This window comes from Pyrgilauda ruficollis, unplaced genomic scaffold, assembly GCF_017590135.1.
Source record: "Pyrgilauda ruficollis isolate IOZ18807 unplaced genomic scaffold, ASM1759013v1 scaffold346, whole genome shotgun sequence".
In the NCBI taxonomy this organism is placed as follows: Eukaryota; Metazoa; Chordata; class Aves; order Passeriformes; family Passeridae; genus Pyrgilauda; species Pyrgilauda ruficollis.
The window spans coordinates 1-102,106 of NW_024524890.1; the positions used below are offsets into that span (position 1 = coordinate 1).

The 102,106-nt window shown below is 37.4% G+C and overlaps 1 protein-coding gene and 1 long non-coding RNA gene across 6 annotated transcripts; one reads left to right on the forward strand and one right to left on the reverse strand.

Moving 5' to 3' along the window:
- Positions 1–1,687: 1,687 nt before the first annotated feature.
- On the reverse strand, positions 1,688–42,657 carry LOC121357721. Of its 4 annotated transcripts, XR_005955762.1 has the most exons (6): positions 42,539–42,655; positions 41,866–41,963; positions 18,380–18,458; positions 14,543–14,645; positions 6,543–6,599; positions 1,688–2,972 (listed from the first exon to the last, which is right to left on the reverse strand). It is a non-coding gene; the product is annotated as an uncharacterized LOC121357721 (long non-coding RNA). The 4 variants fall into 4 exon arrangements; XR_005955760.1 differs by lacking the exon at positions 1,688–2,972 and having other exon boundaries at positions 4,562–6,599; positions 41,887–41,963; XR_005955759.1 differs by lacking the exon at positions 1,688–2,972 and having other exon boundaries at positions 4,562–6,599.
- FBXL17 (F-box and leucine rich repeat protein 17) lies at positions 42,152–74,847 on the forward strand. Of its 2 annotated transcripts, XM_041475263.1 has the most exons (6): positions 42,152–43,066; positions 57,679–57,801; positions 61,041–61,298; positions 62,017–62,148; positions 74,281–74,351; positions 74,710–74,847. In XM_041475263.1, the coding sequence occupies exons 1-5, from the start codon at positions 42,332–42,334 to the stop codon at positions 74,332–74,334; spliced, it is 1,302 nt and encodes a 433-aa protein (XP_041331197.1). In that variant the 5' UTR covers positions 42,152–42,331; the 3' UTR covers positions 74,335–74,351; positions 74,710–74,847. The 2 variants fall into 2 exon arrangements, with proteins under 2 accessions (XP_041331197.1, XP_041331196.1); XM_041475262.1 differs by lacking the exons at positions 74,281–74,351; positions 74,710–74,847 and adding an exon at positions 67,666–67,767.
- Positions 74,848–102,106: the final 27,259 nt, after the last annotated feature.

Below are 102,106 nucleotides of genomic sequence, written 5' to 3' on the forward strand. Positions count from 1 at the left end.
TATAAAAGCACACTGCAACACTCCCCATTTATCACAGTTCTTATTAGCTTAGTTTGCTGACCTCTGGAGCTCCTAACCAAGCCTCAGGCTCCACAGACAGGCCTCAGAAAAAATGGCTTTTAAATTACCCATTGGTGCAGATTTGTCATAGTACTGTGCCTTAAGTGATACCTGTGTGCTCACAAATCTATTTTTTATACTTCTGTTTAACACATTGCAATTCAAAATACTATTGTTTCTATGCTGTTTCAGCTTAAACCTTATTCCCCCTATATAAGGAGGGAATTTATATATATATATATATATAAATATTTATATATTTATATATAAATAAAGATCCATAAGATTATTTACTGAAAAAATAGTATCTGTCTGTGTCATGAATTCCTTGTGTGTCCTGGATAAATCATGAAAATTTACGGCCACTTTCTACCCCACAGATAAAACAGGGGCAGCAGTATTTTCTTTCTTTAATCCACATATTTCCTTGTCCATCTCTAGCCTGGACATGCTTAAGATTATTACTGAGTTTAATTCCACTCTTTTCATAGGGTCAGAAGGTGAAGTGCTTTGACCCTGTGGCAGTGCTATTGTAATAGGATCCTGATCTCAGTTAGGGCCTTTGAACTCTATTACAGTTCCAGCAAATAACAGCAAAGTTACAGGACTTATTACATAACACACAAAACATACATGGCACTGTGTGAAAGATTAGTTATAAGAAAATTGCCTTTCTACCCTGTGCAGGAAAATACGAAATTATTCATCTCAAAGCCTGTTTGATAAGACAGTCATTATATAAGTGGATTTTAAGAATTTATAGCATTTATTCCAGAAGGAGAATATTGTCTTTATTTGAGAAGGAGTACCTATCTGACATTGCCTCTGACTATGTCATGGTGCTATCTACAGCAGCAGACATATGAAAAAATAGGACTGCTGAAGAACACAAAAATTAAAAGCTTGTTCAAAGAAGGCAAATTGCTTAGGGGATAAAAGAAAAGAGAAGAAGGTACAGAGGAAATATTAGTCTCTTGGAATAATGTATATAAAACTTAGGGATAAAAGAAGGACATAATAATTAATACAAGTCTGTGCATATATACATATGTATTCTGCCACGGTGTCTTGCAGACATTCATTACTGATAGATATTATTACTGAGTTCTTAAATAAAATTCACTGAGAAATCCCACAGCCACCACTATAGTACCAATTCATTATGGTTTCAAAATGTGAACGATTTTGTGTGGCAATGGGGGACATAATCACTGCAGCACAAAGGTAAAATACTGTAAATCATTTGGAAGAGGAGAGGACAGGAAGACATGTCAGAGAATTAGTGCATATAGTTAAAAGAGGCACCCAGGAATGTTTCATTTTCACTACGTTTTCAGTGACGTTTTTGATTTTATTTTGCTGGAGGGTGGGGAGATGATTGCACAAACCCACACACAGTAAGAATCAATCTACGGAAGATGCTTCTTACTAACCCCCCCTGGCTGCAGCAATTCTATCTTATCATCCTTGGTTGTGTGGAGGTATTTTATTTTCCAATGTAAGCAGTTAAATTCAATAATCCTATTACTGTAACAAAGTGGGATGCAAGAATCCTCTAAAGAAGAAAGAAGACAAAATTAAATTAAATACATTTTGAGACATTAAAACTGCCTTTTAAAATCTGCTTTATTTGATGCTTGGATTTGTGCATTGATTTTTGTTATTAAATAAGGAAGTGAATAATCATTAAATGAGTTGTAGTTGTTCTAGCATGAAGGACACTTGAGGAGATCTTGTCATGGTTCTGCTCAATAGAAGGTTCAGGCAATTGCAATTAGGGGAGTCTGTGAGGGAATTTTATATCTGCAGCATCTGCACAGAGAGTGTGATCAAGCATCTAATTAAAAGCTTGGTAGAGACTGTGGTGTGGCTGAGAGCAAATTGACTTAAGTTCAGTCTGGATAGTAATACTAAGATGACAGCAGGGAAAGCAACCAGAGGATATGGAAAAGATGTGAGCCATTTTCCTGAGCATGTGCATCCTTCAGCTGCCACTTCATCTGACTTCTGAGTTAGAGGGAACCTTACCAGATTTCCTACAGCATTTGCATCATTGTGTAACCACATGGATCTGGGTGGCAATTTTTTTATTGTTATCTCTAGATCAGGGCACAATATTACAATGAATTCTTGAGTTTTGAAGCTGATGAAGAACTAAACAGCTTATTTCTAGAGCACAGCATCATACTATGAACACTTTCTGCAAGGTTTGTGTGCTCAGCCACTGCTGGTTCCAGTTAGAGCAGGAGTGCTGATTTAAGCTGGTAATACAGAGCACAGAAGCTTTGGTAGAACAGGGTCTGACATTTATAAAACAAGAAGTAGGGAGATTGGAAGGCACTCTTGCCATACAACCTTTGGACCATTCAGCTATAAAATGCTATTCATTGTGGCACTTCTCATACTAAGTGAAAGGCTCTATGCATTTTCTGGGTTGGATTTTCTTTATAAACACAGGGCTGATCATAGCAATTTTTTCTGTGGAGCCACTTGATTATATCATTCAGTGACCTCTCCTGTATCACCTACACCTGAACAAGATCTGGTCTGATGGAGCATTTAACAGAATTCCATGGTCAGACATTATGGCACTCTACCACATATTGATAAAATGTCAGACTGTGTTCCCACTCAGTGATGATAAGAATAAGATAGGGGAAACAATGTGCATATATCCTGAAATATGGTTTTTAAAAGCTGGTGCATTTGATGGTGCATTTAATAACCAGTGCTTTAATTCTGAAGCTAATATATTCAAACCCTTCCTTATCCAAATACTAGTAAACTAGAAATCAAAAATAACAACATTAAGGAATAAATCGGCCTGGAAATGTGTCCTTTTTTCTTTGTGAGTTCCCACTGAAATCAGTTCCTTATTAAGCCTCCCTGCTCAGCTTCAGGAATGCCAGAACCTGTATGAAAAATAGTTTGAAAACAAATGTAAGTCTAACGGAACTGCAGAGATGCTTTCTTAGCAACATTCATTAATAATTTGTTCTTTTCCACATTCCAGTATTTGGAAGAAGCCAGAAGAAAAATCTCTGTTTTGTTAGATTTTTTTAAAACATACCTGATTTCTAAATGCTAACAACAACTTTTTAAATTGTCATTAAAAATACAGATTTAAAATGACCATCAAAATATGAGAAACAATAGAATTACCATGAAAAAAACCTATACAGTTTCATTTCAAACTAAGAGGAAAGAAGGAAATTTCACTGCACCAGTAAAGTAGAAAGAGCTGACTGCTGAGTTTGTGTCTTTTCCCTCCAATATGGAAGCAGGTACCTCAATCTTTATTTGACTTTCCTGAAAGCACAGCAAAAAGGGGCATTAGTATTCCGCTTTGGAAGCTTCTGAACTGCAGGGATGGGGTCCAAATCACTGCAGAAAACCCACACATCTCTGAGAAACCTGATGGTTCCTGCTGCCGCTGGGTGGGGATGAGGGCTGGGAGTTCATGATCCTGACTTCAGCAGGAAGGCTCCTACCCTACCTTAGGGCTTAGAGCCACAGCACAGGCTCCACCCTGAAAGTGGAAGAAGAACCAAAAGGAGCCAGATATGCCTTTAAGTGAAGCGTTTGGGCCACCTGGCCCCAGACTGTGCAGGATGACCAGGAAGAAGTGATTGTAATGGGCAGCTCTGTTGTAAGGACTGAGATACTGAATGCCTTTCTTGTCTAGCAAGGTCAGTCAGAAAGGAAAAAGCAAATAAAATAAAGGAGATCCTCTTCCTTAGATTTGGGCAGTGAATACTTAGAGAAAAATGGACCTCCATCAGTCCATGGGCCGTGGTGGGATGGACCCATGAGTGCCGAGGGCACTGATGTCACTGCAAGGCCACTCTCAGTGATCTTTGGTTGATCATGCTGAGCGGGAGAAGAGGACCTGTGGATCCCGGTGAGCGCCAAGTGTTGAATATGGACCAGCAATGTGCCCTTGCAGCAAAGAACTCCAATGGTATCCTGCATTACGGACACCTTAGGAGAATTGCCAGCAGGCTGTGGGAGATGATTCTCTCTATTCAGCACTGGGGAAGCCACACCTGGAATGATGTGTCCAGTGCTGGTTCCCCAGTACAAGACAGACACGAACATACTGGGACAGTCCCGTGAAGGGTCACTAATATGTTGGACTGGAGCATCTCTTCTAGGAGGAAAGGCTGAGAAAGCTGGGACTATTCATGGTGGGCAAGAGAAGGTCTAAGGGAATCTCATCTGCAGGGAGGGAGTAAAGAGAACAGAGCCACGTTCTTTCCAGTAATGCTTAATGACAGGAGAAGAGGCAGAGGGCTCAGACTCTGAGGATGACCGAGCACTGGCACAGGTTGCTGATGAATGTGGTGGAATCTCCCTCCTTGGAGGTATACAAAATCCATCTGGATATGGTCCTGGATAATCAGCTCTAGGTGGCCCTGCTTGAGCAGAGGGAGTTGGATCACATGACCTCCAAAGGTCCCTCCCAAACTCAGCGATGGTATGGTATGATGAGGAATAAATGACATTGTACTTTCTGTTTATTTTTTATAACTTGTAATTATTTTATAATCCATTGAGGTACAAAATATATGTATAATACTGTTGTAGTTTTTCCTTATGTGGACAAGACACATTTTTCTTGTCTGTTTCTTGGAGCAGAGACTAGTGCATGGTATTGGGTACTACAAAATAGTGTCTGACATAGAATGCTTTTCCCTCATCTTGGATAAAGTTCAAGACTTTGTACTTTAGAAAACTTTTTCAGTTCTACATGTGAACATTACAAGCAGGTAATTTAGGGGTAAAAAAAAAAAGTTAAGCCAGCAGTCACATCTTATGCTAGGTGGATGGGACTGGTTAAACTGGACAATATGAAATGATTCAGCTTGATGTGAGGGGAAATTGCTGTGATGTGGCTATGAAGCTCTGAAAAGGAGCACTTTTGTAGGAATTCACAGAGGGAATGCTAGGACAATTCAGTACAGGAGAAAAAGGTTTGCAGATTGATGTACGTCTCTTTGAGTTCACAGAGGATGAGTTTGGAGTGACTGATGGGCTAATCTTGACTATTGAAACTGCCTACATTTCACATTTACTGCAAACAGCGACACTTCTAATGCAATATGGTCAGTCTGGCAGTTATCCACCCTTCAGAAAAAAAAAAAACCCAAACCTGAATGAAGAAGGAATACTTTGTTCTATTATATAATGTTCTCACACTGATTTCTTTTCCCTTTAAGATGCTGTGTTCTGGCCATTTGGCTGCCTTGCACTTCCTTTGGATCTGTTATTGAATCAAACAAGGTAGACTGTTTAAAAGACTAATACTATTTAGTGTATTTATTGAATCTCAAAGACATTCATACTCAAGTTTTTCACTCTTCTGATAAACTTTGTTGAAAAGAAAAACAGGATGGAAGTTGTTGCAAGTGAATTTATCAATGTTTGTTTACTGTGAGCAGAACTTGCAAAATTTCACAGATGAGAACCTGAGTCTCTGAGACTCTTTTAAAAAAATTATCTCACATTAAAACCAGATTGCCAAAACTATGCTAAAGAATTTTTAAACACCTTTTCTGTTTTTTATATGACTAGTTATCTAAAGATAGAAATATGCACTAGCTCCTACTTTTAGAAGGATCTATGTATGGTATGTTCCTAAATCTATAATCACATATCTGTTAATGAAACATGTTGGAATGATTAATGTACAAGATGAAAAGTTGTTGTCATAATCTACTCAGAAAATGCTGATTGTACAGAAAGAAATAGGATGTGGTCTAAGTGTCACATATGCTTCAAATTATTTATAATCTGGAGGCAAAGTTATCTTGAATGCATATGGATAATTTTCTAACAGGTAAAGCACAAAGCAGCATCTTTTATATATCATATAAGTACCATATATCACTAAATGTCACTGAAGTGCTGGGTAAGCAGCTCACGGCAAACAGTATATAACATGCAGGGTAGAAGAAACACATGAATTACCATTCATTTCTGAATGACATGAAATTCATGGAGCTTTTCTACCAGTACTCCAACATCTTTTAAAACTTTGAAAATCCTAAAGAATAAAATCTTGAACAAGATTCAAGATGAGGCGAGAGCATTCTGTATCATTCATTCATTATTTTGTAATGTGACAAGTGTATTTGTGATGAAGTATGAGTTTTGAACCGGATGATTGCTTATTATATCTGATTACCTGTGTGTGAAAACAGAACTCAGCCTTGCAAGATACATGTAAGACTTCACCAATGCATTTTTATATCTTAGTAGTTGTCATACCTAGCCACTCAAGCCCAAAACTGTAACCTTCCAAATGGCAGGTAACCTGCAGCCTAAGAGAAATATAAGGTTTATAATGGTATAAGTTGCTGACACCAGCATGCACTGGGTGCCTAACATTGATTTCTTCACATTCTCCTCATAAAGCTCAGCTTTTCCAGTGCTGACAAGTTCACTGCCACCACAGCTTTCTCTGGATCCACGTCACAAACCTTGCAGGGTTGGTGGGTGCTTGATCCAGCTATTTGCACACCAAACATAGTCACAACCTAAAAAGAGATGCAAACTTTAAGCACAGCAAAAAAAAAGAACAGTAAAAACAGCTGAAATTGCCTATACATTAAGTTTGTGGTAGAGTTTGATGGTGAAATATATTATATCTGCTTGACATGTAGATGCATACCTGGCTCTCCCTCAGAAAGAAGGATGCTGTCAAAGACCAGGGAATTTCCAGGAGGCTTTCAGAGAGAATGCTCCTAATGACAGGAAAGTAGGATATATATCTCCAGGTTTTATGTCCAATTCTCATTCATTTATATCCACGATAATAGGTTTATGATAGTAATTAATTATAAGCATATTAGTGAATTGCAATTACAATAATTGTATTGCAATTTAACTTTAGGAGTAACTTGAATTAGTCTTTCTTATAGGGCTGCTAACTTGCAAGTTAGTAAAGCTTAGAATCCCTATCCAGTGGGAAGAGCCTAACGTGTCTTTAAATAGAGAAAATCTCTTACATAAATGGCACTTAGACTCCATAGTTTATGCTGTTCATCTTTCTAAAAAGCTACCCACACAGGCATCTTGCCCACCCAGCAAAGCCTGTGAATTATTCTCCAAGATGCTTTTAGACTAGTTTAACATTTAATAGAAGCTGTGATGCTTGAACATTTAAAGCATCTTCTTGTTCAATCACATTCAAATGACCAAACCTTTCCTTTTAATTCTTATTGCAGTATGAAAGAAGGCTGGAGACACTGGGATTTCAATCTGGTTTAGTCAAAGAGATAGAATTGGGAGAATAAATTCTGAATGTACTTTAAAGAAAAGTAAAATTTCTTCCATTTAAGCAATTAAGTAACCTCTTGGTCAAGATTTGACATTCATTAAGCAGTAGAAATTGCTAAGTTTGTCTTAGATCTGCCATCCAATATTAGCTTCTACTAAATACTTCACTTTTTAGTTATTATAGTCTGTAATCAACATGTAGCAATTGCAATAAAAAATGGTTGGGCTTTAGAAAGCCATTTCAAATAGGCATCCTTTGCACACAGGTATTTTTTTCACATCTGTTAAATTACTCAGATGGATCCCCTTTCACCAAGTTTGGCTTAGTGAAAGGAGCTGGCTACAAAAGCATTGCTCTGTCCTTTGTACCTGCTTGGAAGACTATGTCATCATTACCCTTACCCCCACGTATCAGTTAATAAAAACAAAGAATGGCTTAATTTCAGGCCAATTAGCATACTGTATTCAAAGGAAGGAATGTGGAAGCTACCTGCAGGTTTAAGGACAGAACAGTCAGCCAGTCTGTTCACAATCATACATCTTTACAAAATTGTAGAGTTTGCAAGCAGTTGCATGTTCCTTCTATTTCTAAAAACATCTGAATCAAGGTGTATCTGTATTTCTGCTCATAAACAGCAAAAATAGACAGGAGCAATTTTCATTTAAGTATTGTCAAGATCTAAATATAAGTTTTCGTTCAACAGTATTAAGAACAGCTGAGATATGAAACTGGTTATAACCAGCTGGGAAACACTCTTTCTAATTCCATGAAAATTTCCATGGATTACTCTAAAGAGATCCAAAAGCAAATTTCCACTGGCCTAGGAATCTTGAAGTCTCTAGTTTCTTCAAGGCTTGCTATAGCATAGGCCTATGGAGAGGAAACCTTCCCTAAAATGCTGATTTATTAACTTTTATAAATCATTTTGCCTAGATGTTCTACTTTCCTCAAGATCTTTGACAGATGAACTCTGGCAAACCCTTATGAAGTGCTTCAAAACATTCTTTTCCCAGCTGTCCAACTGATCTTGTTCTGAAGATTATCCCCAATAGCTGAGATGGAAAACAGAAGCAAGTTTTTGAGCTTCAGTTGCTCTGTAAGCCAATCCTTAATGTAAAATGTGGCTGACAAAGGTGAGCTGTATTATAGTCCTGATCTGTGTACAGCTGACTGTGAAGTATGTTGACTTTGCCATATCTAAGTGACTTCTACCAGAATTTTGGTGAGAAATAGCTGCAAGTTGGTAGAATCATAGATGGCCACAGCTGTTTGATCATGTGTTTCAGAGTTCCTGGTCTGTTTTCTGTCTCAGGGATACTCAGCTTATTACACATGAGAGAAACATCTTTGTAGTGCATTTCCCACTACCAACACATCTCCTTAATATTGAAATTAAAGACAACTGATACATTTGTTAATAATTTTGACTGAGGGATCAATCATTTTAGTGACTGAGCTGCTCTTTCGCCTCAAGTAGAGATGAAATACAGCATAGATATAACAAGAAGAATTAGTTTTCAGTAATTTTTTATTCTAGGAAAATATGTTTACCTGAAAAATATAAATTTTCTACTTTTTGACATATACTCCAAGTTATATGAAGAGTCTTTAATTGCCTGTTCTAATCCAAAGATTCAATCACTTAAACTAATTAAAGAAATGTCAGAGCAGGGACAGAGAACACTACATATAGAGACTCCTTTTGGACTGATGAAGAGCAAATGAAGATGCTGAGCTGTTTTCACAAGAGATTTATGAATAGAACTTCTCTAATACCAAGCCACAAAACTGAGAACACAGGCGTAACAAGCAGCATGGATTTGCCTCTTTACACTAAATTTATTCATTTCTTTGAGCTAGACAGAGGAAACAGACTGAGAAAAGTTAGCTGGAAGGGATTAAGTGATATTTTCTGGCTGCCTCTTCATTTTGTCTCAGAGAGAGCTAAAGACAAAGGATGGTGGCTACCTGAAATTGTTTAAATTTGCTGTGCAATTTTTATTTGAATAATGAAATGGAGGGAAGGGCCTGGATACATTTTGGGCCTTCAATTAATTCATTTTGGAATCATATACATAGAAATTTAAAGACTTCTCAGAGAACATGTTCTTCTGTCAAATTAGGTGTTGAGCATGTCATGGGTAACATGGTCCTCCTATGCATCATGTATCCCCAGAAAGGTTACACTGGCAAACACTAGGACTTCAAGAAAAAAATTGAGAATCCACCATACCACAGAATTTTGTTCAATATCTATCACTTCCTGTGGCTATTGAGTCCTTGCAGACCATGGAAACTCTAAAAAGGAGATCATTTGAGAATGGAATGGTCCTTGAATTCATCACTTTCCTCAGAGTGATGAATTCAAGGAAAATTCAAAAGCAGAGGGGCTTTTGCTTCTAGTCAATCCTTACAATCTGCTCACTAATCTGATCCTTTGTAAATTTGCCTGGGAGATATGCATCATTCATAAATATATTGCTAGTTTGGAATGTGTTAATTTCAAAATGTGGTTATTCTACCTGTGAAATGATCTTGTTGCCTCCAGTACTTTTTGATCAAATTATCAACCACACTCTCTTGTCTTTGACCTTTGACAAGTCCAGCTGCTCAGTCTCAATCAGCACAGGCAAACAAGTTTCTTTCCAAGTCATGCAAAGCTTCTGCCATGTACCAATTTACTCCTCCTGCTTCTTTTTTTTTTTTTTTTTATCCCAGTCACAGCTCAGTCAGCCTGAAGTTGGAAGGAAAGTTCTTACTACTCACCTGGAGAAAAGTGTTACAGTATAGGTCTAGGACAATTGGTCTCTTGGTAAATAACTTTATTTTTTCTCTCTGATAAAACAGAGGAAACAAGCACAGTTTAATGAGTTTGGCAAAATAAAGCCAGTACTGCCCTTCAGCAAGAGTTCACTTTCAAAAAATGTTACTATATGTTTATACTTTCCACTGTCTGTCTGCTACCATTTTAGATGAGATCCTGAGCTAGTGGACCTTCAGTCTGACTGAGCAGACCTCTGGTGTGACTTTTATATCTACACAGAAAATTACAACATTGATTAATCAGGAAACACAAAAAAAAAAAAAAAAAAGAGAGAAGGACTCCATAAAAATTACTTAAGTCTTCCATATATTACAGCCTCTTTGAAAATTTGTTGCACAAGAAGCTGACACAAGAACAAATTCATGCGCAAATGAACTGAGGGCAATTTTTTTCCCCTTCAAAGATATTCTAGGAATTAATCAGCACTACAGAAAACTAAGTGCAAGTTTAAATCCTGGTTTATTACTCAGTGGCAGATTAAAAATGTGTGTTTTACTATAAGCTGTTTGTTTTCATGTTGCTCCTTCCTTTGTCTCCCTGTGGTGTAAAGCCATCTGTTGTCTTAACAGAACTACCTGGGAAAGGAGAACAGCATGTACAGACACTAATCTGAATACTGAAACTTCTATTTTGCCACGGTTTTTTTTTTTGTCAGATTAGTTCCTAGATTTAATCCACAGGATGTCCATCCAAGCAGTTGTGCTGGCCATAGCAAGGACAGGATTTTATCATGCAGGGGCAGGGCTGAGTCAGTGTGCTGGCTCTGGCTGGGGTAGAGTTATGAAATGAGCAACAGCTGAGGCAAAAGTAGAATCATACCAGTGCTGAGTGCAGACCTTTATTTTCAGGAAGAAGGCATTTCAGCAAAATATGTGCAGCCTATGGAATTTCAAGCATACCTCAGACTCTGATGGTGAAATTGAGTTTATAGAATCTACTGGCTTTTTTTTCTTTCCTCATCTCAGACATCATTCAGGATAATAAAATGATTAATTTTTCAAAACACCAGCAGTCTTCTCTCACAATGCCTTCAATTTAAAAGCTTTACTCATAGATCTGCTGTGGTATGATACATCAGTGCTGCCAAAAGTATAAAAATGATGTCATCTGTTGTTGGATTAGATACAAACATAAATTTCTTCAACTGGGCAACCAAACTAAATTGTTCACAGCAGAAGCAAGCAGGGCATCCTGAATATCCACAGCCTGGATTGTGTGTGAACAATCGTTGTGATCCAATAGGTACTCAAGTACTATCCAGTATCTTAGAAGATCTCATAAACATAAGTTAGACAAATAACTTTCAACTTTTAAAAAATTCTAATAGGAAAATTATTAATGTGAATAATTAAACGTGAGTTTGCATCTGGCAGCTGAAAATCAGCCTGAAGGTTTTATGATCAGTGAGAATAATACATGGCAATAATACATGTGAACAAACTAGTTCACAATATTCTATTCCTGCATGTCAAGTTATAATTTAGTTTTCCATCACTCCTTCCTGAAGATTCTTTAAAGAAGCCAGTTCCTGTAGCAATCAAGGTGAAAGCACAAATACCATAATATAAGATCAATTTTTAAAGAATTAATGAAAAATCTGTGAGCCCAAAGACCATCTTTAAACTCAATGTCAACACCCTGTGTCTTTTGTACCATGCCAGTTCAAAAATATTGTGAGATAATATTGCATTACATGTAAATATACTATGATAATAATCATTGTGATATTGACTGTGATGTCTATTTTGCATTACATTCAAATAATTTCTACTCTTTTGACCCAAGAAACTAGACAACAGCCTGGAGTATTGCCAGTTCTTCTAATCAGGACAGAGAGTGGTGATGTCCTTTCTGCACCTCCATTTATTTTATTCAAAAGTAGCCTGGCATTTTTTCTTTCCTGTATTAACTTCTGGTTTCCTGAACACTGGCACACCGAATAAGAATTTTTATTCCATGTTCGCTATCTCATGTTATGTCAGCTGCACCTATGTACAGTCTTATTCTCTTAACCATTTTTTTAGGGTTACATTTTGGCGTTCATATAAGACTTCAGCTTTACCTGAGGCTGTCAAGTTTCACACATTTTAAATGCATTTGACTTCTTCTTCCCAGTCTTAACAGCACTGGCATCTCTCCCCTCACCTGGGCAATGCAACCCCAAAACTGAAAAACCTGTGACACTGGTGCTGCAGCCAGTGATGAGAATCCCAGTGCAGCACAGGCTCAGCTTGTCCCCAAAGGCAGATTCTCACTTTTACTGGTTTAGCCATTGGAAAGTAGGTTACAGAGCACTGCTCACTAGGTAGAGAAGAACAGTGTACTTCATACAGAGGCTGCTGAACTGTGAATTATGTGAGACCCTTGATTAGTGTAAGGAATAACTGGATTTTTTGTTCAGAGCCGGTGGTGCGATCACTGCACCTTGAGAATCATTCTTGATTGATTTTTTCACTTTTAGTAGCAGTGAGAAAATTACTGAAAGAGGTATAATAGGGGGATAGAGAAAATATGCTACAAAAAAACCCCTTTAAATTAACCTATGCAAATAACTTTGAGCTGACTCTTGGATGCTTTTGCTTCCATTTGTCTCTCACTTAAATGAGATTGAGTATAAGCAGCTGTTTCATACAATGGAAATAACTTGTATCAGTTACTGGAAAATTTGGGGAAAACATTTCTAAATTAGCATTTGCATTTAAAAATTTTAAAGGAGAAACAAATGCTTGTCTGTTAGGTGTGATGTCTTGCAAAGAGGAAGACATAATTCAAGTGCCTGTCAGAATCAGGTAATTGGTGTTTGATCTCTTTGTAGCCTTCAGACAGGATTAGAATCTTCCAGTTCTGTGGAATATGCTGGGATGTGCTTCCCACTGCTGAAGCTTTCCAGCTATACATGAAACTTCTTCACTTGAGAGCTCTTACTACCTGAAAACTTCTATTTCAGGTAGGATTTTATTTTTATATATATATATATTTTTTAAAGATGTTAATCAGCTTTAGCAGAAAAGGCTGTAAAATGGTTAATCACAACAGAGTAGCTAATTGACTGTCAAGCTTGTGATTGGTGAACCACATCTGGCCCACAGGTTGCTTATATCCTGCCTCACATCAAAGGCACCTAAGTGCCTCAGAAACTTGAAAAAATGCTGCAGCTGGGGCTGCTATAACAGAGGTGATGCTGCTCAGGTGTCCTTGTATCCTTCAGGATAACAGCAGGAAAAACAGCAGCTGCACAACAAAAATGATCAGGGCTCCAGCCTTCAAGCGCATCCCCCAGAGGATTGCATTCAGGGTGAATACTCATAGTGGCTGCATCTATTAGTAATTTTCCCTAATAATTTGGTTTTAACTACATTCAGGCATCCCTGAAAACCCTAACCTTAAATTTTTATTTATATTCTTAAGATAAATAATTTATTCAGTGTCTGTCATTTGCTTTTAAATTCCGTCTGATGCATTTTTTAAATTTAGGTACAGAAAAAGAAGGACTGCCTCTATAGCTGGAGCTGAAAAGCCAGTCTTGCCTGTTAAAGGATGTAATGCCGAAATACAAGGAGAATGGTCTGATTTCAATCAAATGACATTTTAATTATGTAGTCTGTTTAATCTATTATTGAAAAATGCTCATAATGCTGCTCTAGAAAAGCTTCCTATACGGAACTGATTTTTTTTCTGGCATTCTGCCATTCTGGTTTCCAATATTCTTAATTAATCATGGCTAGATTATCTCACTATAATATTAACAATATATGAAGCTTCAATATTTAATTTCATCTTAGTAAAAATGGCCTACTTGAGCCAGTGAGTCATTCAAAATGGATTAAGGTACAAAACCCAAATAATTAAACACTGATTTATTTTTAAAAGCAGATGAACATTCTCAGATTACTTCAGCACCTTCTACAATTAGAATATGAGTAGGCAAAACCTAATTTAAAGCTTGATTCTCCCAAACACACTTCCAGCGAAAAAAAAAGCAGTAGTTACTGATTGTGATTACTTAAATTCTTTGAGGCTTTGGAGGTCTGTAACTCTGACAAGGTTATTCAAAAGGAAGGTGATTGTTTAAATTCCAGCAAGCACATATTCTCATTCAGCCAAGGTCACTTATTAATCAAATTAATGTCATTTCATAAACACCCCTGAACAACTGTGTTCTATTATCCAAATGGGAAGGAGAGGTATTAATGGGTGTCTAAGGGATGAAGTCAATTTAGCTTGGAGGCACTCAGCTGTTAGAACAGTTGTTAACATGTCTGGCTGCTAATATATGCTGATTAGTATTAATATCACACGATGACTGAAATGCGACTGGCATGACATTTCTAAACCAATGAATGGTGATTACAACTCTCTTTTCTTTATCCTCTTACTTGAGTAATCGCTTCTGGCTATGTGGACTATCACATCTGTGCAACAGGCACAGCATAGAGTTTGAAGATTTGTACCCACAGGCACCATCTCATCACAGTGATCCTGTTAAAGAGAAAATAAAGAGCATTTGACCTGTTATTTATTGGCAGCAGAGGATCCTGCATGGCTCACTGAGAAAGTAAGAAGGACCTGCACTAAGGAATTGGAAATACAGGTTTCTCATAGATACTCGTGCTCACAACATATCCTTAATGTGTGGATGCTAACAAGTGAAAGTAGAGTTTTCAAGTGCTGAATAACAGAATATACTAAATGAATTTTTTTTCTCTTTGTGGGCTTTCTTCCCCCTAATATGATATCAATACTATAGAAATGTTTCATGCCAGAAGGGAGACAACACTGATTAAAGTTACCAAAAGCCCACAATAAAACAAAAGTTTTGTTGTCTTTGTAAATGAGTAACTTGTTTACTAAGCTATCTGAGTTTGCAGAGTTGAGCTATTGAGAATGCAGAGGGATCAGGAAAAATCAGGAATGTCCAGACTCTTTGCACCACCCTTGTATAACATAAATACTCCAGTGAAGGCCGCTTTGCAATTAGGGCTGCCTGTCTTAGAAAAAGAATCTCTTCCATAAAACCTATTCAGAAGAAGAGATGATTAAACCCCTCACTAGAAAACTCCGCACATTGATTTAAGGATACTCAGTAATTTCTGAAGGAGTAGGCAACAAAAAAAATCAGAACTTGGGGGGAAGAGGAGAAGGAAAGAAAATATAGAAAAGTTATCAACATTGGCAAAGCTCATTATTATTAAAAAAAACAAAAAGGTACAGGCAAAATTGGAAGCAGAAGACAGAATTTCAAAACCCTACAAAGAAAATAAGATCCTTATAGAAGATAGGTTTTCAGATGTCTTTATCTCAGCCTGATAATGCAAGTGTTTTAAATCTGGGTCATAGAGTAACAAATTATTGAGGAACTTTACAAATAATTCCATTTTTATACATATATTCCTTATATGTGAAAATAACAATGTATACCTAATTTGTGTGCAAGAAGAAACAACTTCCAAAATCCAAATCTTTATAAAATTTGTTTAAGATTTGTATTAAATAAACTGTGTCATATAGCTTAATTTAAAATGGACTAATTATTAATATTAGACTTAATTAAAAAAAAAAAAGGACAAATTGAAACAATTCAAATTTGTGGTATCTGTTATACTGTCTTGAATATTGTGTCAGCCAAGGTCAAGCTGGAAAACAGCTGTGATGCCTCAAAAATCTAATTGTTAAGCATCAGTTCCAACCTTGTTCCCCCCATCATAGAGGGCTGAGAGAAAGTAATATTTCTGTGATGCTGGAATGTCACCAGGGAACATTTAGGACAATACAATCCATCACATCACCTTGCATGAAATACACCTTTTCTCTGGTCTACTTGTCATACCAGGAAGAATAGGCAATTTGGAGAGAAAAAACTACATGGGACATAAACAAACAAACAAAAAAAAAAAAAACAAAACAAACAAAAAAAAAACCAAAACAAAACAAAAAAAAAAAACCATCAGCTCTTCATTTGTGTAAGAAAACAAGATCTCTGTTAATTGCTAGGAATCAGTCCTTAAACTGTATAGAACACAGAAATAATTGCAGTTGTGTTTTCATGGGAAACTCTTCCCTTCTATATTTTTAACTTTTTTTTTTCTCAGATTAAGGTACTACTGAAAGTATTCTGAATACTGAAAGTATTCTGAAATAGTTTTTCAGTAGAAATAGCAAAGTTTTGTGCTTATTTACAAAAGTGATGTCTAAAATAGTTGAGGATTGGATATGATTAAATTATCTGAACAATGAATGTCTAAAGCCCAAACCCAAAACAACAGCTGATAAAGAGACTACTGAAAGACCTATCCAGATTTGCTAGATTTTTGAAACAATTTTCTCTCTTTCTGACTGAAAGTTGTCGCGGCGGGCATTGTTCAGAGTCCTGTGACATTCCTGAAGAAGCGTCTTGAAAAAGACACCTTGGGGACACAGGCACGTCTGTGCTCACACCAAGTGATTTCAGCTCTTCTGTGATCTAGGCAACACAGGAGAGACAGGGTCTGCATGTGGGGTTCCAAGGAGAGCTTTTATTGAGCTTCTTCCTCAAAAGAGTCTAGGGATGAAGAGCCGCTCAGGCAGGAAAACCAGGGGTTTATATAGGGATCTTGAGGGGCAGGACAGAACACTAGGGCTAATGGGGTAGAAGAAATCAACATACAGTCGCTCTGTATGGGCTCTGGGGGCAATTTTCTTGCTCTCTCTAACCAAAAGGGTTGTAGCTCAGGGGTTGGCCCTCCAGAGGAGTGAAACAGGCTTTCCCTTTGCTGCTTCTCCAGCCCCCACAGAAAGTATCCAAGAAAAAAAGCTAGCAGACATTTGTCAAGCAGAGAACACCAAACTAAGTTTGTATGTCATGCAGAAAGAAAAGTCTATCTGAACAAAACTCATTTAACTATGCAGTATAGGGAATTTATGGAAACAGAAAGAAAATACAGCCTCATTAGCAGTATAGAAAAATAGCGAATACATTTTTTTCATGTTAGGCAAATGCATAGAAATTAATATACTGATACAAGGACAGGATATACAAAAGCAAGGGTAATTAATGTATTTAATAATGATTTGGAGGATGATGTTAATTGAACAATAATTAACTTTGCCAATGAGAAAAATACAGCAACAAATACAAAATGTTCGATGTACACATAGTCTTACTTTTCTCATCTTGTTCTGATGTATGTGCTAGATAAAGGTTAAATACTAGTCACCTTGTTATGATTATTATTTATACCTGTACTCTATTTTTTTTCTCTACAGAAAAATCAATATAAACTATGCCAGAGAAAAGGCTGTATAGGACAAATTTCAGGAGTGTAATTTTTGATTCAATACTCTGCAATTAAAATATTTTAAAGTTATTTTCTACATTTATTACTTCATATAATTTAAATAACTCAAATCCTAGTACATTCCACTACCTCAAACCCATTATACTTCTCTACTTCTCTTTTTATCCTATTTAAGTTTTATCTGGAAAAAAAATAAAAAGAAAAGGTATGAACCCATATCAAAGCAGCTCTAGACAAAAACTAGGGTCTAAACAAAGACTAAAGTAGAGAATGGGAACTTGTTTTTGCTTCGGTGTTATTACTGAATAATTTTTCATTTGCAGTGTAAAAATGAGTAAGATAAGCTAGTTTCATTCCTTTGTCCTTGGGACAGTTGCATGCAGGAATAACTTAAAAAAAAACACTTGGAAGAGATTTAATTGAAAATCAAAGCAAAGCACAGTGAAAGAAAATATTGGTTTAGCTATATAAAAAATATGTATTTGACAGGGCTTTCTGCCCTGCTGCTTTAAAGTTTAGCTTTAAAAAGGAAACTGATCTAACAAATGTATTTGAACAATGTTTCTTAAATCTATGTGGACAATCTCCCTGTGAGTTTACATTTGGAAGAAGAATGAAAATAAGTTCTGTGAAAATAATTGTGTCAATTCTGAAATTGATTGAAAATCAAATGCACTGAAATTATTTCACACTACTGAAGTGGAGGCTAGAGCCTCCTTCTTTCATGAAGAATCAACTTGTCTTGTCATGTCTAAGAGCAGAAAAGGGTCCCTGCTCAGAATGCACCTGTTTTTCCCCTCTGTATAACTCTACATACATAGCCTAACTCAACCCAGCTTTGTAAAATAATTCTGATATTTAAAAACTAGTGTATTCAAGGTAATTCTTACTACAGCTCATCACAGCTTTAATGAGAAATTCCGGGCCTTCCTCACTTACCTGAGCTCAAATAAGTTTCCCAAATGGTCCTTCGATTGAATTTGTACTGTCTTGCTTTAAGACCAATTGCTCAAATATGCTGTGGAAACAAAATCAAAACACTATCAGGAAAAGCAAAAGCTCTTTCACTTTCAATGATTCTTGTTTCAATGGAAACTTTGGTACAGAATAGTACTAAAGCAACCCAAGTATAAGATGAAAACTGCTGGACAGAGAAAAATTGATTCTTTCATCTCTTCAAGGCAACACCCCTTAGGGAATAGGATGAGAGCAGAATGTAAACAGTTTATTACTTGATACTTCAGTCTAATGCAAAGGAGCACTGATGCTGACAAGTCAGCATGCAGCAAACAGTGTCAAACAGCTTACAGTAGCGCAGCAGTCCCTCCACTTGAAGCCATTAACCAATAGAATTATAGATGTGGAGAAACAGAGGTCAATATATAACCTGCTGTTTAATAATGCAGGGTAGAGTGAATAGAACAAGACAGGATTTTTCATTTCTGGAAAAGAATCAAAACAGTGTTAAGTATGGAATTTGAAGTAAATGAAGAAAAACTATTAGTATCTACTGTCAACTGAAAGGAGAGAGGGACCCCTTAACAAAGGAAGCAAACTTGTGTAATGTATTTGGATTTTAATTTGTGACATAACATGGATATTTTAGAAATATTTCTTAAAGTACTAACTTTACTAATAACTGCTAAGGCAGAGGGAATGCTCATAGCAGCTACTATGTCAATTGCTTTGCTCAAGTCGGTAAAGGCAGCTGGAGAAAAGCCTTTCTGTTCTCCATGTTAACGGTACAACACTTTGGCGTTCAGTGAGAATTTATTAACACTTTGCAATCTTTTTAAAATGCACATACTACCCTCACACACAATGCCTGTAGAGGGTATCATGATTCCTTCATTGTTGTGCATTTTAGAGCAGGATTTTACTGTGGTGTAGCAGCAGCACCTATTGCTGCTGGCAGCTCTTGCTGAGCTCCACTGCCTTCCGCTGTTGTGGAACTGCACTTCCACTTCAGGACATCAGCATGCTGGTGACCTCTGAGAGAAATGATATGGCACATATTTAGGTTATATCTTCCATGTTTAATCTTAGTAAGTCACTCTTGCATTGCATCAGCCATTTGATACCCATGGAGTTCTGCCCACTTGGGGGACAAGTATTTTGAAACTGTGTTATGCTGGTTATGCAGCAGTACTTTCTGCACCTTTTCCTATAAAAATCTTCCATATTAAGTGAAGTGGGAAATGGCGTTACAGTTGCTTAAATACAAGTATTGGGCTGGTGTTCTTTAAGAAAGGTAATGGCTGTGTGAACAGCAGAAGTTGTATTCATATGAAATGATATGCTTCCCTTTCTGGAAGGAGGAAAAAGGGGAAAATTCTTTGTCCCCATAGATTAATGGTTGCATGGCTTTCTTTTTGAAAACTTGAGGTTGCTGGGTTACATAATGCTATAGGATGTATGCCTCTAAGGCAAAAGCTATTAAAATAAATTTCCATACAAGAAATTTACTCAGATAAGAAATGTATCTTGATCCTGCAATTCAAATTGCCTAAACTCTTCCACTGATATCTCTTTTTTGCCCATACTCACTTAAAAGTAGTCTTACTCAATATGCAAACTCACTCAGATTTGTATTATAATCTCCAGTATGGTTATCACCAGGGAGTAAAGCTCAATATTATTATAACCTGGAACTTGTACTTTATATGTTCTCTCACATTTTTCCAACAGCAAATGGAGCAAATGGTTCATCCAAATGCTTCAGACAATGCAATATGGCTTTAACCTTGAGCTCACCATATCTGAAGCCGTTGCTCTAATTGAATTTTAAGTATAGAATCTGTATTTATGTGTAAGTTTACAAGTGCAAATTGTTTTCCTCTAAAATGATAAGCAGCATTTGTTCGAGATGAATCTGTTAGATTTCAGGCAACAAACTCCCAGAAAAGAAATAAATTTTTAAATTAATTACTAACAATTTTTTTATTCAATTCATCAAAGTTGAGTTTCAATCCCAGACACACATACATGATTTTTCTCATAGTTCAAAGCTGACTATTTAAACTTCTGGTTCTTCTCAAGTATTCTTATGCAGACATTAACAAAGGCGTCTGAGAGTTTCAAATTATATAAAGGCTTTTTCCTTTTAAACATCAAAGTCTCTTGTTTTACATGTGGTAACACCTGTCAGATATATGCGGAAATGAAGAGCTGAAGCTAAAAATTAGTGGTTGCCTGTAGGGGGAATGATCATAATTTAATTTTATATATTCCTTATATAAAAAATGCAGTGCCAGCATGCAAACCCCAAGTTTGAATCTTCTAAAAAGACAACTAAGCTTAAAGCAACTATTATTCTAATGTTTTGAAACACTTGTAATCTAAAAAAGTGAAAGACAAAATTAAAAGTACTGTGCTAGTTTAGGATGGCATAGAGTTAATTTTCCTCACAGTAGTTAGTGTGGGCCTGTGTTTTGGATTTGTGCTGGAAAGTGTTGATAACACAGGGATGTTTTTGTTATTGCTGGGCAGGCTTGCACTGCACCAAGCCCTTTTCTGCTTCTCACCCTCCCTGCAAGCAGGAGGGGGGTGCACAAGGAGTTGGGAGGGGACACAGCCAGGACAGCTGATCCCAACTGACCAGAGGGATATTCCAGACCACATAACTTCATGCTCTGCATGTAAAGCTGGGGGAGAGGAAAGAAGGTGAGAATGATCAGAATGATGGTGTTTGTTTTCTCAAGCCACTGCTGTGATGCAGCCCTGCTCTCTTGGGCATGGCTGAACACCTGTCCAGCCATGAGAAGGGGTGAATGAATTCCTTGTTTTGCTCTGCTTGTGTGTAATGCTTTTTCTTTCCCTATTAGACTGTCTGTATCTCAACCCATGTCTTGTCTCACTTTTCCAATTGTCTCTTCCCATCCCACTTCATTGTTGGCTGGGGTTAAACTACAACAGTCTAGAAATTCTCTTGGAAGATACTTTACTCAATATCAAAACCCACTATTCTTCAAAGAGAAGTTAACACTCATTTAAGGCAGACATAGTGAAAAAGCATTTTCATTCAGGTGATTATGCTTTTAAATAAAGTATGGAAACAAAATGTCAGTAAATATACACTTAATATGCAAGCACCTGTTACATGTGGAAAATTACATGCAAATCAATGGCCACTGCAAATACGGAAAAAAATATAGGTCTCCTTAAATTATATTTTTAAAAAATAACAGAAATCCTTGTCATTTAATTGTGTGAATATTTGACTTTCATAGCTTAACTGGAGGAAATATCAGTGTAACTTGCTGGACACTGTCTGCCAAAAGTAGAAAATACATTTTTATCCAGTACCTAGCCCCTCTGACGCTACGGGGCACAAATGTGCCCTTGATCTTAAGCACTGGCTGTAAAGGGTACACTATCCCCTGCAGGTGTTGTGGGATATTACACCAACAATTTTCAGAGGGAATATCAAAGAGCTGAAGATTTTCCAGTAATCTTGTAACATTTTGATGACGTATCTCTGAATTTCTCAGCACAATGGACAGACCCCACAAAATAAAACTGTTGGGTCATCTATTGTACTATACATGTATCATATGCCTGCAGCAGCATGACTATGTCAATGATGATATTTCTTTGATAACAGATATTTGAAACACAGACAGAGAAACTGCAAATGGCAGTGTAGAAAATGTATGAATTTCTGCTTTGTATTTGAAACACTTTTGGAGAATATAGCTGTAAAGAAAGGATGGCTGTGAAGAATGGTATTGTGGCCAGATGGATCCATCCAATATCCTTTTTTATAAAAAAAAAAAAGCTGTTTTAATTTGAGTTAATCACAATAGTACTATTCCTTAAAAATATAAAAGGCAATTAAATATAGAATTGCTCCTAGTCCCAAGACTGGTAGCCTTGAGAGGTAGGACAGTATGACAGAAGAATGCAAAAGAAGAGGTCAAGAAGCAAACAAATATGTTCAAAATAATTTCATTGTAAGAAAAGCCCTGTGCTTTGGACAAACAAAAAAAAAGTTTGGACAAAAGGTTGACAATGTATTGATGATTGTAGACCCAGATTTTTGCAGACACTTTATATAGTATCTTCTTTATCTTCAGTTGCTTAGCACAACATTACATTTGTCCATGATACTTTATAATTCCTGTATGAACTGCTAATAGTGCAAGAAGTACTCAGCTGGATTAAAAATTCTCTCTGGCAGACTTTAAAATGGTGTCAGAGGTGCAAGGACACTAAATAGGCCACAGAGATTTCTCTGAAAAAAAACTTTGGTCCAGGATTTTGATATTTTTCTTAATAACTCAGTGGAAGCCAAATCTCTATAAAGCTCTGATCAGAGCTAGCGAATCAACTATATCAAGTTGTTCAGCTGAAATCACTTCCCTGACTAAATGTTTGCATGTCATGTGACATACTCATACTTCTGGTGGTTGTATCAAACTTAAGTATGGAGAGCAAACGAAGTCCCAGATTGTGTTTTAGATTTAGTAATATTTCCAAACTGATAAGGGAAAATAAAAAAGCAGTATTTTGGACCTTCCTTTCCAGGAGGAGGTAGACCTTGCTGGGTAGGCCCATGCAAGCACATTTGGCCTAGAAGCCCTCTGCAATTGCAAAGTTTGGATTTCATTTAGCGATCCTTTTTGGTCCTTCAGTGTCCTTTGTGATGTCTTCTTGGAGTCACTGAGGCCTCATCAGCAAAAAATAAGAGGAAAAGAGGGCAGCAGACGCAAGCAGCACAGATAGTTCACATCAGCAAGGAAGAAAGCACTGTAAACAATACAGTAATGACATCTGAGAAGAGGGGGAAAAAAACCCAAAAAAACCTGCTGTGCTGTATGCACTGCAATAGACCTACCAAGCATCTATGGAAAATGGGATCTGGAGTGGGATTCAGCTTTTGGGTTCTTGCTCTCTTTCTACCTCTTATTTGTTTTCTAGAGAAAGATTAAGCTTTTTAAAAGCTGTAATACAAGGAGACAGTTTGATGTGGTAGAAGGATAGTGGGTTGGGTTTTTTCCTCTTGTATAGATCCCCACTTTAATTCTCTTTGAGTTACTGAATGTAGCAGAAAATAATTTGGTGTTAACCCCTGGCCTATGGTGTTAATTTCTATCATCTGTGAAGATATAAATAAAATGAGATCATCCTAATCAGTTATGTTCAGCTGGTATGTTCACTAATGATATCTCTATCCCAGTCATTACTGAAAGTCCCTTCAAAATGTTTTACAAAATCCTCAGGAAACAGACTACAAATAATAAATACATGTTATGCAAAGAACATGATTGCCTTTTTTGAAAGCACTGTGACATCAGAAAGATGACAGAAGTAGCTAATATATAACCTATACAAGTACACTGAAAATGGTTCGATGAGAATTTTGGAGTGGTTCCACCGGTACAACAAAATGGTTTTGAACATTTAAGGTTGTCTTTCATTTAAGCACAAACTAGGACAGGGCAAAGTTTTTAGAAAACACAGGAGAAATGCAGACAGACTTTAGCTAAAGGTTTCATACAAGAATACCTCCTTGCCTTGTTCACTACCCTGGCAAGGCATTAATCTCATTTAGGCTCATATTGAGATCAAAAGCTTTTACTGGACTCCTGACTTGCCATGGACTTTCAGGACTCTCCAAATCTGTATGAAAAGTCAGAGTTTCTGCCATCTGTCACCTCTCTTTAGCTGGCCTTACCCTGTAGCCTGTCATCTTCTGATGTAGCATCATCTTCTGTGCCAGCTGATGTGGCAGAGACCCACAGGGAGAGTATGATCTTTTCCCCTTAGAGAAAAAGCCACCTCAGGCAGAGCAAAGACGTGCCTTCTCCTTTGTGGCTGAGCCACCCCACTGAACATGCCCATCTGTCAAGATACAGCAGACTCTGAATGAATCAGCAGCTGCACAAATGGCTTAAAAAGAAAAGCTTGCCACCAGAGCAAGAAGCTGTGAGGACTGCAAAACAGTAAGGTGCTCAGGTGTAACTTTCTTGATATGCAAATTGTCTGTCTGTCTTGAAGGATATGAGTACTAAAGACACTGAAGAAATATTTATTAAAGGGTGCACACAATCATATGATACCTTTTGCTGTGTAAAGACTTTTGCTTTTGCTGTTTAAAGACTTTTGTTGCATCACCCACAGCATCCTTCTGTAGAAGTGATCTAACTGTGAGATAAGCTGGTATGTGGTGAGCTGGGTGAAGAAGTGGCTGAAAGGCAGGACTCAAGTGTCACAGCAAATGAGGCAACATCTGGCTGAAGACCTATCACCAGCTGTGCTCCTTAGGGCTCAGTACTAGAGACAGTACTATTCCATACATTTATCAATCATCTGAATGCAGAGGCTGGATGCATCACAAGCAGATTTGCTGGAAAATGCTATTGACTCTCTTGAGGGACAAAAGGCTTTGTAGAAGTACCTAAATAGATTAAACATTGGCTAATCATCACCAGTGTGCAATTTAACAAGTGTCAGATTCTGCATCTGGGAAAGAGTAGCACCAGGCACAAGCCTGAATTGGGAGAGGATTGACAGCAGCTCTGCAGAAAGGGGTCTGAGGGTGCTGGTGGACAGCAAGCTCCACCTCAGTCAGTAGGAGAGCAAACCCCATCCTCGGATGCGTCAGACACAGCACAGCCCAACAGCTGTCAGAGGGGATTGCACAGTGTGTAGTTCTGGCCCCAAAATTTAGGAAGGATGTGAAGGCACTGGGGTGCACCCAGAGGAGAGCAGTGGAACTGGTGGAAGGGCTGGAAGGGCTGTTCAGTGAGAAGCAGCTGAGGAGACTGGGTTTTTCCAGTTTGGAGCAAAGGAGACTGATGGGTGACCTCACTGCTCTCTGCAGCTTCTTAAGGTGGGGAAGTGAAGAGGGAGGTGCTGATGTCTTCTCCCTAGGATCCAGTGACAGGATGCCTGGAAATGGCTCAAAGCTGCACTAGGAAAGGTTCAGACTTGACATTAGGATGCAATTCTTTACTGACAGAATGGTCAGACCCTGCAACAGCCTTTTTAAGGAAGTGGTCAATGCCCCAAGTCTGCCAGTGCTGAACAGGTATTTGCACAATGCCCTTCATAATGCATCTTAAGTTCTGGTGAGCCCTGAGGTGGTCAGAAAATTGGATTGGATGTACATGTTTTCCAACCAAAATACACTCTTCTATTTTGTTCTGTTCCATTCTGTTCTATTCTACTGTATTCTAAATGGGCATTTATGGCAGTTTCATGCATTATTTCCACAAACTGCATAAAGCAGCCTCTAACTTCCCACAGAGAAACAAAAGTTCTCCACCAAGCAACCCATTATTGCACTGGATGTTCACACCCAGGCACTGGTGCCATCAGTTTTGCCCATGATGGTGAATGGTAAATAATATCCTTGTCTTTAATCTTATCTCTTGAGCTTTAACATCTTATTTTCTCTCCTGTTGTGTTGAGGAGGGAAGTGAGAGAGCAGCTGGGTGATCATCTGGCAGCCAGCCAAAGTCAAACCCCACAATTACTGTCTCCAAGTTCCAGACTAAAAATAATTCTTCAAACAGTTTTACTGTTATCAATAAGTTGCCTTCAGCTTTTGCCTGATCCTTGGCAAACTGTGGAGAAAGTAACATTATAATGGCAACACACTAATTGCCGTTCCAGTCAGTGTGAGCTGCAAGGACAGATGATATGTTTGTTCACAAAGGTTATTTTCAGAGCTTGTGAGTAATACATTGCTTGTGAATCAAAAGCTGGGAAATAGTGATAAAACACTGTAAAAGGAAAAAAAAAATTAAAAATCCAGCAATGACTTTAAAATGCTGTCAAATCAAATACAGTGCAGATGAGGAGGGAGAATGGGTTTATAATTTGCTATCTACATACTAATTAAGGCTTGATGTTTTTATAGTCTGAAGCCTTTCATGCTGATAGATCACAAGTTGTGTGTCAAAAAGTAATATAAAATTGTCTGAAGTCTCAAAATAAATCTCTTCAAACTGGAAGCTGTTCTCTTTTCATCTCCACATTATTTCACACACATTGCATCATGAAGTCTTCAGAACATTTAATCCTAATGAAGTTGAATAATCTCAGACATTTTAAGACACTCCAGCATTTTAGGATTTGTCTCAGAGACTGTGTTATTCAGGGAAGCAAGACAGTCCTGAACACTTTACCTCTCTTCCCCCACATGAAGTTCTATGAGTATTAAGATGTGGAACTAAATTAATTCCCAGCCCCCATTATGAGGGCAATGAAGTAAGTAAGTAGATCATGGGAAATGACTGATAAATTTTGTATCCTATTTCTTATTCTGCCACAGATTTCCTATGTGACTATAGACTGCCTTATCCTGTCTGTGCCTCATATTCACCTTCTGTGCCTGTAGATAACAGGTTTTTTCTCTCTTCATGGTAACGTGAATCTGAGTTCATTAATCTTTAGAAGTCACCTTGTCCTGCAAGAGTCACACTTGCTATGCATAGCTCACTCAGTAAACTCAGGAAGGGCTCACATGATTCTTTTTTCTTCTTCCCTGCACTTTTGAAGCCATTGATATTTCAGTGTTGGCTAAGATTTCCAAATGGCCAGGACAGCAGAAAAGCCCTCTCTCCTTCTCTTACTTGTGGCTGTGAGTGCCAGTGCCAACATTAAACCTTTTCCTTAAGCAAAGCTGTTTGAGAACTATGGACACAAAGAAGAGAAGGGGAGGCTTACCTTTTCAATTAACTCCCATAAATAAATACTAGATAACCACTACTGAGGAATACCTTTTCCAATTCATCTATTTGTTACAAAAAGTGCTCTACTGATGTGTATGAAAATTCTTTACACTAAATAGGAAAAGTGGTTTATGTCATGAACAAGGCAAGTCAAATGATGAGCGTACCACATATTGGAATGTCTGATTTGTGAAGAAAAATTGAAATACTTCCATTGACAAAAAATCCAAGTTTCATGGCTTACTGTGTTCCTGTGGTGGTATACCTGTAAGTGGTGCACCAGCTCAAATGAGAAAAAGCAAAGTGAAATTATGCTATTTCACTGTTCTCTTGCATTCAGATCAAAGCTTTAATATGCAGCCTCTGATTTGAATTATATTTTAAAAACTTTAAAGAAAAAGGCTTTTTCCCCTTAACTAGAAATGCTATTCTTCTTAGAAAAAAAGTGCTTTGAATGTGAAATGCACATGCCTTAAGGAAGAAACACAGGATTACTTTGTGCATGACCTATTACTACACCTGAGGACTTGAAGACTTGCAGGTAGGACTAATTGACTAATTGACCAGTAGAGGTTCCCACGGGAGCAGAACTTCCCTAATAATCACGCTTCAACTTGTACTGCAGTATGCACCTCACCTTAGTACTGACAATCCTAAATCTAAACACACAGAAGGCAATGCAGAAAAACAGTAAAGTGACACAGGCCAAGTGCACCTCTATTTTGATCTTTAATCTAGGTTATGGTCCTCTTCTTTTTGAAACCAGAGCTTCATGCAGCTGTTCTTACCAGTCCCTCCATCATTTGTACCTCATTCAACATAACTACACTTCATCCAACTGATACAACTTGATTTCATAATTTCAGTTCTGATAATTTCCAACATCTACTGATAGAGCCTGCACAGAAATTGTCATGATACATCTAAGGCACCTTAGATGTTAAAATAATGTTTTCTTTTCAAAGACTTGTCAGTGCACAATATCTTCTGGAAGATCATAAGGCACTACAGGGCCATTTAAATTATATATTAATTATACTCAAAGTGACTTAGCTCATTTTAAATACATATATAATGACGAAAGCATTTACATGAGTAAAGAACTTCAGTATGAAGATTTACCAGGAAACATAATCGTAACCAACGCAAATTTACATTGAGGTACAAAGTGGAAAATAAGACACAGGAAAAATCAACAGGGAATACAGATTTTTAACAAAAAAATTAACACATATTAGGTACTACTGTCCAAATTAACTGCAGCTGAGAGAGTGCTTCCCAAGCAGTAAAAGAATATTGTATGTGACAAGCAATTTGTGCAATTACTTCTAAATAATCCCACTTTGCAACAAGGCAGTGTGCATGTTTCTGAGAAGAAGATGAATAAAGGCTAAATTTCAGAAGTCATGTCATTCTGAAAAATTAGGTAGCATATGCCCTAGTTCTTGCAAAAAGTGACATGAAGTTATTTTGCTACTGATTTCCTATAACAGCATGACACTTCCTGCAACCACCACAGCCATGCCACACTGATTTTCCCTTGTATTGCAAAATGGAACCATATCTCTCTGAATCCTCTGAATGATATTTGCCTGCAGAGTGGACAGTTTCCTGCAACACATACTGGTAGAAGAGGAATATACTCTATGGATTGCAACAAGAGTATTAAATGTACATTTAGAAGAAAACAGACATTGCCTAGCAGGGTTCAGTTGGGCAAAAGAGTACCTTTTAATTCATATGGAAAGTGAAAGAACAGATTTACTTATTTTCTTAGGTACTTTGATGGTCTGGGTTTGTATGCCCAAGACACACATTCAAAATCTGAGTTAGAGTCAAGGCTAAATGTTTTTCTCAAGTGATCAAGATCTACAATGGACACCAGTTTTCAAGAATCCTCGGAAGCACCTAAAGAACTTTTCAAGGTGTCTGCAACAACCTGAGCAGTTAAAGCAAGAATCACATTTTCTATATAACATTTCAGACAGTTGCTTTGTGGTTTGTTTTATTTTTTTCTTATGAAGAAATCTATATCAACAAGCTAAACTTTTCCTGTTTTAATACTTGGAGAAAAGTTTTTCAGTCATTATTTCTATCACTTACTTCTATCTCACTATTCCTTTAGTCTATATGAAGCCTCACAATCTTTTTTTTTTTTCCTCCACAGATTCTCTCTTGTGTATTTAAATTGGACAAACTGCACAGTACATCTCTGACAGAGAAGTTGAACCTAAGCAGAAAAAGATCAAATCTTTTACAGTGTATTGATGCACAGGCAGGAGAGAGGGCTGTGGCCGTGTTCAATTCCTTGAAAGCATCATTATAGGCTTTCTCCTAGCCTGGGATCCCATTTACCAGGTACATACAGCCAACAGTTAATGCCAGCCAGCTGCATCACAGGCTCTTTTCACTCCATGACCACATGCCAGATATTGTTAGACAAATGCATCCAGAAAGCGAATCAGCAGCCAATTCTGCCAGTCCCACGCGCAGCACAGGAGGTAGCAGCTGTCCACAGCTGTCTCTGTTGGTCCCTACACACTTGAGGCAGTTTTGTGGCAAGGTCTCTCATTTAAACTTCTAGTCCAGGAGTATTGTTGCAGTACATAATTCAGGACTTGACCTTACAACCCAAAGTCCCACAGAGCTATGCTGGACCTTGTACATGCATAAAACCTGATGAGTTGGGAACATCTATCCAACACTCAACAGAGTGCAGTATGGCAACAACTGGAACAGTTCTGTGCTAAGGCAGAGCCTTGATGTCTTCAAACAATCTCTACAGAAACACACTGGTAGGAAAGGTTAAAAGGTGCACATGATATATACAAAGCTTGCTTTGTGCACTTTTTAATTCAACAAGTTTTGTTCTCTATCATCCCTCAACCACGGGACACCATGGAATCCAAAGAGAAATGCATTCTTTTTTTCTAGTTAAGCTAGCTGATGTCATAATACATATCATATGCATTTCCCTGGCATACTGATGGGAAAGATTGTGCATTTCATTCAGTATAGGTCAACTATTTAGCATTATGCAGAAACTGTCCTAACAATAGCATTAATATAATCTGCCAAGGCGCCTCTCATCTTCCCCAGCTTTTTATATTTGCCTGTTAGATATTTCTTTAATTTTAGGGATATGCATTTTGCAGGAGTACTAACATTTAACAGAATTCTTCTTATGGGAGCAAGGTGATGAAACCTTGAGAGGTTACTGAGGGATATGGTTCCTCTGAAATGTTGGTGCTGCAGCTGCTACTTCCAGATAAAGGGCAAGTTTGCCTGTAGGTTTCTGCCAGCAGTAGTTAACACAAATTCTGGCAAAGGCCCCAGTTTCTCTTCAAAGAAAAAGACAGAAGGGAGTTGGCACTGCTCAAAAAATGCTGCTACAAAGAGTACCTTTTCAAAAATATTTCATCAAATTTTGATTATATTTAATATATATACATACATCTGCCAAGGTTTTAAGTTTACACCATCAGCCTAATAGACAGACTCTAACTATGCAGAATAATATGGCAGAATAATATGGTGTGAGTCATCTATTTTCAGCCATTCTATTGTTTGGCTGCTTGAAACAAATATTTATGGGAAGGACAGAGAAGAATAGTCCAGATATGAAAAGAAGATATCATTACCTGAATGATGTTATTAATTTATAAATTTATCATAAAGATTTCTTACAAATTTTCTCTGTAAGTGATTATTCAAGCATCCATTTTAATGGAAAGGTAGCATGGACTATTTACTTCCTATCTTAGAGGCTATCAAGACAGAATCCTCTAATTTTTCCCACCTTTTTTTTTTTTTTAAACCCCAGAGAATGTTACATTGGAAGGTGTTGTTCTCAGAGTTTTATCATCTACTTCTATATTTAAACATCCTATACCTAGAGAGATTGTATTCTCTGTCTGTGCCTGCCTGCAATCTAATTTTCCTACAATGTAATTTTCCTGCTCCTCTTCCTTAGAAGTATATGGCAGAAACAGCAATGGCATGGGTGTGATGTGGTTGATTTGTTTGTTTGCTTGTTCTTAAAAGTACGTGTATGAATCCTGCTTGGTAGCCATCCCCTGAAAAACTTCACAGTTTTTAAAAATTCGTCCCATCTTTTCTAGTGCTTTTAGATTACTTCAATAACATCTAAATTACTGTTCCAGTGCCCAAACACCCTCTGGGTGAAAAAACCTTTTTCTTGTGTCTATTGTAAATTTCCCCTGGTACAACTTCAGGCCATTCTCTTGGGTGCTGTCACTGGGCACCTGAGAGGAGAGATCAGTGTCTGCCCCTTCTCTACCCCTTTGTGAGCATGTTGAAGGCCCCAGTGAGGTCTCCTCGCAGTCTCCTCCAGGATGAACAGAGCAAGTGACCTCAGCTTCTCCTCCTATGCCTTCCCCTCTAGACCACTATCTTCATGACTCCTCTTTGGACACTCTTTAATAGCTTTATAACCTTTGCACATCAATACACCCAAAACTGCCCTCAGGACTCGAGGGGAGGCCACCCCATCCCAGAGCAGAGCAGGACAATCCCCTCCCTTTCCCATCTGGTGATGTGGTGCCTGATGCCCCTAGGACACACTTGGCCCTCCTGGTTGCCAGGGCACTGCTGGCTCACATCCAGTTTGCCATTGACCAGGACACCCAAGTCCCTCTCCTCAGTGCTGCTCTCCAGCCTCTCATTCTTCAGTCTGTCTGTACAGCCAGGGTTGCCCCATCCCAGGTCTAGAACCCAGTACTTGTCGTTGTTAAATTTCACCAAATTGGTGATTGTCCATCTCTCCAATTTGTTGAGGTCTATCCGCAGGGCCTCACCACCTCTGAGGGAGTCAGAAGCTCCTCCCTATTTTGTATCATCTGCAAACTTAGTGTACCTTCAAATCCTTTGTCCAAGTTATTTATGAAGATGTTGAAGAACACAGAACTTAAGATGGAGCCCTGTGGACCCTCACTAGTTACCATTCTTCTGATCTTGCAAGACTCAAACTCCAGCTTGACAATCACAATTTCTACTTTGGAAGCAACTATCATAAATAGTACCAGGTTATCATATTACCAGAAACTAATTTCTCAAGTATGTTAGCAGCCAGGAGCATTGTAGCTATTATGTCCACTTACAAGTTGTACTGACCTTGTACTGACCTTTAATCAAAGCAACAAAAAATAGGTTCTTACACTCATGTGACCCTTTTAAATTAATTATTTGGAATGGTGAAAAAAGCATACATGCATAATAAAGACAGGATTTCCATAAATATATTGAAAATAAGACTAGCCCAAGATTTCTGTTTAAGATAACTTCTATTTTGATTTGTGCTGGTTTATTTACATATGATTTTTCACATAATGCTCCTGTAAAGAAATTTTCTACAAGACAACTGTAATTATTCTGTGAATTAATGAAAGAAATCTAGAGAGAATAATAAGTAAGTTATGTCCTTTTTTTTCTCCTAAGATTGCAGTCCTTTTGTAGCTGCATAAAATTTTAACTTAAATGTGGTGGTTCATAGCTAACCTTGAAATACCTGGATACAAAATGTTTTTAAGTACTGTAAATTCAATGTATGCTCAAAAAGAAAAACTGTGAAATGTAAACATTATAGTGCTGATATTTTTATCTTCATCAATTCATGGAAGGGCAAATCTTAATTGGCAATTTATTAAAAAGAAAAAAAAAAAAAGAAATTAGGAATTTCCTATGTAAGGATTTCTGGAGGCTTGAATGCAAGTGTTGCAATGCCTGAAAATAGATTATTACTACACACTTACTAGAGAATCTTCATGCTGAGAGAGAAGGAAAAATTATGGCAGGTCAGAAGACTGTGAAACGTGTCCTCTCTTCTCCTACCCTCCCTTTAATTATTGTTAGCCTGTCACTTAGGTGCCATGGTATGATGAATAATAAAACAGGATCCAAGCTGCATTTCTCTCCAGGATTTATTCTTCCAAACCAAATACTGCCATCTTCAGGCAGACCATACTTCATGTTTACAAGTCCGAGGGTTTATTCGCTACTGAGGGGGTCATCACCTCAAACAAACAAAAAACTGGTTATTTTGAAGATCTTTCAGATTGATACCTTATAGGAAATAGGGAAGGGAATCTCCAAATTTTGCCTTCTACCTTTGGTTACCACTACTTAAACACAGCTAGATGTTATTTTGGGCAAAACATGAATGAAAATATTCAATTATTTCCCTTGTTGTAATGAGAGATAGACAGTTAAGATTATAGCCATACAAAGACCCTGACTGCTAAAAACTTCCAAGTATACATACTGTGCATTGTCAATACACAGGCAGGTCATTGTGGAAGAAGAATCTAAACTGTTGCAATTCAATGGATTGAAATTATGTGTCATATTTATACTTTTTTCCTTCCTGCAAAGTAGAACTTTAAGGTGACATTTGAGCATCAGATGATTATATCTGCAGAACAAATAAGAAAAGGCAAACTACCCCTGCAAACAGATAATTCAGAGTATATACTACCCAAATATTGATCAGAGTAGTGACATTAATCTTCCTTTTCCTCTTGATGTGCCCTGAAATTGAGATTTAGTCATGAGAATCACAGCTTCCATTCAACCATGAGAATCACATGAAGAATTAAATAATACAGTGGTTGCAATGAGGTCTATGACTTGCAAGATATCAATAAATAAGTAATAAGTTAAGTTGCATTTAAACACTGCTGATTTTGGCCAAGATAGAGTAAATTTTCTTCACAGTGGCCGGTATGGGACTGTTTTTGGGATTTGTGCTCAATACAGAGTTGATATTACAAAGATGTTTTAGTTATTGCTGAGCAGGGATTGCACAGTCAGGGCCCTTTCTGCTTTTCACACTGCCATGCTGGCAAAGTGCCTGGGGGTGTGAGGGTGGCTGGGAGGGAACATAGCCAGGACAGGTGACCCCAGACCGACCAAAGGAATATTCCAGACCATGTGACATCAGGCTCGGTGTATAAAGTGGGGAAAGGAGGGGATGTTTGGACTGATGATGTTTGTCTCCCAAGTCACCATTAGTGTGATGGGTTGTGCTCTGCTGGAAATGGCTGCACACCTGCTCAACAACTGGAAGCAGGAAATTCATTCCTTGGTTTGCTTCGCTTGGGTGCGTGGCTTTTGCTTTCCCTATTAAACTGTCTGCATCTCAATCCATGAGCTTTGTAGCTCTGATCCTTTTCAATTCTCTCCCTGATCCTGTTGGTGGGGCAGTTAGGAACTGTGTCCATGGGGCTGGGTTGCTGGTGGGGTTAAACCATGACAAACACCGAAACATATTTTTTGAAATTTCTTATTAGAGTACAAAATCAGGTACTTCTATTAATTTTTTTTTTTTTTTTCATAATGGGAACTGCTGTTGCTATCTTACTGTACTGGCAGGATACGGTGTTTGATAATACATAAATACTGTACTTAGTGCAAACACAATAGAACACCAGCCAAAAAAAAAATATCAAGAACAGCCAGCTCCTGACTGCCATTTTCAAATAAATATGCAAGTGAGTTAAAATTAGATAACTTTTTATATTCCTTACTATCCTATAAAGGAAAAGGATACTAAATCAGAATTTGACTAGACTCAAATTCTAGATTATATCCTTACGGATTCCATGATGTTTCACTTTTTGCTTGTGCTGTGTCTAAAATTGTAATCTGTGACTAGGTTTGAGCTCTGATTTCAGAGAACTCCTTACCTCATCTCTATGCTGGATATTTCTTCTTTCTTTTCATATGCAGCCTTAGTATTGAGAGAACTTATCCTTTAAAGTATTCCTCAAGTCCTCCAAAGAATCATTTTTTTCCAGAACAGTATCTTTAGCTTTATTATGTAATTCATCAAATATATAATGACTTCAGAAATCTTGCCAACTTTCCCACCAAATCCTCAAAAATACAAACCTCCAATACTGCACAGACTAAGAGCCTCTATTATGTTTTCCCAATAATGGCCATAAGGCATCAGTCCCCTTAAACTGTTTTATTTCTGGGCTTACTGCAAGAGGTAGCCTGTCTTACTGTTTTTCAAATGCATATTTAAAGCAGAGGCTGAAGGAAGTTAACTGCTCTCTCCTTTTTTATCTTTCCTCCCTTCCCCTTTTCCTTACTCTTATGCCTGAAGTTCCTTATCACTGCTCATCCAGTGCAGCACGGTGGACACTCTCTCTCTCTTTATCGTTGTGAGCAACCACATATTCTTCTCTGTGCCAAATTCAGCCAGGAGGAAGGCTATCTTCTCCATCTCCAATACTCCACCTGTGCAGAAGTGAGAATAATCCAGGGACTGGGTTAACCTAATCCAGTATTTTAGCTGACAAGATCTACTCTACACTAACAATACCTTACTGTTCCATATTGGTGCCACTTTTGAGCTTGCTAAAAATTGTAGGTCTTCAGGAATGAAGAACTGAGGAACCTCCATTCATACCCACATAGACCAAGGGCACTATCCAGGTGCCACCCCAGCCAGCAGCTGAACCCCACACAGCCCCTCACTCACTGCTCCCTGTGGGATGGGGGAGAGAATCAGATGGGTAATGCTGAGAAAACTCTTGAGTACAGATAAAAACAGTTTAATAGGTAAATGTACAAGCAAAGCAAAACAAGGAATTTATTCCCTTCCCATGGGCAAGCCATTCCCAGGAAAGCAAGGCTCCATCACATAATGGTGACTTGGGAGGAAAATGCCACCCCTCTGAATGTTCCTCTTGTCTCCCTTCATCTTTCCCCCACTTCACTGCTGAATGTGATGTCATCTGGTCTGGAGTATCCTGCCCCTGCTGAGTCCCATCCCAATTCCTTCCTTGTTCACTGGTAGGATGGAGAGAGAAGCAGAAAAAGCCTTTGGATCTCTGCAAGCCTTTCTCAGCAAAAACCAAAATATCCATGTACTGTTTCAGTCACCAATCAAAACACAGCCCCTTACAAACTACTGTGAAGAAATTTAAGTATATTTCAGCTAAAACAAGCACAAATCGTGAAACAACTAGGATTTTACAAAAGAACTTGAAATCTGTTTCTATACTCAACATGGAAACTCTTATTTCCTTCCATCTATTTCATAATGACATTCCTAACACACCACTTCAAAGCTACTGATGCTAAGCAAGCAAAGCTATGCAAAGGGAATAAACTAAACCACATAGCGTTATAACTTTATAACTCAATGAAACTAATTCTATGTTAAACTTACTTTTTAAGTTAACTAACTACTATCTCTCAACATTGGCAATATGGCCAAAGATTACAGACTCAGTTTTCTAAAGGTCAGTCCTGAAATACAGATGAACTTGCACTTAAAGGGGTATCAGGACTAGATACAACACGGTAACTTAAAAATTTCTTGTGGCCCCTTGCAGCTCAAACTTAAATATCATACCTACCTTGGCTCACCAGTCTTTGTGGCCTATTTAAATATGCACAGAGATAACAATGAAAAGTGTCATAATGTACTGCTATGTGTGTAATAAACCCTTACTATCATAAATGGAGGGGATTTTACTGGTTAATTCCAAGACTACATTGTAGTAGCTTTCAGGCATCTCAGATTACTGGTTTTTTGACTTCTAATTTCATGAAATATAAGTAGTGCTAATGAAGAAATGAACTGTTAGTTACATCTGTCTTCTGACATTATGTAGTGAAGATTTCACAGCTGATATTTGGTCATGTAATATTTCATTCTGCTTTTACTCTACAATAGGTGGTTACTATGCTTGCCTTTCATGAAGCAACAGTGACGCTCAGTGTTAAAACGCTTGCATAGACCGGAAGCACCCTCTGCTTCTCTGTATTTCTCATCATTCATTTAAATCTCATTTAAATTACCATAGTAATTTAAAATTTGTTTAGCTCTTGCAGGTTGTTAGAAAAAAAAAAAAACAGTGTACCATCTTGAAAAATAAGCTAAACTCTCCCTCTATGTTTGTATCTAAAAAGTTATGCCTAGATTATAAAAAAAAAAACCAAAAAACAACAAAACAAAACCCAAAGCTTTGTTATGGTACTTACAAAATTCTGTTTTTGAATGAGATCTTGATTAGACTGGATTGCAAGGTTCAGAAATTGAAGCAGGTGGTGTTTTGGGAGAAGTATGTTTCGACTTCAGATGGAAGGCTGAAAACAATAGAAATAATTTCTCCTTTTGCCTACAGATATTGCAAATCTTGGGGGAACTTTGAAGATCTAGTTGAAGCAGCTAGACATAAATGTGTAGGTTTAGGTAATAAAGACATTTGTGAACAACTGGGATGTGGTAAAGTTTTGCCTCTGGTCACAGCTGGTGAAGCCCTGTCCTGCCCTGCCTGCTGCCCTGACCCCCATGGCACTCTGACAGCATAATTGCCTTGGAACTTGTCTACTACAATGATAAAAATTTTATACATGCAGCAACTTCAGAAATTCTGTAACTTCTGATACACATTATGTCTGCTATTGATGACCCAGTTGTACAAAGCAATTCTTAAGATACCAGCGGCGTAAAAATCTCTTGTTATAACCAGGTGACCACCAGGGGGCGGAGAGAAAGGTTGTGGTCTGCCTGGACTTCAGCAAAGCCTTTGATCTCCCCAGAAAAGCTGCAGCCCAGGGCTTGGACAGGAGCACTCTTTGCTGGGTTAAAAACTGTTTGGATGGCCAGGCCCAGAAAATGGTGGTGAATGGTGCTGGATCTGGCTGGCCTCTTGTCACTGGTGCTATTCCCCAGGATCAGTGCTTGGCCCAGTTCTGTTTAGTATCTTCACTGATGATCTGGATGAGGGGATTGAATCTACCATTAGCAAATTCTTGGACAACACAAATTTGGGCGGGTGTGTTGGTCTGCTACAAGGCAGGAAGTCTCTGCAGAGGGATCTGAAAAGCTGGATTGATGGGTTGAGGCCAGTGGTCTGAGGTTCAACAAGACCACAAAAACCCCTGCATTGCTGCAGGCTGGGTCAGAGCTGCCTGTTTGTAAAGCGTCTGGGGGTGATCGTTGACAGCAGCTGGACATGACCCAGCTGTGCCCATGTGGCCAAGAAGGCCCAAGGACATCTTGGCCTGTGTCAGCAACAATCCCCTCCCAGCAGAACAGGGCAGTGACCATCCTCTTGTGCTGGGCACTGGTGAGACCACACCTCGAGCATTGTGTCCAGCTCTGGGTTCCTCCATTCAAGGAAGGACATTGAGGGGCTGGAGCATGTCCAGACAAGGGAAAAAAGCTGGCAAAGGGTCTTGAGCACAAGTCTGATTACAAGCAGGTGAAGAATATAGGTGCATTTAGCCTGGAAAAAAGGAGGCCTGGGGGGGTACCTCATCTGTCCCTGCAATTCCCTGACCCGAGGCTGTAGCAGGAGGAATCTCTTTTCCAAAGGAACCAGTTACAGGACAAGAGGACATAGTCTTAAGCTGCTTCAGGGGAGATTTAGACTGGACACTAGGAAGAATTTCTTCACAGAAAGGGTGATTAGACCTTGGAATGAGCTGTCCAGACAGGTGGTGGAGTCACTATTCCTGGAGGTTTTTAAGGGAAAGCTGGATGTGACACTTAGTGCCATGGTCTAGTTGATATAGTGGCGTTTGGTAAAAAGTTGGATTTGATGATTTCACAGGTCTTTTCCAAACTAATGGATTCTGTGATTGTGTAATCTACTTGAAGGGAAAATTCTATAATCATACCAAATATACTTAAAACAAACACACTTGTTGTGGTTTAACCTTAGCTGGCAACTAAGAAATACACAGCTGCTTAGTTCCTCTCACTCCCCCATCCTAGTGGGTAGGGAAAGAAATGGAAGTGTAAAACTGAGAAACAAACTCAGCCCTCATGGGCTGAGGTAACTAACAGCAGTTTAATAAGTTATAGTAGTAGCAATAATGAATTGCAAGGAAAACACAAAAATGAAGACAAAACAAGGAAATAAGAAATAAAACTCAAGAAAAGCAAGTGATTAAAATGAAAAAAAGAACAGCTGCAGTTATACCACGTCAGTTGTTTTGGCACCCAGTGTACTGCATGAAGGGTTGAAATAATGGCAGATTTGACTGAATGTGCTGCAACGAATTTGTAGCTGTTACTGCTATTTAGCTATTAATTGGCAGGCTACTGTGCTTGCCATGGGGCTTGTTTTCCTGTCTGTCTGTTGGAACCCAGCGCTTGTTAGTGGCTGTTCTGACTTTGCTGCTGGCTGCTCTGCTGGTCACCTCAGCATGTTGTACCTGGAACATTTTGGTGACAGCCATGGCAAAGTGCCTGGGCTGGAGGGTGCCCAGGGCAATCAGTGCTCCTGTGCTGCCATACTGGGCAGGCTGGAACTCCAATGTGAACTTGAGTGTAAGAGACTGTGATCTGTGGAGGAGTCCGCTGTAGAGCACAGAACCACTGACAGCCCATGGAGGATCCCATGCCGGGGCAGGTGGATGTCCAAAGGCACAGGTGATCCCATCAGAATTCTGTTATGGAGCAGGCTCCTAGCATGAACTCTGGACTCATGGAAGGGCTCCACTCTGGAGGGGTTCTTGAAGTACTGCAGACTGTGTGGGAAGGAAACACATTGGAGAAGTTGAAGGCAGCCAGCATTTATTCTGAGTTCAGATTGGTTTGAAGATTTGACTTGGATTTTCATCTTCTTTTAATGTTGTTTTTGTTTTTCCTTACTGAAATAAAATTTTGAGTCAGTGGGAGGAGGGAGTGCGTGAGCCACCATTGGCAGGCAGCTGGGACAGGCACAAACCAATGGCTAAGGCACAAAGAGTGAATTTATGTCCATTATGCTAACTGGAGGAGTTCTGAAGCAACACTTGGGCTACACAAGTGCAGAGAAGGCACTGTTAAACTCAGTCCATATACGAGGATGACTAGTCTGCTGTTCACACAGTCTTACCAAGACTTACTCCCAGCTGTCTTCTGCTTTTCAACCCATTCTCCCAAAAGAGCAGAAAAGGCCTTGCCAATTTTTTTGCTAAGATTTGCTGTGGTTTATATTGATTAAGCTCATTGAAGTATAAATCCAAACACAGTATTCTATTGCTCTGCTTTTATCCAAAGGCATATTTAGTACTTTTCTCATAGGAAACATTTTTACAGAGCTGCTGAAGACTAATAATAGAGGTAGCAAACAAAAATAATAGCAGCATGGGTATTTTAATCCTAACACAACTCGTCCCTGGGCAAAAGGCCAAAACACGTGCTACACAATATAAAATACTGTGCATTTCTTTTCCTGCCCTTTGTTGTTTAATATTAGTACTGAGTCATATATACTCTAGCTATAACTTGCCTTCTCCTTCCCCAGACACCTTTTACTAAGGACAAAATTGCACATATATTTAAACTACATATCTAAGACTATATAGCTACATCAACTGTTTAGAACTGAATGTTGAAACAAATTGCTTTTGCTAGGCACTAAGCAGAGTCTTAATTAAAGCAGTGCAGCCTCCAGCAAGTATTTACAAACCAGGGCACCTCTACTGAGGTTCAACACTCTGCAGTTAGAGATGAGTGTCTGCAGGAGGGCATAGGGGGTCAGAGGTCCCATATGAGCCCTGTTTTGAGAGGTACAATGAATTAAAACAGCATAAAACAAGTATTTTCTGGAAAGTGCTGGTGGAAAGATGATGTTGACAGAAGAGACTTGGAAGACTGCTCTTGGTGGTCTCTAAGCTTGTGTTGCTTTGCCGCTGCAAAACCTCAGCCACTGTCCTACATATAATCTGAGACCAATAGGAAAGGGTCTTCTCACATTTGCCTACAAAGTGTGTTGGTTACTCTGGGTCTGGATTGAAAGTACTTGAGACAGTAGTTCATGTTTGGACAAAGGTGTTTATTATTTCTTACCAGTAAAACACTCACTACTGTGAGTTCAGCAGCTTTTCATTACAAGGCACAAGATGGCTAACAATCTCTTGTTACATAAGGTCTTTTAAGACTAAACTATCCAATTAAAAACAGACACCTAGATGATTTTCCCTTTTAACCCAGTAACTGATCCCAAAGAGCCTGCAATGCGGACTTTTCTGCCCAATTACAAAATGCCACCCAAACCCATAAAGAGGAAGGAAGAAGCATGAAGAAGAAACCCAGGATGACACCCTGTACCCTTCATCTTGCTTCCATCCACAACATACTAAAAATCCCAAAACCTAAATTTCTCACCAAGTGATACACCTACACTGCTCTCTATAATCTATGTCACACTTTTGTGGATTCTAGTCTGTCTTGAACTCTAGGAATCTTTCTCCATGAATGAAGGTCAAAGTCAGTGCTCCCCTGGGGGTCAGGGCACCCCACAGCAGAGAGAGAAATATTCTTGGTGCTCTGGGTTTCCACAAAAGTGTAGCACAAAAAAATTGTTTATCAGTTCCTAAAAAATATGCACATATTTTATATGTCTTATGTGTATATATATGTAAGGCAATGACCTAAGGGTCCAGCAGATGCCAAAAAGATGATGGTGGGTCTGGAGCATCTCTCTTGTAAGGAGAGACTGCAGGAGCTGGGCCCGTTTAGTTCGGAGAAAAGTGAAAGGACTCTCAGCAACGTGTATAAATATTTTCAAGGCTGGTGCCAACAGGATGGTCCAGACTCTTTTCAGCGCTGCCCAATGACATGACAAGGGGTAGTATAACTAAACTAAACTATAACTAGTATAAATAAAACACAGTAAGTTCCACCTCAAAAAGAACGCCACGTTGAGCGTGGCAGAGCACTAGAACAGGTGAGCCGTGGCGTCTCCCTTTCTGAGGACATTCCAAACCCACCTGGACGCCTTCCTGTGTTACCTGATCCAGGTGACCCTGTCTTGGCAGGAGGGTAGGTCGAGATGATCTCCAGAGGTGCCTTCCAACCCCTAACGATTCTGTGGTAATGCATACACGCACATATTACAGGCGTATGTGCCGTAGGCGGTCTGTAGAGCCGCGTTCACACAGTGAGCGCACCGATGTGACACAGGGCGGGCACACGGCAGGCACACACCCGCACGACCCTCCCCGGGCCCAGCAGGGCCGCTGGCGGCAGCAGCGCCGGCCCACGGAGCGCCGCCCCTGCTCCCCGGGGGAGGTCAGGCCGGCGGTAGCGGAAGCTTCTCCCTCCCTCCCGGCGTCCCGGAACAAGCCCCGCCGTCGCCACCGCCTCCTGCCCCGGCCCGCCGGCAGCATGTCAGCTCCCGGCGCCGCCTCCCGCAGGTGACACCCGCCCTTCCGCTGCCGCTGCTTCCCCTCCTATATGGGCCACCTGCTCTCAAAGGAGGCAAGGAGCCTAAGCCGGGATCGCCGCCGCCCACGGGGGAAAGCGCCTCCGCCGCGCAGCAGGAGCTGCTTACTGCGCGGGCCCTGCATGCTCTGCTTCATCGTGCACGGCGCCAGCCCGCCCGCCCCGGAGCAGCCGCTGCCCGCCGGGGACCCGCTGCTTCCGCCGCCGCCGCCGCCTTACGTGTCGCTGACCGCCGCGGAGCAGCGCGTCGCCCGCCGCCTCCTGCGCCTGGCGCCCGCCGCCTGGGAACCTCCGGGCCACTGCCAGCGCCTCTTCGTCTCCGGCCTGCTGCCCTCGCCGGTGCTGGGCCTCCTGGGGCCGCCCGGCGAGGTCTCCTCCGAGATGGTGTGCAAGCGCAAGGGGGCCGGGCTGCCCGCCTGCCCGCCCTGCAAGCAGCCGCGCTGCGCCGCCGCTGAGCCCGAGCCCGGCGCCTGCCAGTGCCCGGCGGAGCCGCAGCTGCTCGCCCTGCCCGGCGTCGCGGGGGAGAGCGGCGGGGGCACCGCCGGGCTGAGTGGCGGGGGACAGCCCGCCTCGCCACCGCCTCCCGCGGCTCAGGACGAGAAGGAGCAGGGCCGGGAGGAGGAGAAGGAGCGAGGCGGCGAGGCGGGCTGCGAGGAGCCGCTGGAGTACCCCGGCGACAGCTGCCGGGAGTTGCAGCCGCCACCCACCCCGGATATAAACCAGCTGCCGCCTTCCATCCTCCTCAAGGTGGGTCGGGATGGGGGATTGGACGGGCCAGCCCTCTCCTTGAGGATCTGGGAAGGGGCTGTGCCAGCACCCGAGGTGCCGGTGTCGCCGAGCGGACTCAGTGCAGGGGGAAGCCGGAGGAGGCCGGGCCAGCTCAGAGCTGGCTTAGGGCCTGGCTTTTGGAGACGGATAGGGTTCTGGGATGTTGTTTGTGTCCCGTTCCACGACTTCCTTTGTTTGGCGTTGGAAACGACGTTGTGAGGCATTACCTGGAGATGCAGACACACAGCTCCAGAAGCTGTCTCATAAATGTTTTGACTGTACCCGTTAACTTCGTAAGGTGGCCTTTTTTACAAGTCGACTTTTACTTGCATCACTGGTGTAGTACTGGACAAGGGGGCATGTCACTGTATTTGGTGCTTCCCTGGGTGTTGGAGCTACATAGACAAGTTTTCAGTGTTGATTATTAAACAGTTTGTATTGATGTGTATTGTGGATCAATTTTGGCCTTAGTAGTTCCACAGTGTTTGCAGCCTTCTTGAATTACATGCTTTCATAACCTCTTACGCTGTATACCCAAGGAACAGTCTCACTTCTGTCCCTTTTGCTCTCTTTCTGTTCCTTTAATACTGTTCTCCTTTGGAACCACTTTCCATTTTTAAGCTACTCTTTTGACCCCTGTATGACTTTCTTCAACTAAACATCAGCTAAAAAGAGGAGTCTAGGTGGAACTGAGCCAGTGATGTTTTCCATAGTCTGATGTGAGTGTGCCTTTAAATTTTGGGAATAAGTTTTCAGGATTGCAGGAGTTTCTCAGAGGTCAGATGGCTGAACTTAAAGCATGATATAGTAATGGAGGAGTGAGAGGCATTACTCTTGCTGTTCATATTTTGCTAGTTGTACATCCAGTGTAGAATGTACTTCCTTTACTCTTTTGTTGTCAAACAGTAATAACCTACTTACCTGTCTGTCTTGCATTTAACACTAGTTCTGTGGGGGGTTTAGTTGGTTTGAGGGTTTTTTGTTGTTGTTGTTTGTTTTGTCTGGTTTTTTTTAATACTCATAAGTGTGTTAGCAATGATAAGCATGTTTTATAGTTGTGCAATGCAAATTAATTCTAGGCAAATAAAAATTCATGAGCTATCATCTGAATTAGTTTCATATGTGATTACAAAATTGAAACTTTGTCTTGTAGTTCTTCTAGAAGGGAATCCATTTGTTTGCCACTGTTTTTGGAAGATAACTCTTTTCTTTGATATTTGGTTTTAGGATTTGAAACTGGACTCATCTGATTGGTGTAGCTGAAGTACTTTTTGATCAATGGCATGAATACTTTTCTGTTGTTACTTTTAGTACTCAGTTTCACTTTTTTTATATCTATCTATAACTGTGCCATAACTTTAATAGTGAAAGATGTTATGTCCATCTTACCTGTGGACTAGTTTAAATGTTGTTTAATGTTTATTTCATTCTTACCCTTGTGGGGGTTTTGTGTTTGGTTGCTTTTTTTTTTTACAAACAAGGGATTTTGTTTTAACCCCAGGCAGCCACTCACACACTACATCCACAGACTGGCTGAGTGGAGAATTCAGGGGAAAAAAATGTACTTTGTGAGTTGTGATAGGAGCAGTTTAATAACTGATGAAAAATAAATTATGCTACTAACAATGTTTGTATAAAAAGGAGAGCAAGAAAGAGAGATCCAGGTGATGCACAAAACATTTGTTTTGTACCAGCTACAAAGCACTGTTACCAGCAGCTGGGAAGAATTTTATCCTAGCTGAAATCAGGGCAGGCATCTACCTTCCTCAGTGATTTTGTCTCTACAGTTGTCCTGTAGTCAGTTCCTTCTGCAGTGTCTGAAAAAATAGGCCATTGTTTACAGCATTGTGGTAGGAGCCAACCTACTCACCCCCAAATTTGCCCTTCAGTCCATAGCTGTAATAATGAGTTGGGTTTGTGGTTTTGGGTTTTTTGAGATTATATATATATATGTACACAAGATATGTGTATCTTTATCTATATATCTGTCTCTTAACTATTCCATTGTTTTGGGTTTTTTGGTTGCTTCGAAAATATACTACTCTGTTATGGTACTTTTAACTTCACATGTCCAACCAGGTGTCCTGTCAACTGGATTTACATTTGCCTTCTTATGATGGATTTTGATACAGATAGAATATCCTAAATATAATCCTTTTTCCAAAGGTGTCATTTATTATGAGAAGGTGGAAGACAAATATACCCAAAATCTTTACTGAGCTTTTTACAGTAGGTGTAGGACACACAAACCTTAATACAAAGACAAGAGATTTCATCCTGGGAAACATCAGGAGACAGATCCTGATGGGTTTTTTTCTTGATTTCCATGTCTGTGACTTTCTGATACAGTGGTGCTGGTGCAGGAATGGCTGTCACCAGTGTCTGTAGGTGGCCTCAAGACAAGCCCAAAGAAATATGTCAGAAACTCTTTTATGAGGAGCTTGCCACTTTGTCTGCTCAGGTGCTGTTTAGCTGTTACAGTGATTCAGTCTCCTCTAAGCCAAGGGTTTGGGATGGGTGGAAGGATTTGTCAGACTGAAGCTGGCCAGCAGATCATTTGATAGGCCCTGCTGGATTGGGAGGTTCATGGTGCAGTGTGCCAGTTGATCCTGTTTCCCTGGCTGGTGAAGAGGTATTCTGGTCAATATGAAGTGATGAAAGAATGGTGCTTCCACAGTCAGGGTTTTGTGTTTTGCTTTTCATTTTGCTGCTGAAACATGTATGAGAAAGGAATGTAATACAGTGGGAAAAATGTCATCTTTAGTCTTGGTAGGGTGATTATCTTTGACTAGAGGATAATTTAAAGCCATTCTCTTTAAAACTCGAGGAGAATTAAGGAATCAGTCAGCTATAGATAGCTTGACTGTGTCCTAGATATGTGTGAATGAAAAAAAAAAAAAAAAGCTGTTTCTAAGCACTTCAGAAAATTACAAAATCTGCTGCATACTAAGTTCTGAAAACTTTGAGCTGTATGTCACAAATTTGTGCCTATTGAAGAGTCACTGCTGCTTATTCCTGGAAAATAAAAGAGAAAAATAAATCTTCCTGTTGTGTCTAACCTCTTTGCAGTGCTGCTGTTTAATCAAAAAAGGTGTAAAATGGTCTGCAGGCTGAGCCATGAACTTACGAGAGAATGCCAGTTCAAACACTTCAGATTTCCTTTTGAGGTATATTAACAGGAGTTCTGCATGTAAAACACAGAAAGGAAATTCTCTCCTGTGCTTGGTGCTTTTAAAGCCTCTGTTAGAGTACTGCAGTAGGTTGTGGGCACTGGGATCTCTTTGGGGAATACACACACAAGTGTGAGAGGCATCAGAGATGAGCTAGAAGTCATGAAAAATATGGCCTATTGCAGTTGTTGGAAGATTCTGGACAAACTGAATGACAGTTGTTCAGAAAGAAGACTGAGATGCAATCTTTAGTTAAGAGAAAATTGAGAGAAAGTTCAACTGTGTTCCTGTCCCTTGTTGAATAGAAGGAAATAATAAGCTTAATTTGGGTGAGATACTTTAATGTTCTTTCACTGTGTCATTTTGCAGGCCTTGGCAACAGTGGTTTCCTGTCTATGGTTATGTGACTGATGCCTAGAAAGGCTGATCAGGAACAGAGACTAAACAGAGCTAAATGGACAAAATAGGTATTTATTGAAAGGCCTTAAAAGAGTACACCTTGGGCAGCACAAGAGGCTGGTGAGGACTATACCCAAGTTGAATCCAAGATGGATGCCGGTCACAAGTTTTTACACTTTTATAAGTTTGGATTCATTACATACTGGGTTCAGTTGTCCAGTTACAGCTCCAGGTCATGAAGTCTCAACCCCCTGTCTTGCCCCCTTCTCTCCACTGTTGTTTATGCTTTTTGGGTAATGGTTGTCCTTGATTCTGTAGCTGGGAAGGGATTGTTTTGGCTGACTACCCTGTGAAGAGAACTTACTAACACCTAATAGGAAGTTTCAGAGTTACATACCAGGCAGCAGAGAATCTGAAAAATATAAAAGCTAAAACCCAAGGTATCATGACAAATTAGGATTTCTATTTATTGATTCTTTTTTTTAACATCAAGGGGAATGCCCTTATCAGGAATGTTTGGGGTATGCTTGAAATTGCTTCAAAACAAGAGGGTCTAGAATAGATGATGTATTCTTTTTGAAGTCCTCTTTCTCAGCTTGCTGATCTTATTTTTATAAAGCATGAACATGTGCTTATACCACTGACCCTGCCAGTTTTGGCTTAGAGCTAGTGCACTATAAAGGGAAGATAAGTGTGTGTGTGAGCATATATGTGGGTATGTATTTAATGTAGGGTTTTCATAAGTGTATTGTTACTGTTATTTGAAGCACTATTGACTCCTTTTCTCTTTCCTCAATGCTTTTTACTTATTTTTCTCATTCTTCCCTTGTTGAAATAAGTTACAGGTTTTATTTTGTTGCAATGATAACATGTTTTTTATAATAATGTTGATTGAAACAAAATGCATTGCTGCTGTCATTAAACTGCTAGCACTGAATTTAAAATAATCTGAGTGATGTGAAGTGGGTTTGATAGACTAGAGATAGACCTTTAATTTTGTCTTCTGATTTTATGAATTTATACCTGAAAAGACTGCATGTGCATTTTATAGTTGCACTGTGATTTTCTTTTTTTAATTTTTTTTTTTTAATTCCTTTTGGCTAGTCAGGAGGAAGAGGCGTCAAAATACATCATTTGTATTGGACTTTATCTGCGAGGTCATTGAGTCACTTTTGTAATACTAGCTTTCTTTCCTATTTATGCTGGTGTTCCAGCATATTATCCTGTCTAAAGTTCATGCTGAATCTTACTTTTAAGTGTAGCACTAAGAGACATGGAATGGGCTTTAAGCCTTTGTACTGATGCTGGGAGGTAAAATGTCCATTAATTTCCCTATTAATTTGCCTGAACTCATTTTTCTTCAGCAGTGCTCAGCACAGCCATGTGGTTTGTTATGGATTTGTTTTGGTTTTTTGGCTTCTTGACTGTTTTTTGTTTTTCCCATGAAGCTTACTGTTACCCTGTGATTCCAGTGGGGAAATGAACTTGTCTGAGGTTCACTGTGGTATTACTGAGCTTCTGGAATGCAGTTGAGGGGAGCAATTGTGAAGGGAAGGGTGCCAGTAGACTAGTAACTAAATGCTCATTATCTCAATGATAAATTTCTGAAAGATGTTGTGAATTTTATAATTCATTGCAGAATTACAAAAACAGTTGTTTTCCTTTGCAGAGGTGTGTTTGAAAAGGTGTTTTTTGTTCAAGCATGTAGGTTTTAACATCACAGAATGAGCTATGCGATGAAGGAGAAATGCTGTGGAATGAAATTTCTGGTGTCTTTGACAGGGATAGGTGCCTTAACACTCATGGTCAGTAAAAGTTTCCCTGATGTTGTTTAGGTGTTGTTTTGGCTTGTTCAGCATCTCCAAACCAACATATTATTGCATGGAGAAAATGAAGAGATTACAAATTGTGCAGTGTTGGAATGTAAAGTAAATTAAATGTAACATGTGCTTTCATTTCCAAATAATTTATTTGTTTATTTTGTTTAGTTTACCTAACCCATGTTTGATCTTTCACAGATTTTGCTTTGTTTTAATGTCTTTGTTTTTAAACTGACATGGTCATTCAGAAGTACTACCTGGTGTCTTTTAGCGAGGACAGTTTGGTTTCTGAGAGTAAAAACATGGTGAGCTTCTGCAAGTAAAGCTACTCTGTGTGTTGGTCAGGACTCTTCCTTTCCATTAGGAGGACAGGCATTTCTTACAGACAGAAGCTAATATTGTGGTTTACCTTGAAGCTAAGGCAGTCTGTGAGTAAGTGGCTGGTAAGGTCAGTGTCTGTCTCCTTTTGTAACTTCTGGCTGTGTGTTCCTGCCACTGGCTTTGTGCTCTGTAGAGTGATTGTGCAATTGCTGGGGGAGTAAATTCATCTGGCTAATCTGACACCAATCTAATATTGCAAAACTTTTCCTTAGAATCAGCTGCCTGAAAGGACTTTCTCTAAGCACAGTCACTAAATTCAGTGCTAAAATTCAAATGACTTGAAGTAGGGGACTGGTAAACGGTTGCTATGAATAGCAACTTGCCAAGAGAATCCTGGCTGTGATGTGAACTCACATCATCACTTTCCCTGGCTGGCACATTTTTCTTAATCACAAGGACGGTTTGAACTTGATTTCCTTCATGGGTGTACTGAGGCTCCTTTCAGATGTGTGTGAGTTCAATGCTCACATCTCTTTCATAAACTCAGAATTATTTGTATTTGCCTTGTTCTTTTCAAGTTATGCGTGAGCAAAGTGAAGAAATATCTTGAAAACAAAGGACATACTTGTTCTTCCTTCCTATTCTCTTACGTATGATTCTTGAGTTTTCTGAAACAGAATGAAGCAGCCTTTAATAAACATAAATCTTAATCCGGTAGTTTAACTGCTCTATGCCTGCAATTAGCAAATATTGTGTTTTACTGTTCATAGTAAAATGTCATGTGTTAAGCTTGTTTTTTTGTCAAATGGTACTTGAGAAATATTTTTGTTAAAGAAGTTGTAGTTAGTTGCTGAAAAAATTGATGAAACAAATGAGCTGTTTTCCAAGAATGAGTGTTTCAAGTTACTTAGGCACCATGAAATGTTTGAGTGTACATTTTATTGTTCCTTTGTTGTTAATTTCTTAAGATTTTTGGTCTCAAACAAATCTACCTGATGCAGTGTAATGAAAACAATTTTATAGGTACCTGTTCTTGAATACAAAGGTTTCTTATTGATAGAGGAGAGCTTCATTCAGAGAAATGAAATTATTTCTTTCATATGAAAATGCTGGACAGAAATAGGGGGTGTAGATTGACCTTCTACAGTCCCTTCTGCTGTGGGGCCTGTATTTTGTTCATGTCCATAGAAGTATACCTGTTTTTTAACATTAGCAGTATCTTTTAAAGAATGGTATTAGCAATCAGCTGAATTCTCTTGCATCTTTTCCTGTGGCAAAAGTTTCTTTAGAATATGCAATCAATAATTCTAACTCCTTGATTATGTTTTTTAATTTTTTTTAGATTGAGATTGTCTTTTGATAAGTTAAAATTATTTCTTGAATTATGGTCATGTTTATATTTGATCTTGGTGATGTGAATTACTTCTTAGAAAACTTCATGCTGAGGATATTGTGTTAGCAACCACATAAACAATTTTCTACTACCAAACTTCCATTCATAGTAACTTTAATGGATATGGTTGACTTTTCATGATATCCTTTGATTAAAAGTGTAAGTTTTTTTCTTCACTTCATTCACTTTGTGGAACTTTATTTAAGGCCAAAACTACCAAATATTTAAAGACACACTAAATAAATTTAGTACATGGATTCCTGACTTTTTAAAACTGATCTTTATTATATTTTAAAAATATATTTATAGGATGCTTGTGGTGTTTTTTGTTTTCCTGTTTTGTTTTTTTTTTTTTCTCCTCTGTTTCTGCTGAAATACTTTTAACATTTCACACAAGTGTTCAAAATAGTCTTTTTTGAATGTACAGGCTGAACTCTCTAGCATACATTTAATATAGAAACAGTGGGGAACTGTTGAGGGTGTAGTGTCTGAGGTCCATTATGTAAGGACTTAGTGGTAATTAGAAAATGACCCACAATAACTTTATTCTAGTTTTTCTGGTTGGACCCTTCACTAATATTAATCAGCATTTGCTTTCTCCCTTTCTCATCCATTGTCTTGCAAAATATTCTAAAAAGTTGAAGAAAACGCGAAAACTTCATCAGGCACTTTTTTGGTGGTCTGAATTGTGCTGTGCAAGGACTTGGTTTAGCTGATTTAAAATCAATTGGACATCACCTGATTCAGAATGGTGGATTGATTCAAGTGGGGTATGGTGGAATTAGCTGTGTTTTGTTGTTTAAAGGTAAAACAGTGTGGCTTTTCTCTTGTAAAGGATTTATGTGGGTGTATCTATCAATATAAAATTAGACTGTTTGAATTGAGTGAAGCAGATTGAATGTGATTTGGCTGAAAACTTCCTGTATCTGTTAGTTGATTTTTGCTGTCATAGGCATTGCATTTTTGTATTTTCTTTTGACGTAGGATCACTTAGGTTGGAAAACATCTCTAAGATCATTAAATCCAACCATTAACCTGGTACTGTCAAGTCCACCAATAACCCATGCCCCCAAGTGCCACATCTACATGTCTTTTAAATACCTTCAGGGATGGTGCCTCCACCACTGCCTTGGGCAGCCTGTTCCAGTGCTGGATAATCCTTTCAGTGAATAAATTTTTCCATTATTCAGTGAATAAATTTTTTTTAGTTTCTAAACTAAACCTCCCCTGCCTCAGCTTGTGGCCATTTCTTGTTGTCCTGTCAGTTTTTGCCTGGGAGAAGACCCTGAATCCCCTGCAACACCCTCCTTAGAGGCAGTTGTAGAGAGCAATAAGGTTCCAGCTGAGCCTTCTGTTCTCATGGTTGAAAACTCTCAGCTGCTCCGCATCTGACTTGTGCTCCAGACCCTTCACCAGCTCCAGTCTGAAATACTTTTAACATTTCACACAAGTGTTCAAAATAGTCTTTTTTGAATGTACAGGCTGAACTCTCTAGCATACATTTAATATAGAAACAGTGGGGAACTGTTGAGGGTGTAGTGTCTGAGGTCCATTATGTAAGGACTTAGTGGTAATTAGAAAATGACCCACAATAACTTTATTCTAGTTTTTCTGGTTGGACCCTTCACTAATATTAATCAGCATTTGCTTTCTCCCTTTCTCATCCATTGTCTTGCAAAATATTCTAAAAAGTTGAAGAAAACGCGAAAACTTCATCAGGCACTTTTTTGGTGGTCTGAATTGTGCTGTGCAAGGACTTGGTTTAGCTGATTTAAAATCAATTGGACATCACCTGATTCAGAATGGTGGATTGATTCAAGTGGGGTATGGTGGAATTAGCTGTGTTTTGTTGTTTAAAGGTAAAACAGTGTGGCTTTTCTCTTGTAAAGGATTTATGTGGGTGTATCTATCAATATAAAATTAGACTGTTTGAATTGAGTGAAGCAGATTGAATGTGATTTGGCTGAAAACTTCCTGTATCTGTTAGTTGATTTTTGCTGTCATAGGCATTGCATTTTTGTATTTTCTTTTGACGTAGGATCACTTAGGTTGGAAAACATCTCTAAGATCATTAAATCCAACCATTAACCTGGTACTGTCAAGTCCACCAATAACCCATGCCCCCAAGTGCCACATCTACATGTCTTTTAAATACCTTCAGGGATGGTGCCTCCACCACTGCCTTGGGCAGCCTGTTCCAGTGCTGGATAATCCTTTCAGTGAATAAATTTTTCCATTATTCAGTGAATAAATTTTTTTTAGTTTCTAAACTAAACCTCCCCTGCCTCAGCTTGTGGCCATTTCTTGTTGTCCTGTCAGTTTTTGCCTGGGAGAAGACCCTGAATCCCCTGCAACACCCTCCTTAGAGGCAGTTGTAGAGAGCAATAAGGTTCCAGCTGAGCCTTCTGTTCTCATGGTTGAAAACTCTCAGCTGCTCCGCATCTGACTTGTGCTCCAGACCCTTCACCAGCTCCAGTGCCCTCTGGACATACACCAGCATCTCAGGGTTTTTGTTGTAATGAGGGATCCAAAACTGACCACAGGATTGAGGTGTGGCTTCACCAGTGCCCAGTATAGGGGAATGGTCACTGCCCTGGAGTACCATGATGCAAGCCATGAGCAGACAGTTTCTCCAGAAAAAGTTTGCTTTTTGTGTCAAAGCAAACTGTGGCAGACAAAATTCACAGCCTTTCACTCATTCCACCACACAGGTTGCCTGGTCATGGGAGGAGACCAGGTTAATCAAGCAGGACCTGCCTTTCACAAACCTGTGCTGGCTGGGCCTTACTCCTGGTTGTCCTATATGTAATAACACTTCAGAGGATCTGCTCCATACCCTTATCCAGGACCAAGGTCTGATGACAGGATTGTAGTTCCCTGGATATTCCTTCAAGCCTTTTGTGTAGATCAACATCACATGTTGTGGCATTCAGTCAACTGGAAATGCCCGTTAGCAGCTAGGACTGCTTGTAAATGATGGAAAGTGGCTTGGTGAGCACTTCCACGAGCTCCCTCAGGATCCATGGATCTCATTTTGCCCTGTAGGCTTGTGTGGGTCTTAAGTGGTGTGGTGGGTCACTGACTGTTCCCCAGTAGATTATGGAGGACTTCATTCTTCTCCCTGTCCCTATCTTCCAGTTCAGTGGACTGGGTGCCTGGAGAGCAGCCAGTCTTGCTGTTGAAGATTGAGGCAGTGAAGGCATTTACGGGTCTTTAATGAGACTGTGTGAACAGTTTTATTTCAAAGCAGGAGCTTGTGGTTGAAGAATTTACTCTGTCTGGAAGGTATGATAAGGCTGTCAGTGGGGAAGATCAGGTATCCTTAAATGGGATGTAGCCTGAAGGCTCAGAGAGTCTCTTGCAGCCATTGAAGGGAAAGATAAAACCACTAATCTTAACAATGACATGAAAGGGTGAACCAGGAAAAACTGACGTCTGCATTAGCAATTTGAGCTGAAAGAGGGTGAGATGAGAGAGAGGGAGCTCCTTTTCCAAAACTCTGCTTCCTCTACCCCTGCCTTTTGCCAACAGGGAAAATAATGTAAAATGATTCTATAAAAAGCTATTACATTTTTTTTTCCTGTACTGTGCTGAAGGATATTCTGGTGTTTGGAAGAGGGATTAGACAGTTGAGGGGGGAGCAAACTGAATGGTCGATATGAAGGATGTTTGAGTACAATCCTCAGGAATTAAATGTGCTAAGTAGTAGAACCATTGCCATCCAAATTATCTGTCATAAGCGGGAGTTAAATGAACAGGCTTGTGGGTAGGAATGGTTTTAGCTTTCAGCTGTATTTATACATCCTTGGGAACTAGAAAATTTAAGCCACAATATCAGTGTGTGTCTAGAGAGCAATACTGAATTAAAGGGTGGTGAAGTCATCAAAGTGAGTAGAACTGTTTTATGTACCAGTGTAGTATTTTAATCAGTAGCTCAGCTAATCACTTAATATAAAGGTGATGTGCCACCACCTGGGATGTGTATAGTCCTTGTTTGTAAATTCAATTTAGTGTAATTCAATATGTCATCTTTTGTAATTCAATATATCATCTTTTAGCAATTGCAAGCTCTGAAGATGAGCTGTTGTTTTACATGGCATTATTCAGAATCCTTTTATAGCTGGAACTTTTAGAGCTACTGTAGATAACAAAACTGGCAAGACCTTGTTTTTGAACACATACCGCTTATGTAACTTACATGGCTACTCTTATGCAGGCTGGGACTTCTTCAACGATTTGGGTCTCTCTTCTCATCCTGGTGGCCTCACTGTTTTCTGAGAAGTCAGTTTGCAGTACCTGTACTCCTTAATTGTCTCTGCTTCTAGACTTAATTACAGCATGAAGTAAAGCATTACTACAAATGCTTTTGGATATTTTAAAGAATATTTTCTATGCAGCAGTACTGTTTGTGTCAAGTACTTAATCAAACTTGTTTCTTTTTTGTTTTGTTGTTGCTACAGCTGCTTCATGCAGGAGAAGCAGCTTAGCAGTAGGTCTGTGATTTGTATGGGCTTTCAGCTTTTAGTGGGATGGTAGCGTGGTGGGTTGATCCTGGCTGGACACTGGGCTCCCCTCCAAAGCCCTGGCACTCCCCTCCTTGATTGGTTAGAGAAAACATAAGGAGAGGGTAATGAATTAAGGACAGGGAGGGATCACTCAGTGATTGCTGTCATGGGCAAAACAGACTGAACTTGGGGAAATATCGGATTATGAAGGGTTCCCTGACGCAGGGAAGAATGATGCATCTGACTTCATGATATCAGAAGGTGAATTAATTACTTTATTATACTATGTTATTCTATACTATATTACACTACATCTGAACCAAAACTGCGCAAGCAGCCAACTCCACTGAATTTTGTGACTGTCTCCTGATCAACAGTCTGGACACGCGCTTGGCCCTGACAGGCCAAGGAAACAAAACACCATCACTTTAGGTAAACAGTCTCCATATTGCATTCTACTTTGGCACAACACAGGAGAAGCAAATGAGATAAGAATTGATCATTCTTTTCTCTGCTTCTCTCACTGCTTCTCTCAGGTTCAGAGAATGTGAATCCCACAGGGAAATTGGTTGAATTTATTACCAATCAAATCAGAGTAGGATAATGAGAAGTAAAACCTACATATTTCCTAACTGTTTTTTCTTTCCTTGGCTTAACTGCACTCACATTTTCTCCCTCCTTCCCCCAGCTGTACCGGTGGACCAGAGTAGGAATTACAGTCAGTTCATCATACCTTGTTTCTGCTCCTCCTTCTTCATCACTCTGTCTCTACTCACAACTTACTTCTTCTCAATGACATTTTTTTTCTCCTTTTTATGTTATTCCAGAGGTGCTACTGCCATCACTGACCATCTTAGCTTCAGCCACTTTGGGTCCATCTTGGGTGCTAGCTGACACTGGAGGGAAGGTTCTAGCAGCTTCTCAGAGGTGCTGCCTTTGTAGCCCCCCAAATCTCAAAACCTAGCCATGCAAACCCAGGATAAACAAAATAAAATACAGAAATTATTTATGTGCTTTCATTTTAACAGTGGCAGCTGTATTTGCAATGGTCTTTACGAGGTTTACTATGTTCTTCAGTACTGCTAGCTTTGGTTTCTCAAAGGTGGTATTTCCACAAATAAACATATTTATTTCTCACTTGAGTAAAGATTAGTTGAAGTATTTTATAATGCAAACCTTGATATCTTTTGTTAATATTAATTGGAGTCAGTCAAATGTTTGTCTAAACATAATGTGGATCATGTTGCTTTGTTCTATTCTAAGGTTTTTTTAACTGTTAAAAGATTCAGTCTTCTGTTTCATGCTGGTAGCAGGAATTCAAGTTTCCTGCTGCTCTTACTAACTTAGAATTACTGAGCATCATCAGACTGTCACCTTTTCTCATGTTTAGAATTACACTTTTGCTGGAAATGTCAGATGCTAAATTACCACTTACTATTCAGTGCTTTCTTTCTGCTTGACTGAGGGTGATGGTATTTTTTCTACTGCTGATTGCAGCCACCTCCTGGTCCTGTGCATGGTTTCACGAATAGAGACAAGGACTGCAGGGAGAAACGAGGCAGTGATTGTTTGCTCTTCTGTCTGCTGTGTTTAACTGGCTGCCTAATGAGAAGCAGACACTGACTCTGATAATAGCCAAGCAAAGGCCTGCGGGGAAATGGGGTTCATGCACAGTTCTTCAACACTGAGGAGTATTGCGTAAGAGATTGCAAGCTTCTCATAGCTAGAAAAAGAGGAGAATGATAAATCTTGCAAGCATGTACATCATAAATTTGACCCCCTTCTCTCTTATTACAGCTCTGCTTTGTCAAGGTGTCTTGTTGGGATATACATATTTAAAACTCTTGGGATAAGCCATCCCCTTGAACAAGGGGTACAGTTTATGGTTGTTAATCTTGACAGTTCGTTCGTCTTGTCTGTTCAAAGACCACTCAATGAACAAAGTTCTTTAAGTTACCATTATAGTTCAATGCTTCATTATTCCTTCTTTTTTTCCCCCCTCTGTTTGCCATCCATTTTCCTTGGCTAAACAGGACTAGTAGTTTCCTTGAATGTTTTCATGTTTGCTAGATTTCAGTGCTTTCCTATGGACACTCTTCAGTGTTTTCATATTTTCTTGAGAAAATTGACTGAGATGGGCAGTAGTACTTTTATTTAGTACTTGATGTCCTCAGATCAGTGGGACGACTTTTTAATGTTTTGCAGTCTGTACTCCCATGTAGGCATAATGCCACTACTGCCTTTTCTCATTATAGGATCACATGTAGATTTAGGTTCATTTGTGCTGACAGGGTACCTTCATGTGAACTCTTGACAGACCCTCTTTTTCTATTTATTAATAAACAACAGTGTTTTTAAGAAAGGGATGAATGTAATACATGCTATGGCAATTTATGGTCCCGCTATAAAGTTACAGTTTATTCTTTTTTGCCAGCTGCTATAGTGCTCAAAACCTTGGGGTATAAAAAGATAAGTTTGTGCTTCAGTTCTCTTCTATGACGCTGATTGACTTTGCTAATTTACTCTACCATCCCATGCCCCCTTCCCAGAAGATCTGATGTTTTAATACCTTTAAGACTCTTCTTACCAGTTCAGTTAGAAAATAAAAAGAAAGGTTTCCCATCCCTTCCAGGATAGGAATGAAAGCACTTTTTAAATGGCTTGCAAATAACACTGAGCTAATTTGTAATTCTTTAGGTGTGCCATCTCAGAAGCACTTCTGAAACTTAGCCTATGAAATGAGTACTTAGGATATATTCTATTGTTGGTTATGCTAATATGATTTACTAATATTGTCAATTCTTCTGGGATGTAGGTTTTGTTGTTATTGTTTCTGACTAATCAAGGAGGGGGCAAGTTGTAAATTGTGTATTATAATTCATGCTAATACTTTTCTGTCTTTTACAAGATGTATTGATAATAAAATATTTCTGTCTCTAAAATATGATTACATGTGACAAATTTATTTTTTCTTTCTTTACAGATATTTTCCAACTTATCTCTGAATGAACGTTGCCTTTCAGTGTCATTAGTCTGTAAATATTGGCGTGATCTCTGTTTAGATTTTCAGTTTTGGAAGCAACTGGATCTCAGTAGTCGTCAGCAGGTATGAAAATATCATTGTGGAATAATTGTCTTCATGACTCAGAATTTGTTCTTGGAACTTGTACTTTTGACCAGGGGTAAACAAAAGAAATACATAAAATGGTGATATGTATAGTTGCACAGATTTTTCTGTTATTCGCTGAAAATATCTGGATGGGATGGCTTCCTTTAAATATAGTATATTTTGTCTGAGATCAGTTATGAAACAGTGTGAGCACAAGTGCTATTTGAAATGCGTTGTGGGTTATCTGTCTCAATTCTGCATCAGGTAGTCTGGAGCTGTGAGATGAGATGTCTTAAAGACAAACGTGAGCATTTCTGGGAATGCTCTAGTTGGAAGAGTGGTCACATATGTAGTGTTTGCTCTGTTTGTTTTAACAAATTTTCTTTATTGTATTCTTCAGCTGGTATGGCTCCTACTCATTAGAAATGAGACTGTGTTTGTTTTTTTGTTTTCAGTATTTTGGGTCTTTTTGGTTTTTAGCTGATCCTACAATTAAATATTTGTGGGTTTAATTTAGTGAGATCTCTAGGAGCCTAGCCTTAAGTTGTACAGGGTAACTTCCCTCATTGGAAAGCTTTAGGGACGCCAGTACTCTTTGGCCACTGCCCTTGGGTTTCTTGTTGAATACTGACTTGTGGGGTTTATAAACTGCACCTTGAGCGTTTAATGAAAATACAGAGTGCAGAGAAATAACAACTGGACGGTTGCATTTGAAGAAGGATTTTTTTTTCTTTGCAATTTGTCTTTGTTGTGGTTTAAATCCCAGACCGCAGTCAAGGCCCGGGCAGCCCCTTCCTCACTCCCCCACCAGTAGGGTTGAAGAGAGAACTGGAAGAATAAAAGCTACATAATTAATGAGTTTAAAGAGTTTAATAATGAAAGCAAAATTACACACGCATAATAATAAAATAAGAATTAAGAACAAGGCAAAGAATTAATTCACTGCTTCCTATCAGCTGGCAGGCATCCCCAGCAGAGCAAGGCCCCATCACACTTGAGAAGACACTTCTCAATGACTTGAGAAGACAGACCCTATCAGTGGAAATGTCCCCTCAACATCCCCCGCCCCTTCCTCCTTCTTCTCCTCACTGACTGACTGACTTATACACTGACTGTGATGCCACATGGTCTGGAATATCCCTTTGATCAGATGGGGGTCACCTGTCCTGGCTGTGTTCCCTCCCAACCTCCCAGCCTCTTTGCTAGTGTGGCCAAGTGAAAAGCAGAAAAAGCCTTGGCTCTGTGCAATCCCTGTTCAGCAATAAGAAAGCCAGTACAAATCCAAAACATAGTTGCATACTAGTCACTATAAAGAAAATTCTACCCTAGGCAAAACTAGCCCAGTTCTTTTAAATTTTAACACCTGCCTGATGAAAGAGCAAGAAAAAAGATCTGACTTGCTACAAATGAAAACCATATTGAATGCAACAAATTCTGCTCCTCAGCTGTATAAGGTAAAAATCTAAAGGGATTCATGTAACTCTCTTACCCTCTTTGGGTAAAGCTAAATCTTGTCTATGCCAAGTCATGGGTAAATATTTCTGAATGGTCCTTTGTAGGATTGTCTTCTTTTAAAATTATTCATTTTGCTGACTACAATGTGTATAGATACAAAATGGATGGAATGTTTCTTTACAAAGGTGATAAGGAAACTTTGCTGTCTGACCACCCAGGGGCTGCTCTGTCAGCCACACTGGCACATCTGCTTGGGACCGAAGCCCCTCTGCGGCAGTGGCCCCAAGGAGGTGATGGATGCCCTGCTTGGCTCCCTGCACACCCCACACAGTCAGACCACTTTCCTTACTGCCTTCAGATTTCCCAGAGCAGAGTCTCAGGGTCCTTAAAACAATGTAATCGTTGTGCAACAGTAGAATAACACCTCAGGCTGGAGGAGGAGGGACCCGACAAAGGGTCCCTGTGCTTTTATACCCTCACAGTCTGTGCATGGGTACATCTGGGGCCTCTTGGCTCCTGCTGTATTTCAGAGTGTCCCTCACCTGGCTGTGCCACAGGTCTCTTGTGGCCTTTGTTGTACAAAGGGCTGGCACCAGTTCATGGCCTTTTGCTGCTGGCTGTGCCACCTAGAGCTCAGCTACACCCTGAGCTATTTGCGCTGACTGTATTCCTCAACAGTTCTCCCTTTGATTAAATGGAGCATACCTGCTAGTATATTAAAATGAAAAAAAGAAAAGTTTTAAGGCATTGAAACACTGCCCTTTCATACAGCATTACTACAAGGAAGAAATATAATAGAATGAAGGCTAACACAATTGCCATAGGGCACAAATGATTATCAGTATGAAATCACATATATTTCAATAAACAAAGGCAGTAATGTTTGGTGGCTGCAAGTTACATAGTTCTGTTATTAGTTGATATTGTACCTTCTGTTGGTTAAATGACTCCTGCACTTCTTATGCTAATTAGTCCACATACTCAGTCTTTCTGGCTTTTTGGGTTGGTGGTCTGTGGTTGTTTGCTGTATCTCCTTGCCAGAATTGCCTTTTACTCCAACAACTCAGTTGGAGTTGATTCAACACAGTTGCTGAGTTTGCTTTGTTAGTTTCTTCCTTATCTAAGAAGTTCTGCCAAATGTCATTGTGGTCTATGAATTCTGCATTCTTTGTGACCACTGTCAGTAGTACATTACTCTCTCCAAGCTTTAACCTTTCCTAGGAGCTGAGGTCACTGAGGCACATCAAGCCCTAAACTTTAATAAGGCAAATCTACCAACAAGTAATTTATCTTTCTAAATACCTGGACATCACAGATAGTCTGTTCATGGCTAGAAAGAGAAGTAGGTCTGTGGTTACCCTTCTAACTCTGGAGCTCAGTCTGGTACTTGAGAACTTCTGTCAAGCTGGGCAGCCATTTGGGATTCTTTTTGTGGTGACATAAATTCCTGCAGCTGCCCATATTTTCTGTACTTGTCTTGCTGTTGCCTCTCCCTCTGTAAGCTTTATCATGAAGCCATCTACCTAGAGCCTACATAGTATGTCAGAACTGGCTTTCCCCCAATTGATCATATTCTATCAAAACCATCAGCCCGCCCCACCCCTCTGAAACAAACCAGTTGCGGTAAAATATTCAGCCATAGGTAGTATTTGTAAAGGAGGTGTAGTTTCATTTTTCCTATGCTCATGGAGATGCATCTTACAAACAGCCATTTTTGTCCTAGTGACATTAAAGATTTTTATGGAAGAAGTTATATGTGAGTATTTGTTTTTTCTTTGCAGGTCACTGATGAGCTGTTGGAAAAAATAGCATCAAGAAGCCAGAATATTACTGAAATCAATATTTCTGATTGCCGCAATGTATCTGATACAGGAGTATGCATATTAGCAATTAAATGTCCTGGGCTCTTAAGATATACTGCCTACAGGTGTAAACAGCTTTCTGACACCTCTATTATTGCAGTTGCCTCTCAGTGTCCTCTTCTTCAGAAAGTGCATGTGGGCAATCAAGACAGACTCACTGATGAAGGACTGAAGCAGGTAACCATCCATTCCACAGACTCCTTCTGAAAACTTAGCATATTTCAGTTTAGCAAGAAGAAGAAGATACCCTTTCATAGGATTTAATTAAAATGACGAAAAATCTTCTATTTTAAAAGTTGGTGTATGGAGACTTTTTTTTGGTACAATAAATGCTGTTTTCTAGAGACTGCATCTACTTTTTTATTCTTTTTAATACCCAGGGATTGAATGATCACTTTTGTAGTTAAATGTGCGGTTTGACATCCTATACTTCACTTCTGTTGGATTCAATTTTCCTGAGCTTGGTTGCTATTCAAAACCTGTGTTTAAGTAACTGTTTTTGCTTCGTGAATGTTGAAGGTGACTAAGATCTTTATTTGTTGGATGTGCAAGGGGCTTTCATCAACTCTCAGAGAGTGTTAAAGGAGCATTTAGGAGTTAGAGCAAATCAAATAAGCTGTTGAGCATAAAGGCATTGTTAACTACCTGTACACACAGTAAATAACTTAGTTCTTATGTGGTGCTGATAGCTCCATTTAGTTGACTGTAGTTAGCAACTTTATTTTGTTATGTATGTAATTAGAATCTTTCTAGTTTGCATACAGTGTTTCAAAGCCTGAAAAGAAAGATAATTTTTAATGGGGGGTGGAGAAGCAGAAAAAAATCTTTTCTCCCATCTCTTCATTTCAGTCAAATTCTGTTGTTGTTTTTTTCACTATGATTTCATTAATTGCAGCTCGGCTCAAAATGCAGGGAATTGAAAGACATACATTTTGGGCAATGTTACAAGATCTCAGATGAAGGAATGATCATTATAGCTAAAGGCTGTTTGAAGCTGCAAAGAATATATATGCAAGAAAACAAATTAGTAAGTACATATCATGATTTTGTTCTTCCCAAGGCATTTTTTGATTGTCAAAGCTTTCTCTTGCTCTTTATATTTTAAAAATTTTCTTTAGAATGGCTGCTTTTTGTAAGTGGATTGCTTAAAAATGTTTCTGGCTGTGAAAATTGCAGTTTTGCAGAGATGGCACAGAAGATGATGCAAAATATAAGTTAAGCTAAATGTATTAACTTCTTGTTTTTAACATGATATTTCATGAGTAATTGTTTGGGAGGTGTGTGGTTTGTATAGGAAAACAGTTCATATAGAATGTTTATTTTGTTTCTACAAGTGCAGTAAAAAGTGCAAACAGCTAGAAGATTTTTGGAGCTTGGGTTCTTCACTACAAGTGATACACTCTGATAATATTTTGTTGAAATATGTCACTTTCTCATCAGGATGGAGTAGTGTGCCTATGCTAGTAGAGGGAGTAACAAAGCAATCTTGTGTCCTAATTCTAAGCAGTCTTGAAATGATGGTTTCTAATGTAGATAGAGTGGCTTGCAAATGGTATAGCAGAACACTGACTTAAGGTTTTTCTAAGTTTCATTTTATTTTGAAACATTTATTTCTTGCAAGAAAGTAAAACTTGCTTGAAGTTGAATTTTTAACTGTTAGCTAACATTGTGGTTATAACCTTTGTTTCAAAAGGGCTGAATTGGAAAAAATAAATTGTGTTTGTAAGAAAACAGCATACCTTGTATTCAAGAATCATTTTATATTTAGCTTCAAAAATACAAAGAAATTGTAATGCTCAAGATTTTTTTTAAATATAAACCATTCTCAAATCAACAAAGAAGGAAAAAGGTAGCCAGTTATTGGTTTTGATCAGAGCTGTAGACAGTTGAAAAATAGGAGATAGAGACCTAAACTGATTTGTCTGTAGTTTAAATGCAGAAAAAGGGCACGCCCCTCCTCTTGTATTGAAACATAATCTTGAATACGGTCAAAGTTAGTCCTTCTTACCTTAATACATAAAAACCTTTAATTATTAAAAAGAAAAATAAATGATCTGAGAAGTCTGGAAGGAAAAACATCTTCCCTCCTTCTCTGGAAAGAGAAAGGTGGATTAATTAAAATTAATTAACCCACTTTTTAAAATTAATTAACCCTGTCTTTGAAAGGAAGAGGAAAACCTTCAAGATTTACATAGTTGCATGTAACAGATGGCTTAATTGTAATTAAGAAAGTAGTGTGTTTAAATGTCTGCATAAGTACTTGATCACTGAAAAATTTGGAGGCAAGCTATTAACTGAGCTTTCCTTGTCAATGCATCTTAGAGTTCTCATCATTGAAGTTTTTACTATCTTTATAGTGTGAAAGGTAACCTAAGAAGTTGTTGTTGCAGTTATTAGCACTTAAAGACTTTGTGGTTTTAGTATCTGAAATACCATCGAAGTTCCTAGTTGAAATGGAATATAGGAAGTATTTTAATCCTTTTTAAGGCAGTCGTGAAATGTGCTTTTAACTTGCACTCTACTTGGTTGCTTCATTGTTGAAAACATAACACTGATTTTTAATTGCAAATAAGACAAAAATATTTGCTGTCAAATAAATAGGAGATTTCTCTTAATTTTGCCCCTTCTGGTAATTTGTGTAGTGACTTACCAAAAATGAATTTTTGCCTAGTGTTTCAAGAATTTACTTTCTTTTTTTAGTATCTAATTGTACTTAAATTCCTGCCCATCTTTAATTTTTCAGGGGGAAGAAAAAGTCATGGGGTAAACTTGGTATTGCGCTGTAAAATTAAAATTCAGATTCATAGATCGTCATATGTATAAATTAAATAAGTTTTGAAGCTGTTATGAACTCCAGGGTGTTGAATCCTTAGAATAAAATAACTCTTGAACAATGCCATTAGATGATGAAGCTGAAGAAGCTGCTGTGCTTTTCCTTTGCTAGGGACAAGAGACTTTAAGGTCTTGCTGGCAGTGTAGTTTTGTATGATGAACCAAGACAACTTTTAAGAAGTTCTCCTGCAGTTGTAAAATAGAAACTTTTACATGCCAAAATAAATAAAAAAAACAAAGGGATTGTTTAGTTGTGGAATTGCCTTTAAAGGGAGTCATGGTTGGCAAATGGTTTGTCAAGTTCTGTGGGTTACTTTTCTCCCTTCTAAAAAATCTCCTTAATATTTGGTGTGGCACATATTACTTCCTGCTCCACTGGTGAAGAAGGTGGTTTGGGAAGATATGTGTTGGTGTGTGTGTGTATTTTCAGAATGAATAAGTATTCATTCTCTGAAATCAAAATATTTTGTGGCAAGAAAATTGTACTTGACGTACAAGGGCTTGGTCTGTGTATTTAAAGTTCGTACATTGTCAGTATGCTGGAAAGAGGACTCCTATCCTCCCCTTCTAAGCAACTGCTGTAGCATCCATGTAAATAATATAAATAGTCTTATACTTTGCATTTTCTTGTTTATTCCTTTCTCTTTTTAAGAGATTTTAAGAGTACTTAAAATCATGTGTGTGACTCTTACAGGCAATTTCTGTTAATTTCAAAATGTGTAGTGCATTACAGATAGTACATGATGGTTGAGTTTTCATATAGGCTTGCCTCACACTAATGGATTTTACACTTCAAAAACACATCTAGGCAGAGGCAACCATCAGCTAAATAATGCCTTTGTGAGTGTTACTTTGCAGTAAAATGTGTATGGATCAGGCAGCACAGTTCAATTGCTTCGTCTGTTGCTAAGTAACTCTGTTATCAGACTGCTGGGCAGAAGCAGAGAAAGGAGAATTTATGTTCTGATTGTTGAATATGCTAGACATTTCACAGAAAAATAGACCCTTTCCTGTCTTTGGAGTGCTGATTATGTCATGGTAGTAATCAAAAGCTGCAATTAATAAATGGGACAAAGGACATAGGAGGAAAAAGTTAATGTCGCATGGCTAACTCAACAACAGAAGGCTGTTGTTATTTGCATAACTGTTTGGGATTTGTATCTCTTCAAAACATGTTTATTTATCCTCTGTCCTTTGAATGACAGAAAATTATATGCTGAGCCTCTTCTCTGAAACATACTGGCTGAATTGGGAACCTAGTGAAAAAAAAACCAAACAAAAAACCCCAACTTTGTAGGACTTAAGATGTGTGCCACTGTGTTGTCTCTCTTGATCTGCCCCCAAGCAGTCTGATGAACTGAACAATTGAATAATCTCACAGAATTTCAGTGTAAATGGAAGAACAGATTATAGCTCTGTCCAGACAAAACTAGAAAACTTCTTAATTCCTTGTCTGAATTTAGTTGAACTTCTTATTTTATGGTTGTGACTGGTATGGTGTGCTGTAACTTCTGTTTTTGCATCATGTGAATGTTCAATGTGAATGAAGCCGGTGGAAGATGGATGGGTTAATTTCATTATTATCTTTGTACCAGTTGCTCTTTTGAACTTTTCCACCTGACACAAAGAGTACCTAGCTTAGGTGCAAAGCCAGTGCACTGTTGCGCACTAACGTGTAGTATTCTAGCTGAGACACAGATTGGGTGGTATTTCACCTGATTGGCTTTTATTGCAATAGAAGGGTGAAGTCCTAAAATATTTTAAAGGTTTTGTGAGATGCAGGACTCAGTTACTACAATGCACCCAAATGAAAGGGTTATCTCCAGAAGCTTTTGTACAAGCTGTCTCTTTTCCTTTTTTCAAATAGAGGAGATCTAGATTTAGGAGCTCAATGTAGAGCTGGAGAAAACCCTTCTCCACTTAACTAAATTGATTTTGTAGACCAATTTATTTTTTAATTACTTTTCCTTAGCTGGGTAACTTAATGGCTATAATTATGATACAGTTGTTGATGAAACTTAACCAGGTGGTTGTTACAAGTTCATTCCTTCCTATTCCACCTAGTGTCTGTGGATTTTTTGTGGTGAACTAGATATGGGTAATGAGAGAGACCTTTTAAAGATAAAGCAAGGTCGAGTTTTAGATACTGTAAGAGAATGTCAATATTCCTAGTTCTATAATTTGTTCCCTTGCTGTCTTTTCTCTTTTACAAGCTCATTTAAGAGTGGATGAGCTAGTATAGTAGCTGCTATGGCAGCATTTCTCCTTTCCAATAAAATGAGGTTGTGAAGTGGATCCTTAAAGGCAAATAATATGTTTGATGGTTCCCAAATATGTTCATTAAGACAGTTAGAATATAACTTGACTGTGTTTCTATTTCTTTGTTAGACTCTTGAGTCTTCAAGTACAAGATGACCAAGTTTTGGCCCAGTTTGCAATATAGTTGATATGTGATGACACTTTTTAGGTACATATTTTACAGGTGACTATTTAGCAGTTTTTTAAGGTGGGTATTCTGTAAGTGTTCTGCTTACCTTTGCAGTTTGCAGCAGACAAGTGTTTAAATTCAAGTTAACTATGGTGCTATGTTTGATAGAATCTACAATGCCTAAGATATGTGAAAAATATGCTTTAGTTTCAGTAAATAATTAAGATAGACTAAACAGAATATTACAGTTTTGTCACACAATTAAACAGTTAACATATACTTTTACAGCATTGACTAGAATCAACTTAGTATAAAATGCATAATAAAAAATAAACGTAATTATATTTTCTGAATAAAAAGTATTGTGTAAGCTGATAAATTTATTTTTGTCTTTTAATGATATTCCCCTCCCCAGTTCTGTTTTTACTTTGGGAACCATTTCCCTTCGTGCTTCGTACTTCTCATCTACAAAACACTTAATTCATCATTGTACCTTGTGTCACAAACATTGAGAGGAAAGAGTATTTTGCTTTGAGTTTAGCCCAAGCAAATTGCTTTAGGAAGAAAGTATTATAAGGCATATAACCTGTCAAATGAAAGAAATGTTTTGGGAAAAATATTCCAAAAAAATGTAATTTCCCTCTCCTTTTTCCATCCCCCACAATATATTCCATATGCTATTTCTCTTCTTACATGCAGTTGCTTAAAACTGTTCTTCTACTTGAAGAAATTTGAGAAAAAACATTGATTTCCTATGTTTCTACAGGCATACTTTCCCAAAATACTTTTGAACCACTTTATATCATTATCTGAGGTTTTGAAAATTACTATAGTTGTTCCAGACTTTCCCCTTCAATTAGTATTTTTACAATTAAACCCCCATATTCAGAAGGACCCCATTTCTGGTTTTCTTTGCAGACACAGGCACCTCCTTCTCCTTCAGTCGTGACCTAGGTTTTCCTGCAGCAGAATCTCAGACACTGGATTTATAAAAATAACAGGTTTAATAGAGATACAGCATCAGGTCAGTGAAGGCTGAATACTTTCAAAGAGACCCAGAACAAAAAAAAACCCAGGCAATTATACCCTTATGACTTATGCCTCCACCTCTCACACACTCTTCTCATGCCTTGATCTAATGGTGATTTTTGGTTTGTGGTCTTCTAGCACTTTCCTGGTTTCTTTCTCCATGTCCACCACACAGGCAGGCCCTTGATTTCTTGTCTCATTGAGTTACAGTTTCTGCTGACAACTGTAGCCTCCTTATTTTCTGGTTTTTTTCAGGTGCACCTGCACACTGGCAGAGGATGGAAAGCTAAAAAATCACTAGTCTTAATATAATACACATTGCCTAGCAACAACCGAAACATCACTATGTTATCAATATTCTTGTCATACTAAAACTAAAACACAGCACTGTACCAGTTCCTAGGAAGATGACTAAGCAAATTAGTTTATCTGGCTGAAAGCATCTCTAGGTCTAAGTTCACAGCTTCTGGCCTAAGGCTTCAGCAAATCCAGCTACTGATGCTAAGCAAGCAACACACTGAATCTCACAGCTTTGTAACTTCATGTAGCTCATCCTACTCAGGACTTGTTTATGCTGAATAACTAGCATCTCTCAATAACTAGTTACTTGCTGAAAGTTTATATGCATATTCAGGAAGACTGTGAAGTCATGGAATGGTTTGGGTTGAAAGGGACCTTAAAGAGGTCTGGTCCCTACCCCACTACTACTACACCAGTAGGCCAGGTAGCTCAAAACCCCATGCAACCTGTCCCCTTCCAGGCATGGGGCAGCATTTCTGGATAACCTGTGAGGTCCAGTGCCTCACACCCCCACACTAAAGGACTCTGTACATACTGAGATGGATTTCTTTCTTGTGTACACTGTATATCATAGCTTCGGATAATGATGTTTCATCTTCTGTCAAATACTAAATTAGAGATTTCTGAAGCAAAACCTTGTGCAGATGGCATGCTGGTAGTATGCACTAGTAATGATGAATTTCCTCTTGTATTTTAGTTTCTCAAACAGTTTACATACACATCAGAACCACCTAATGGACCATAAAAGTAAGGTTCAGCATTTTAAAAAAGCGTTTAACAGCTATACTGATACTAAGATGAGGTGTAGGAAGTCATGCTTTCATAAGAACTACATGAGACATCTGTCTGGTAGTAAAAATGCTGTGGAAAAGTTTGTCTTTTGACAAGCTCTTCTGAAACATTTACTTTATTAATTTTTTTAGCAACATAAAATGATTCTGTCAGTTTCTTAGAAACCTAACTTACAGAACCTTATTCCTTAGAATTCAGTTTTTTTTGTCTTTTGTCTTTTTTTGTTCCATCTGTTGCATTTTGTCCTGGGCAGTTTCTCTAATACTATTCCTGCAGGTGAAACGTTTATGCCAAGTTTCATGTTAACAGAAGGGAAAAAGAGAAAACTTGTGTACATGTGCATAAATCAGCTACATGTATCTTCTGTAAAGGCATTATAACCACAATGCAGACTTCAATTTTCAATATAACTTTCTGTAAGTGCTATGTCAGTAAACACAGTGAAGTGTTGTCACCCTTAGGTGGCGGCATTGGCTTTGTAGTGGTGACGAGCTCCCGGCCCGAGCTGTGGGGAATTGCCAATGCATGGCAGATAATTTCTGAGTATTGTGCTAGTTCCACAGACACTGTGTTCCCCTCAGCTGCTAGGATTGCTATCAGAGTAATTCTTAAGTGGCTCAATAAGGTCAGCTGTATGGTTTCACCACTTTCTGCTTCTTTTCTATTGTTTCTTTTTAGACAGGTACTGCATTTTGATGTTGTGAGTTGCTTGGCATGTACAATGTGTGTGTACACATTTAAAAGCCACAAACAGCTGGAGTTGTAATCTGTATTGCTGAATTAATTATACTTTTTGACTACTTTCAGATCACCTGTGGTTGATTTATGACTGTACCTACTCTACTGTTTAAAAAACTTCCAGTTTTGTTATTGGTAAAAATTAGGCATTATACCACTTGAAGCATTTCTTTGGGCTGTAATTTACTACTTTTAATAAACATTCTATGTATAAAAGTGTGTACTACATACGCTGTAGATTAATACAATGACAAAGAAGGGAGTGATGGAATGAAAGTGTGGAAAAGTGTCTGGTACAAGACTTTCTTCTACTGTTTGGTCAGCATTATAAGGTGATTTTTCATTTGATACTTGCAGATGATGTATTTAGCATATAATTTTAATAAAGGTTAAATGCATTTATTTATACATTCAAATGACATCTTTTTATGCTTGTGCATTAATGGCTTGCATGTTAGTGTTGTACATTAAACTTAGGAAAAACTGTAACAAATAATGTTCTCAGTGTTGAAGCTTATGATACTGAAAGTCCACATGGATGGAAATAATGCAAAAATCCTAAATGGAATATACAAGAAAATTTCAGGAAGTTGTGACTTTTAAATTTTGAGTTAGAATATAGGCACTTCTGCTTTTTTGTTTCTTTTGTGTGTTTTTTTGGCTGTTTTTGTTGTTGAATAAGTTATTTGAACTTTTAAGTAAAAACTTGATGACCAGGAATTGGTTGTGGGATATGGAGCCTTTTCAGTTGTTTGAAATATCCATATTTAGTTGTCCTTTGGGATCACTGCTATTGCAGTACTTTAGTCACAAACCAAAATCCATGATACTAGAGTGAAAAATTCTTCCACTGAAATTTAGGCTACTAGATATTAAACTTACCTAAATGGACCTGAAATTTCTGTAGTTTGTTTGTTTTCTTGTTGGGGTTTTTGTTTATTTGTTTTAATCTGGTGGTATCTTGTGCCAAAGAGAGCACTGGCAAACTCCAGATTAACCATTTGTAGGTTCTTCATCTGTTAAGTTGGTATCTTGACTCATGTTGTACTTTGTAAGATTCTTCAGCTATTCACTAAGGATAGTAATAAATCAAAACTGATAATATTTCTCCCAGTGAGCTCTGATACTTACTGAAAGAGATCATAAGTATGATACTGTGAAGCAAATCCCTTAAAACTGTCAGTATCGTTATTTTAAAATAGTAGTAATTTGCATCAATCAAAGGTAATACAAATACGTTTTTATTTGTATACGGCAGAGACAAGATTATGTAAAAGTAATGAATGACACGCAAGCATCTTTGTTTATATAATTTATTTCTAGCAAATTCCAGTTGAACTTTTTTATCTTTATGAAGCTAGAGGAATGAACTTGTCAAATTGCTGAAGCTGTGGAAAAACACACACTTTTGTTACCCAGAGAACTTCACTGTAACTTACATAGGTTACAGTTTTCAGTATGAGAGGTCAGATCATTAGGGTACAAGTTCTACAAATGTCTGCATTCCCTCTTCTCATCTTTCTGTAGTGACCAGTGCCTGGGAGCACGTATATAAATGTGTGTTCTCTGTGGGTATCTGGAGGTGCTTTTCCAGGTAGTTGTATTGTCCAAAATGCTACACTGTTGGTAAATGATGTTACTGGGCAAATTGAATAGTCACGGAAATTGAACTGCTGAAATCATCCTAAATACTGTCTTTTCTGAGTCAAGGTTAAATTCTTTAGAGTTTTAAACTGCAATATCAGTACCCCTGGTGGGTCAATTTTTACATTTATACTTGGATTTACACTTAAATTGCAGTTTTATCATTCATACTTTATGCACTTTCATCCTAGGAATTACAGCATTATTTATTTTAGAATTTGCTATGGCCTTTCAACTGTCGTTGTTTTTTTAATCCAGAATGATAATGTTTAAAAAACCGTGTTTGTCTGAACTTTAGGTATAGGTACTGTTGTAGTTATTGTAGCAAATTTTGAACATCCTAGTCTGCTTTTTAGAATTGTGTGTAGCTTTTCCCCAGTATTTTTAAGAGTCCTTAGCTTAGTGTTCCTCTTTTTCCTTGTTTTGTATAGTTTGGTTTTTTAAATTAATTTTTTTAATTAATATTTTTCAGTAATAACTATTAAAAGTTCTGTTGTATCTGAGGCTTTCCCTAAAAATTGTCTTGCTGGGGTGATCCTCAGACACCAACTTGTGTTGGTATGATTGTCTCCATTTGATCTTCTTGTTCTGTTGCATGCAAATGTGGTTTGTTCAGGGTTTTTTTTTTTTTTTTTTTGTATGTCTCTCTGGGAATTGTACATATTCTGTTGTTATGCAATTGAATTACAGTTTTCTAAAACAGCAAAATTATTTTTAAGTCTTTCAAGTTTTTGTGAGATATATACATATATTTATATATATATATATACACATATATATGTGTGTGTGTATATCTGTCTATTCTCACCGTTACCCTACTGATTCTCCTCCCCATCCCACTGTGGGTAATGAGCTGCTGCCTGAGGGCCTGAGGTTAAACCACAGCAATGGAGAAGATTGTGCTGGTGTTCCCTCTCCTACCACCTTGGTAAAATTACAAGTATGCTTTAAGAATATTTTCTATCTGAAACATTAAAATGTAAATTAGAAAAAGAAATCTAGATTACAAAATAATGAAAAATATCAAATATGATTGGGAAGTAGTTATTTTTAAATATTGTTCTTCTTGAACATAGAGAAAAACAAACAAAATACCTCCAAGGGTAAAGTTTTCATAAAGTATTTTTATTTTCCTCACTCCCAAAAGAAAAAACTACTGGATTTGGAAATGGGTCAATGGGCTCACTTTGTTGTGGGTGAGTGTGCATTGCCAGCAGAAGTTTTCCAGAAGACTTGCTGGAACTGCTTCCAAGGGCTGCCTTTTTTCAGTAGTGATCAGATGGGGTGCTGCTGTTGGAGGCATAGCTGTGCCTCTGCCATGGTCTCCCTCATTAACACATGAGCTGCATGCCCAGAGGATTTGTTGCTAGGCCTTGTGTGTCTGATGATGTCACCCTGCTAATGCTGTCTGTGGTTTTGTGCCAGAGATACATCCGTACAGTTCACCACTGTCGGGCTTTGCAGCAAGGTGTAGGTGTGACAAAAGAGGTGTTTGCTTTGCATAAAATGTCAGCTTTGCAAGACTCTTCATCTGCACAATTCTCTTTTATTGTATTTCCCATTCTGTTCATGTTTGGAGACTTTAGAGTTTTTAAAAGATGCTTTTATAAAAGCAATTTTATAGTTTTCTTTAAAGTAGTCTTGATGTTTTTTAGTATCTTTTTTGATTTGCTGTTTTAAACATGTGAAAATGAAAGTTGTTGGTCACACTGAAGTTATTGGATTGTTTTGGTAGGAGATGGAGTGTTTGCTGTTAATCTTGTGCAGTTTCTTGAAAATACAGGGAATTACTCAGTTATGTAGAGAATATTTATATTGTATAACATGAGTGAGAGATTTGTGATTGCATTCTTGAAATTGGATGATTTCAGCTACTACATAAGGCTGTTTAAATGTATTTGTTATTTCAGAAAGATGGGAATTTCTAGAATGAAATAGTAGTTGATAATTTCTGTGGTTTTAGGCATTTCTGAAAATGCCTTAATGGTGCACACTTCAAAAATTTATACTTTATAGGTTTCAGAACAGCTCTATCTTGTACTGTTTTCCTTCGCTTTTAGTACATCTCTTGCATCTCAGACTACCTTAGAAAATTTATTCTTCCTATAAAGCTCATTCTTGAGCTAATGTGCTAAATGTCTCTTAGCACTGTACAGTGTAAAACACTGTGCTGTTACTGTTGCTCCTAGACTACAATTTCTCCAGGTTTTGAAGTATTTGCAACAAAAATTCAGGAAGTTTTGGAGTGCTTTTAATGAGATAGTAGTAGTGTCGGTGTTTGCCGTATCTTGTAGATGTTCTGTGTTTGCCGTATCTTGTAGATGTTCTGTGCTTTTTTGCTTTTCTTTTTTAGTCTTGCTTGGGAAAGGTGTTACAAATAAACTGTTACAGAAGGATTGCTACAGCTGACCTTTTGTATTTTTCAATTGTGATACTAGTCCTCTGTGAAATGATGTGAAACTGCAGTGCCTGTAGAGATAAGTGGTTGATGTTATTTTTTTTTGTTAGGAGAAAAGCTATGTGGACAGTGAATTTTAAACTTGAATGGCATTACTTTCTTACTAGTTCTATTATACAAATGGAAAACTGGGAGGACAATCATCCTTTGGCGGAAGTAGATTTTTGTAAATTCTAGTGATTTTGTAAATTCAAGCAAAATTCTTGATTTTGTAAATTCAAGCAAAATTCTGGTAGGATTGTCACATCCTGTGAAGGCCACTACCTGCCTCCTCTATATGCTTCATTCTGTGGTGGCAGAAGTTACCTGGAAATTCCAAACTTCTCTGAAGGTATTCCTGCCAAAGTATTCCTACATACTTTGGTAGTGGCCTAGCTGTTGTTTTCATGCAGGTTGTGCTGCATTACAACATAAACTCCGGTAGATCATTGTTTTCCTGTCCTATAAAGCACTGTGTCTGGGACTGAAAAGTATTATAGAAATGGGATATCCTGGATTTTCATGGTGAGATACTGGTGGTTTAGTTCATTGGCTTGTGCTTTTACACGGCAATAGTGATTCTTGGACTGTAGAAAGAGACATAATATATTTGTGAAGTGACACCCTCCCAAAATAAAATTTGGGTGAGGTAATGCAAAAAGCTGCTATGCTAAGTTCTTTGTTTTTATTCCTAGCTTTGGCTTAGCTAGAATTTCCTCCAGTCTTGTGAAAATGATGATAGTGCAGTTTCTACATTAAAGTAGGCACAAGTCGAATATTAAAACAAATATTTTAAGCTCCTGCTCTCAAGCTACAATTATTTGTAAGGAAAATTTCAAGTATGTTTTAATTAAGAAGTATATCCAGATGCCTATTTTTGATTATTTTTGTAAATTTAAAGCTATTTACTTAATGCATAGAAATGTGGTGACACTAATTCAATCATTTGTAATGTCTAGGTATTTTTGTGTCTGCAGAACAATGTCTACTTGCCATTTAGCAAGAGATTTTAAGTTTGAAGATGGACAAGGTAATAGAAGGTGATTAAAGATACTAAATGTGAACTAAAGACAGTTGAAAACTGGGTGGTTTTTGTGGTATAAGCACTTTTGATCTGAAGAATATCTCTCTAAATGCAAACTTATTTAGATGCTACTAGCTGTACAGAAATTTTGCAGTGCAATATGTATATAAATGCTCCACCATTTTTAGCATGCTATTTGAAGAAAAAGAATTTAAATCTTTTATTCTGTAATATTATCTGGCTTATATTTTCAAACAATATTTGCAAGTAAAAACGTAATATTTTTGTCCAGCAGTTAAAAAAAATTAATACATTAGTCTTAAATTAAACATGTTTCATGTCTTTCTGTGTCTGGTCTTTTTAGGAAATGCTGCTTTGAAAGAAGTCAAACTTCAATGCATAATAAAAGGCAGCAGGCAGATCAAATATTTAGGTACTGTGGATTATGAATGTGTGCCTCAATAAATTGTTCTTTCAATCTGGTAATTCTGTTAAAGACGTTATTCTATATGTATCAAGTCTGCCATGTATGAAGTGGTGTGCTAGGGCTGTGTTTACTAGGACAGGCACCTTCTACAACAGTTAGTCTCTATCACAGGAGACTGCGCCCCTCTTTCATCTATATAATTCTCTAGGCATATTTGTTCCTGGCAGATTTGGCTATCTTAAAAGTAGTGTTCAATTTTTTTTCAGGTAACACTGCAAATTATTTTCTTTGCTTAACATAGTAGGTGGAATTATTACTGTTTTTACTGGTTAACCTGTTTGTATTCAGAAGGCATATGATTATGGTTTTCTTGATTTTTTCTGACTTGTTTTCTTGTCTTGCAGAGAAGACAGGCCCTGAATATAAGGAGTGATTACTAATGTTGTACATCACAAAGTCAACATTTTTGTAAAAGCAGCTGTTGTTACCGAAAACAAATATTATTGGAGAATTGCCAATTAATTTCATATTGCAGTCACTGCAGTTTGTAGTACTTGCATAAGTGTAGCATTACAATTTCCATTTTCCTCACATTTTCAGTTGCATATAGCTTTCCCTTGATTTTTACTTTAGACAGAAATTCTCCTTCTAGCTAGGGAGAATATGTATGTGTCAATCTTTCATTTAGAGAAATTCTCATTTTTCACAAAAAAATTAAGAGATCTCTATGAATATCTCCTTATGAATCCTTAAAATTCAGGTTTTTTTCTACACTAGTTAACAGAGGAACCCACAGCAGTATGACAGATGTGCTTTCGCTGTTTTATGATCCTTTAAAAAATACAGCTTGCCTATGTTCAAACTCAGGTTTGAAGAGAAACATTTTTATTTTCTGTATATACATGTCATCTATGATAAAGACAATTTATTTTATAATTTATGGATTACTTGGATGGATGTAGAGCAGTATGATGTGACTTGGCACAGGATGAACATTTTCTATTCAGAAACAGAAAGTACCAGGGCTACCTGGTACTTCTTTCATTACATGCTATGGTCTGCTCTAGGTGTAGGATCAAATAAAAGCAGACAATGGTGGTTTTTGTGTTGTCTTGTCGTGGTTTACTTTTGCACATCTATGCTTTATTTCTTGGTGGTTTTATGAGAGGAACATCGGAAAATAAGGAAAGCTCTTGACTCTCTTCCGTCTTGTCTGAGAGGCTTTCCATCCCTGTGGTAAAATCAGTGGGTGGCATTGATATTTTTTTGGCAGCTTTAACTAATATATCTAGATTTTGTCTTGGAAAAACAAAAATTAAGTTCCTTGGTGATGGGTTTTGGGTGGAATTTTTTGCTTGTTTGCTTTTGAGTATTGGGGGTTTTTATGATCATTTGGAGAATATGGTTTGGGGATTAAAGAAAGTGAGAATTCAGGAAAAGCCTTGCTGCTGAAATCTGCAAGATGATTAAAAAAACTTGCTTTCCCAGAAATCGTGTGTTCTCCGATACTGAGAACAATGGGTGCTGTAAGCCTCACTCCTACTTTTTCCATGGTTCTCCCCTAAAGTTGAAGCTTGGCCTAATCAAATGACAGATCAATTGTAAGTGATGCTACTCTCCAAGTACACCCAGTCTTAGAGCCCATTCTGGCTTTTTTTCTGCTAGAAAAGAGTGGGGATTGGCAGTCAGATTTTCCCCAAACTCATGTTTCTTTGCCTTCCCCCCCCCCCCCCCCCCATTTCTGGGGGAAAGTTTAAGTCATTGGTGTTACTAGTACTGTTTCTGAGAGTGAATGTAAGCCATTTTTATCATAGGGGATTGCTACTTTGTGCTCCACATGATCTTGTCTTTAAAATGAAAGATTATTAAACTAATAAATGAGTGTGGAATGAAAGGAATAGATTATCAGAGCATCAGACTAACTTAGAAAATTAATTCTTGAACATGTTCCCTGGTGTAAAGGTTCCTCAAAATAAAAGGAGGAAGGGGAAACCACATCTTAAGACATTGAGTCTGAGGATAGGAATTATGAAAGGTGGTTTTGGATTCATCCTTAGCAGTGAAATCCCACACAACTGTACAGCACAATGTGAAAAAATATTTCGCTGCTGAGCTGGAATACTTTTGCCATAGGTAGACTTTGGCCATATAGATTGCAAGTCTAAATTCTCACTGATATTTTCATGTTTTATTCTATGCTACCATTTTATAAACACTTACTGATGGATTTTCTGTGGTAGAAAAATGTCTTTAAAAAGACAAACATGTTTAGCAGAGTACAGATGAAGAAATTACTAGTGGACAGGTGGTCATTCAGTGATGGTGCACCATTTATAAATTTGTGGACTTACCACTGAATTGACATGTATTCCAGTGCCTTGATGAAATCCAATCTTTTGTATTTACAGTGTGATTTTTATCAACTGAACCAAAAGTCTTTATCAGTCAGTTTTAAAATTATTTCTGTGTGAATTTATGAGCCTAAATCAGTACTGTTTAGAGGTGAATTACACAGATGGAGAAGTTTTAAATTACTCACTATCGCGTAGCTGCTCTTTGTACAGTTCTTGAATTACTATTGTGATTAAAGGTATTTTGGTATCCCATATGCATTTTGTTGTTTGTTTTCCTCCTAAATACTGACTTAATATTATGTAAATAGTTTAAATATCAATTTATAAAATACTCCAATTTAAAGTTAATTGGGGTAAATTATATGCATCTGTGTAAGGTGAAGACTTCCCTTATGTCAATTTTTTTTTAAAGGCACAACAGACCACATTATTTGTGAGTTGCATAACTCACAAATCACAACTCATTGCCAATGTGTGAGGAGTTCTGATGGATGGAGGCTGACAATTCAACCTTAATATTCTATTCCTGTTATTAAGAATGTGTTTTTTCTGACCACTGTGGACTGCTTCAGGGGATGGTGTGGTGTGAGGGAGGAAAGGTGCAATTTTCCTCTACTTAATTATGGTATATTTCAGGGGAACTGTTTACTTGTTGCTGTAATCAAAGTTGGTCTATGGAATGGTTTTAGAATCTCTTATCTTTTTGAAAACTGTCCCTGCTCTCCAATCAAGCAAAGGAAAATAGAATTCCGAAGATTCAGTTAACCAAAAAATTAGACTCTTCTGTTGATTGAGAATTTTGGTTTAACAGTAGCACTATTAAATGTTGACCTTAATTAAAAATTTTAAAAAAACCTTAATATATTAAAGATGTTATTTTTTTGATTCCTCATAAAGCTGTATTTTTATGTAACCATGTTTTTTCTGTACCATTTCTCCCCTGAAATCTAAATTATTTTTGCAAAGGTTTTATCCTTGTTATTGAGTCTAATCTAGTTGTTACACAAATACCATGTCATTTAGTAGCTAACACATTTTTTTCTATATAGTGCAAGTGGTATTGAAAATGTTTACTGAAACTTATTATTTGTCTCACAAAGATTTTAGACTTTTTTTCTTTTTATTCTCTCTTGCAAACTGTTTGAAGGAGGCAAAGGGCTTCTGTCTTTGCAGACCATAATTCCTTTTCAAGTTCAGGTAGTAGATTACAATTATGATGCAACCCCATAATTTTCACCTTGTTGTTATTCAGTGTTATTGCAATCCTTTTAAGTTGACTGAAGCAATTTTTTTCCCCTCCAGCATTCCTTCTGTTGAACACTTTTGTCTTTGCCTTATGTACTTTCACAGTTTATTTTCAGTTTTCACTTGCTGACACTGAGTTTGTTCAAGGTCAGTTTGTTTAGCTTTATCTGTCTGATACCATTAACACTGGCATCCTCACCCAGTAACAGTAAACAAGGTTTCAGAAAGATTGTTGTTTTGCATCAGAATGGGTGTTAAGACCATGAGCAGGGATGAGAAATTACAAACAGCAATCCCTGAGGTAGGGGGCATCACCCGAGTTTGTAGTAAGATCTGCTCTGCTCTGCACAAAGCAGGTACTCAGTAGGATGTGACTTGCAGATCAGTCATACCTAATTTCAATCGACTTTTAATCTGTTTCTGGAAAAGTGTGTAGCTCTAAATATCTGCTGTCTTTCTAATTATTACTTTAATTTCAAGAATGCTGAACTTAAGTTTTGTTATTTTTTCCTTTGTCTGAGTTTTGTTTTTTCAATTCCAGAACAGTTGAAGTGTTTGTTGTTTAGGCTATATTTAAAACTTCACATAGGCTGCCATATGCAAAGATACCACTTCAGTTTGCATCATGTGCATTTTGTTTTATTCTGTTCAGATAAGCCAAGAAATATTTAAGATACTTTTTGTCTTATTTTTCTCAGGTATTTCCAGTGGTTTTCTCATCCTTATGATTTTCTTCTAAATTCTGCAGCTTTGTATTTAAATTCAGTTTAGAGAGAGATCTGTTCCAGTTTAATTCTCACAATTTTGTATACTTGTCTTCCCTGTATTATTTTGTTTTGAAGACCTATTTTTTTACCCATTAAATTAATCTAGTAACCCACTTGTAGGTTAAATAAAAACCCATTTAGAACAAAGATGATGTAGTGATAAACACTGACATGTAAGATTGAATTCTCAGACAAAATGTGATTGTTTTATTTGAAAATGCTGAATTTTGTCAAGAAACCATAGTTATATTAAAACCTATGAAAATAATTGTTTGTCTTAAGGTAGACAGCTTCTTTAAATACAGTACAGTATTTCTTAAGGAGAAATTGTAGTGCCTTGATGTTCCCAATTAGTGCCTTGCGCAAATTCTGACAAATCCATCTGTTGTCATGACTTGCTGTAACTGTTACAGTTGTTATGTGACCTTGCAAGGATGGACTTGAGTAAATCTTTCTGATACTAATGTAGTGACCTGGAGTTTCTTGATGGAAAAGGGCTGAAAATAAGAGAGCTTATTTTCTATGTATTCTTTCTGTTAATTTGAGGATTATTCCAGGGTGCATGTGGGAATGTCAGCAAGTTACGGTGCCCTGTTATTGTACATAATTATCTTGCCATGAGGAGTTCAGCAGGCCTCCAAAGAGTCCAGCTAACTTCTGGAGTTTGAGTGATACTTTTGAGAGACAATAATTGGAAAAAATAGTTGAATTTTCATCAGAACTTAGTTAAAAATTAATACTGACTGGAAGTACTTACTTCTGAATTGTCTAAGAGATAATTAGATCTACAGCTCTTCAGAATATCTGATTTTAGTTTTGGAAGTTAAGCAATTGACATAATTTAGTTTCTATACACACATACTTAGGACTTCCAAAAAGTTATTTCAAAATGCTTTTAACATGCTCCAAATACTTTTAATATGCTCAGTTTCTATTAATTTTGAAGAATGACCGTGCAACACTCTGGAAGTCAGGAACTTCTTATTTAGGGTATTAAATGTGTGATCTTTAATATTAGGCTCTGACCCATGTCATGCAAATCTTATAGAGGTGTGGAGGAGTGTGATATGAGTTTTAATTCTTTCACTGGACTTCCAGACTCAAAAAGATTGCATGTCTTTCAAATACATACTGCACTGAAATTTAAACAACAATAGCACTTGTAATTACAAAGCTAAACCAAAATTTATATTATTATTGTGTAGCGTGTGAAAACCTGTATACTTTTTTATTTTGTATATTCTCCAAGTAACATAATCTGATTTAAAGTCCTCCTCTACTTTTCTTTACCTTCTGTTAAAAAACCCAGTTGCAAGTAAAGAGTGGATATAAAGAACTTGTTCATTTAACTCTCAGACACCTTCTGTCAGCAAAACAAAAATCATACCCTGCTTCTCATACCTGTGCCCTTCTGTGGTATGAACCAGCTGGCCTTCTGTCACTTCCTGCAACATCAGTTAGAAAATTTTAATAATAATAATATTTAGGGGAAAAAATGTGTTTCTCAGTTTAACTCGAGGAGATTTGCTGGCTTTTCTTTTACAGGGAAAGAGGATTTAAACAAACTTTCCATAACATTTGTTGGTTGTCTATTTCATGGTAACCACCATAAAGTTCACTGTATTTAGGGAGATGGTGAAGCCGAGATGAAAAGATATAAATTCATGAAGACTCAGTTTCACAGCTGGTGTATAATCCTTTCTGTTGCCCTGGTGCCCTGGCCTCAGTACCCAGCAGAACAAAGGGAGCTGAATTGGAAATGGTGGGAGCTGGGGAGTCTGTCGCTGGCAGCACATCTCATGGCCATAGGCCTTGTCAGGGCTCAGTGTGATACCCTTTATTCCGGGTGACAGATGCGAGGTGGGTTCTGCGAGGGGGAAGTCATTACTAGTGTGAGGGCAGTGTCAAATCAAAAGTAACCAGCGATCAAACAAGGTAAAGGGCTGCAGAAAACAGGCTTTCTGTCTGGCCTCAGCACCTGCTGGATCACTGAGGGGAATGGGCCTTGTGTGTCAGGTTGTGCTGATTCCCTTTGATCTATGGTGAATGAGTGAGGATGGGAACTGAAGGAGAGAGGGAAGAGTTTTATTTCCCATTTCTTCAGGGCAATTGAAGGTGTTTTCCTATGTAATGCTGGTATGGACTTCACAGCTGAAAAAAATCTCCAAAATACTCCTATCGGAAGTAAAATGTTTAGGGCTTGGGTTTTCTATTTCTAGCCTGATCTCACTGATGAATTCTTCAGTGGTGTTTAATAACTGGTGTTTGATGACTGAGGATAAAATCTGAAATTTATATTAGATCATATTAATATTCTAATATCAATTAACATATTATCTAATAGTATAATATTATTAAGATTAAAATATTTGAAATATTTATATTTCTTTAAACAGAGAGATGTAGCTGCATATGCTATAAGTAGATGCAATTTTTTTTCTGTGGAGACTTTTACAATAACGCATAATTTAAAGTCTAGTTAGCTATAACGTAACAATAAGGGATTGCCTGTAAACATTTCAAGTATGATGATAAACCATACTTCGTGTTCCACAAAGAGTGTTCCATTCCTGAAATACTTACCCATATATATGCATACCTGCAAAACCTAAGCATTTTTGTAGTTGTGATTTTTTTCATGGTGTTCCATGACATAATTCTGTAAACTAATAAATTCTGTTATACAGGCTTCCTTGTACTTTAGATAATTCCTCATGTCTGCACCTTTTTTTATTCTGTTAAGTATATTTTACAACTAATTTTGTTATGGATGACTTTCTTTATACAGCTATATAGTAATAAAAAATTATTTTATTAGAAGGCATACTTGTCACATTTCAATTATAAATTTTGTTTTCTGCACTCAAAATGAGGAATATCTGCATCTTGTAGAGTGTATACTCAAAAAAATTGTACTCAAATCAACTATTAGAAATAGTTTTGTAGTTTAACAATTATATTGTCCTTTTTTTCTAACTATGATCTAAGCTTTCTTTGTATTTTAGAAAAGATTCACAACTTACCCCTGCTTTCCTCCCTCTTCCTCCCTCTTCACCTTCACCTTCACCTTTGCCTTCACCTTCCCTTTCCCCTTCCCCTTCTACTCCTCCTCCTCTCCTTTTTTCATTTCCCCGTAGAGTCATGGAGTGATTTCTGTAGCAAGGGAGCTTACGAGTCACCTAGTTCAAATTCCCCGCCATGGACAGGGACACCTTCCACCAGACGAGGTTGCTCCAAGCCCCATCCAACCTGACCTTGAACATTTCCGGGTCTGGGGCAGCCACAGCTTCTCTGGGCAATCTGTGCCAGGGCCTCACCATCCTCACAGCAAAGAATTTTTTGCTAATATCTGATCAAAACCTACTCTTTTTTTTGAAGCTATTCCCTCTTGTCCTGTCATTCCATACTCTTGTAAATAGTCTCTCTGCATCTTTCTTGTGGGCTACCCTTTGGGTAGAAGTCACCCCAAAGCCCTTTGTTTTCTAGGAGGAACAATCCCAATTCTCTCAGCCTTCCCTTGTAGCAGAGATGCTCCATCTCTGATCATCCCTCCTCTGGACTCACTCCAAGACATTCATGTCCTTCCTGTGCTCTGACCTCAGAGCTGGATGCAGCACTGCAGGTGGGGTCTAACAAGAGTAAAATATAGGGTATTTTTGTCTTAATGAGTATGTTTTGTGGTTTTTGTTAAATCTGAAAGTGTTAATGTGTGTATATTGCTAGGTATTTCAGAGGTTTATTTTTTATGGTGCATAATCTTCCTTGATAACTTCTATTAAATTTTGAAAAAAGAAACCCGATTAAAAAATACTCCGGAAGTTTTAATATCAGCTTGAAAAGTTTTACATAGTTCTGTATTGACTAAGCAAAGTAGTCAATACTGACTATAGTAATTTCATAGTTCAATATTGAAATGTCCTGTGCAGCTCTGTAATATTTGTACTGTTACTATGGAAAAAACATAACCCGTTGTTCTGAACTCATTCTGTACTTCCATGACTGGCCTTTTCTTCTTGACTGCAGCTTCTCAAGCCTTACACTTCCATTAACTGGTCTTAGAGTCTTCCCTTTCAAGTGGCCCTGTGGCTTGAAATCAAAATACTACTCATGCAATAATTATAAGAGTAACTAATGTTCAAATATCTTATAGAGAAAAATATTTAGATCTGTTTGTTCTTCTCGTCTCTGACATAAAGAAAAATAACTACACATCCACACAAAAGAATTCAGAATAAATCTTTGTATTCAGAGGGATAGTCATGTATGGTTTTCATCCTGCTGCAATCTAGATAAATGGGAATGAATGCTATGCATTTGCTACTTCTTTCCTTTGTTATTTCTGTTGTTTTTGTTGTTAAGTGAAATGGCACTTCTAACGTTCCTGTGAGCAGTAAAGTATAATAAAGCTTCAGCTGCAGTGCCATCTGAGTCCTCCTAGTAATCATTTTGACCTAAAAATTTAAAACTCTATTAGATTTTGCCTATGGTTTTTGTTCTCTAACAGATTTATCATTTAACATGTAGCCTCAGGTGACATGTTTATCTTCTGAAAGTTTAATGTTCCAATTGTCAAAAAGTAAAACCCTAGCGAAAATAAAAATATCTTCATACATTTGTTCTATACCCTCTCTTGGATTTGCAACCATTTGAATAAAAGCAATGCAAGACCTGTCTGCAGGAGATTAGGTATTTATCTTTTATTTATTTTTTTGCTTTAATTTTTTATTTCCATCAATATAGACTCTAGTCCAGCTATTTTATAAATTTTTTAGCTCCAGCTTACCTACAACCAAACGACAACAACAATGATGAAGATACACCAAAAAATGGTCCAGATTTTATAAATAAAGCAGCTTTCTGTGTTGGGCCAGCTTTGTTTAATGTGCAGATTTTTTTTTTCCTGACTACAAAACTAACTAACTCTTTGCAGTGTTAAAATAAAATTTCTTAATTTTTAGTAGGAACATTGAAATCTTCTGAGCATCTCTTGGAAGTTAGCATTAGAGAAATCTGAGTACACAAAAAGTTCAGAAAAATATGACTAAATAACGTATACATACAAATATCCCACAGGCGGGTGACAGGAGGATGCTGCCAGGCTCTTTCCAGTGGTGCCCAGTGATGGACAAGGAGCAATGGCTGTAAATTAAAGCACAAGAGTTTCCACCTCAACATGTAGAAGAGCTTCTTTACACTGAGGGTGGCAGAGCTGTCAAGGGAGAGCGTGGAGTCTTTCCTGCTGAGACATTCCAACCCCACCTGGACATTTTCCTTTGTCACTTGCTTCAGGTGGCCCTGCCATGGCAGAGGGGGTTGGAATGGATGATTTCCAGAGGTCCCTTACAACCCTGACAGTTCTGTGATAAAAGACAGATGAATATTTTTATGACATAAATACAGGCTAATCAAAACATTAGATCTCAAAAGGAATCAGAAAGTCATTCACTCATCATTTTAAGCTAATAAATGGCTAGAAAGATCTGAGTCAAATATTTCTTTTATTGAAAATAAACAAATGAGCAAAGAGACTTCCATGACCATCCAAGTCCAAAATCAATAGTTCCCTATATTTATGTAATTGGAGAGGGAAATACCAAATTAAATGTGTTTTAGCTGATGCATCTTGGGGGAGGATGAAATGGGTGAAGTTCTGAGTTAGAGCCATCTAATGGTCATAATTACTATTAATACATTCAAGATTGTTTTTAAGACAGTGATTGTCTCTTAATCTGATATAAGGCTTGCTATGTAATTTACTTTACGAAAGCATTGCTGTGGTACAGGAGCAATAAAAGCTTAAAGAATTCAAAATGGTCATTTTTCTACTCCAGTTCACGACATAGCACAAAACTTGCCATAATGTCATTTGAATGTTTTGCATTAGTATGTATGGAATCATCCATTAGTAATATAAGAATATATTGTTTTACTTACTAAATGAGTTCAGAATTAATTTGCATACTGACAGATATTTAATTTTGTAGTCTTTTGAAAAGAGTATTGAGTGCTTCCCCTGTAGGTTCATACTACAGTGTCTTTGACTCTTTTGAGCTATCTGATAAATGTTTGAGAGAGTAATTTGAGGTATTAATTTAGGCTAGTTCATTACTTTGGATGTCTTGAGAGGTGTTCTGCTGTGCCCACCAGGTTTACTTTTATTCATTTGACTCCTTCTTATATGCAAAATTATAAATGTTTCCAATTTCAGTTTTGTCCTTCTATCAAAACCATAGTGTGTCCCGTGCCAGCTGTTACCTAGCTAATGCTGAAAGTACAACTCTATGTGTGTTGGATGCTTTAAGTACTTCAGTAAGGTTTTGTAACAGTGATTCAATTCATTTTATGGACAAGATAGATTTGTATCACAGGACATTGTGACACTGTTTGGTAAAGCTCAGTTCCAGAATGAATAATAATAGCTTGTCGTGTGTTTTGGAGTATATGAGGGCGTAATTTAACAAAGGCTCTAACACAAAACCTGTTTTGTGTGTTGGGGCTTTCTGGTGGATGTTTTGGTTTTGTTTTGGTATGATTTTTGTTTGGTTTTGTTTGAGCTTTTGTGTGTGTGTTTGTTTGTTTGTTTTGGTTGGTTGGATTTTTTTCTCTCCATAAAACCACTGAGCTGACACAGTGTGCTTTCTTTTTTTGTTGCTGCAATACATTTGCACAAAGTCTGGTCCTGTAATGGAGGGCAGAGCTTATTGTTAAATATTCCCAAGCTATTGTTAAATATTCCGTGAAATTTTAAATGTGGCAAAAATAACATTGGAGTTTGGCACAACAGAAATACTGCAGATAAAAAGATGAATATCCTTTTGATCTGCAAACATGCCCTTTTGATATGTCAGCTGTTTATGCACTGACTAATGTCAGCATACCTCTGTTTCGCATGAATTACATTGGGTGTGTAACTGATGAAATGGTGTCTATTACAGTGAGATGAACGTATCTGTATATTTCCCTTGATGACAGCATTAGCAGTATATTAGCCTGTACACATTTTCAAGGATTCAGTTAAAATTACTGTTCTAACAAAATTTCAGTAAATTTAAAAGGGCTATTAAATTCTGTGTTTTGTTAACAGTGAGTACACCAGTGATTGTATTTCCAGCATAAGGATGGCATTTGCAACTGCAAAAAAGGACTGCAAACTGACTTTAGAAACTGCACTGCAGTATATCTTAATGACCCTGCTTGCGCATTCTCTAGTTCAGTGAAAAAAACAACTCCACATTTTTGAGTACTCTTTCACAGTTGGAGGGGCATCTGTTTGCAAGAGAGTGTCATTCAGGCAGTAAGATAAGACCCTTGAGGTGTACTAAAGTGTTGACTATCACTTCAGTTTTTCATGTGTTTGCCAGAGTGCAGAGAATGAACAGGAGGGGAGGGGTGGGAGAAAGGAAAGCTTGGACATTTTCCAAGGCCCCAGTGTCTGTGTGTGAAGGTTTATAATTATAGGCTGGGAGGCTGACTTTTATTGGGCAGGCTTTTCTGTTGGACTTACAGTCCCACTCCGTCCCCTCCCAGGTGGTAGCTGGCTTTCATAGCCAGAATTGCTTAACATTCTCAGACATGGCTAAATGGGACCTCGGCCCCACGGTTCACATGCTGCCAGCTGGAAGAAAGTAACAAATGAGAGCAGATGACAAAACAGATGTGCATAGTAGGAGAGGGGAAGAAAGGAAGGAAAAACAAAAGGTAGGAATAAGAAAAAGAGAGAAGAGAAATCATAGGGGAGGAAGGGATGGTGGAGAAATGAAATGGTGGCAAATACTGAGCTCTAGGAAGTTCTGTTTCTATGGAAGGAACTCTTTTTGTTGCTACGTAAAATTCAGTAGCATTTTGTATTGATAAAACAGCTATCAGGATGGTGAAATTTGAGGGGCATTTAATGGTATTCCATCTCAAGGCCATGTGGTTGTTGATTCTCTTGTAATAATTTTGCTGAGTTGCTTGTAGTATTCCTTTTTGAAAAGTTTCTTAAAATATTTGTTTTGGGCCTGCTTTGGTACTTATGTAAACTATATCTTTGAGGTTGCAAAATACTCAAAATTTAGAGATCCCCTTAACTTTGAAAATGGGTACTAATTACCATCAGAAAAATTATTTATGAAAAAAGAGGAGGGAAATTAAAATGGAGAGCAGTAGGTCTGAAAACGAATTGAAAGAAATCCTGCACTTGATGTGCTAGCATGTGTTCTAAATTACTTGTTTTTATGTTATGTTCAAGTCTTTGTTTACTGTTCTGAAGGGAAAGAATGCTTCATTTTTTAAGATTAGAATGTTTTTCACACAAAACCCCTTTTTCTAGTTAATGATGCTGTTACCTTTAATTCTTTTTGGTCTGCCTGTGTTTTGTTATTTATTAAGTACTAATCCTAACAAATCAAGTCAGAAATTTGCCAGATATTGCAAATTTGAGTATTGGTCTCATCTAAGATGCTATAAATTGGCTTATCTATTAAGTATCAGAAACATCTCAGATTTTTTTTTTAATTTAATTTTTTTTTAATTCAAAAGCATTTTAAGTCTCTGATTGTGTTTGGGCATGGTAAATACCAGGTTACACATGTGCTGTCTGCACTGGCTACTTTGAACATGCTATGTTTTGTCCTTTTTATATTTAAGACTATTCTGTCATATTGGCTGCAATATGAAGTAGGTTTACTGCATGAAACTATAATGTGGAAAACTTTAAAGTACAAGTATTTGTCTGAACTTCTAAAATGGTAAAAGGCAGTAGGTATTAAATAAAAAGTGCCATGCATTATGCTTTCAACTGTAGTACATCATGAATACAGTCTGTACATAGTTCGATGGTACTGAGACCTATCATTCATGTCTGAATTTTTAAGCTCGACTGGAAACCTTTAATGATTTAATAAAACAGAAAATAGGTAGTGTTTGTAGATTACTGTTGTAGATTACTGCTCATCCTCTGCTTTTCTATACCAGGCTTCATGACCAGTCATGTTCTGTTTAGTCTTGCACTGCTAAAACATAACTAAAAGTTTTTAGGGATTGATTGAGAAGGGCGAAACACCAAGCTGTAGTATGAAGATGGTTGGAAATGGGGAAATCAATATTTTAAAATTTATCTTGAGCATGAGTTATAGTAATGTAAGTGATAGAAGACATCCTGCTGCAACTAGTACTGTTCCAAAAACAATAGTGATTGTGGGTGGGAGATCTGTGAGATTTGGGAGATGAATTTTTTGAAGGTGATTTGCTCATCAGATTCAGTGAAATCTAATACTTTGTTTTCCTCCACCATGTAATCTGATTTTACTCTTTAATTAATAAATTTTAGCAATTAATTAAGAAACTTCACAGTAAAATACAGTGATAGAACATCAGTCTTGCAGTTCTCCAGTTAATTCCAGTATACTGAGTTTTGCTGCCTCACTAATGACTAGTTCATCACCTTATGAATGTTTAATTGCAAGTTAGTACTGGTCACTTTTGTACTGTCAGAAAAGCTTTTGCATAAGTTCACAGTGAAAGTATGACCAAAACATGTTTGTTTCTCAGTTGTAATTTATCAGAAGAAGGTTGGAAGCTGTTTTTACATTACAGTCTTGTATAATTTACTGTACATTCTTTTTCATATTACTGGGTTGTTGTGGTGCTTCATGTTTTCAAGAAATCTGAATGAGCTGTTTATCAAGAAAGAAGAAAACATAAGAAAATATATGATTTGGTGGTCATGCCTCTCTTCCTAGTGCTGTTTTTGTGACAGACAACGCTTTTTCGTAAACATGTTAGTAAGATCTCACTTGGTATATTGTTCACTTATGATGATTTGATCCTTATTCCTGGAGTTTTACTCTCATTATTGTTCTAGAATCTTAATATTAAACATGAATATAATAGAAATATATGATCATATACATTAGGTGTTAAGATTTTTCTTTTTCTTGTAATTTCCCTGGGACATACATTAACCCTATGTGTGCATTCCATTTCTTTTTTGTTCTTCTGTAACTGTAATCTACACTTAAACTATTATGGATGTATCGAACAAGGCCCCAGCTTTTCTTTTACAATTCTGGTAAGTCTAATGAACGTAAATAACTCACTTCAAGTAAGAACTGTTTGCTTTGTGTTGTTACATCACACCATAAATGTCTTATTTTAAAAGGAACGTATGTTACTATCTTTTTTGTATTTACTAGTTCAGAAATATTAGTTTGAAGTTGAATGCTAAAAATGTTAGCAAAAATATTCAAAAATGTGAAAGCTAAAAAATGTTTAAAAATAATGGAGAGAGATGTCCTGTGTCCACTTTTCTTACTTGATTTCTATGTTTTGAGCTTCTTTTTGAGACTGTATTTAGCTATATGAAAAATTTGATATTTTTATTAAGCCTCTTTGATGTAGCCTTTTAGGATCAAGCTTTCATTAGAGGAATCATGATCTTAATTTTCATCTTTAACCAGAAAATTATTTTTATTTGTCATTCAAGAAAACACTATTATATTTTCATTTGTGTGTGTATGCAGGGACACTAAAGGCTATGTTAAATTTATTAAAATGCTTATTTTTAAAATTTAAAAAAGTTATTTTACAATTAATAAATTTTATTTGAACATGCCTATACAAAATATATTCTGTTTGGTATGCAGTTTTTCCTTTTCAAAATTTTTAGTTGTTATTTTCCTTATTTATTTTAATGACATTAATGTTATAGTGTTTACTGAACTTCCCTGTGTGCAAGAAGAACTTGCAGATTATGTGAGTCCTATCTAAAAGTATAATTATTGTGAAAAAATTGCCTTTTTTTTTTTTCCTATTTTCGATTGCAATGCTGGGGATCACTATTAATGAAAGGCTTCTTTTTGCTCATGGTACTTACTGCTGCCTTTTGTGAAGTTGGTAAGACGGAAATTACAATTATGTGTTTTTAATACCAGTGAGCTCTGACTGGGATTCAAAATGCTGGTATGTGTAACAACATCTTTTCAACATGGTGTTTGTTCTGCTTTTTAGTTTGTATAAAAGATTACCAAAATCATACCATTATGCTAACTGTCTTTAAAAAAAGGTGCAGTTAACAATCTAGCTACAATACTTGCAGTAAAATCTAAAAAAAAGGAACAAATACCCTTCTGCTTCCTAATATTTTCTGTATGTGTGCATTTAACTGTTGAATTTAATATTCTTTTAATATTCTTTTTATAAGAGGTGTAAATGTGCCAGTGATTTTGCATAACACAGAATCATTGTTTTATACAGTTAGATATGTAATTAAATGTAGAAATTAGTGTAAATCTGTTCAATAGAAACTATTTAACATTTGCAGGCACAGATCAGGTTAATTTCTAAGTTCATACAGTGTTTTTTGAAGATGAAAAAGACCCCTCTGTGTGCAGTATTTTGAATGCATTATTGAGTCTCCAGCAACTGTGAGTTCAACTCAGACATGCGCACAAAGGGGATATGGGCATTACCTTCATTGTAAGCTTTGTACATGTGGCAAATCCTGAGAAACGGGGAATTCATAAATTAATGCAAGGACTGGAGATTTACTTTCTAATAAATTATTGTAAAGGAGAATTTTGGGGAATAAATGCAAGTCATTTGGTAGTGCATGTGTACAATTTAATAACTGAAAACAAGATTGTGATGAGCATTTATATTTCCTTCTAAATTGAAGACATGGTGTACCGCACTCTTTCTCAGTGAACTGTCTCTTATTCACTGTAAATTGTACATGTAACAGAGAAGATAATTTTAAATTAATGGAAAGAGTATATTTTATATAATAAAGAAAAACCTTTGAGTCAGAAGTGCAGCTAATTAGTCAGTGTTACTACTGCCTGGTTAATATTAAATGGTGTTTTCCTTTTAAGATTTTTATGAACAGTAATAGAAGAACTTAATAAATTTGATTCTGTTTCTGATATTTGTTTGTGATTAGCCATTGTATGGTTGTTCTTTGAAACTGAAATTTAATGTATAATAAATAATAAATTAAATTCTTTAAAATTGAAGCGATAGTAGGTAGGCTGTTATCACAATGCTATGGCTCTGTAAAACAGTGTCATTGTTGTACTCTGGAATTTTAGAGGTGTTTTTCTACTGACTGTCAGCATACATTGTTGTCAGAGTTTACTTGTATAAAGTTTATTCTTTAGTAATATAATAATTTATATAGTAATATTTATGAAGCATTGAAAATTAATATATATAATGTCAGGTACCAATGGAAAGAGTATCAGAATATTTTCTGTCTCTTAAGTTGCAAAAATGATTTTGAGGAGTAATAAGTAAACAGTTTGAGGTTTTGAAGCTTGATAGTTTTGTATTAGAAGTCAGCTGTTTGTGCAAGTATATAATGTAAAATTTGTATGGCTGCAGAACATTTAGTATGCTCATTAGTTAGCAACATAATTGTTGAGAAGAATGGTTAAGGTGTCATAATACCTTGTGTGGTTTCATGTCTCTTGGGATCATTAGCAGTGGGAGACTGTTATTTATGCTATTTCTCTTTTGTGTATATGTAATATGAAATTTTTTTTCCTGTGATAGTATAGATCTTATTGCTTCTGTGAATATTCCAGCAGCTTTTTTTAGGTCTTCTTTTCTCTTCTGTTTTGTAGTGTAGGTAGCATCTCCCCTTAGGTTCACTATTTTGTGAAGGTTAAAATATGTTTAAAACATTTAAAATATGTTTACTTTCGTTTAGGTAAAAGTGACTCAGTGTAGGTAAAATGAACTAATTAATTCTACAGGTCAGGTTGTACAATACAAAATATATCCTTACATTATTATTTCACAGCCTGTTTTTGAATATTGACTGTTTTGTTTGAGCAAGTACTTTTTTAAAATTTTGTTCAGGACCAGTGTTACACTGCATGATGCATATAGTGCTGTAAGAGAGTAGCTTCATTTGCTCTGTTTATATCTCAAATAAAACAAAACATATTGCCACCTTGCTGTTCACTGGTTTTATCTCAGTATATAGTTAATAATAAATCTGGAGAAAAAGAAAAAAGTGCATAAAAGAAAGCATCTCATCACAAGAAAAAGGCTCATTTTTGAAGAGGGACTAATCAAACGACACTCATGAAAAGAGGTCTTTGAATCTTCATTATCTGATGTAGGTGGCTGAGCTCTTGAATTTTGTACTTACGAGTCACATTTTTCAATGCAATTTGTCAAACTAGAATGCGATTAATCTATCTGTCTTTCTGAATTGATACCAGGGAACTTGTCAGAGTATACATGATGATGTATGACATTGTCAGCTTTTGATAGTAATATTATATTTACAACTAACAAAATTTAAGCATGCATTGTGTTGACCTTGAAATGAGCTTATTCTGTTCCCTTGATTTGTGAATACACATGGCTGTTGATAAAAAGAAAATGAGCACTTGCTGGAAAAATAGAGCTTGTTTTGTGCTTATTAATTAAATATGCTTGTTGTTGCACACCAGCTCATATACTAAGAGTTTGTTTGAATTTTTTGGTTTTTTGCATTTTCTTGCTGACTTTGTGTGTGTATCGTTTGAAAGAAGTATCTTAGAAGTATCTTGATATCATCTATCATTTGAATTTTCAAATACTACCTAATGTACCAAAATAGTATTTTGCAGTTTATATAATGCAGTCATGTGCCTGAGTCAAGTTTAATACTGAAGAGAAGTAGCCAATAGATATATTTGACTTGGAAGTTGCAGTGATTTTTTCTTTTTACATGGCCAGTAAAACCTGGCTAAAATCCTGTAGAATGTTGAGGCAGAGGAAGGGCCCATTGTTTCTCTGTGATAATCTTCTCTAGATACTGTAATACTCAAATTTTCCAAATTAAACAAGCTTTTCTTGAAGGCTTGTGTAAATCACCTAACTCCTTTGTGCATTGACTTCACCATTGATACATCATTAGCTAAGAGCTACCTCATAAACAGTTTGAAGAGTAGGAGTATTCTCCTTTGAAATTGAAACTTATGCCTTATGGAGGATATTGTGTGAATTGTCCATGTTTTAGCCTTGAAAATATATTCATTTAACTGAAAGTCAGAATATGTGAAAATATATTCATTTAGCTGAAAGTCAGAATAGCTGTTAAACTGTGTGCTAAAATGTTTGTCAGTTAATAAAGTAAAGTAAAGGAAAAGAGCCTGCTCATACAAGTCCTAGAATTGTTTGTCATAAAATCGTATAGATTACGGTAGAGCTTCAGAAGTCCCCCAGTCCTTTAACTTCCAGAAGTCATCCAATCCAGTTTCCTGGTCAAGGCGGGTTTTTCAGGTCATCTTCAGGTGAGTTTTGAGTATTGCAAGGATGGAGATTCCACAACTATTCCAGGCAACCTGCTTCAGTGTCTGGCCATCTTGCTGTTGTGCTCTTGCTAGCCCAGCCTGTTACTCATGCCAGTGAGGCAGATAATCGGAATATCCATTAATCTATTGTACTTCCAGTACTTTGTGTCACTGGTGAAGATGGATAAATTGCAGTGGGGCAATAGTGCTTGATAAATTGAGTTATGTTCCAAAAATAAGAAATAATTTTGAAAATCAAAAGCATGACTTTTATTTCTTCCAGACTTTTTGTGTAAGGGAGTGGAACTTTACATATAAGTGATTAAATAATTATTATCGAGAATAAGAAACCAGATAAAAATTTTATATGCTTTCAAATATTAATCTTTACTTATATGTAACTAATTACATTAAGAAACATTTAAAGAAATTATTAGGGATAAATAGAAGGGAAAATAGTACTGGAGGTTGTAAGAATATGATTATCAGTTCGTGGTCTATGGTGTATTGTAGTCATAGAATTGTGTCTGAATAGTTCATCTGGCAGTTTGGGGGATCCTGTTTAAAATAAAGACAAATGGACGTGAAATTTCTTATGTAATTTTAAGACTAGTAAGCAAAGGATGTTGGTGTTTTCAATGGATCATTAAGATGGGAAAATGTAAGCATTTTATAGAATGTACATTGATATTGCCGTATGTGGGAGAATTTATTTGCTAAAAATATATATGTAAGGAGCATGAAGCAACTAAACAGATTAGGAACTCTGAAAGCTCTCCCTTCAAGACTGGTAGTTGATTATATTGTTTTCAGTAAATGAAACTTTTTATGGGGGCAGTAGCTGGTTTCTTGTACATACATTTATTATGCTGCTAATTTACTGTATGAATTTATGGTGGGAGGAATGACGCTTCTGACAGAGGAATTAATTTGTTCTGTGCGCTATCTTTGTATATGTGCAGGTGCCAGAAAAGAAAGAATAATCTTTTGTAGTAATGGAAAATTCAAGAAAACAGACAACAAAAACCCCCACAAAACCCTGAAAGTGCTTATGTAACAAAAATAATTTCCAATTAAGTGAGCGGTATTATTCTATAATAAGGAAGCCTTTTAGGAAAGTCTTCAGAAGTGTCTCAGATATGGGCAGTGGTAATTTATCTGTAGACAGATGATGCTATTAATGAAGGTAACAATACTATTAGACACCTGCTCCTACTCTTTTCCTCCCCATCCACTCCCTCCCACCTCCCTCAGTTATTTTGCTGACTGAACCACTCTTTCCTTCCAAGGTTTTAATTTGAAATGTAGAAATGAGTGGACGTAACTTAAGCAAACCAGCTGAACATTAGAAACTACGGGTACTGGAAAATTTGTGATATTTGTGGCTGGCAGTCTGCTTTGTAAGGACATTGACATGAGAAGAAATGACAGGGGATTCAGGTGCTCTTAAATATATAATTTTTCAATATGAAAAAATAGAAGCCTTAATTGCAGCTTGCTGGAATTGAAAATTAGAATGTATTTGATTATTTTACTGTACTTTTAAGTGTCTGACAAAGGAAAAGTCAAAGGCAAATTATGTGTGAGGAGGTGCTTCTGCTAGAGTTTGAGGAAATTGTTAAGCTCAGTTCTCTGGATGGGGAGTGTTTGTGATTATAAAATTGAAATGGGAGGCGATTATTTTTGTGCTAGTGGGATAGATATAGGAATTTTTAGTCTAATGGTTGATATTCTGATTTTAAAGGAAACTCTTATATTGTTCATTGCTTTTATTCTGTACATAAATAAAACTGTCATTTTCTGAATAACTCTCAGTAGCTTTGGTCAGCGGAGATTTGTTTGATATTGTTCCACTTACGCACTTTGACAGTGTAATAAAAAAATTATTTTTGTTAAGTTTAGCTTATTCTGATTAGGCCAAAGTCTACAAAGTGTGTTTCTTTAAATATATTACTTTATGTATGAAAAACATAATAAAAAAATTTTTAGGAATGAAGAAAAATTAAGATCTTCCTTCCAGGAACTGAAGTCCAGTAATTTTGAAAATCCTCTTTATAATGCATTTAATTTTTTTCTGAAAAGGACAGTATTGTCTTCAGCTTATTGGCCAGAATGCTTTGAATTATAATACCTACCTCTTAGATGATTCTTTGCTTTTCTGAAGTATTCTATAAATATGTAGTAGTTAATCCTCTTGAAGTGTATCAGTATTAAACAATGAAAAGCTTCATGAAATCCAGACATTTTCTGATGTCTCAGATTCTCAGGCCCACAAGTATTAAATCTTCTTTTGTCTTCTCAAAGTATATTCTCCCCACACTTTGGTGGAGAATATCTGTAATTAATGTGATCTTTTTAAGAATATGAGAAACACATTTCTGTTCTAGGGATTTGTTTACCTCTGGTTATGTCTTTTACAACCAGAGGATTGCATACATGATTCCCGTTCTTGTAAGCATAGAACTAATTATAACTGCAACAGAATCATGTCAGGGACTTGGAATAGTGCCTACCAAAACACTTATTGTGTGGTTGAAATTGTATATTAGTTCTTGCAAGTCATCTGCAGGTAGTTCAATAATAAATTTATGCTCTAGTGCTAAAATTCTGGTGGCCTTAAACTCATGGTTGCAAAGCAAGAGTGAAGTCTGACAGCTTAAGGTTCAAATGGGTAGCTGCTGTTTTCAGTAAGATTTGGAGGGTGAAAGAGAAAAGAAAGTACTATGTTAAATAAACATTCACAGTGAAAAATCTTATAATTAAGAAATATTTCCTAAGGAGCATTTGTAATGATGTTTCTATAATTTTATGTGTCAAAATATGTCTTTTTTTTTTTTTTGCTTAAAATAAAATTTGGGTAATTTCTTGTGTATTGCAAATAATTACCATGTGTATGGCTTTTGCTCTATGGCAGAAGCTGTCATGGAAAAATTTGCATTAAGCTGCACACATTTTTAGTTAAACGTGCTGGATATAACAAGCAAGTGTTTAAAGCAGAGATGAAAGAAAGTGTAGAACTTACCAGTGCGCCACAGTAAACACATGGAGTAGATAGAAAAAAATTCTTTAATAAGCTTTGGTTTTTAAAATATCATGTATATTTAAGTTTTTAACCTGTGCTTCAAAAAATGACAATGTAATTATGTATGACATTGAGAGGGAAAGCTTCAGCTATATGCCAGTGGTTATTTGGCAGCGTGGATGAAGAATCCTTTTACATTTCACTTTATCATGCTCTTGGAATGATCAGGCAGGCATGGCTATGAAGATCTTTGAAATCGTGTAGGGAAGTTGTGCACCTGATAACGAAGCAGTTATTCTTGTGTGAGGTAAGAGAGGTAGTTGATACTGGTTATTTTACTGGTCTACAACATACTCTATATAGAGTTGGCAATAACAAGGTTAGGATTCTTTACACCATTTCAGTAATGCTTGAAATGATGGCATTCTCCGAATGTGTGATGTGTTTATGATCAAATCTTGCCTTTAGTGGCAAAGTTGACTCATCAAAAATTAGGGAAACCTGACTTAACACTGTGCATGTAACCTTTTTAAGCCTTATTGACTATTATAAAGCATTTAAATGAAAAGGTAGTATTTTCCATTTTTTATTTTGGAACTTCATTTTATTAATTAATTTTCATTTTACAGATGTTGCTTGTATTAGTGGAAATTTAGACAATACTTTCTTTTCACTTAGTTTTCAAATTATGACCAGTGGTAATATTTTACTATTTGCTCCCCTGTTCATATGCTTTTCTGAAGGCAGAATATTTTCCTCTCCTGTTCATTCAGTTGTTGATGCTTCGCAAGTAGTAACTGACTAATTTAAAAATATTACTGTTGAATTAAGTAGGAAATGAGGAGAGGGTTAAGTCTCAAGGATTCAGCAGTCAGGGTGACCAGGTTGGGAGCAATCAGGAGAAAATTTTCAGCTTCACTTTTCTAGCAATTGGGAAAAGAAGGGAAGAAAGGTCTTCTGCTGAAGGATGGGGATAAAGATTTTAAATTTTCCAACCTATTCTGTGTTTTTTTTCTCTTCATGATTTTAATGATTTAGTATTCTAAATGGAGGATAATGAAAAACAGAAAAAGGTGAATGTGTCCTAGCTTATTAATATTCAGGAGAAGTCTTTTTTTCAGATGATCTTCAATAAAGTAAGGAAATGTTGCCATCATAAAAGAACCGAGAGCCAATAACTGTATATTGTTTATTTATACAGTGGGATTATTTAATTATTTATGGGATTGTGTAGTTCATAAATAGGTCCAGGAAGGAATCAAGAGTTTCACTGAGTTTTCATATTCATGCCAGGAGCATTTTGTGGGAAAGAGGTGATAGGTCCTGTTGTAGAGAGAAAGAACTGTTTTATTTCTGTGTCAGTTTAGGGGGAAATAGATTAAATCTTGGTTCACTGTTGTAGCAGGTTTTGACTGAATGTTTGCTAGATGTTTTAAAGTAGTAATATGATCTAAACTGCTGCCAGAATGACAAATTATGTTATTTTGTGACAAAGGTATATAAATTTGGAGGTTTTAGTAAAATAATAATCTAAGACAATGGATTGAATGTACTTACCTTGTCTTCATTTAAGATTAGGATTGCATCAAATAGACTATCAGTTAAATAATTGAGAAAAATCCTATTTGCTGTATAAAAATTTCAAAAATTTGAAATACTTGTTTGTTTCAGAATATTTAGAAACAAATTATTTGGTGTTGCTCTATAATTTTCGTGTTCTAATTATTGAGGAAAAAGCCCTTAATTTTCTAGAGGCAGAAATACATGTCCCATACATGGAATGTCATTATGAACCATGCTAAGCAGAACTATGCTAAGAAAGAAGTGTTTTCTCTTTAGAAATGTCATAGAGGGAGTTGACTTCAGAGAAATGCATACATGGGTGCCTTAATTACAGTTCTTGAGTTGTTCTACCCAAGTATTTTTGGCAGTGAGGTTCCACATCATCTTAAATGTATTTGATGTTTATAGTTCCAAAGCAATGCCTTAGGTAGCAAATTGCTCTTAAATTCATACACATAAGAATATGAGGGAATGACACAGTCCAGGACAAAACCTCAGATTTCGATAGGGTCTTCCTGAAATGCAGGATGTTTCTTTGGCAAGAGCTATAGCTGAAGATACGATGGTGATAATGGTACGTTGATGATCGTACTTGATGAGATAAAAATATCTGACAAGTGTTACTGAACTATGTGCTTTGAGTTACCTTTGTCAACAGGTATAATGTTCAGTATTAGCGCACTTAGGATATTTGCCATAATGATTAAACTTGATTTGCTATATTTTCCCTATTAGAGCTTCATTTTGTCATAGACATAATGCTTCCAACCCTCTTGTCATCTGTCAAGGTTTGAGCAAAAAAATTTTGACAGAAATCCAAAAACTGTGACAGTTGAGTGACAAGCTGTCAAAGGTTACAGATCAATGGTACCATTTATTGCCTTAACTTCTGCTAAGCAGATAAATATCACCTGAAATCCATCATTGCAAATACTGCAGAAGTTTAAGCATAAAAGAGTAATAGATACAGAAGATATTAATTTTTATTTCAGGACTAGAAAAAACATTTCAGCAATTCTTTTTATAGGAATCATCAATGCTAAATAACATTTCATGTCTTAGAAATGCTGAATATTTTCAGATTGTAGTAGAAACATGGGTTAAATTTTAAGATTTAAAGAAAAGCATGGAAAGTCAATAGGCATTTTCATACGGAATCACAGAATGGTTTGGATTGGAAGGGACCTCTGGAAAAAACTAGTCCAACCCACTTCCTAAAGCTGGTTCACCTAGGACAGGTTGCACAGGATCTCATCCAGGTGGCTTTTCAATGTCTCCAGAAATTGGGACTCCACAATCTCTCTGGGCAGCCTGTTTCAATGGTCTCCCAGCCTCAAAGAATATTTTCCTCCTGTTCATATTGAACTTGTGTTTCAGTTTGTGCCTATTGCCCCTTGATCTTGTCCAGAGCCCAAGTGAAGAGTCTGGCCTCAGCCTTTTGATACCTATTAAGGTATCCTTTCCTGCAGTTCCCTCATTGTCGTTGTAGCCTCTGCTGACCTTCTCCAGTAGTTCCTTGTCTTTCTTGAACTGGAGAGCCCAGAAATGGACACAGCACTCCAGATGTGCCTCACTAGGGCTTAGTAGATAGACAGCATCCCCTCCCTTGTCCTGCTGGCAGCACTCCAGGTTCCCTTCTTAACCCCCAGGGCTCTCATGGTCAGCTTGTTATCCACTAGGACCCCCAAGTTGTTCTCCTCACAACTGCTTTCCAGCAGGTCAACCACTCACATGTACTGGTGCCTAGGGTTTTTCTCCCTCGGTGCAGGAGCTTGAGCCTGCCTTAGCTGAGCTTCACTGGATTCCTCTCTGCTCAACAATCTAGCCAGGTTTCACTGAACAGCAGCACTACTCTTTGGGTATCAGCCACTCCTCTCAGCTTTGTATTATCAGCAGACTTTCTGGGGGTACACTCAGTCCCTTCATCCATGTTATTGATGACTGAACCCAGTACTGACTCCTGGGGAACATTAGGTACAGGTGTCCAAGGTAACTCTTCATTGCAGCCAATATCAGATTGATATTTGTGTTTATGACTGAACAATGTTGGTAACACAACAGTATTTTGGCTGTACTTGCTTGTGATGGGTCAAGGCTTTATGTCCAACCCCATCCCTCCCAGAGATCTGTAAGGTGAGTGTGGGTTAGAGGCTGAGAAAGGACAGAGTTGGGACAGATGCCAAAACTGACCAAAAGGATTTTTCCATACCACATCCTCAAGCAATAAAGATGAGGGTAATAAAGCTCCCAAGAAACTTCTCCACATGCTGTTGCTGTAAAATATTTCTGGGTGTTGCCAAAGTCAGTGCACGATGTCTTTGTAAAATTTCAAAATACACAGTTGCTGAACAGAATACTTACAAGATGTACTACACTGAGGTTGGTTCTTAACTGCATAAAATATTCAATAGATTTTTGAGGAGCAGAAAGTATCCTTTGCTTGAGAAGTGTTAGCGTGTTCGGTCAATGTAGACCAGGTCTCCTCTTTTCTTATCCTGGTACTCAATCAATTGGTATTTCTTTTCACCACCCCCCCACCCCAAGCCCCTTTTGCCATCAGCCTGCCTACAAATGTAGCTGTAGCCTTTTATTTTCACTATGACTTCAGACTCTGAGATTGCATACCTGTAGGAATCAGAATTGCACCTGCTGTTCTGCCTTTTAGGGTGTCCTGTCACTTCTTCTTAATTACCTTAGTTCTGTGACTAAGTTAACTAAGGTTCACATGAAAAATAAAAAACAAGACTAATTCCATGGCAGATATTTTATTTAAAAACTAAGACATACAATTTTGACCTATTTTGTAATTGAAATTTTCCTCCTTCTGAAGAATAGAATAATTAGATTTTGAGTTACCCTGGGAAAAAAAGATTAAATGTCTTCAATTAAGTTTAGAACCTCAATCGGACTAATGAATTAAATATTTTCTCAGTACTTAATTTTTTTAGTTTTCCTTGGAGATGATACTGTCATTATGAAGTTGAGCTTAAATAACTAATATTATTTATTATTTCTATAACATTTTGAAAAATATTGGAAAAACCGAGGTCTTCACATATGACTGTACAGTGTATATCTCCCCCATTTTCTTTGTTTTTCTCTACTTTTAAGGAGGAGCAGCTGCTTGACATTCAGTAGTTCAGTCAATAGAACTGCAAATGTAAGATTTTTGTTCTGTAGGGAAGAAATAAAATAGTGTGGTAAAAATACAAAGCTTGGAAATTGTTTTAAATTATTGAAATTTGGATGTCAGCAAGATAAAATTCTTCATTGTTGGATTGCTATAAAATAAAGACTCAGTGTCTACAATTTTTTATCTGTCTTGAATCAGATGCACTTTGGGATTTAGAGAAAAAATGTTTCTCTCTGGAGTAAGTGTCTTTTTTTTTTTGATAGAATTCAAGCTGTCTGAATTTAGAAAGCTTTCAGTTTGCATGTTTTTAATTTGTTTGGGATAAGGTACCGTAACGATTATAAATTATCTTTCATACTAGCAGAAAAACAGATTGAGAAAACAAGGGATTGAGAAAACATGCAACACTATCAGTGTCTTGCAAATTTTTTTTTCATTTTTCTTTATGGTGCTCTCCAGAAAATCCCAAGTATCATTTCTGCATTGTATATTTAAACCTGATGTGAAGAAAAATTTCATTTGTCTAAACCAAATCTCAAAGTTGTTAGAAGAATGAGGATACAACTTGAGTTTTTGACAGCGTACTTGACTCAATGTGCTTATTTCTGATTATCCATGCATAAAAGATGCTCACTGACATCTTAAAAAATCTTTATAAATGTTGATATTTTACAGTAACCTTCCACCCCTAATTTTACCTTTGTTGTCTTTTGCTAGTCTTTCTCTTTTGTTTTGTGTCATGTGACTGAATTTTCTGGGCTAGAAGCAGGAGGGTGTTTATGGGCATAGAGTCCCTCTGTCTCCTGGTTGTGGTTTCGTTTAGCCAACTGGCTTCTAGATTGTTTGTATTTAGGTATGCTGTCAGCTATTGCGGAGGATCATTAACGGGACATCATGCCATGACCAATATGATCAAGTGAAGCTACATCCTTCAAAGTCTTCACACCCCTGCCTTCGTGCTAGCAATAAAAAAATCTATGGCA

Coding starts and splice junctions, on each gene's coding strand:
- FBXL17 (XM_041475262.1), top strand. CDS start 42,332: ATGGGCCACCTGCTCTCAAAGGAGGCAAGGAGCCTAAGCCGGGATCGC. Junction 57,802..61,040: donor ATCTCAGTAGTCGTCAGCAG/GTATGAAAATAT, acceptor TTTTCTTTGCAG/GTCACTGATGAGCTGTTGGA. Junction 61,299..62,016: donor CTGATGAAGGACTGAAGCAG/GTAACCATCCAT, acceptor CATTAATTGCAG/CTCGGCTCAAAATGCAGGGA.